This window comes from Rattus rattus, chromosome 8 (assembly GCF_011064425.1).
Source record: "Rattus rattus isolate New Zealand chromosome 8, Rrattus_CSIRO_v1, whole genome shotgun sequence".
Taxonomy (NCBI): Eukaryota; Metazoa; Chordata; class Mammalia; order Rodentia; family Muridae; genus Rattus; species Rattus rattus.
Genome location: NC_046161.1, coordinates 25,789,551 through 25,933,729, shown reverse-complemented (window position 1 = coordinate 25,933,729; position 144,179 = coordinate 25,789,551).

Sequence of the window (144,179 nt, the reverse complement as noted above, 5' to 3'; positions counted from 1 at the left end):
TAGGCAGTCATTAGACAGAGTTCCTAAGCTATTTGGGATAACAAACTTGAAAAGCATTGTGATATCCATTGATTTCCTAACCAATAACAGATAATAATGAAGATTTTGGGTAGTGATGAAGATATCTAAAGAGTTACCTTGAATCTCTGAGAAAGACAGAGGCTCAGAGAATACGTCACTCAGTAGACTATTGCCATAAAATTCTAACTGAGCTTGTCTGAAAAGTGTCTTATTTGTTTCTGATTGAATTCCATACTTAGAGGAAGTCATTGTCTGCATGTGGAAAAATCACATTGAGTTTTTTTAAATGGTGTTAAAAACCTGATATGTTTGGAAATAGTTATCTACTTAGAAAAAAATATCAATAATTCCTCTAAACAAAGCTGTCCATTTCCGTGTATTATATACTATGAATCAATTTATGTTCAATCCATTTAAACAATTTGTTCATAAAATGCTATACATAGACTATCCATTTTGGTGGGTCTTTGTCTCTGGTAGACTGTTAGCATAACAGGACTGGAAAAATGTTTATTTTACATAGATCTATAGTTCATTTTCCTGTCTTCTACCTGCTCTAAATTAAATTTAAAATGCCTATATTTCAAATCAAGTGGACTTTAATTTAATGACCTTTAAGATCAAGTTGGTTGGTAACACTGAATTCATTAGCACATACCTAAAATTTAAATGGTGTCAAAGATTGGGCTAGAAAGCTACTTGAGATGATTTGGACAAAATATCTGTATACAAAAAAGATTTACCCTATCTGTTTGGAGGCTGGATATTTTGTTGATGAATGGATAAGCCCCTGGTTTCCTTTTCAGAGGCCTATTGCCTGCCCTTAGAGCTTAGGTGTTGTCAGGACTCTGTTTCCAAGACTAGATATCTGAACTAGTGTTCTGTTCTCTCAGTCCTCTCCAAGGATGGCTTTGAAGGTGTTCCTTGATCCCAGTTGAGGGTAGTAATCCCAATAATGCATTTATTATCTTTCTTTGTCTCCAGCAACTACTAATGGACTCAAAATCAATCTGTCGGGTTTCTTGATGACATTGGAGAAATTTTCACTAGTTTTTCAAGTGTCCATAGGAAACCAGACACAGTGATCAGTTTATTGTGAATTCTCTTGCTCCCTCTGTGCGTGTTTTCTGTGATTAAATGATGCCATCCTGGGGCTTGTTCTTGATAGGGCAGTTTATGAAGCAGTGTTAGGAAGTAAAGTGTTAGGTCCCCATATAATCCTTAGCTTTTATTCTCCAAGCAGAGTCAAACCTAACTCAAGGAAGGTAACATGGTGATAAAACCAGCATCTGGAGAGAATTCTGGCTCCAGTCTGACATAGTATTTATCTTGAGAAAAGATTTTCCAGAAGTGAAAGTGTAGTGACTGGAAGATCCTATAGGCTGGCTGTTTACAAAGACTCAAATAACTAAGAATTTTATTCAGCTCTCTTGATGATTTCAAACTGGGATCCTTCAAAAGATCTTGATTGATCTAATTCTAGCACACATGGATTGTGGAACTGTAATGTCTTTTCACTGACTTCTGGGAAAAGAAGCCAGAGAAGAGCAAGAAAATGCTAGAAACAGAGGCAGATGAAGTTGGGTAGGGTAGGAAAAGAAAGGATGAATTTCCAAGGAAACTGGGCATGGGACTGGATGACTGAGTGCTCAGGTGAGCAGAGCAGAGTGAGCATGCTCGTCTATAACCTTCATCTTCTCTTTCAGGCACCAATAGAAGAATGGGGAGGTGAGGGGTTCATCCCAAGTTATACAACCTGGCATTGGCATCTATTTTTATACACTGTTATCTTTTAAACATGCTCAGAGATACAGTTAAAGCTCACATAGTAGAGTTCTTGTCTCGTGTACATGATGTTCTGGGTTCAATGCCCAGAAACAAACTATACACACACATATATATATATGTGTGTGTGTACGATGCTCAGACATCAGTTCCTATTAAGGTACAACTGGAAAGAATAGTCATAACATGCCATATGGGGAAGCAGGGCTGATGAAGTCAGCATACAATTAGATAAAAGGATAGGAGTTACACTCTCAAGGCGAAAAGTGGAAAACTGACAGAATCTGTTCCATGCAGAAGAAAAGTAACAGACATGTAACTACATCTAACTTTGTAGACTATTGTGGACTGAAGCAACAACCGAAGGAGGAAGAAAAAAAAAAACACAGGGAGACCCATGACATGCTAAAACAGAAAATTAAATGAAGACAAACAGCTACCAGGAATAGAAAAAGAGTGTTTGATTTTATCTAAGCTCAATAGGACTTAATTATGACCAGTAGGGATGCCAATAGAGTAATCCTGTAAGAAAATTAATTTTTATTGGGTTGCATTAAAAATGTGTAATTCCTTTGTCCTTGTAAATCCTGTTCTATTTTGGCTAACATTAACTTAGTGTCTTCAGCTTCCTGATAATTACTGTTTGTATGACACATATTTTAAAACATATCTGGGTCTTTGTACTTAGAGAAGACTTCTCGTAGACAAATATAATTGGTTCCTACTTCTGTGTTCAATCTGAATACTTCTTCCTTTCAATTGCTGTATTTAGGCCATTTACATTTAATGTAATTATTGTATGTTGGTTTGAGATCACCATCTTGCTATTTGTTTTCTGTTTGCCTCATGTGCTTTTAAATCTTATTTCATTATTATCTGTTCTTGTTTGCCTTTTTGTTGCTGTAATAAAATACTGACCAAAAGCAATTTGGGGCAGAAAAAGTTTATTTCATCTTATAAGTTACAGTCCATCTTCAAGGGAAGTCAAGGCAGGAATTTGAGGAAAGCAGAAACCATGGAAAAGTGTTACTTTTCTTATATTCTCCAGGCCAACTTGACTAGTGATGATACCACCCACAGTACACTGGAACCTCCTACATTAATTATCAATTACGAAAATGCACCTTAGGTTTCTTCACAGACCCATCTAATCTAAGTAATTCTTCAATTGAGGTTTCCTCTTCCCAAGGGACTCTGGATTGCATCATGTTGACAGTTGAAGTTATGGCATGTGCTGATTAGATTAGTTAAAGAATTTCCATGTTGACATTTCTGCCCATTATTGATTTCTTAGTTAAGCAATGCATTTTACTTTCTTTAAGTGGTCATTTTAAGGCTTATAATATGTACTTATCATAAACTGCCTTGGAATAGTAGTTTAGTATCTTATTTGTGACAAAATATCCCTAAATAGAATGCTTCTAATTTCTCTTAAATATTTGTGCTACTATGATCAAATGTTTTAATTATATATATATGATATATATGTGATATATATCATAAGTTCTCATTATATATTATTATTCTTTGCTTTGATAATTTAAGTTTATTTTATTTGTGTGTGCATGTACATGAGTCTCTTCTCTCCCACTCCCCCGTGTGTGTGTGTGTGTGTGTGTGTGTGTGTGTGTGTGTGTGTGTGTGTGTGGTGTTTGTGTGTGTATTCATGCCACAGAACATGTATGGAAGTCAGAGGACAAGTTACAATAGTTGATTCTCCTTTCACATATGGGTTTAAGGAATTGAATTTAGGTGTTCAAGATTGACAGCAGGCAACTTTACCTGATTAACCTCTCCATCTCACATTTATATTTTAAAGACAACTTTAAAAAGTAAATATTGATCTTTTAAAGTGCTCTGAATTTTTCTATATATATCCATGTTTCTGTCTGTTACTATTTTTTCTTTTGTTCCTGGTGCTAAAGTAATTTCTTTGAATATTTGTTGAGGAGTGATTTACTAGTTGTAAATTGTTTCTGCTTTGTTGTTTTGGAGGAAAGGGGGACATTTGTTTTGGCTTTAAGTGCTATTTTTGCCGAATATGGGATTTCTCCTTCAATGCCTCAAATATGCTTCTTGATATCAGCCTTGCAGTTTTATGTCTTGTTTTTAACTCTATCTATATATAATGTGACAGTTTTTCTTTTTGCTCCCAGTGATTTCTAGTGTTTTGTTTCTATCACTACTTTTGGGTCATTGATAATGATGTATCTTAGTGAGGTTTTCTTTATGTTTATTGTGATAGACTTCAGTGAGCTTATGGCCTCATTTCATTTGTTAATTTTTGGTTTCTGTCAAATTCTGGAAAATTAGGGCCACTCAATTTTAAAAATAGCCTGATATTTCATCTCTCCTCCACTCCTGCTCCCGCCTTCACACGTTAGAACACTTGCTGGTGCCTCCAAATCATATTACTTTCACTCGGTGCGCTTTATTTTGGATTGATCCTATTATTATGTCTTGATATTTACTTATCTTCTGTAGTGTCTAACTTGTTATTAGTTTTACTCCTTGAAACCCTCACTGTGTGTGTGTGTGTGTGTGTATATATATATATATATATATATATATGTATATATGTTCCTCATTTTTAGGACTGAAGATAGTATACTTTGGACTTCTCAGGTTAAACACGTCTCTGTTGCATAGTTTAGTACTCAATAAATGCTCGCTGAGATTTTTAAAGCCCCTTTCTAGGTCTCTAACTTCTGGAAATTCATTCTACAGCATCCAACTGTCTTGTGAATCTTTACTTCCATTTTTGTCTCTTTAATTCATAAATGCTGCCATGTTCTGTTAGAGTACCCATCTCACTACACAGTTTAGAAATGTTCACCAGTAATGTTCTCTTGTCTTGGTATTCTTCACATTCTCCTTTCTGTTGCACAGTGTCTTAAAAGAGTTGATTCAAATACTTTTCTGAGTCACTTAGTTGTTCGTTGTCAGTTAATCCCCATTTTGTTATCCATCATGGCGGGAAGATGCAGTCTTCCCAACTCTTCAAAGGGATCCTGTCCAAGTGACTCCATGTCACATCTTCACTCACACACTTTTGTTAGGTTAGCATGGAGTTCTAGGATAAAACACTTAATTATTCAGCCTCTAACCAACAGTTCACAGTAAATAAAGACATGCTAGTGAGTTTGGCAATCTCTGAACTATTTGGTAAAATGATTCTGCTCTTAGTCCAATGATACTTGACAAGGACTCACATAATAATAATCTTTACAACCTGAATTTATGCCCATTTAGTTCTATATTGTACTTATTTATTTTCACATTCACTCTATTTCTGAATCATAACAGGCATTTTGGAGGATAACTTCTGTAGAACAAAGGAGGCATCTTCTTGTGTAAGAGTTTTATGGGTGTGTGTAGACATTGCACCAAAGCTGGCTATGTGGCTACAGGACCTTGCCAATGAATAAAAGTACTGAGAGGCTATTCAAGTAGTTGGTGAAAGATCAAGTGTCTGCTCAGCATTAGGCTTTGATTCCTCACAGATGGATGGAGAATAGATAGAATTAGACATTGTTTGGATAGAAAGTTGATGATAAGAGGAATGGTGGGTCATCTGTGCCCTTCAGAAGGCAGCAGACAGGGCTGTGTTAGCAGGACATCTCAATAAGCCTTTACACATTGGTACACAGTCATATTTTAGTGTACTGAGGATTTTTGAAGTTTTGCATGCAGGTACTGTATTGACAACTGATACTGTCATTGTTTAATGTAGATGCCAAACAGAGTTCTTGTGCACAGAAGCCAGATATCAAGCTGCACAACCTAGAAGACATGGCTTCCGCATTGTCCTTGGGGTGACCCATATAATTAATTAGTAGTTTATAATACATAGACAAAAATAATAACTGTGTCTCTTCACAGTACTTTGAACTATATAGACATCAAGAGATCCTTGTTGTGGCAAGCAGGTCTATCTGGTAGTTGAATATGGCTCTATTTGAATAGCAGAATGTAATTTTAAGATATCACTCGGGGCTGGCATGCTCATATGCATATACACAGATTGTTTTTTCTTTTCCAATCAGATTAGGGCTCTCCGTACCTCAAAGGAAGCTACTATTGCAGAGCAAATTGACATCTGCGAGCTGAGACCAGCTGAAAAGTTATTTTGAATTAGTTTAGGTAAGGTCAAGATACAGGGAGACAGTCCTGATTGCAAGCATGGATTGGAGGCACATCATTAGGATAGATTGCTTTCACCACTCCTGCAGACAGGAGCACATCAAGAATGTGCAGAGCTGAAGTTCATCTTTTCAACTTCAAGAGTGCCTTTATCTAGCTCTGCTTTCGCAGAGACCTTGTTTTAAATTTATACTCTTTTTTTTCCCTCATTCTGAAAAAAAATATGTGCTCCTGTTTTGAGTTCATCTCAGTTCAAATTCTAAAAGAAAAGACACTTGTTCTGCTCTTGGTTTTGTTGTTGGAATGTAGACTATCTCAGCGTGTGATGCCATCGGGCTTTTAGTTGTGGGAGAACTGGCATTGAAATTGCTTTTCATTAATCCAAGAATATTTGAATGAGCCCATGATTCTGCTGGGTCATGAGGACACAGAGATGAACAAGACATACTAGGTCCTTATTTACATGGAGTTCACAGTCTGGTGACAGATATTAATTCAGAACCACACAAATGTATTCCTAAGGTCTTGGGGGGTACAGTCATCCTAAGGTGTTCAGAATGAATGTTAAGGGACCAATTTGGAAATTTGTGGCTAAGAAATGGAAGATAAGACCTTAGGAGGTGTCTTAGTTAACTTTCCTATTGTTAGGAAAAGACACGTTTGATGATTTGAATGAGAATGATCCAGGTGCCAAGGAGGGAGATTCAAGCAGGTCCCTTGGGGCTTGATAGCTAGTCAGCCTAACCCATTTGTTAAATTCCAACCCGATGAAAGACCCTATCTCAAAATCCAGGTGAATAGTACCTGAGAACTCACACACACACACACACACACACACACACACACACACACACACACACACACACACACACACATATACCCAAATTCACACAAGCACAAGCACATACCCTGAATTTCTAGTTCTGACTTTGAAACTTTATTTTTTATATAATTTCTTTGAATCCATAATTAAAACAAAAGCAAGAAGAGAATAAAGAACAGGTAAAAAAAACAATATCTGGTCCATTACTGTGCATTGGTAGAGGGTACTAGTTTTGAACTGACTCAATTATACAAGAACAGCTTTGACAGAAAGCCCTTAAGTTCATGGTTAGTGGTTATACTTGGATTCATTAGTATGTTTCCCTTTTTAGTCCTCTGTTATCTGTCTCTAATGCCATGGAAGGATGTAAAACACAAAGCTCTGTGGGAAAAAAAAACCCAAAAAACAGTAGACATCACTTTTGTTCATTTCTCTTCTGTGTGATCCTGGCGTGCCTGCAGGCGTCTGGTAATGAAGTTGGGGAATAGCTGATCTGGAATCGCCTCAGCTGCGGCAAGCTGGTGTGCTGATATATATGGACCCTGTCCCCATCAGACTAGCATCCTCTTATTCTTGTATAGACATAAGGTTTTCAGCACAAAAAGGGACACAAAGCCATTTGGGGCATGGTCATGATGGAATTGGTATACTGTCATTCTCACTGCAAAACTAGACCCAATTCCAGGGGTAGAGAATTGTCTTCTACAAAGTGGGCTTAAGTAGAGAAAGGAAAATAGCTCGGTGGGTTTGCCATCAACTGATTGGTCTCCGACCGTGTGCTCAAGTTTTTATGTAGGGTGAACTCAGATTTCAGACACTAGTAAATGACATTATGCCTTCAGGGCTATGGATGAAATACTGCTTCTCTCCTTCAAGGGACTAAAACAGACACCATTAACTGATTATTATACTCTCCTGATGAACTTGGATGGGACTTGAGAATCTTTCAGAATTGGATTTACTAATTGAAATCGATCACTCAATGTTGTTATTAAAGACAGTGGACAAGAAGCTCAAGAGCCACACAGTCCCTCTACAGGGCAGTGGACACATAGCATATGGCTAATGAGAGATGATCCTGCTATCTAGATCACTGATCTTGACTCTCTGTGTGTCACTATGGCCCCAAAACATGCCCTCGAACATCTGTATAACCCACTGAAATGCAGAGAAGACCCGGGCATTTGTTAAGCAAAGACCCATGCCTCCAGACACCAAAGACTGCATATGGGGTCCTCCAAACTCTGGGGGAAAGTACAGAATATTTCTTAGAGTGAAGATTAATGGGGATAATCAATGTGTTTATAATGATAGAAATCTGCAGTAAAGACAAAGAGGAAACCGGAATGCACTGGGTAGTACACTCGATCTGAATTCAGCACGTCGATCAAGTCATCTTTTAGACGCTCTCCCGTCATCCTGAAGACCAGAAGGCAAGGCACAAGCAACTAGAAGCTCTGGGAGAGGATGAAGACATCTCTAGTGTAGCCATAATGTCCTCACCTGCTGGGCGTAAGAACGGCTCTGCAGGATCAGAGGGCATGGCAGGCCAGCAGCAGAGAGCCGGGGAGAAGGGCTGCAGAGCTCCTGCCAAGGGGAAAAGCCTCACTCCCAGCCTTTTGCTGAGGTTTGCCTCTGTACAGGGACAAAAGCTTTCAAGGAATAATTATAGAACCCTGGGGACTTCAGAGAGCTAAAGCCACTCTGTGTTCTCCCTCTGGGGTGTCTCTGGCCCACATACCATGGTGGAATTTTCTCCACTCCAGTATGATTATAGCCCCATTCTACAGAGAGCTGGGAAATGTGAACTCAATTGTCGAGGCTCCCGTGGGGAGTCCTTTAGAGGACCAGTATATGTGAACTGTGACATGTGCCAGGCAAGGAGGTAAGGGCTTCATAAAGGGAATAGCTGGAAGGTGAGCACAGGCCTCAAAGGTAGGGGTGAAGAATTTGGTGACAAGGAAGCCTAGAGCAGCTGTCACTAGATCTCGGGCCTGCCATGGGTCTGAACTTTTGTTTGATGACTCTTGCCAGGGTCCCCCATGTATTTTGCTTAGCCACATAGACCTTGGCAGCTCCAATTGCAGGACTGGGTGTCTAAGGAAGAAGCCTGCTGGTCAGGAGGTGAGGCTTTGGACTCAGATGCCTGAAAACTTCTGTTAAGGGCAAGATGGGGAGGTTCACAGGCTGCCCGCAATTCCCAAAGGAAAACAGCAGCTCATCACAGCAGGCAGATAAAGGGGACCAGACCAGGTAGAGGATCTGAAGGTCCATTTGTATTGCCAGCTGAAGGCCTCATGGGAATCTCCCTAGGGCCACAGGCCTGCACACGTAGCCGGGACTCAAACAGGCCATGCCTCAGGACAATAATGAAGTTAAGAACATCAGCATTATAGACCCCAAGAAGAGGTTTATTGCAATCTACTCTCCAAGTGCCCCCTTTTCAGGTCCAACACAGAGCACCTAAACAGGAGAAACCTGAGGTCAAAGTCAGTTTGAGGATATCGTATGACAATTCTTTATTTTTCCCTTAGATGACAGAAGATTGAATTAACCCTTAACTCCACGCAGGCCTCAATCTCTGTCCATTCCCATAGCTCAATCAAAATGTTAGACACTGGAAGCAGAAGGCTGGGGACGGGAAGATAGAATTCTGGCTGATTTACATTTGATGGAGATTCTTACCAGTCTGTAGAGTGCTCTCCGTCTGCTAGCTCATCCTCCTCCCTGTGTTTATTTGGATTCAAGAATTCCAGAGCAGGGTATGATGGACTCAAAATGTTGCCTCTTTCATGTGCTAGCATTCTGAATCCGTTAGGTGTCATTCTCTCTTATTGGATGGGTCCAGAAGAACGTGAAATTGGCTGGAATTGCAAGATAGATTTGAGTCAGATACGTCAGAGGACTTCCTGACCTGAAGGGCACCGATGTGAGAGAATGAAGTTATTTCTGTCATATTCGCTTTTTGTCTCTATGCCTTTCCCTTGCTCTTTGGAGCATTTTTACCCTTTCTTCTCTATTTTGCTCATTGATTTTTAGCTAGTACTGAAAGAAGCTTCATTATCATGAACTTGCTCATGACGAGGAGGAAGGGAAATGGAGACTCTGTCCTCCTGTGGCTCCCAGGGAGCAGGGATGACAACCTTATGTTAAATTTATGTGTTCTCATTTTTGTGGAGTATGACTATATTTCTGTACATTTTATTTCACCCTTTAAACATTTATGCTCCCGTGTTATGATTAATTAAGTGTAGTAAAATGAAGTGTTTGCAAGTTTTTTTTTTCTTTTTAAGGGAGAGGAGGGAAAAAAATTCTCATTTCTCTGGAGCCTTTGTATTTCATATTCTTTTTATACTTGCCAGGCTCTATTTCTCCATGCTCTTGTCTTCTGTTTTCCACCTCTTTTTAGTCCTCTTATTTTGTTCCTGTAGGTCAGTCTTTTACTCCCAGATCCATTAAATCATTTGCTGAGGTAAAATGTCCTTTCAGCAACCTCAGAACCAGCTCCACCCTTTCCCTTCTTCAATGCTTTTTTCTCCTCCCCCTTCCTGTCCCTCCCATCTCTCCCTTCCCATCCTCTCTTTTTCCTTCCTTTTCATCCCCTTCTCATCCTTCCTTCCCATTCACTCTTCCCCTTGCTACCACCTCCTCCCTCCTTCTCCTTCCTTTTCCTCCCTTCCTCCTTCCTTCCCAACCCTCTTTCTCCCTTCCCATCCCCTCCAAATCCTCCCTCCCATCCTCTCCTCATCCCTTCCCATCCCTCCTTGTCCCTTCCCATCTCCCCTTCCAGTCCCCTCCTCCTTTCTTCTCCTCTCCTCCTCCCTCTTTCTCCTTGCCATTGTTTTCTTCTTCTCTTCCTTCTCTTCTTCATTTTCTTGATTTGTACCACCTCCTTTCATTTCTCCATTATATCAGATCTTTCCAAAAACATATTCTGAAATGAAAACAAAAATGACCAACAGATCTTATCTATTATGTTCTGAGCCAAGGGAATCTGGAGGACCCTAGGGGCTTTCACCAGCCTTGCACCCACCCACCTTGGGGCAAGGCTAGGCCTAGTTCCATTCTCCACCCACAGTTCTAGGGAGGAGAAGGAACTTTCTTGAAAAACCGCAGAATGTACTGACTGATAGTCACCTGATCTTCTGGTCCCAGATAGAGTTTGAATGCATGTCATAATCTGCCCATGGTTGCTAACCAATAGATTCAAGGGTCAATATGCTTAGCCAAAAAGTTTGAACTGTAACCTTGCTGATATCACCTGTACCCCTGAAAAGTATAAAGACTGCTTGTTATAGCTATTTGGGGTCACTTGCCAAAAGGGACTGATGGAAGGTCGACCCTGATATGCTGGAAAATAAACCTCTTGCATTTGCATTGAACTACGGTATCATGTCTCAGTTTTAGGGTGGGGGAGTTGGTGGCTCCCAGTAGTTAAGACTCATTTTGAGTCTTATAAATCCTGTGGAAGTAACAGGATTTCCTTTGGACTGGAGTACCTAACAAGAAGTGTTTTGGGGTCATCTCTAATCTATAGGCAGGTGTGTTACACTCTCTCTCTCTCTCTCTCTCTCTCTCTCTCTCTCTCTCTCTCTCTGTCTCTCTCTCTGTGTGTGTGTGTCTGTGTGTATGTGTGTCTGTGTGCATGTCTGTGTGTGCCAGTGCAGTAAGTATATTTGTGGGGTGTGTGTGTGTGTGTGCGTGTGTATGTATGTATGTATGCATGTGCAGGTAAAAATGATTATGAGCATGTGGGTGGTGGCCAGAAGACACCATGGATTCAAGGACTATTTTTTTTCCTTTTGGTGCCATCTATTCTGGTGTCTGTTTGCCTGTTTGAAGACAGTGTCTCTTAGCCTGGAGCTTTCCATCTAGGTTAGGCTGGTTGCCCTGTATTCACCTGCTACTGCTCTGCCTCCCCGTGCTGGCATGACAAGCATGCTGCTGCGTGCACATTGCTTTTCACATGGATTTTAATAATCATGCTCAGGTTCTAGATCCAGACCAGTTTTTTTTGAAGCAATTAGGAGTTCTAGCAAAATTGACTCCAACTGATTAATTCCTCAAACCCTCCCCTCCTCCAACCTCCATCTGTTGGAAGAAAGACTGGGCAAGGCCTCTTTTAGAGATGCCTTGATACATGGTTTAGTTGATCTAGTGAAGGATTTAGGAAAGGACTTCAAGGTCCTACTGAACAAGGTGTTCAAGGATTCTCCAACTTGAAAGAACATAAGGCTTGCCTGTGGACTCCCGGCAATCTCTGTGGTGGTTATTTTTCATTCAGGTTGACACAAGTTAGGGTCATCTGGGAAAAGAAAACCTCAGTGGAGAAAGTACCCCATCAGACTGACATGTAAGCAAGTCGGTGGGGGCGCTTTCTTAATAATTAATATGGGAGGGACCAGCCACTCTGGGTGTTGCCAGGCCTGGGCAGGCAGTCCTGGGTATGATAAAAACAACAACAACAACAGCAGCAGCAGCAACATCAACAACAACAACAACAACAACAACAACCAATCTGAGTGAGCCATGGTGAGAAAACCAGCTAACATCATTTCTCCATTGTCTGCTTCAGTTCCTGCTTGCCTCTTTCTGCTTCAACTCATGCCTCGACTTCCCTCTATGATAGATTGACTGAATGTGCAAGCCAAATAACACCCTCCCTTTCCCCCCCAAGTTGCTTTATGTCAGGTGCTTATCATATCAATAGAGTGCAAAGTAGGACAACCTCTAAAGATCCCAGTTCTGGGGAACAATGTTCCCATGCAATGTTGAAGAAGTAGGTGGTCCTTGGCCTTCACATTCCTAGACATATTGTTTTAATGATTGGACATTTCCTTTGTTCTTGAGATAGGTAGGAAGAAGATTATGGGCCCTCATCTATATCTGGCAACTACTTGAGTACTCATTGTACGCATATGCTGGTGTGAGTACAGAGAGGCCAGAAACAGAAACCCAGTCCCAGCTCAGCAGTTCTCCATCTGACTTTGTTCCTTTCAGTTTCCAAAACTGTGATAATTTATCCATGCCATAGTATGAATGGGCACTCTACTCTCCCAACTACTTTTTTAGGTCTCCTATAATGGGTACTGAACCACAGAATAAACACAAAACTAAATGAAGACGACAAAGAGGTGACTGTGTGGGAATAGGGATAGTAGTGGGCACAGGAATAGCTGAATGAAGGTCGAGACTCTGGACGAATGTTCAACCCAGAAATGTCCTGCAGTTGCCTGGGAAGGTTGTTCAGCACATCTCATAGCATGGCCTTTCTTCTAACGTTCTTTGAAAATAGGAATGGCATCAGGCCTCCCTCTTGCCTTTGATCAGAAATGGTGTTTGTATGCTTGCCATACTGCTTCTGAGCACAGCTGGGATCTCAGAGCCCAGCCCTGAAGTTGCAAGTGAACCCCTAGGTCCCTGCACAGCTCCCACTGGGAGCCTTCCCTTCTGTTGCTTTTACAGCTTCCCGGCAGCCATTCTGATCGCACGGGATCTGCTTCAAGTCTTCCTCTCTTAATTATCGTCTCCTCTGCGGAGATTAGGGAAATGTCCTTGCTGAGGGTCTCCAGGAGGATATTTTTCCTTCCCTTTGTTTCACCTGCAAACTATGTGTAGTCAGCCTGGAGCAAGGCTGGTGAGAAGCTTTGAAGCCCTGCACATTCCTGAGAGCCGAGGCTGTGATAACACCAACTCTGCTGGGCTCGCATTTCCTGCTTTGTGCAGCTACCAGGCAATGGCATAGAGCCTGGGAGGTGTGTGTGTGTGTGTGTGTGTGTGTGTGTGTGTGTGTGTGTGTGTGTGTGTGTGTATACACACATGTAGGGAGCTTTGAAATAAACATTTCATTTTTAAAAAGTGATTTCTGTACAGGTCTTTTTCAGATCACCTTTTAAAAATAATTGGAGAGCAACGTATTCCAGATCCTTCATGTTAGAGGCCATTTTAGAATTTTATGTATTTAGATTGGCATTCGGTATAAGTCAGCTTGACTCTCTCTGTGTGTGAGTGTATAAGTGTGTGTGTGGGGTTCGTGTGGTCACAACTCATCCCTGAACCAGTGGGTAGTATAGATTGAACCCCAGAATAGTCAAAGAAACTTAGTGCATATGGTTTTTAATGTTAAAGGATGGTGGACCTGAAAAATCCTGTCCATGTATTTCAGGTTAGAAAAATGCTGGTCCTGATGGATAAAAATAATAGCTCTCTACTTGAGTGTAACTAAGAGCAAGACCCAGAAAAAGTAGATCCCGGAAAGATGGGTGATGCAGGTACCTACACATGGCCCGCTGAGTTAATTTATTGTGTGTTGAACTGCAAATTCCATGGAAATTGGAAGTTGTTTTGTGTGACATTGTAGTGATTCCACCGGGACCAAACAGGAGTCATAGTGGGTACAAGTAAGATTGGCAGATGGTAGGAATTAGTAACAGATCCACTCATTCATTAGTGTCCACGCATTTGAAAACACACACACACACACACACACACACACACACACACACACACACACACACACAGTGCCTATTAGGCACATTTCCTAGTACAAGGGTAGAGGAAGGAATTTTTCTGTACTAGGCTTTTGATTGATTCACCGATTGTCACAGTGATATAGTGATATGTTAATTTTCCTCTCAATATCCCAATGATGAAATAAAACCTTGGAGATGTTAGATGAGTGACCAAAGCTCATACAAATGACTGTATCATTGCATGGGTTCCATATCTCCCTGACAATGAAGCCTGTACTTACTGCTGCCTGCCCTCTATGCCAGGGTTAGCCTCATGCTTTTACCAGATGTTGTTCAAGCTTCTCAGAGCTGAACACAAAGCACAGCCAAGGTGAGGTGTGCATCATCTATTGTCCAGTCTGACTGGTAGGTCCAACTTAGATTCCACCCGCCCCCCATTGTAAAGCCAGGAAGTGGTTCTATCTGCTCATCGCCATCAGTGATTCTGGCATCCAGAGTTCTAGTCTCTTACCCCTGTGTGCATCCAATGTGACTCTTACTTTCAACTTTGTTGTGGGTGTGTCCTCACTGTCCCCTACCACCTCCATCAATCATGCCCACTTCTGACTATGGCCAGCTTGTACCTCCTGTGCAGTCCATAATCTGCCTGGCATATACAAGGATTGGGGCTCTACATGGCCTCCCCAACTCCAAGTATGTGTTCAAAAGGTAACAGCTGTCACCACTTATCACCTGACAAAAAGTCTTTGGGAAAAAAAAATAAATTAAACCCAGACTTGAGGGGGAAAAAAAAACCAGCACCCCTTTCCTCCAAGTTAATTAATTTGAGCGCTATTTTCAGGGAAAAGCGTTTCTTAAATCCCTATCGCTGAAAGCAATTTTCTTGCCACAATCACTCAGTGTTCCTGACGGAAAAGAGCATAATCACTGCTTGACAGAAGGTGACTGGCAGAAGGAAGGCTAAGGGGAAACATTTCCAGCCACTGGAGGGGCTGAGGATCTTTCAAGGAGAGCTCCACCGGCCCCAGGGAAGTTTGCTCTGGGGTGCACAGTTTCCTGCAGACAAAATGTCACTGGGTTATTCATGACTCTCTCTCTCTGTGTCTCTCTTTCTCTCTCTCTCTCTCTCTCTCTCTCTCTCTCTCTCTCTCTCTCTCTCTCTGTTTGTGTGTGGGGTACCTATGTGTATACTTCGGAATGTTTGATTGTACAAGCGATGTGCTCCTAAAGGAGAACTAAGTCTATTCTTTGCAACCACAGCTAACTTGACTGGGCCTCATACATATGCTGGCACAGAATGACTACTGGGCTGCTGATCTGGGAGAGCGCCACATCTCATTTGCCTGTTTTCTGCCTGTGCATCCTTTAAAGTCCCAAAGCTCCTGGGCTTAGTGGGGTGGTGGAAAATATGGTTATTAGTGGGGAGTTATTATAGAGCCTTTTCTGTACCTAGACACGAAAATCAAGTACAGTATCTATGACGAGGTGATGGTGGGTGGAGCTGGAGAGGTGGCTCCATCATAAAGTGCTTGCTACACAGTATGATAACGTGAGTCTGGGTGCTTGGTATTCACATAAAACACTAGATAGTGCATGCGGATAAACATAGCACTGGGAAGGCAGAGGAAGGAGGATTTCTGGCGCTTGTTGGCTGGCCACCCTAATCTACTTCAAGAGCTCCAGGTTCAGTTGGTTCACAGAGAGACCCTTGTCTCAAAAATATAGAATAGAGAGCAATTGAGGAAGACATGGAACATTGATCTCTGGCTTCTGCATGCATATATATATACACACATATATACATTATATCTACATACATGTGTACACATGAACACATATTCTCCAATTGCGTGTGTGTGTGTGTGTGTGTGTGTATTATAGTTATAGCATGGAAGAACACGCCAGTTCTTTTCTTCTTAAAGACAGCCAGAGAACCATCTAAGCACCAGTGCCCTTAGCCATTAAGAGTGAACCCAGCTCCCATTCATCAAGCAACCAGGCACGAGACATGGCACTTTATGTGCTGCGTACATTATTTCTTGAAATCCTGTCAGCAACTCTAGAAAACTGCTTTTATAAAATCACTTATTTTCAGACAAGGAAACTGAGGCCGAGGTAATAGACTCACTCAATCTCCACCCAGAGCCAGGCATTGAACCCCAGTCTAAGTAAAGGTCAAAACTGCACCGTTAATTCATACACTTTAGCCTGTTACTCCACTATGCCTGATGTAGGAAGAGCTCTGACCCTGGAAGGACTGTAGATAAAGGACTACTTTGCTCTGTGGTTAAAGAATTTTTAGACTTGGGACAGAGCAAGAAATTGTCACTCCCTAGCCAGAGGGACAGAATCCACTCCTCAGGAGGAAGAGCTATTGGGGGAACTTGGATCACCAAGGAGACATCCCTGGACTGACCTGTGCAGCAAGTTGAAAAGCTGCAACCTTGGCACACACCAGTTTCGCCAAGCCCGGCGTTTGCCAGCATCATCTTTGAGCTTTGAGCTTTGAATGATTCTTGAGTAAATTGAGGATAAAACACTTGCCTCTCAGGATTTTTTTTGAGCATTAAATGAGAAAATATGTTTAATGGTTTAACACAGTGCTGAGTTTGAAGAAGGGCCCCAGCACGGATAGCTCTTAGTAATAATTGTTTCCTCTTCCAAGCGGCATGCAGTAAACCTGTGTGACTCCTGTGCACATCAGTGCCTGTGAACATCAGGGCTTTATGCTGAACTCCTGTGCCTTGACCTACTCTGGGCTCTGATCCTCCCTGCCTCATAATACTAGCCGTCCTGCTTGCCTGCTCTGAGACTCGATTTTGATTTTCGAAACGAGAAATACATAGACCGCACCTGCTGCAGTGAGTAAAAGGGCTGAAGAAAACACGAAACTGCGGGGCTTCTGTGACAGATGTGGTTGATCTTGTTGTTACTATTGCATGGCTAACATCTCGCACCCTGTAGGGCAGTCCCAAGTTCCTGAGAAATCCAGGCTGCGCAGTCTCCTCCTTGCCTGGAGATGAGAATTGTAACGCAATTCCTAGTTCATTAGAGGAGGTGGTGTACAGCTAAATGAGTCCCCCAGGACGCGGGGACAGTTCTAAAAGCTGTTTTAAGTCAATCTGCGAAGTACAAAGCAAGGGCAGAGAACAATCCTTTCCTCGGGCCTCTTTTATGCTCGCATTTTAGCTTTGGACTGAGCCTAACCTCCATCTCAGGGGAAGACTCTTTGCATGCTGTACAGAAGCAGAAGCTGAACTAGGGTCCTGATCCTTCACTTGAACAGGATCTGCTAAGAGTATAGGCTGTGTTCTCTCTCCGTGAGCAGAGCTTTAGAAAATCTCAGCCTTTCTCCAGTTTTTTTCTGTCGCCTCCAATTAAAAATATCCCGTAGTTGTTTCTGCTATTATTACTATTATTGTTGCTATTTCTTGTCTGTATGACCGATAAGCGTGTGTTTGGGGACGCACACCATATGGCGCGCACACCATGCATATTTGCATATGGAGCCCAGAGGACTCCTTTATGGAGTCGGTTCTCTCTCTCCACCTTTGGGTTTCAGGTGTCACACTCAGGTGCTCAGGCTTGTGTGACAAGTATCTTTATGCACTGAGCCATTTTGCTGGCCCTCATTCTGTTTTTTTTTTCCTGTCCAACTTTTTATATATTTCTCTTCAACCAATCAATACATCTACAGACATCTGTCCACTTCAGTGCCTCCAGACCTGCTTGGTTGTTAAAAAACAAACAAAACACTTTGGAGTTTTTAAAAATTCTTCCACTTGAGACTCATTTTAACCCAAACACGGAAGAAGGTGTAGGATATGTAAGGAAAGTACTTGGTACAGATTATTATTATTTTTCTTTTAAGTTTTGCAGGTAACTCGAAATCTTAAGTTGAAAATTGCTATCCTAATTATTACTATATATCTCACATAAAAACACTTCCTTTTTAAAATTTTAAATCCCTGAATTTTATTTTACTTTTCTGTTCTTGAAATTATTTTCTGTTTCCTCCCTTTCTGCTTCTCCCAACTCCACAACACCTCCTCCCCATCAGGATCCGACACCTTTCTGTCTCTCGTTAGAATATAAACAGGCTTCTAAGGGATAATCATAAAATAAGATGAACTAAAATAAAGCAAAACCTAACACATTGAAATAGAGAAAAAAAGAGAGAGAAAGAGAAGAGCCCAAGAGAAGGCACAGAAGAAACAGAGCCACTGTTTGCATAGTCAGAAATCCCATAGAAGCATTAAACTAGAATCCATACTATGTATGCAAAGGACCGTATAGTAAAATAGAGAGAAAATAAAAATACATGTAATAAAATTAAAATGAATAATATAAGATAAAATTTAAAAAAAAACTGGCATTAGGAGACAAGGAAATTTCAAACATGCCATTGAGTTTGCTGTTGGCCATCTATAGCTGGTCATGCAGCCTACTCTTGAGAGTGGTTTGTTTCCCTGGTGAAACTCCCCTGGAGGAGACTAAATTCCCATTCACAAGTGATTATCAATTGGAAATAGCTTCAGATTAGGGATGAGGATGTATCCATGGCGATAACTTTGGGTTAGGGATGAGGATCTATCTACTTCTCTTTTCAGGTCTAGGACACCATGTGGTGCAGATGTGTGCTGGCCCCGTGCATGCTGCCTCAGTCTCTATGAGTTCATAGGATCTTATATCAAGTTGATTTATAGGGTTGCGTTTTCTTGGTGTCCTTCTCTGACTCTTAAACTCTTTCAACCTCTTTTTCCATGGGGGTCTCTGAACTCTGAGGGGAGGAATTTGATGGAAGCCTCTAGTTTTGGGTTGAGTGTTCCCAGGTATCACTCCCTGCACAGTATCTAGTGATGGGTCTCTGTGTTTGTTTCCATGTTTTGCAAGATGATGATGACTGAATAAGACACTGATCTATGATTATAGCAGAATGTCATCAGGAGTAATATTTCGTTTTAGGAAAGTAGTATTTGGTTTTACCCTGGAGCCCTGGGCTATCTAGTTAGTCTCCTAAGCATTGCCAAATACAGGTTCCATTTTCTGAAGCGGGCTTTAAGTCAAATCAGATCTTGGTTGGTTACCCCTGCAAGCTTTCTATCACTAATGTGTTAGCATATCTTGCAGTCAGGGCACCAGTGTGGATGGTGCTTATGTTTCTCCTTTGGCAGCATGCAGAGTCTCGTCCTGTACAAAAGATACTGGCATCTAGGTGTGAAGGCTTTATGTAAGAGACAGCCTGACTTCTCCACATTCAGTGAGATGTGTGAGTATTGGCTTCATCAATGGGGCCTTGCCATAAGTTTGTGGAGAGCAATCTATAGTCTTGGCAAAAGCCCGCATTGCTCAAGAGTTCTTGCCAGACCCCTTTGTCCCACATCTTAGTTAGATGTAAGCCAGTCATGTACTGGTAGTTTCATTTGGTAAACATAGATGGCCAATCGGGACTCTGTCACACCTATTATCTAAAACTTTTATTTAAACTGTATGTGTTTATACAAGCACATATTTTAGGAAGTTTCAACTGTATTTCGTCTCCTTACTACCTCTCAGAGGGCCATTAATTTTAGCTCTTTCTCCTCATATTCTCTCCCTTGTCCCCATCCTCTCTCCCATTCTCCTCTTGATTCTCCTCTTTCGGCCCTCTCTCTATTCCTCCATAAATAATTATTCCAGTGTCCTTTCCTAGTGAGATCCATCTGCTGTTCCCCCTCCAGTTCCTCACCTATACCTAACCCTGTGATTCTGTGGATTGTAGCTCCATTATCATTGATTTAACAGCTAATACCCACATGTAAGTGAATACGCACCACGTATGTCTTTCTGTAACCTCACTCATGATGTTAAATATTTAACTTCAAATTTCATGATTTCACTTGTTTTGATGGCTGAGGAATATTCCATTGTGTATATTCGTTTTCTTTGTTCATTCATCTGTTGAGGGGCACCCAGATTGTTCCCAATTCCTGGCCATTATGAATAGAGCAACAGTGAACATAGTTGAGCAAGTGACTCTGTGGGAGACTGAAGTGACCTTTGGGTATATACCCAAGAAAGGGAATGGGTGAATTTTGAGGTAGATAGAATCCTGTGGAACTGCAACACTGATTTCCACTGTGGCTGTAAGGCATTTCCATTCTAAACAGCAATGGACAAGTGTTTCCCTTACTCTACATCCTTGCCAGCATGAGCATCCGTTTGTTCTTTGTCTTGGACCTTGGCCATTCTGCCAGGTGTAAAATGATATTTCAAAGTAGTTTTGATTTGCATTTTCCTGATGACTAAGATGTTGAACATTTCTTTAAGTGTTTCTATGTCACTTGAGTTTCCTGTCTTGAGAAAAAATTTGTTAGATTTGCACTCTGTTTTTTAATTGGGTTATATGGGCTTTTTATATATCTAGGCTTTTGAGTTCTTTCTATACTTTGGACATTAACCCTTTCCTGGACATGGAATTAGTGAAAACTTTTTCCCATTCTGTAGGCTGCTGGGTTGTCCAAATGATGGTGTTCTTTGCTGTAGAGGAAGAAATTTTTGAGTTCTGTGAGGTCACACTTAGTATCTTAGTGCCTGTGTTATTGGTGTTCTGTTCTGAAAGCCTTTTTCTGGGCCATGGAGCTCAAGTTTGTTCCTCACCTTTTCTTCTTTCAGGTTCAGTTTATCTAGTTTTATGGTGAGGTCTTTGGGTCTATTTAGAGATGAATTTTGTGCAGGATGATAGGTATGGATTTATTTGGATTTTTCTATATTCAGCAGTTTAGTTTGACAAGCACCATTTGACGGAGTTGCTTTCTTTTTCCACTGATATTTCTGGCTTCTTTATAAAAACAAATCAGGTCCATAAATGCAGGAACTTTTTTCTGGGTCTTAAATTCTTTTCTACTGATCAATGTATCTATTTTTATACCAATATCATGCTGTTTTTATTACTACAGCTTGGTATTCAACTTGAAATTGGGGATAGTGGTACTTCCAGCAGTTCCTTTATTATTCAGGATTACTTTTTAGCTATTTTGGGGTTTTTTGGGTGTGTGTTTCTATATGAAGCTGAAAATTGTCCTTTTATGATTTGTAAAGAAGGGTGTTGGAATTTTGATGGGTATTTTATTGAATCTGATGATTGCTTTTGATAGGATGGCCGTGAATGTGTGTGTGTGTGTGTGTGTGTGTGTGCGTGCGTGCGTGCGTGTGTGTGTGTGTGTGTGTGTGTGTGTGTGTGTGTGTGTTTGCTATATTAATCCCACTGATCCATGAGCATGGGGATTTTTATTTTCAACGTCTGATATCTCTTCAATTTCTTTCTTCACTGCCTTAAAGTTTTTATCATACCAGTCTTTCACTAGCGTGGTTAAAGTTATCCCAAGATATTTTATGTTTTTTCAGGATTTTGTAAAAAGTGTTCTTTTCTTGATTTCTTTCTCAGACTATTTGTCCTTTGTATATAGAAGGCCTACTGATTTTCCTGGGTTAATTGTGTACCTTGATGCTTTGCTGAAAATGTTTATCAGCTGTGGAAATTTCCCAGAGAAATTTTTAGGGTCACGTTCATATTCTAGTATATCATCTGTAAATAAAAAACTTTGACTTCTTTCTTTCTAATTTGTAACCCCTTGCTCCCCATTCTTTGTCTTATTGCTTTAGCTAAAACTTCAAATATTGAGTAGATACAGAGAGAGTGGAATCTCCTACCTTGATCCTGATTTTAGTGGAATTCTTTGCGTTCCTCTTCTAAAAGTTGATGTTGGAGATAGGCTTGTTGTTAACAGCCCTTCTTATGTTGAGGCATATCCCATATTTCACTAATCTCTCTAGGACTTTCATCATGAAGGGGATTTTGTCATGGGTTTTTCTTCCCCTAATGAGATGATCATAGCTGCTTGTTTGTTTTTCTTTTGATGTTTATAAGGTGATTACATTTATCAATTTATATCTGAATCATCCCTGCATCTCTAGGATGAAGCCTACTTGATCATGGAGGATGACCTTTTTGATGTTTCCTGGATTTGGTTTGCAAGTATTTGTATCTATGTTCATAAGAGAGATTGGTACTTAATTCTTTTCCCTTTTTTAGTCTGTATATGGTTTGGGTGTCAGGGTTACTGTGGAATGCATTCAATGTTCTTCTCTTTTTATTTTGTGGAATAATTTGAAGCATATTAGCAAAATTTGAGGAGTATTGATGTTAGCTCTTCTTTGGAAGTCTGGTAAAATTCTGCTATAAAACCATTTGGCTCTGGCTCTTTGTTTGGGAGATTGTAATTGTGATTTTTATTTTACTGGGTTTTATAGGTCTGTTTAAATCGTTTATCTGGGTTTGAACTGACTTTGGAGAATGCTATAAAGAGAGAAAATTACCCACTTCTTTTAGATTTTTTTTCCAATTTGGTGGAGTATATAGAGTATGTCCTTATGATCCCTTAGATTTCCTTGATGTCTATTATGTACCCCTTTCATTTCTAATTTTGTTAATTTGGATATTCTCTCCCTCTGCCTTTTGGTTAATTTGGATATGGGTTTCTTAACCTTATTGATTATCTCAAGAAACCAACTCATTGTTTCATTGAGCCTTGTGTTTTCTTTTCCTATTTTATTGATTTCAGGCCTGAGCTTATTTCTTGCTGTCCACTCCTTTGGGGTATGATTTCTTCTTTTATGTTCCAGAGCTTTCAGGTGTGCCTTAAGTTACTAGTATGAGATCTCTCCAATGTTTTAGGTATTGACACTTAGTACTGCGAACTTGTCCATTAGAGCTGCCTTTGTTGTGTTCCTTAAATTTGGGCATGCTGTATAGGCATATTCATTAGTTTTATAAAATTTTTAATTTCGTCCTCAATTTCTGTTCTGTCCTACTTTTTATTCAGTACCGAATTGGTCAGTTTCCCTGAGTTTGTAAGCTTTCAGTTGCTTCTGTGGTTGTTGCTACCTAGTTCTAATCTGTGGTGGTCTAATAGGATGAGGAGTGTTGTTTCCAATTGCTTGTATTTGTTGAGACTTGCTTTGTATTCAAGTATGTGATGAATTTTGGAGGAAGTCCCATGAGGTGCTGAAAAGAATATATATATTCTTTTGTGCTTTGGTGAAATGTTTTGTAAAATTCTGTTAGGTCCATTTGGTTTATAATGTCAGTTAGCTCCAGTATTTCTCTGTTTATTTTCTGTCTGGATGACCTGTCTATTGGTAATATTTGGGTATTGAAGTTTCCCATCATCAGTGTGGTGTGTGAGGGTCAATGTGTGATTTAAGCTGTGGTACTGATTCTTTGATTAACTTGGGTGTCTATGTGTTTGGTGCATAGATGCTAAGAACTGCAATGTCTTCTTAGTGGATTTTTCTTTCAGTGATTAGTTTGGTTTAAACTCTATATTGTTAGATATTAAAATGGCCACACCAGCTTGTTTCTTAAACCAGAATATCTTTCCTATACCTTTACTCCTCAGAAAATCTTTTTCTATTTATATACTCTGAGGTGATGTGTTTCTTGGGTGCCCCAGTGTCAGACTTATCCATCCTGTTAATCTGTGTCTTTGTATTGGGGAAGTGAGGCCACTGATGTTAAGAAATATCAATGAGCAGTGTTGTTGATTCCTGCTACATTGTGGTGCTGTGGTGGTGGTGGTCGTAGTTGTGTGTGTGTGTGTGTGTGTGTGTTCTCCTTTTTGATTTGCTGGTCTGAGAATATTTATTCCTTGTGTTTTCTTGGGTGTGGTTAACTTCTTTAGGTTGGAGTTTTCCTTCTAGTACTTTCTGTAGGACTGGATTTGTAAATAGATTTTTCTTAAATTTGGTTATATTGTCGAATGCCTTATTTTTTCTATCTATTGTGATTGAAAATTTTGTTTGATATAGTAATCTGGGCTGGCATTGCTGACCTCTTAGGGTGTTTAGAACATCTCTCCAGCCCCTTCTGGATTTTAGAGTCTCTGTTGAGAAGTCATGTGTTATTCTAATACTTCTGACTTTGTATGTTAGTTGATCCATTGTACCTTTTAATATTCTTTTTTGTTCTGTGCTTTTAATGTTTTGATTATTATATACCTGGGTGAAATTTTTCTGGTCCATTCAATTTTGTGTTCTGTATGTTTTTTTGTACACTCTTTATGTCAGGAAATTTATTTTCTCCATAATTTTGTTGAAAATATTTTTCTGAGCCTTTTACCTGTTTTTTTTCTTTCCTTACTATCTATTATTTTTAGATGTGATCTTTTTTATAGTGTTCTAGATTTCCAGGTTACTTTTTTTTAGGTTTAACAGGTATCCCTTTCTTCCATCATGTCTTCAATGCCTGTGATTCTGTATTCTACTTCTTATATTCTGTTGGTGAGGCTCGCCTCTGAGATTCCTGTTTGAGTTACTAAATGTTTCATTTTTGGTTTTCTTCAGGTTGGATTTTTTTATTGATTCTATTTCTATGTTCAGACCCTGAACTGTTTAATTCATTCCCTTCCACTCTTTGTGTTTTCACAGATTTCTCTAATGGATTTATTCATTTACTTTTAGGCCCTTTATCATATTCCTAGAGGCTACTTTAATTTCTTTGTATTGTGCATTAACTATGTTGCAATATTCATGGATTACTGTAGTACGGTTGGTGGGCTCCAGTGTAGACTCGTCCTTGCTATTATGGCTTGTTTTAACACTAACATCAAGGTATCTGGGTTTGGGAAGATTGTAATTCTAGGTGCTGATATCTGGCATTGTCTTTGTTGGGTAGATGTTTTGTTTGTTGGTTTCTGTTGCTTTCTCTGATTTTTAGGAGAGTGTGGTGGAATCCTGCTACCCTGATAGGCATGGCCATTGGGGATTCTAGATGAAATGTGTTTATAAGTATTAGGTGCTGACATTTAGAAATGGAAATGGGCTGGGTGTGGGGAACTGAGGGGTCCATAGGAGGGAGGAAGGAAGGATGTTCCACCAGGATCTTCTTAGTCCCCTGGGAGTTTGGGTAGAGAATGAGGAGAGGCAATAACAGGTAGTCTGCTACAGAGCTGGGGATGGGGCTGAGGGAGTGGATATGGAGGTAGGGAAGATCTGAAGTGAGCCTACCTGATCTGCTGGCCTACTTGTTACTCTGGCAGACTTGGCTGGTGTGTTCCCAGAGGATGCCTGCTGTAGCTAGGGGCTGTGATGACAGGATGGATGAGGAGGAAGGTTGGAGGAAAAGATCTATATAATTAGCTGCAAATGGGGGGCAGAGAGGAGAGGGGAGCTGCAGGTGCTCTGCTACAGAGCTGGGAATGAGACTGCAGGGACTGGATTTGGAAGAGAGGAGGGAGAAGTAAAGATCTGCAGGGAGCCTGCCTGTTTTCCTGGCCCATGTAGCAGGTGTGTTCTCTGGGAATCCCTGCTGGTGCTGGAGGCCAAGATAATAAGATGAGTGTGGATGGCGGTGGTGGTGAAGTTGGAGGAGAAGGTCTATGTGATCTGTTGAGGATGAGGTTCAGAGAGGAAGGGAAGACCCCAGAAAGTGGTCTCCTAGAGCTGGGGATAAAGCCTGAAAGATTGGACTTGGAGGAATAGAGAGGTGAAGATCTGCAATTAGCCTATTTGCTTCCCTGGTGGACTGTGAAATTCAACAAAACAACTTCGTGTACACAAGTAAGAGTGCCACTTAACATGTATAAGATTACTATTTTGCATGTTAACCATGTTGCCATGTGAACCGTGTAACAAATGTGTGCTATAAAACATGTAACTGCTATAGTCAACACACATGACATGTAGCATTGATATATGTGTGGATTAAGAAATGCATACAAACACACTCCATGTAGAAGTCATATATTGGCAAGAGAACCAACCCTGTGAAGTTAAGGAAGTCTCAGAGGAGACTGCTGCATGTCAGACGTCAGCAGCACTCCCCATATGTTCTTGGGCCTTGGCTCTTAGATCCACAGGGTATCAGGCCTGGTGCTCTGAGTGCATGGGAAATGTGGCCCTGCTTCTCAGCTGCTGCTTTTCAAGCTCTTTCCTTCCCAGCTCTCCCCAGCAACCCATGTTAACCTGTATCTGCCCCAGAGTGTCTTCTGAGCCTAGCTAATGTCAGAGATGACTCCCTGCCACAGATCAGTGTGACAGGACGGAGACCTCAAATTCATGTCACCTGCGAACTGATCTGACCTGCCCCTAGGTGAGAGATGAAGTAGCATCTTATAGGGACAAAGGTGACCCTGTCTTCCTGTTGGCTACAACTTCAGGGCAGCTCTGTTGCAAGGCTCCTCAGCCAGCCCACCAGGTTACTAGTGAAGAGTCAGCCCCTCACAGCATCGCATCAGACAGAGCCTGTGTCAAATTCATTGCATGGCAATCATAGCTTGTCCCTGATCCCACAAGTTAAACCCATTACTCCATGCTAGAAGATGTTTAACACTTTAGTGGGACATTTTTCTCTATTACTTTTTACATAACGGCAGGAGGAAGAATCATTAGCAAGTGAAGAGGAGAGTCAGCAGACTCCCCATGATTGGAGCAACTTGGGTCATTTTTCCCCCTGTAATTGTGAAAGTTATATGTAAGTTTGAAAAAACAGAAGGAAGTAAATACACCTGTGACTTGGTTTGCACCTACATTCTCCAGCCGTCTCTCAGTGCTGGCTTTTTCCCCTGGGAATTGCTATGGTTTGAACATGTCGTCTCAAAGTTCCAGGATTAAAAGCTAGATCCCTAACTTTCAGTGTTAATGGTATTTGGAAACAGGTCCTCTGGGATGAGGTGAGATTAGGAGAGGTGAGTTCCCATGGTGGCATCAATGGCTTTATGACAAGAGGAAGAGGGTGTTGAGCCAGCACACTCAAGTAGTTGTACATGATGTCCTCTCACGTCATGATGCAGGGGGGGAGGTCCTGACCAGATGCTGACATCATCTGTCTCTTATTCCCACCTCAAAAACTGTGAGTCAAAGACACTTTTTTTTAATCATTTATTGTATATTGAATATTTTATTATGGAAAATGTACTGCCAGACTTGGTTTGGCTTGCACTCACAATGAGCCTCCCATGGCATGTTCTATACATGTTGTTAGCATCACACTAGATAGCCACCTTGACACCAATCTCAGCTACTTCAGTGCTGTAGGGCTTTGGGCAAATCATCCAGTCTCTCTGGACTTCCCTCTCTTTGCCTGAGGTAAAGCAGCACCTACTGGAGATGATGGGGGTGGGGTGTATTAAAATTGGAAGAGGTAACAGGTATACAGCATTGATGCCTGAGCCCGGCACCACTTGGTAAATCTCAACAAATGTTTGGAAATAGGTGTCTTTCCCTCCTCCCTTAATCACAGGGTTCTCCTTCCTTTAGTCCTTTACTCGCAACAGCTCCTCATGCAAAATCGGCTCTCCCCAAGGCACCTGGGCCAGGGAGAAGGCTGTCCTTGATTATCATTAAAATCCTCCACAGCTCCAGTCCGACATGTGGCTGGTGAATTCAAATAAACATAGACATATACACCTCCCCTCCCCTGCGTGCATGCATGACGACAAAGAAAATGAATGAAGGTTAATTCCTTTTCGGCCCTTTCTCATGATGATTCATCCATAACAATTTCTACTGGTTGTATTTTCTTCTGTGACAGCAACAATTTACTGCGTTCTGGCTAAGCCCATTTTCTCAGCATGATCTAGTTGTGTGGTGGTTTGGGAAGTAATTTACTGATAGTTTGCTTCAAAATTGCTTACAAAGACAAAGGGGTTCTGTTGACACCAAGGTGCATTCCTTATGGGCTGGAAAAATAGGATAAAACAATTTAAAGTAAAAACATGGTATTATCATCACTATGAACTCGGGTTGTAAATCACACACCCTGAGTTGAGGCTGGCCTCTCCTCCTCTTCATTCTGTGTCTTACTGGGGTGGGGGAGCAGCCACAGATTGTTTGTTTGCATCGACGAATTCATAATCTGTCCTGTTGGAAGCATATTTCCGTTTTGAATCATAAGCCTCCAGCATCATGATGCCCCATCCTTAAGATGTTGTTTTTCCTAGCTTCAAACTATGCAAGACAAGCAGCAGCTGCAAGACCCACAATACTGAGGGTCAGGGAACCCCTGCTTCCCTGGATGCTGTCCCCAGTCCCAACCTCTTTGTTTTATTTTGTTCTGTTTTTCCTGTCCTTGGACCGTCGTTAGCCTATGGGTATTGAGTCCAGCCCCAAACCTTCATTCTTCTCTTCTCGAGTGTGAGCTAGAGAACTACTATGTGATGCCTTTCACTCCCTGGCTTTGACCTAAGGCACAGAGCCTGCCCTGCTCCTCTCTTCTGTCTCCAGGGAGGGAAGAACCTCAGCCTCACTCCATAATGCGCTGAAAACCGAGCTCTCCAAATTAGACCGGATTTGGCTTTCGTCTTGGTCTGACTCCGCACACATTTGTTATTAGTTTTGCCCAAGGTTTTAGACTCACTTTAAAATTGATAATGATTTCAGGGTTTTATAATGGGTAAGGTTTATGATCTTTGGTTTAATCCCATAAGCTTAAATCCTAAACCAACGCAAATTATGCTCACGAAGGCCTGCGCAGTTGCGCAGATCTTTGATTTCTGGAGCAGTTGACATGAGGAGGGAGGAAGAGAAAGCAGCCTCTCTGAGCTCCTCTCACTGACCGAGAGACGCTGGTGAACCTCTTCTAGAGAAGAGGTTTCCAGGATCTGTCAGATTTTGTTGTTGACAATGAGTTTGTTTGAGTCACACTTAAAACATTAAGTTTCATCAGGGGTGGTGTGGGAAACAGAAAAGAGCTCTGACTGAGCCAAATGTCAAGATACCTGTAAGAACTTTCTGGAAATTTTACAATTTACTCTTAAATGATGTTCTGATTCACAAGCATCTCTTAAAGACTTACTATGTGTTCCACAGAAGCTACACACATCTCAAGAGATTATCATTTCCTGTCCCTGTGATCAAAATACTTGACAAAGGCAGCATAGAAAAGGGAAGATTCCTCTTGGCTCCTGATCTCTGTGGGTTTCCATGGATGTCCCTTTGGCCCCATGGATTTGGGCAGGGCATTGAGCACAGGAGAAAAACTGTTTGTATCACAATTGGCAGAAAGCAGAGGATGAAACTGGGAAGTAGGATCATATCCTACTAAGGCATCTTCTCATCACTAACTCCCTAGCTGCAACCTCCAAAAGTAGAATCATTGTCTGCATACAAGGAACCCAAACATAAGCCTATGACAAAGCTGTCAGACTCAGGTCATAACACATCACTGCATCTGTGGCTTTTTAGTTAAGTGTGATGAAGTCAATGGTGTCAGTAGTTAGACTCACGATTGTGTGATTGTGCTCTTTCTTGAGCTTTGCTGGCTTGTTGCAGCCGAGAGGCAGTTGGGTTTCCCAAGAGAGACTGGCTTAATGTGAATAACTTCACCCGTTCATGCTGCCCCTGACATCTTGATCTCCGGTGTCTGTTCCTACAAACATATTATGAGAAGAAACATGTTCCCTTCCACACAAAAGCTCCCAGAAATGACTGCCACTCGCCTTTTAAAAGAGACCAAGTTTTGAACAAGTAGTCCAAACCGTAACTGTCTCCTTTCTGTTTGTCCCGAGTTGCACAGAAGCCCAGGCATATGCTAATTTGCACTGTTAGCTGCAGCAATTGGTTTCCAAGGACAGAAAGGTACCCCATCTGCTTTTCAAGTCCCAGAGCTATGCAATCAGGTAGAAATTCCAGTGGATCTCTACATGCAATATTTAAGATTTGAATTGTGTTGCTTTTAACTTGCCCACTGCCTGCAATCATGGCCAGCACGGATGCCCTTGAGTGGCCTGGAGAGACAGCACGGAGAAGACACCAACCGTGACCGTAGTTGTCACTGAGCCCCTTCTGGGCCACTTGGCCAAATTAAAGGACTCATCATCCTTGTCTTCTATCCTGGAGGCTGCTGAGCTCAGCTAAGAGGCCCTGGGATCCTGTAGAGGAGGCTGACAGCTTTCTTGATCTGCTGGGAAGCCCAGGAGAGACACATGTCTAGTTAATAATAGAACCAGCTACTTGACAAGGCTCTTTTAATTTATTAGAGAGTTGCTTCAGATCCCAGGTTGGAACTAAGAGAGGAAAGAAATGTGTGAGGAGTTTGGGGGATTCAGGTTTTTGTTTTCTTTTGTTTTTTGCTTAGATTCCAGCTCCCTGAAACAGCTCCCACCTACACGTTTGATCCTTTTGAGACTCTGCTGATGGGTGTCCAATAAGGGAAAAATATCCAGCTTGTCCTTCCCCCTCCACTCATTGACTTCTTCCCCCCACCCCCCAGTACTGAGTTTTGCAGAAATCACCCTTACACAGCTGGGAGGAGTCTTGAGAGCAGCCCCAAATGGTATCATTGGTGTTGAGCCTGCACCGCCATTAATTTGGAATAAAGTGTGTGCAAATGGAGTTTCAAGGACAGCCTAAGAAATTTGTCAGCTTGAAGGCGTGTGTGTGTGTGTGTGTGTGTGTGTGTGTGTGTGTGTGTGTGTGTGTAGTTTGTGTGTATGACTGAGGCATCTCTAGCAGCTAAATTTTGGAAGCTGGTTTACTTTGCTTTATGAAATAACGACAATTCCCCAGATTGATTAAGCAATTTCTTCATTTAGAGCATCCCAAACCGGGTGACATTTGAAAGATTTCCTCAATACTGTCAAGGGCAAATGCTCACTTTCCTATTTTTCTCTCTTCTTTACTTAAAACAACAGGCTGCTTTCTCCTCCTCAGCTCCCTCTCAGTGGCTAGAGGAGCAGAGGTGAGTAGACATTACCACAGATGTTTTATGATGCTCAAGGCCTGGCAACCGTTCTCCCCAGGCTGGCTAATAGCTGCTCCCCTGTGTGCTCTTGTTCTGTCTCCCATACCTTTCTCCTCCCATTTCCTTTCCAAGTGGAGATCTTTGCCCTTTTCAAGAAACATCATAATATTTAGCCCTTATGCCATGCTTTGCATTTTCAAAGCCCCAAATGAGCAACAATGATCTTATTCACATAAATAATGATCATATGCAGGGGAGCCATTGTCCCATTACACAGAAGAGAAAACAGAGGTCTCAGTGAATGCCTCACGACCCAGAGCCAGGTAACTCTTTTCTATCCACACCAGAGCCTCTCACCCGAGGGAAGACTTCCCTGGCACCCAATTCCCAGGAGTACTGTCAAATGGTGAAAGAATGATCAGGTGTCCCTCTCCTTATTAAAACCAAACCCATGTCCGGGGTCAACCTTTTCTTTCATACTCGATTGAGATGTAGAGAAATACAAGCCTGCTCAACAGGGTAAGGTGTGGATCACACTCTCAGGGCTGTCTGTGGCTTAATAAACCTGGCCTTCCTCTGATCAGCTCCATCAGTGGAGACTCTACACACCTCAGGACTCATGACTGATTCCTAGGCCATTCCCCCGTTGTTCCTTCCTTGGACTGTCAAAGGCATGACTGTTTATCACCATCATTTGAGACTACCTATCTTGTGGATCGGTCTCCTAGGCTATATTTTCTTAGCTTATTTATGGCCATGTCACATGGGGCAGAGCCAACAGCCTTCCTGTGGGTGAGCCATAATGTTTATTGCTTCACCATTGCCACAAGGTTTACCATCAGCTTTGGATGATGGGAGCGAACGGGATGTGTGAGATATGACTGGCCCCCTTTAAAGCCACATTAGTTTTTACTCAATACCCTGAAGCCTTTCTCCTAATTGAATTTCTCTTGACTTCAGAGTCCTTCTCACAGGCAAATTATGTGTTGTTATTAATCTCTAGCTTGTCGAGTCATGATCTTTCTTCCCTATCAGGAACCAGGTATACCAGCTGTCCACTTGGAGTCTTTGAAAGCTTAGGCCAGTTCTTCATGGGGTCTCAGAAATGACCCTTTCTCCTGCTAGAATCCCATCAGTTTCTAATGATGATGTCAACAAAATCACATCTCGGGTATCAGAGGCAATATTTATCTGATTTTTTTTAAAAAAAACTCACTGCACTGTTGAGCGTGCTGCATCGCAGATTACCAGGTGCTTCGAAACTGTGAATGTTCCTAGACCTCTAGGATACCAGGCCCTTTGGGGACTATGGCCGAATATATTATCTTGTACAACCTTCTAGGAATTTTCAATTTAAGGGAGCAAACAAATCTCACATCCGTGGAACCTTTAGGAAATAGTAAATGACAATATGATTAAGTGTTGATAGAGTAAGATTATAATCACAAGTCAGAGCTGACGGTAAAACTTGCTGGTAATGCTCCAGCAAGTAAGATGATCAAGAATGGGGATCTTACAAGGCCCTCCTGCCAGACTGTCCTGAGGGAAGCTGGAGGCACTGGGAAGTAGGGCTCCCTGGAGACAGACAGATGTGGATTCAAACCTGAGCTTTCTGCTATCCAATGTCCTTGTGACTTGGATAAGCTTCTTAGCCCCTGTAAGCTTTGGCTTAGTTATTAGTCATGTATGAAAGATAGTATGTCCAATAATGCATCTCTCCGAGGATTCAAGTTGCAAGACTTGAGAGTTTTGTCTTTTGGTTGGTCCCCATCATTGGCTGGAAGATCAATAAAAACTTGCTATAATGATCAACTTCATCAAATTGTCATTAGGGTGGTGCAGGCAGTATAGCATATCAAGAGTCTAATCCTGCTCGGCATAGGAAGTGTTCCATGTTAAAATCATGGACCTTGACCAGTGCGCGCCTCTTCTTGTAACTTCACTTGAACCTTCTAGACATGAAAGCCTTGGAGAGATGCATTATTGAACATACTATCTTTCATACACTATATCACACATTGTATCTAGCCTATAGAGAATTGTATGCATATTCCACCTTATTCCACACACATTTTTTTTCTTTTTCTTTTCTTTTTTCTTTCTGCATGTGTAGTACAAGGGATCAAACCGTAACACATGCTAGGCAGGTGCTCTACATCTGAATGAGTCTAGCCCCTAGACTCTAGGGGATAGTCATCTGGGAACTTCTGGATAACTGACTTTCAGGATTCTGAGAAGAAATGGCCTTAAACCTTCTGGAGAATTTAAATGACTCCTTGGCAGAGGTATGACATTTTTCTGTATATATGAGTTATTTACAATTCTGAAGAAGGCTAATCTAAATTGCAGATGTGTGAAGAGATAACAAATTTGGGATCCAACCTTGACATTTGGAGAAATCAATTCTTTATTTCTTCTGTTTCCTCTTCAAATAACCTGTGACTAAACACTCCCACCTAGCATGAGGTATCTAAAGTACTGAGTGCATGTGCATAAGGCTGGGAGCAGAGACTAGTGGGGTGCAAGATGCCCCAGCCTTCACCAAGTTGATTACTGTTAGGTTTAATCTTTTTCTCTTTTCCTCCCCTCTCTTCCTCTTCCTCAATTTGCTTCTGCCTTCCTTTCTCCTGCTCTTTGTCTTCCTGTTTCTTGTCAAGGAGAAAATGGACAAGATGGCTTTAAGGGGCTCTGGTTGTAAATACTATCTTCCATTCTAGGAAGAAAAAAATGAACAGCTGACAGCTGAGGAAACACTGAATTTATCTGGTCTTTCTTAGTTCTTCTTTCCCATACCTGTTATTTTGCATGTCACCTTTGATTCTTGATTTGCTTTTCTTCAAGTGTTTTATGTGTGCTGTGTTTGTGCTCTTCAAAATTTTTAGACTATGAGACACATGAAATACACGTCACACCCTCAGCTCCAGAGACAACCACAACCAGACAACCAGAGACTTACATAACAAACAAAAGCATTAATGTTAAATAATGTTTAATCTCACTGTGGAGGATGCAGTCTGACATACTATATTCTATTCTGTCTTTTCTATTTCACCCTATCCATTCAATTTCATTAAAAAAAAAACCCACTGGGTCATAGCCCACCAGATTTATTTCATAACTAATTAATGAAACATAATTGGTGGTTTGAGAAACTTTCTAAAAAATAATTATTAACTCCTGAATTAGTCCCGTCTCTCAGTGATCTTTTATCCCTACCTCATTCTTGCGTATTCTTGATTGGATTTTTCCCTTGAAATCTAAATGAGGAGATTGCTAAAATGTACTAAAATGTGAATATGTTTGAAATGATTCTGTGAAAACAATTACATTAAATTGCTTTAAAAGTAAAAAAAAAAATCGGACATTTTATCCAATGCTTTAAAAGTTTTATTATTTAATTCTGTTACAATCTATAACCAAATTCCTGGTAGGCCCATGGCTTCTTTGCTTTCCATTAAACATGTGCTGCTAGTAGTCAAATTCGAATGAATCTGCACAATTGCAGCACAGGAGCAATGCTTAGGACCAGACTAAGACGACTGGTCGGATATCAGACTGGTTAAGTGTGAGATCTTCCCATTAAGTCACAAAGCAATTAGAGCTTGAAAATTAGAATATGCAGTCCAGGAGTTTCATCACAATCGGACCTGAATTTAGCATCAACCGTATGCCAGTGTGACAACAGCCTCCTCTGTTTCCTGCTTCAGAGACAATCGCTGATGGAGACTTGCAGTAGACTTGGGGAGAGACTGGGAAAGATGGAATTGTGCCATTTTTTCCCTATAGATAATAAACTGTTACCACCAACAACAAAACACCCACATATATCAAAACAGTGGACCAGGAGGTCCCGACACTGTACTCCTATGGATCCTGGCAGTGTGTTCATCTTGCATTCTGGTAGGAACACTCCTGGGTAAGATTCAAATTAAGTTTGGCCCAATATTTTTTTCTTTCTTTGATAAAGAAACTTTCATTTACTCTTTGGTAATTTCATACATGAATACAATGCTTTAAAATTATATCTGCCCCTACACTTCTTTCCAATTCCTACTGCCCTCCTCTTTATAGATCCCCCTCCCAACATCTTCTCCCTCTCTTTTGGTAGCATATTGAGTCTCATTAGTGTTCCCCACATCCATGGGGATCTGTGGATACCCACTAAAGCATGGGCAACCTACCATGGGCCACACAGTTGTAAAAGAGATTCCCTTTGACCAGCAGCCAACTACTTCAACAGAGGATTACAGTATCTTAGGGCCCTTCTCTCTTTATATTGGAAGGCATTAGTTTGGTCTTGTGAAGGTCTTGGGCAGGCAACCACAGTTGCTATGAGCTCATGACTGCATTGACCCTGTCATATTCAGAACACATGGTTTAACACAATAATATTACTATATATTACTATATAATATATTATACAATATTATAAAGATGATATACTACTACTACTAATAATAATAATAATGATAACAATAATCTTATGTTTCTTATCATCTTTCTACCCACTCTTTTATGATGTTTCTTGAGCCTGAGTGGCAGAGATGGGGCAGTAGAGATGTCTCATGTAAGGCTTAGCATTGCATGGTCATCTGTTCTATGGACTTTGACCAGTGTGAGTCTCTGTGTTAACTCTCCACTGTCTGATGAAAGATGAGACCAACTCTTTCCCTCAACCGTGACGCACATCTGGTCAGAAGAAGAAATGCTCCCTTCAATAAACTGAGAGTGCCCCTGTACAGGACAGCCATGAATTTAACCTTTTCCTGGGCCTCAAGATCTCTCCTGCTTCCCCTCAACTGACTACCATCGAACTAAATTCACCAGCTCTTCTGGAGAGAAAGTATGTAGCCCCTCGTCTCACCCTTTAACAAGGGCTGGGTTTGTAATCATGGCAGCAAAAACTCATCCAATCCCCCTTGACCCTATGTATATGTCGTAAAGGAGAATATGTTTAAGAGTTGTTCAGAGTTTTCATTAATTCCTTAGTAATCTCCAATGTCTGGCCATTAATTTTAAAAGTTTTACCTACTGCATCCTGCTGTATCTGCTAAAATTTCAGATCTTATTTTTTCCCAATTCATGAAAAAAATCCTTAAAGAAAAATTAACATAATTTATTATTATCAACATCATCATCTCCGGCCAAATCAATTTCAAATTAAATTAAAATTACATTGGCACAACTAAATTATGTCTTGTTTCACAATAACAAAACTCATATAAGACATCTTTCAGAATAATACTTTCATATTTAGGATTCCCTGCTAAAATAACAGCAAACAAAATTTGTAGTCTACTCTTTTCTGTCTTTACAGATGAAATCCTCAAGTGGATATTCCAAAAGAGATATTTTTCTCAGCTTTTTCTCAGTTAAAACAACAGGACTTAGAGGGCCCAGGAAGTTCAAGGCAAAACTCTCACCTCCAAATCATATTTCTGACCCACTCTTAAAATGCCAAACCCTGGGGGAGAAAGAGGAAATGAAGAAGTTTCAAGCATATATATATGCTTGAAACATACAAATATATATATATATATATATATACATATATATATATAAACATATACATACACACACACACACACACACACACACACACACACACACACACACACACACACACACATATATATATATATATATATATATATATATATATATCTGGCAGTTATTTGCCATGTTTTGAGATCAAAGGATCTGCAAGCAGATTTGATATCTTCAGGCAATTTTTTTATTTGCTTTACGTATTGCTGGCCATCTTTTCAGTATAGGCTCCCCCCATGACAAAAGGTGGTGACAGAGCTTTCTCAATCCTCATTTAGAAGAGCGCTAAACCCATTTCTTTATAAAAGTTTAGCCTTCACAACCTAGCTACCAACCAAAGGCCTACATCCCAATACCACCCAATTAGAGAGGTTTGGATTTCAAGATAGGAATTTTGAGGGAGGCCCATATACTTAGACTTTTTATGCCATGTACATGGAGTAATTGAGGCAGGAGAATAAGGAGCCTGAACTTGGCTCTGTTCGGGCTTGAGAGGATGGGAATGAAGAGGCTTGAAGAGGTGGTCAAAGGGCCAGAGTCTGCCTGTGTAGACACAGCTGATGTGTGTGCCTCCCATCTCTAGTGCACCTCACATATGTTTGAGACTAACCCTGTGAGACCAACCTTTAGGCTCCTAGTCTTCTCTTCCCACTTGCCCCTCCTTCCCAAGCCTGAGGTCCACTAAGAGGAAAAAAAAAATCATTACTTGGAGCTCATCCAGAGTTCCCAGTGCCAATATTATCCCCACATCTTTCGTGTCATCTAGAATATATTTATTATTAAACACCACTTTCTGAGTTTTGCTTGAGGACCAGGGTTTAGGTAGGCATTATATTAAAAGCCTTTATGGACTGAAAATTGTAAGCTGAGGAAGAAATTGCTCTTTAAAAGAATAAATGACTTCACTCACTCCTGCACAGCAGGACAGTCCAGGCTTTATCACAGAAAATAGCTCTTCTGTTTAAAAAAGCTAATTAGTAGGCCCCTGGGTTAGGCTCCTACGATAGTTTGCAGTAAAGGATTAAGACAAAAGATAATGAAATCTCTTTGTCCAGTAAGGTACAAACATCCCCCAGGTTGTACTACTGTAGTGCCGTCTAGGCTGGAGTTCAAATCTGTCTTTTTTGAATCTTTGCCAGTTTCTTAGAAAAAAGTCTGTGGTTCCTTGACACTCAGGACTCAGTGGGTTTCCAGATTCCCCTCATCCTCTTACCTAAGCCATTCCGTCTACATCCCTTGTTGCCCCACCTTCTTCATCTCTATACAGCATTCCACCCTTTCTATAGGATTTCCTACCAGTGAATGGGGCTTCCAGGACACAGTGTGACATCCTGTCTGTGTGCCCACATAGCTCTTGTCTTCTCTCCAAGGCCCTAGAGGAAGGGGAAGCAGCTTGAGAATAAAGCGAACCTATTTCAGCCCATGTGGATAAGGAGAAAAAAGAAGCCCGTGCCTGAGACTACCCAAAATGACTTGCAAAGGAAATTAGTCTCTCCAGCCTGGAAATTTGTGTAGTCAGGAAAGAGGAGGTGTTTTGGTTTTAGAGGATGAGACCCCATAGTTTCTAGACAGTATCTCAAGCCAGGAGAGTGCTTGTGCTGGCAGAGAGGTGATAGCTTGTCTGCAGTATGTGATCCTGTTTCTCTTGTATAATGAAATTTTCCTCTCTTGTCTTAATAATCTTTATAGAGCTGTATTAAATCCCACAGCATACATAAATAATTCTTGAAGAAGAGAAAGTTGGGATGAAGAAGGGCAGAGTGTGGAAGTAGAGCAGAGGAAGCAAAATGAGGGGTTCAGGCATTCGGGGGCTCTGTTGCACTTCTTAGAGAAAGATTGGGCCACCTTGGAGGGATGGGTATTGAGGTAACGGGGAGTAATGGCGATGCTGATCCACAAGAGATAGGGTATCTCTCTCCAGCAACACAGATGCCTTTTAGGTTCTGACAGCAGCACACATCAGCCTCTTACGTGAGAAGGGGAGTGTGTTCATTATCTTCAGCTCACCCCATTCACCCCAAGGCTATCCCCTGTCTGATTTTCTTCAGTAAGCAGCAAAGATAGCAATCCTCTAATGACCTGGACAGAAACTGTCCCCGCAGCCACTTCTCCATGATGATGGCCCTCTCTCCTTCCCTCCCTCCTTTCTTCCTCCCTCCTTCCTCTTCTTGTGACTGATTCATTGACTCTGTTGACTCCTCCAAGACAACCTTTTACTCTTAGATCCAGGATTTCACCGAGTTCCGTTTTCCTCTTCCTGGTTAACCTTTCCTCAGCTGCTCCAAAAAATGTTGCTCTCCCCTTTTCTCCTGCTCTCTTCTTCCTCCCTTTCCCCTTGCCTGACCCTGCTTCTTCTCCCCTCTCCTCATTGTGTGAAGGGAACAATAAAAACTGACTTTAATTATAGGGGCTACATGCAAGTAATGCTAGTCGACTGCCTGCCCTGTGCACAAGGTAAGTGGTGAGTTTTGAAGTGAAATGAAACACAGTGAAGAGCTTGAGCCATCAGCCTCAACAGCCCTTGAAGTAACTCAGCCTTTTCTGAGAGCACCGCATCGTCTCCATTTACCTCCACATCCTTGGCCAATTAATCTTTCCCTCAAGAATGAATGCTCTTGTAATAAAAGAAGACATTTCATCTCATTGTCCTTCTGTTTGGTTTAATTATGGATATCTGGCTGTTATTGTTTTCCAGAGTTGCAACTCTATAATACTGGAACTGCATTTGGCTGAGATGAGCTTTTGTGGGGTAAGCTCCATCTCTATTTATAACATCGTATCTATGGGCAAGTTTATTCCAGGTCCCCAGTAATGCGCTTACAAATGAACTTTTTGATTATAACTTGGAACAAAACGTGTACACTGGGGAGAGCTTGATCATTATTGTGGTTCATGATGACTGCATTAGTTCATGCTTCAGATAGCTCCTGTGTTTCCCTCAAATGTTCTTTCCTACGTGTTTTAGGAAATGCCCCCCGTGGATGGCTGAAATGTAGAACCACTCACAGAGCTTCATGCTTTATGTGAGGGCTCCTCTCCATGTATCTGGCCAGAGAATCCTGCTCCTAAATGAAGAATGAGTTCCATGCAAATATTTACTGTGAAGGATATAAAATCCACGTTAAGAGACTCAGAAGGCGATTTCCTTCCTGGCTGGCATTTGAAGGATGTGTTTTATGCTAGCAAATATCCAAATTCTCTGCCTTCTTGGGGGTCTCAAATATGAAAATATGTCGAAGCATTTAAGTATAACAAGAGCGACACATGCACATTCCTAGCATTTAACAATCCCTTGTGACTTAATCGGTTGCACTGAAGATGGCCAGTGCAGGATATTTTTCTAACATAACAGGAGTTTGCTTCGTGGACTGGAGACTTTAATCTTCCAAGCATTTACCACCAGTGATGATCATCTGGGGAAGGAAAAGTTGCCAGGGCAATGCTGTCCTAGCCCCTCGCTTCTAGAACGAGTCCCCTGTGGAGAGCCATTTCCACTTAGGAAGAAATGTGATCACCTCATGCTTACTGTGGTGTTTGGGGTGATTTGAATTGCAATGTGGTGTATCCAATCCACAGGGTAAAGAAAACTGAGCCAGTATCATTAAAGCTTGAAGAGTTGAAATAAGTGGTGTGGGCTGGGCTTCCATGGTGACAGGAGATCCATCTGCTTGTAGCAGAATACGAGAAGCCCTGTGAAAAATTGGCTGGGCGGGACAGTTCTTTGTGTGGACAGGAGGAGCGTGTGGAGGTATGTGATATTTTCCCCCTGCCCATTACTGCCTTTTCTCTTGTAGATATGTTGGTAGGCCATTCCATATCAGGAGACAATGGGGAGAGGAGGCTATATCTTATGAAATGTAGAGATATTTTCAAAGTCTTCTAAATTCTTTCTCAACTCTCCCCTAAGATAAGGAGCCCATTTGCCCAGGGCTATTGTCAGGGGCTTCTGTCCATACAGCATTAGCAACTCCTGATATATAGGCACATTTGAGACTGCTTGGCAGCACCACCCTTAATAACACTCTTCTTTACAAAGTGCTTGCTGTTAAATATTTATGAGGCCTTGTAAGATGGGTTCCCGTGCCTGCCAGTGCATCTATAAACACTGAGTTCGGGTGCGGGGTGCATCGTCCAAGACTTCTGCGCAGAAGGTAGGTGGGTCTTTGTACTCAGCTGTTCGGTGAAGCTGCTGAAATGGCACATCTCTGAGCAGATGAAACCATCACCTCCGTGGAGGGACGCCTCAGGGATATTGGCTGCAGAAACAGAGTGGGGAGAGCTGGGGGTGGAGGGATCTATGCTTTGTTCCCAAGCAAGAGCCAAGGCAGGCTCCCACCATCGTAATCTTTTAAATATTAATAAGATCCAAAAATATGGTCACAAAAATGAACAAAACTAAAATAAAAGGAAGAGCAATAGATGGGGGAGGATATGTTTGTAGGGAAGATTAAAAAAATTAGACATTCATCTCCTTTTGAGAAACCCTTCAGCTTAGGTCATCAGCAAACAGAGCAGATGTATTGAACCCAGTCAAATCCAGAGAGAAGCATTAGTGCTGGAAGGCACTTACACATGTCTTTGAGGTCTTCTTACCTGAAACTTCCAAGATGTGGGATGGGGTCTGGGATTGGGCACTTCCTACAGTTTCCCGTTGTCATGAGTGCTATAGCTACTGGTCCATACTGCCCCACCTGGACAATCAAGGGCTGTGTAGGTCAGTAGAACATTCTGTGATGGCAAGTGCTTTCCATATCTGTGACATCCCATCCTCTAAGCCATTGGATGTGGCTGGCATGACTGAGGAATCAATGTTTTAATTTTATTCTACTTAATGAATTTACATGTGAATAACTATACATGACTAGCTGCCTATTGGGAAGCCTCCGCCAGTTGGCTTCCCAACCACTTCTTATCGGTGAAAGAGGATGCCTGGAAAGTATTCTAAGCCTGAGACCTGGCGTGAGCCCAGCCTGCTCATCTGGCAGCATCCTCACTCTTGCCACACTCTCCTCAGAGCTTTATGTGCCAATTCCAAACTGGGCTGCTAACCTGCTTTGGATCTGTCTTTTCCCTATCCACTGAAGTCTATGAAATGTTACTTCTTGGGATTTTGGTGGCCAGTACCAGGGTTAGCTTCCCCTAGGCATTGCCACAGGTCGTGTGTTCTTAGTGCACAATAAGATCACATCACCTGTCTTCAGACCCTACCCCACACAACAAGAGTTTTCCCATTAGGGCCTCCAGAACGAAAGACATTACTTCTCCTTAAATGTTGTTGCTGATGTCCCCTCAGGCTTCTGGAAGCACAGAGAAGGATGCAAGCTCCAAGCTCACACAAACAAAACCTCAAAGCTGCCTTATTTCTTTCTTCTGGCATGTGAGCTCCCAGACACTTGTGACACTTGAGTGTCTTAGCTCAGCAGAGTTGAACCTGTACCCACATGTCAACTATGTGACGACTTGGGGCAGTACTTATAAAATGTGTTCAATAAAGATGTATGCTGATGTTAAAGAAGACAACTATGAAAGGTTTGAAGGTTTCCCCTTCCAAAGCATGCTAACATTTGACTATCATTGCGGCAATTTCCAGAGTTGAGAACATTGAAAGGTGACTCATCTAGCACGTTTCTACCTTCCTGAATGGACTAATGCCACTGTCACAGGATCAAAGAGTGAATTTGGTCCACTTCTTAGACTCTCCTTTTCTGTTTGCTTTCTACCATATGATGCTACATCAAGAAAGTTTCTGTCCAATGCCAACCCCTTGATCATGGACTCCCAGACCCTTGAACTGTCAGAAAGCAAATTTCTCTTCATTAAAAATCCCCCAGTCTCAGGGGCTCTGATATAGCAGCAGTCCTAAAGCGGACTGAGACAAGGATGGGGACAGTATGGTTTGTGTTTCCTTTCTTCAGCTGGTTTCCTCCATCTCCACCTCCAACCCCTTCTCTAGTATTCTGTTTTCCCAAAGAATCTGTAGTGGCTAGCCCCAAACATTCAGAAATATAAATCTATGGATGTGATCTCTGAGATAAGTTTCTGCTTTATTAGTACAGCGTCTGAGAGAAAACATAAGGGTAAAAGGAGAATCTTGTCAATATGCACACATTTGCCAACCATCACACAAATGAGAAGAAAGCCACCACGGAAACTGTGAAGGAGTCTATTGGAGCAATTTAATTCTGTACTGGTGGCAATGAAATTTTGAGCAATAATTCCAGATAGCATTCTGGCAAGAGGTATTCATTTGATGGGCAAATGTTGAATGTCTAGCGAATTTCAGACACCGTGTCAGGCTCTGGGGTTTCAGAAACCAGTAAGGGCAAGCTATTGTCCACAAAAGCTTGTCATCACAAAAATCCATCTAATTCTTCATTCAGTGAAACCCTTCATCCAAACATGAAAAAAAAATAATCTCTTATATCGATGCCCTCTATTCCAATGTATAGTGACAATTTACCCAATTTCCAAACAATTAAGAAAGGTTTAAAGTTAGAATATGCTGTCAACAAAGTAAAATTAACAATGACTAAAGCAGACTGTGAGAGAACTATGTAGACACATGAACAAAGCATGTTACATGTCCATGAGCAGTTACATCTGAACAATTGAATCAGAACGTGGTAAATGCTTTAAATGGGGAGTTACATTGTGGAGAAAGGGTTGCATTGTGACACACACCAGAGCAGCATATGCACACTGTATTCCATAAATACACCACCACAGGCTTCTTACTTCCTACATCAGCAGACTGCAACAGAATGGCAAATTCCTGACATTTTCTAAGCCAGGAAGGTCATCCAAAGAATTGTAAGTGGGAGAGATATAGAGGTCTCCTCAGTGGGTACCTCATGACCCATGTCTGTTTAAGTGAGAACTTACCACAGCCATCTCTTTTGCCATAGCAACTGGCACTGTGCCACAAGCTGAAAGGAAGTCCCATTAGCCCAGATTCTAGAATGAAACCGTCCACTTAATTTTTTGACAGTTTTTAAGGGTGTGTATGTGTTGTCTGTTGTATGTTGTGCATTGTATAGTGGTGTGTGTGTGTGTGTGTGTGTGTGTGTGTGTGTGTGTAAACCTGTGTATGTGTGTGTGTGTGTGTGTATGTGTGTGTGTGTGTTACCTGTGTGTGTATGAGTATGCATACCTGCGGATGAAAAGGGCAGAGATAAACGCTGGTGTCCATCTTGATTGCTCCCAATTTTATTTTGTGAGACAAGGTTTTTCATTTACCGTGGAACTTTCCAGCAAACTCTGAGGATCTGTCTACCTCTGCCTTCTTAATCCTGGAGCTGCAGATGTGTGTCATCATGCCTGGCTCTTACACAGGTGCAGGGAATCTTACCCAAGTCCTCATGCTTAGGACAGCATTTTACCCAGTAAGCCTTTTCCCAGCCCAAGATCCAATTCTTGACTAACATTCCTCCTCTCAGACAACCTTAGACAACCTGGCGTGCATGTTAAACAAGAACAAAATATAAAGAAGAAGAAAATATATAGAAAGATAAAAAACTTTGCTAATTTTAGCCTTGAAGTGTTAATAACCAGAACTTTCGTAAACAAAGATATGTGTAGTCTTTATTGATTTAAAAACTGCATAGCCTTCTGTCTTTAAAACTGACCTGCTAAGGCCTTGCCGAACCTTGTAACAGACTACCATCTGGGTAAACAGAGTTCTGTTGGCCGTGGAGAGTTTGAGCAGCACCTGATATATTCCAATTCAGGAATTCTAAAGCATTTTCATCTCAGTGGCTCTTCCTCTACCTCAGAATAGTGAAAATGCTCAATAACCACTAATACTGTTATTGCTGTCAATAAACACCTCAGGAGAGATAAAAACTAAAAATATAGGGGAAGTAACTAATATAAAACTAACAACAATAATCATATGTCAACAATACATAGTTGTGGAAAATAACCATTTTTTTTAAATGAGCAGCAAAGTGCCACCATTTTGTGTTTAACAAATATGCTTAATGCCCTGACTCAATGGAATCCAGGTATCACAGGCGTGATCTTGACTTCGATCTGTTGCAGTGGTTTGTTTTGACGGGAGGATGTAAAACGCTGGTATCACAGATTGGAAGCGGGAGAAGCCAGAGGTCATCCTGGGGGCTTGCAGGTATACTGGAATTTCTTCTACGATACATCCCAAGTAGACAGGGGGCGACCTTACTCAAAAGTTAATTGCAAGGCAAGATGCAAGTCTGCGTTTGAGCATGTCAGCAAACTCCTCCTCTTCTAAATAAAAACGCACTGCTCTCCCCTGCGTTCGCAGAGTCTTTCACCAAGCATGATTCTGTAACATCAGGCATTTGAAAAAAAATGCTGCTTTCTGAGTTAGTCACATCTTCCAAAAGCTGACACACTTCATTACACAATATGAAAAGTACAATCTATTAACGTAATTACTGATCACATCAGAAAAGATCAGAACAGACCATCAATATTGGGAATCTGTCAAGCTCTCAGATTATTTTTTATTCTGATTTTTTTTTTACTCAGAAACACAACTTTATTGTTGGCAATCGACATTCTCAGTTGTTTTCTTTTAAGTGACAGGCTTCCTTGCTCATTTTTGAGAAAACCCTGCCAAACGCCCAAGACTGAATAACCATGGTTTGTTTGGAATTTGTTCTTTCAAGTGAAAAGTGTGTTCCAAGAAAAAAAGGGGCTAGTGAGCTCACGACTCAATCTCACAGGAGCTGTTCTTGGCTATAACCACCATATTTGGCTTTGCTACGCCTTGTTTATGTGTGTAGCGGCCCGTCACATAGAGTATTAAAAGGGTCTGCCTTTAAGGCTTGAGGTTTAAAAAACATACTTTTGTTTTATCAAAGGATAAGTCTTATGTGATCCAGCTTTCCTTGCACTTCCTGTGAGTATATGGTGAGGAAGAACAGTGCTCTGACTGCTGGCACAGTTGGGAGCCACTGCCTTGATTTGCATCAAGGGGGCAACAGTTTTACCCACCATTACATTTTGGATCATCGGCACAAATGTCAGTAGAGTAGAAAAAAATAAAATAGCATTTGGAGTGTAATTATGATCATAATTGTGACCCATGGCCTCCCGAATGCTGTGTAGGACTCCCAGGGAACCTGCAATTATGCTCGACTGTTCTAGTCTGTCTCCTGGTAGGATCTGGCAGGAAAGAAGGTAAAAGCCTTCTTCACCCCTGCTCTCCAGTGCCTCCGTGGCCCTGGGAAATCACTTTAGCTGTTGTTAGTTCTAGTTTCTGTCTCATTCATCTATTTATTCATTCGTGTGTGTGCGTGTGTGTGTGCGTGTGCGTGTGTGTGTGTGTGGTATGTGAATGTGTGGTATGTATGATGTGTGGTGTATGTGGTATTATTTAGACAAAGGCCATAGTTAAATATTAAACATAAATAAGCCATTGGAGTCGCTGAAGCCTTCTAGATGTGCTAGAAACATAACTGGAAAGTGAGTGAACTGCAGTGCTCTGAGGAGGAACAAAGGAAGGAGATGGCACAGTGGCCCTAGGGTGGTCAGAGAAGAAAGACTTCTGAGAAAGTAGCACTGAAGATGAGGCCTAAGGAAGAGACGGTGCAGGTATTGCCTTCCCACTCTACTGCTCTGTGGTGTTGATAGTAATTCACAGTGTTCTCCAGAAACATCTTTGGGTTATAAAAGATATACAGCTAGACATGGTGGTACATGCCTGCAATCCCAGAAAAACTAGAGAGACGGAGGCAGGAAGATGCAGATTTGAGGCCATATAGCAAGTTCAAGGTCAGCCTATATTTTTCTCTGTGTCTCTGTGTCTCTCTGTGTCTCTCTCTCTCTCTCTCTCTCTCTCTCTCTCTCTCTCTGCCTCCCCTCTCTCTCTGGGTGTGTCTCTCTCTCCCCCCCCTTTCTCCTCCTCTCAGTAGCACTGTGTTTAGATGTCCCCTAATGGGTGACATGCTGGTATTTAATACCCAAGAGGAGGTAGTTAAGAGAATAGAAACTTAATTCTGTTTTAGTTAGAAATGAGTATCTTAGAGTCGATTAGGAATAGATGATGTTCTTGAGGAGAATCCCCAAAAATGAGTCTTGGCAGCTTTAAGAGAGGGGGAATTAGAGTGTGAGGGGAAATGGGAAAGAGGAAGAGACAGAGCGAGAGAAAGAGTGAAGAAGAGAGGGGGAGATAGGTAAAGAAAGAAAGAGAGAGAGAGAGAGAGTGAGGAGAGAGAGAGGGAGAGCCCTGTTCTTGTCTTTGCATACATGATGCCCTGTACTGCCTCAGAAGCCTTCTCTCCATAAGCTAGACCATCCTTAGGACTTCAATTTTCCAGACTTGTGACTAAAACTCAGCCTTTCTCTTTTTATAATGTTCCAAGGCTTAAGGTCTTCTCTTATAGTATTGTAAAATAGATTCACATTGATAAATGAAATTCTTGAGAAGTTGATAAAACTAATATTAACTAACCTTTTAAAAACATCTTTTGTATCATCTCATTTAATCTTCTCAATTATTTAATGAAGCATTCTTCTGTTTGTGGAAAACAATATTAGAACCCCAGTCAAACAGCTAAGCAATATCAGACTCAAGATTCAAACCTCGGCCGTCTGACTTATGAGCTTCCCCTTAAATAGTTCAGGAAGTACTTTATGTTTACAAAGTTCTTAGAAATTTTTTCCTAGGGATTTCTTATCATTATTACCGATAAAACAATATTTTCAAAAGTATACATGGCTAAGTAATAATAATTGAGTTGGTTGAAAAATGCATTGAACAAGTTATAAGGTATGTGATCTATCGATAGTCCAGAAAGATATGTGAGAGTGAGAAGTGTAATTGAAGGAAGAAGGTAGAGGGAAGTGTGGGAGTAAACTGCTTGATTGGACCTTGATTTGAACCTGAAGTGAAAGGTCAACTACTGGGAATGTAGGAAGCTGGCTCTTTCCAGCTGCCCATGCTCAGCTGTTTGCAGAGGGTAGATGCTGATTTGTGGGAATGTAAGTACCTGGTGGTGGGTGGGTACTGGGATGCCTCCTACAGACCAGGCTGTTTTAGAGGTCTAGGAGAGCTTCTGCCCACCCCTTCCTAACATGCTTTCCTTCTTTCTTCAGATACACACCAATCCTGACCTAAGGAGAGCCAAAAGCAAAGGCTGTCTCATTTCCCGAAAGGCACATCTCAGAGAGGATGCTTAAGTTCCCGTCTATTTTCTAGCTGATCAGCAGGCAAGGTTGGATTGTTTTAGGAATGGTTTGTGGCTTGTTCCTCACCATGCCCTAAGAAGAAGGCAGTGGGAGCACGTAGGTGTGCTTGGGCTAGAATTTCATACATTTGGAGAATTATCTTCTTCTACATGTCCTTTCGGTTTATTTTATGTCTCAGGATAGATTTGCAATCTTTTGGGTGTGTTTTTTTTTCCCCTTAAATTAGGAAACAGGGTCCAAGAGGCGTCAAAGTAGAGCATGATCTATACACGCAGAAGGAACATATGATTTTTCAGAGTCTCAGAAAAGCCACCAGGCTGAGAATGATGGGTAAATTAACACAGCAGCATCTGGGACTTCTTGAGCTCATTTGAAAAACCACCTTCCGTTTCCGGCCAGCATAGCCAATGAAGAGTCCAATATCTGATTTGTCAGAGATTCATGCCTCTGTTTTAGAGAATATTGGTACAGTCAAAGCCAGATTCCGACTATTTTAATCCTGCTGTGCTTGGACAGCACCTCAGCAGTCCACAAAGGATGCCAGCCCTTTCAGGCAGCATTCTGGGAACTGGGTAAGCACGCAGCACTCTGGACATGCGGTGTGCATGCACAATGAGCAGAGCAGACTCTGTTGTTGCCATACGGAACTATCTGCTACAGATGTCATGTACAGCACAGGCTGTACACAAATCCAGTAGAATCTGCACTGTTAAAATAGACACACACAAAAAAATCCTTCATTGTAAAAAAAAAGTAATTATTATGGGCATTTATGGTGGGTGATGGCAGGAAATACTTAAGTGCTCAAATGTATACCAACGATGTGCTGAAAATATTCAGTGTGTTTCTAATAAGAATTTAGTCTGCAAATTTGAGAGACAGGTAGATATCAAGTTCAAAAACACCTGGCCTTTACTATGAAACTTGTCCTCAAAACAAGGCAAAAGACCTATCTTAAAAAAAAAAAGCCAGTAAATAAAATGTTTCCCTGTTGGTTCTTTCTTCCCTTTACTGGAGATGACTGCCTTGTCATGGACCATGCCGTGAAACCATCAGCCATGTTTCATGCCATGTTTTAAGTGTTGTTTCCCATGGGCTCGGGATGCCTGGGAGGGTAAACAAATATGAAAACAACAAGCCCAAATATTGCAAAACACATCATCCAATGTGCAACCGAGTCAGCATCCTTGAACGGGAAGAATCTGATTTGTGAATGATGGGGTCTCAAAAAATACAGATGGGGCTAAAGGTATACTACAACAGCAGTTGCATAAGAGATTCATGATGGAGGAAATGGAACATTATACACAATCGGAAGAAGTAACAGGTCCCCTTTGCAATCGTTTCCAGGGAGACATATAAATCAAGGTGAAGTGAACTGTGTGTATTTTAGCAGTGAGGATCCCCTTCTGCTTCCTGCTATACCAGGGGTAACAGTAACTGGGTGGAGGCTAGAAAGGCAACGTCCATATGAAGACCACAGAAAACTTATAATTTCTTCCTCAATGGAAGATTCAGTGAGAACAGTGTGTATTATGTTGCCTGTAACACCACTAACAAGGATTTGGTGACATCGATCCTTTCGGCTGTCCAGCTGTGGGGTGATCCAGGGTGTTCAGTATCCCAACACCTGATGCCCGATGGCAGCTTTTCATGACCTGGCAGCTCAATGTGTGGCTGAAAAAAACTGCAGAGCTTCAGTCTTGGTAGAGTCCCTCATGGATAAAAGGACATGAGTGGACCGAGCTTGGGACGAAGGAGATGCAGGATGCTTATTCCTGGCTTCCGAAAACCATTCTGGAATGATGGGTACCACCAGACAAGTCTATGAAAAGCTACAGACACCGATACATGCAAATTCCATCTCAAAGGTCACGGTGAAGACAGAAGAATGAACTTGACCAACAGTGTTGCATGACACAGCACAGTAGCCTTTGCCCCCTCTTCATCCTGGTCATAAGTAAGGTTGTAAGGTTCCATCTGAGGGTAGGCTAGATGGGGACTCTAAACTGGAGTGTTCACAGCAGTAGCAAAAGCAGTATGTGCTTTGTAGTAGGACATTGGCAGGTGAACAGTAGGTAACATTTCTAAACAGTTAATATAGGTAAGATGATACATAATTGCACGCACGCACACACACACACACACACACACACACACACACACACACACCCCCCATCCATCATATGATTTCTGTTTGTGGAGAGTAAACAAGTAACATCGGCGAGCAGGCTAAATAGAAGTGTCTCGTGGGGGTGTGGGAATTTGCAGTGAGTGCAAATGTGCTTCGGATCATCTCTGCCAAGTTGAGGCCTAGCATGTGATTGCCATTCATGTGCCTAGATCAATATAAATATGGATATCCTCATCTGAATTAGGCAGGGGAAGTGAGACAATTTGACAGCCCCCTGCTGAGACACAGCAGCTTCCATCCTGCCCAACAGCCCGAAGAACTGTGTGAGGCCTCGGTGGGCCATGAGAAAGAAAACAGCGGCCTGGAAAAAGCAGCTGCTTTAGAGACGTTCACTTGACAGAGTGAAGCCTGTCTCTCATATGGCTGTCATCTACTGGAGTTTTAAAGAGGAGCTTGCTTTAGGACATTGCATAACTTGCTGGTTCACAGCCACTCTGGTGGAATGGAACGGGGTGGGGTGGGGGGGACAGCATGGTGAAAGTGGGCTGTGATATGTGGGCCACGGGCCCGTGGCTCTCCTACATGATGGATTCTGGGTCTTCTGCATTGCCATGCTTGAACACACAGCTAGGAGTGGAGATGCCTGTCAATCAAATGGGAAAAATTAACTGTGCCAACGTTGGGAACATAGCAGAAAAGAAAGAAGGAGACTCTCTGGGAGCTGGATCCTTAGCACTCTGGGAAACAGGAGCAGGGCATTCCATTTCTGCCCCATTGGTTTGATTGACATCACCTCTCCTCCATATCCCTAGCCAAGTGAAGGCCGATGCTCGAACTTTTTGGACAGGATGTGATTGTACTTTCACAAGAACACATGCGCGGAGAGAGTCACAATTTGGAATCATATAATGGTGTGGGTTTAATCAATGTTCTGTGCACATAGGGTTGCTTCTTTGATAAGTAATGCTCTTCAAGTAGGGCACACCATGGGCTGACCCTCAGGTCAAGTTGGGAGCCAGATGAGAATATTCGATAGAGACACACATTATTCTATGCTGTGAGGGTAGTTGTGAGAATGCGCATGCATCAGTTTGATGATGAGTTTTATTCTGGAAGTTTCCAGGGAACTGGCTATCTAAAGAACCTTGACAGCAGAGCAAATGATTCTATTGTGATGGCATGAATCTCCTCCATGCTTAGCCCCTATTTTATCTATTCTTTTCAGTCTGTAGTTTTGTACACTAAAGTTTGTTCTTCTTACCTTACTTAGTACTGAGGCATCACAGCTATGAAGCAGAAAGCAAGGCGAGACATACATGTTCTTTTACATAATCAAATTGTACTAAACTAAAAAGAAGAGCCCTCTGAGGAAGTGAAGCATTTGTTTGAAGGGTGTAGAAGGCACATGCCTTTGTAGTAGTCACCTGCGTCATGCAGAGGTGGCCACATTGTTAGACATGGCAAACTGCAAGTGCTGCATATAAACTACTGGTAAAAAGTGTCATGTGCTGAGTGTTGAGAATGTCCCAATCAAGTCGCCATATACAGGGAGTCGTATCAAACCTACTTGCACCCATTCTGTTTCCAAAACTGTCAAAGGTGATTTCCCTAGATAATCCTTTTCCACACTAACTCAGGCTTACTTGTGGAATTCGTGCTGGCCAATAAGACAACAGCATATGTAACATTAGCAGAAGCCGAGAGATTTCCTAGTTAGGCTAGTCGTCTTATGCTGCTGTGATCACTGTGACCGCCCCTGTGGAAAGGGTCAGATTACCTTGGTATGTAGAGACAAGTGAAAAAGTCACTCCTATTGCCCCAGCAGATGTCACAAATGCCCACTAAGGAAAGCCATTGTAGAGCATTCAGTAGGCCAGCTGGTCACTAAGACCAGCCAACACATCTCAGGAGAATTGCCAAAAGCTGTCTCTATGTGCACGCCGTAATATCAAGGTGATTTTTAACTCTGCTAAAAATAACTGATACATAAGGCAAGAATAGTGAAAGCACTGTTGTAGCCACTTAAACAGCAAAATCTCTAACCTACGGTGATGGTCTTAAGATGTCCCCACAGTCTTGGATTTTGAATACTTGTTCCCAGCTAGTGGCTGTCTGGGGAGGTTTATGGGGAGTGGCTTTACTGGTGGAAGTATGTCACTGGGGGTGAGTTTTGAGAGCTTAAGATTTCTCTATTTTGAGTTGTCGATTTTTTCTATTTTCCGCTTGCAGTTAAAAATGAGAGCCCTCAATTAGTCTTCTCTCCAGACCTGATGATGCTGCTGTGCCTTTTCCCGCTGCGACAGTGATGAACTCATTCTTCTAAAGCCAGGAACTTTTTTCCTATAAGCTACCTTGATCATGGTGCTTTATCACAGCATTAGAGAAGTAACAAATATACCTACCAATTAGATAATTATATACAGAGAAGTGTGGGAACATAAACGTCCAAGTGAGTAAGCTTTCCACAGGAACGTGGTTGAATTGTACAGGGGCTTGCTGCTCAGTAAAGCTGGTTTTCTGTACAGTCACAATTAAAATATTAGTAACACACTTGTAGCGCTGTCTCGGTGAGATTAGCAAGATTTCCTGGCTATGGATAGCTACAGGCAAAGTCTTAGCACCAATCACATTCTGCACAGACTTCTCCTTGGCAGCATGTTCCTATGGGCTGGTCAATCATCTTATAGGACAATTACATTTTCAGCTACCAGTGGTCTGCAGGCTTCCTCTGTCTTTACTGTTTCAAGCCTCTCGGTGTTATCTTTCAGCTGATTCTATAGATTCACACTTACACATTTTACATTTCTTGGGACAGAAAGCGTGACCTCTTAACTTTAGTCTTAAGGAAAGCTGTTGTTGCACCTAATACTTGCATAACATTTGATCCATGTTGACCTCAGTTTCTCTGAGATTTGCTAACAACAGTTTGCTCACATCCTCCTTTCGGTGCTACAATCTCCCTTCTAAACACAGCCTGCCCACTGAACTTATGATTTGAGTGGACAAGAATAGGCTTCAGTGACTGAAGGATGCCCACTTCCCAGGCAGTATGCTTACTGCTTGGATGGTGCTGGCAACATAAGCCATGCCACACCACCTGACTACGTGTCCTTCCACCTGACTCCATCACAAATGCATGGGCTATACGTGCATGGCTGTCTTTGTTCTCCCTCAGATTCAAGGCTTTATCTTATTGCTTTTAATTCTCTGGTCAACTAATTTTTTATTTTGCATAGCCCAGTGGGTTGGCAGTGTTTCATGCCCTCTCAGTTTCAAATGAGAAGCTCGATAATAGTCCCACTAACCCTATTGTGATGGTCAATTTTGCGTGGCGGCTTAAATGGAGCACAAGGGTGCCCAGTTGTTTGATCACACATTAGTTGGGAATTGTCTGAGAAGACGTCCTTAATGAGACTGGCATTTGACTCTGTCAACACAGTAAGTCAGACTGCCTCCCTAAGGTGGGTGGGACTCAGCTAATCATTTAGAAGCCCAAATACAACAAATTTGTCAAGAGAAAATTCCTATCCTAAACACCCTGATCTGGGGAGTTGGGCTAGTCTTTGTTTCAGTTTCTGTTTTCCTGGGTTTGGTAAGTAGGCAAAAAATTGTGTTTTTGAAAAGACACAATTTTTTTCTAAGTTTACAGTCCACTGGTGGCAGGTCTTGGGACTTCTTAGTCTCTAATCACATCGACTAATTCTCTCCCTCCCTCCCCCTCTCCCTCTTTCCCTTCCTCCCTCTTTCTTCTCTCCCTTTCTCCTTTCTCCCTTTCTTCTTTCTCCCTTTCTCTCTCTCTCTCTCTCTCTCTCTCTCTCTCTCTCTCTCTCTCTCTCTTCCTATTGGTTCTATTTCTGATGACTATACATTCTTTGGAAGATATTCGTCCTGGAAGAAAGCAACACACCTCTTTCTCATTTTTCTTTTACTCTGACAAATGTCCCATTTCCTTACAGTTATAGCACAAAGTAAAGTGGCCATGCCTCTTATGCACCATCTAAGCCATACATTCCAATTATTAGCGCTCTAGAAGAAAAAAAACTGTCAGCCAACATCCTGAAAAATATCAGATGCTTTTGACCAGCGATAAGTGAATTTTACTTGAGAAAACATTAGCTTGGAAATGGATACTCCTCGCTTGAGACATTTGATGGAACTGTGAATAGAGGCAATACTTTCAGAGAAAAAATTGGAAAATATTAAAGAGGAGAGGAGTGCAGGGTGCATTAAGATTAGATGTATTCAGGGTGGGGAGCGGGAATGAGTTAGCTCTTCACTGAGCTGTGTGTTAGGGGGAATGACTTTAATTCAGAGTGATTGTTGGGGGAAGACTTGATGGTACCACTGAGTTGGGTCTTAGGTGGTTTAAAAATAGAGCAGCCATTCAATCTGAAGATAAGGGGTATGCTTGTGGTAGGCAGGATAGACTATGTGTCTCAGGTGGCAAGAGAGATGAGAGAGCTAACGTCAGGCTATTTGGGACTAAGGCTTCAAAGAACAGACAAGAAACCCCAAGGAATGAGGCCAAAGTAATTTGATTCACTGGAAGCTGTGTCCCAGTGATTTCCTTATTTGTATATCAACCTACTCCAGCATTCTCTGTAATACCACCACAGAAAAGTATGTCGCGATTTACTGGCCGTGTGTGACAGAAAGGCCAGTCTGTGGGGAAACTGTTCAACTCAGGGGGGAAGAGCCATGTTAACAGCAAGAAGTGGACAGACTGCTGGGAAGGCTAGATAGTGTCTCTGTGAATCCCCAAATACAACTTGGAATGACTCCATGCTGCATCTTCCCAAGGCCCCATGGCATGCCCCCAGGGCAGAAGAGGGAGGAATCAGGAGAGAAATGGCTCTTTCAGGACTTAGAGAAAGTCATTAGGGGAACAAAGCTATTTGGAATCCCCTGTGCTAAACTCTGATAGCTCCCTGCTCCTGTCTGCCAATGGCTGCCTGTTGTCTGAGCTCACGGTGAGAACATCGGGAAACCACACCATGAGCGATGCCCCCACAGAGATGCCTGCAGCCAGGAGCTGAGTTCCAAGCCTTCTGTGCTTGTGTCAGACGGGAAACAAAGAACTTTGCTGAAATGCCTCCTGGAAACTTTTCAGATGTGTGGCTGGAAGGCAGCATCTGAACAGGAAGGCTGAATAGACTTGAGAGCCAAGACAGGCTTCAGCCACCATGACAATGACTTACGGCTTGCCTTCTTCACAGCCATATCCAACACCTCACTTCTGGCTCAGCAAAGGCCGATCCTGGCTAGTGAATCAGCTACTTCCCTCTGTGGGGTTACTAGAGCAGTCTGGTGATAGTAGGTGAGCGGGGTGGGAATATGGGTTTCCCAGGTTTGTTCTGTGACTAGCTAGGGGTTCCTAACTGGTGGCAGTGCTGTAGCTTTAAGCCAGCTTATTTCCCAAGTTGCAGAGCAATGGTGTGTGCATGGTTAAAGTCATTCCTGAGCTCATGGCAACCAGTGTTTGTTTTCTGGAGTGCATTTTCTTGGGATGGACATATCTTGAAAGATGACAATAAGTGTTATATCAAGACTGTGTGTACGCGTGTCATATTTAGGGGGGTGGTAACATTAAATCGAAAGGCTTAAGATAAGAATCTAACAGACTATTTACTGCAAGATAATTTAAAGGCTCTACTACGCTAGTCTAGAGTATAGGGCTTCAAAACTATTTGGTCAAAATCTATATAAAAAGACAAATTTATGTATAACTCAAGAGTTTCATAAAACAATAGTCTACTGACTCTGGTACCTCTTACTCTATTTTATTTGAACACATTCATTAAGGCTCAACAATTTTCTGGACAGTAATTGTTTTTGACTTGTAATTTGAAAACACTGATGTACAAATCTCTACAGGGCGGTGAGGGGAGAGTATTTAGTTGCCATGAAATTCTTCCTGGTATAGAGAATATCCCACAGGACTGGAACCCATGAAACCTGGTTCGGGATATGTAGAGAAAGTACACACCTTTTATTTTACAGTACGACAGCTGAGGACCAGAAAGAGCACATTACTTGCACGAATCATAAATTAGTGTCAGGGCAAGTCTCCAAACACAAGTCATCCAACACTGAGACTGGTTCGCTTTTCCATACTAAAGCCATGTTCTTAAGTATTGCTTTGAAAATCAAGTTATGCGGTCTAATGGGAAACCCATATGCTTTGGAAGATGGTCTCCATGTTGGTCTGTCAAGTAGTACATGCCAGAGAGCCAAATAGGAAGAAGTGACACAGGACTGAGACCCCTTGCCTCTCTGTGGCCATTCACTTCCCACATACACACACAATTACCTGTGATATGAGTCAGACCATGGTTAAATGACATCACCATTAGAGGAAACAGAAAACGGAGAGAGAGAGAAAGAAACGGGGGAGGGAGAGAGGGAGAGAGAGAGAGAGGGAAGGGGAGGGAGAGAGGGAGCGAGGGGGAGGGAGGGAAGGAGGGAGAGAGAGTGACAGAGAGGGAAGGGGAGGGAGGGAGACAGAGGGGGGAGGGGAGAGGGAGAGGGAAGGGAGGGGGAGGAGGGAGGGAGAGAGAGAGAGAGAGAGAGAGAGAGAGAGAGAGAGAGAGAGAATCATATGAGTGTGTCTTGGAGGGCTGTAAAGATTTTGGAAAAGATATCTTCTCGTCATGGTGTCTCTTCACATCAATAGAAATCCAAAGCAAGTCAAGATGTAAGAAACGTGTGTGAGAGGAAGAGAAATTGTGATCAAGACATGGAGGAGATCAGGTACAGAATGTTTAGGGAAGGCCACTGCTAGAGGAACCTCCATAATGAGAGGTAAAACTAGGAAGGTAGAGTAGGTCTGGGATGCAGACTATAACACTAGTATTATTTTTAGGCAATGTGGGATAATAAAAATTATAAATGGATTATTTTCCTGGGCACTATTCCTAGTTAAGTTTTTAAGGTATAGTTCAAGATGGAATGCAGAAAGATAGACCAGAAGAGACTCATGAATTTACTTCAAGAGTTTAAACAAAGGATAAGCCCAACCATTTCAGTAGTGTGGAAGTGAGAAAGTTTGGTGCAGGAGACAGTAAGGCGGAATGGTGGGTCTTTGGAAGGTGATCTCACAGATAAGAATGTATGCGCTGAAGAGTATACGGCAGGAAAGTAAGCAGATAATAAAAATACATACAAGTTTAGAGTGCAGCTCTGAGGGGAAGCGATGCTGAAGTTTAGGCTAAAGATACTGTTACACTTAAGAAAAATGAAAACTAGCATTTACTCGGCTCCTTTCTGAGTTGAAAATTGCCCTCTGTTTAATCTGCTCATACTATGGGTGAGTAACTCTTTCTGTGGTCATGCCTGACTAAGTTCAGGAGATCCTTTTAACTTCTTTGGCATGAAGCCTCTGGCTCTGAGGTCTTTATACAATGGGATTCTTTTTTTCGGTTGACAATAAACATCAGGGCCTTCCCTGAGCACCATGAGACATGTTGGCATTTCACTGTATTTCACCCTATCACAGGCTAATGATTGTAATAACATAAATGTCAGTGACTAGGAAACATGGTATGCAGTAAAGAACGTACACGTCCTGAGACGTAAAGGTCACGAAAGGTTATCAAAAGTACATTTTCAAGAAAGAGGGAGGTGGGACAGTGGAAGGTTTTTAATATCAAGATGTTCACCACTGTATGGATGAGCAATGATGACATGGTATATACACGGTAAAATATTACTCAAGATAATAAAGAATGATATCATATCAAAGATAGCAACATGGATGGTATTGAGTGGAAAGTATTGTGCTAAGTGAAGTAATTTAGATACCAAGGCCAGTATCAAATGCTTTTCTCATATGTTGATGTTATAAAGCCATTCTGAATGAACCATAATGATTTTAAAGGTTAGGAGGAGTGGATGGGATGCGGAGATGGAGGAAGGCTGAGTAATGGGTGCCCAGTTAGATGTAGCATAACCATGGATGACTGTGGTTGATGACAGACAGCCTGTAATTGTTTATCACTGACAAGAAGAAGGGGGCCCAAAGGCTCCAAGCACAGACTAATGATAAGAAGAGAAAACGTTACCATGATTTGATCAGTACAAATTGTATTCATGCAATACCACATTCTACCTTATAAACATGCATGTTATTATGCATTAATTACAATGTTTAAAAACCACTTAAGAAGATAGTACTGTTAACTACTTATTGTGCACTGCACTTTTATTGAATCTTCACATGTATTGGTTTAGTTAAAACAATAAAGAATGGAAATACTGGAGGGTGCCCCACATTACAGCAAGGCAGGCTATTTTTTCCATATTTGTCCTCTCTATATTTAAACTACTAAAATGATTCTTAAATTGAAAAATAAAAAATTACATATTTTAAAGAGAAAACAAAGATAGATACTGTAAGGCTGAAAATAGACAACTATTACACCCGGGGGAAATCACGTGATACAAATAAATCTTTAATGAGTGCTGCCTAACATACAAATTCATGTTCATTTAAAATTGAGAAGTTACTCAAGTCAGGGCAACCTCTAAAATTACTGAAATAATTTAAAGCAGTTGAAGAACAACCTGGCTGGTGGGAGGAAACTAAAATTGTTCTTGTCAAGATTGTGAAAACTTCCATTTAAAATATAGTAACGTACTGTTTTTAGTTTATTCGGTCCTTTAACATTCTGGACCCTGTCAGTCACTGTCTTCTTTTGGAAACTCATTATTTAAGCAAAATTTTAATGTATGTATGTGTGTTTGTCTGTGTGTGTGTGTGTGTGAGGGGAGAGAGAGAGAGAGAGAGAGAGAGAGAGAGAGAGGAGGAGGAATAAAGGGAGGAATGGAGGAAGGGGGATAGAGGGAGGGGAGAGAAGGAGGGTGGAGGGAGGGGGGAGGGAGGGAGGGAGAAAGAGAAAGAAATCAAGAGGATAACCAAGGATTCAGGTTTTTTGAAGACCAAATCCCAGGAAACTGCCACACAGAAATAGAGCAGTACCACCCTTCACAGTTGCCTTGGTGCCTTTACTGTTCACCAACTAGGTCTCTGCTTGACCTTTAACACCATCAAGTGTTTTACCGAATGGGTCAGCTTGGACATATGTGGAATCACGCATCATGTATTAGTCAGAGTTCTGTAGTGGAACAGGACCAAGAGAACGAATACATATCCCAAGAGGGGAGCTTTTAGGTTGGCTCACACAATTAGAGCTGGGCATTTCAACAATGGCCCTCAGGATGTTGGAGGGGCAGAGATCCAAAGTGGCTTCTAGTCCACAAAGTGCGCTGCCTCGGCATACCCAAACTGATTCTGGAGGCTGGTCCAGTCCAGTCTGTGTTGGAAGATGTTAGAAGCTGCAGTCTTGTTCCAGTAAAGGAAGGCAGCTTTGAGGAGACATCTGTTCAGGAAGAACAAGTAGCGAGGGACGCTTGGTTCGTCTAGCCAGCAGCTGGATGGTGCTGCCCACTTTTGGAGAGGGTCTTATCCTCTTAGTTAATTCTTTCTTAGCTCCCTCAGGGACATGCCCAAAACATTCCCAAAGGCCAGTCCTCCTCTGTGATGATAAGTCCCACCAAGATGCCAATGTCAGCCGGCACAAACTCTGCGATCTTTTGTATCCAGATCTTAGCGCTCAGTTGTTTGTCTGAGAGGATCGTCCATGTTCTGTGTGTAGAAGTAGCTCATTATTCTCATCGCATGGTATTCCAATCTATTCATTTTTAAGTGTTAATAGGTACTTGAATTTTTTCCTTTTGGATCTATAGTGAATAGTGCTGCTGTGGACATTCTCACCTCTACATTTTGACACTATCTATAGATATTTTTATTAGACATTTTCTTAGGAGTGGAAATTCTGGGCTACATCCGTTCCAGTAAATATTACAAAGACAACTTTTCTGAGTGATTATAAGGTTCTACATTCCAACAACGTGCGTGGGATGGATCCTGTGACTCCAGTTGTCACTAGCCTGTCACGCTTGTGTCTTCTGTGTAAGGCATGCAGTGACCATTGATTGTCTTTGCGTTCAGAGCTCCTTGCTAGCTGGTGGCATGGAATGCTTTCTATACGCACTAAATACCATATCTTAGAGAAGAGGTGAATCAACTATTTTTCCTCATTTTAAATTTTTATCTTGTCAATTTAAAAGTATTGTTCACATTTTCTGAATATGAGTTCTTGACCATTTCCATATGTCACAAATACTTCTTTCTATTTTGTGCCTTTATTTTTTAATTCCTTATTATAAACACAGGTGATTAATTATAATTATGATCGATTTTATCAATATTTATATGGGTTAATGATTATGTTCTCTTAAAAATATCTGCCTAAATCAAAATAGTATTCATTTTATCTTATGCAAGATTTATATTTTTCTTTCACATTAGGAACTAAAACCAATCTGGAGTTGACTACTATGTGTGGTGTGAGGCACCAAGTGAAATTTACTTTGTTTACCACTGATGCTAAGTTCAACACACACTATTTCATTCCACCATAGTGTCATCCTTTAATAAACCAAATGAATCTAGTCATATAGATTTACCTTTGGGCTCTTTATCCAGCTCTTTTCTATACACTATGCTTCTTGATTAGTAAAGCATTGTACCGTATAGTAAATCCACCACTTAAGTTCATCATTATTGTTCTGGTTTTTACATATCTTTGGTTGCTTTCAGCCCTTTACATTCCGGTAATCCATACATCAATTAGCCAGTTGTCAACACAATGTATCACAGAGACACTGGATTCATTTGCATAGGACCTATGCATTAATTAGAGAAGATGTGCCATTCAGACATTATGAATAATCACTGTGAATAAATACACTATATTCGTGTTTTTTCTTAATTTCTCACAGTAATGATTTTTTTTGTTTCTTAGGCAAATACATTATATAAATTTGGTTAAATTAATTCCCACATGTTTGATTATTTTTGTGTGAACATAGTTCTTCATGTTTGATGTTTCAGAGAGGTGTAAATGATATTTTCTACATTTTATAATCGTGCTATTTGTACTATATAGAATATAATTGGATTCATGTAATTAGTAGTGTATTCAAATTGTGGTACCCACTAATAATGATAATAGTTGCTTTTTATCTCTTACCTTAAACTTCTAAGCTCATCATTCATTATACTTCCTGTGAATGCTATGAATGATCATGGCTTTATTTTTTCCTTCCCAATAAAAGGCCTCCCCCTCTTAACTTTCTATATAGCTTATGGTTAAGGTAGTGGCAATGAATGTCCCTGTCATGTTCTTATTTTAAAAGAAAAATTTCAAATTCCATTAAATGAAATGTATTGCCAGTTCATACAATTTTGTCACAATTAAAATCTCCCTTACATGCATGCTTTGTTTTATTTTCTATCATAAATAATTGTTGAATGTTATAAAATGCATGAGGTCTGGACACTGAAGCAATGCCTCAGAGTTTAAGAGTGCTTGTGGCTCATCCAGAGGATCTCAGCTTGGTTCCCAGCAGCCATGATAACTGGCTCATCACCACCAATAACTCCAGCTCCCACCCAGAATTACAACTCCCTCTCTGGCCTCCAGGGGCACTGCACACATGTGGTATGCAGTCTCATGGACACACACACACACACACACACACACACACACACACACACACATCTTTAAAATGCATAAATGCATGAGAATGACATGGTAAAATATCATTCATTTAGTTTACAAAGTTTGTGAGTCATCACGTGGGTTCTGGAAACAGACCACAGCCTCTGCAAACTGCATGCAGTTTTGAACCCTAATCCTTCTCTCCAGCCCCATCTCTCCTCCTTGTGAATGGGTTTAAGATGTATTTCATCAAGCACTGCAAAACTGGTCATAAGGAATTTAGCTATGTAATGACAAATTTTTGTATTTTCGTTTTATTTAAAGAGTTATATATGGCTTGATGGACCTTTGTGTTTTGGCTAATACTATTCTTTTGCACTTGTTTGGAAAATCATATTTACCTTACCACAAAGATAAGTGGTTGATCTTTAGAAAGAAAGAAAGAATGTTGCAATATCCTGTGTAACTTGGGGATCTTAATTCAGCTGAGAAGTGCTATTGGTCTCAGGAAATTGCTTTGATCCAGTCTGCTTATTGAGCATATAAGGAGTGTTTGGTTGTTGTTTTGTTTTTCTAGTTAAAGGATTTATGTTGGGTATACTTGGGAGGTAAAGAATCATGTGTTTCCCAACTTTCCATTTCTTTACTTGAACAACTTTTTCTTTTACTAACTTTTTTCATATAGTATATTTTTATTAATTTCCCCTCCAAAAATGCATTTTATTGAATTTTTTATTTACATTTCAAATGTTATCCCCTTTCCCAGTTTCCCATCATTAAACCCCCTATCCCCTCCCCCTCCCCCTTCTTCTATGAGGGTGTGTCCCCACTCATCCACCTACCCCTTCCCACCTTCCTGCCCTGACATTCCCCTACACTGGGGGATCAAGCTTCCAGAGGACCAAGGGCTTCTCCTCCCATTGGTACCCAACAAGGCGATCCTCTGCTTCATATACAGCTGGAACCATGGGCCTGCACATTTGTACACTTTGGATGGTGGTTTAGTACCTGGGAGCTCTGGTTGGTTGGTATTGTTGTTCTTATGGGGTTACAAACCCCTTCAGCTCCTTCAATCTAAATGCTCCAATGGGGACCCTGTTCTCAGTTCAATGGTTGGCTGCTAGCATTCGCCTCTATATTTGTCATTCTCTGACAGAGCCTCTCAGGAGACAGATGTATCAGGCTTCTACAGCATGTACCTCTTGGCATCCCCAACAGTGGCTGGTGGTTTGGTGGCTGTATGTATATGGGCTGGATCCCAGGGTTGGGCAGGCTCTGAATGGCCATTCCCTCAGTTTCTGCTCCAAACTTTGTCTCCATATATCTTCCTATGAATATTTTTGTTCCCTCTCCTCAGGACTGAAGCATCCACACTTTGGTCATTCTTCTTCTTGAGCTTCATGTGGTCTGTGGATTGTATCTTGAGTAATTTGAGCTGTTGAGCTAATATCCACTTGTCAGTGAATGCATACCATGTGTAGTTTTTGTTGTGATTGGATGATATTTTCTAGTTCCTTTCATTTGCCTATGAATTTCATAAAGTCATTGTTTTTGATAGCTGAGTAGTATTCCATTGTGTAGATGTACCACATTTCTGTATCCATTCCTCTGTTGAAGGACATCTGGGTCCTTTCTAGCTTCTGGCTATTATAAATAAGGCTGCTATGAACATAGTGGAGCATGTGTCTTTGTTATATGTTGGGGCATCTTTTGGGTATATGCTCAAGGGAGGTATAGCTGGGTCTTCAGGTAGTACTGTGTCCAATTTTCTGAGGAAATTCCAGACTGATTTTCAGAGTGACTGTACTAGCTTGCAATCTCACTAACAATGGAGGAGGGCTCCTCTTTCTCCATATCATACCCAGCATCTATTGTCATCTATCTGAGTTTTTATCTTAGCCATACTGACTGTTGTGAGGTAGAATGTCAGGGTTGTTTTGATTTGTATTTCCCTGATGACTAAGAATGTTGAACATTTCTTTATGTGGTTCTTAGCCATTCCATATTCCTCAGTTGAGAATTCTTTGTTTAGATCTGTACCCCTTTTAAATAGGGTTATTTGATTCTATGGAGTCTTGAGTTCTTTGAATATATTGGAGATTAGCCCTCTATCAGATGTAGGATTGGTAAAGGTCTTTTCCCAATCTGTTTGTTGCTATTTTGTCCTAATGACAGTGTCCTTTGCCTTACAGAAGCCTTTTGATTTTATGAAGTTCCATTTGTCGATTCTTGATCTTAGGGCATAAGTCATTGCTGTTCTGTTCAGGAAATTTTCCCCAGAGCCCATGTGTTCGAGGCTCTTCCCCACTTTTTCTTCTATTAGTTTGATTGTATCTGGTTTTATGTGGAGGTCCTTGATCCACTTGGACTTGAGCTTTGTACAGGGTGGTAAGAATGGATCAATTTATGTTGTTCTACATGCTGACCACCAGTGAAACCAGCACTATTTGTTGAAAATGCTAACTTTTTCCACTGGATATTTTTTAGCTCCTTTGTCAAAGACCAGGTGATCATAGGTCTATGGGTTCATTTCTGGGTCTTCAGTTCTGTTCCATTGATCTATCTGCCTGTCTCTGTACCAACACCATACAGTTTTTTCTTATCATTATTGCTCTGTAATACAGCTTGAGGTCAATGATAATGATTGCTCTTGAAGTTCTTTTATTGTTGAGGATAGTTTTCTCTATCCTGGGAATTTTGTTTTTCCAAATGAATTTCTAACTCTATGAAGAACTGAGTTGGAGTTCTGATTAGGATTGCATTGAATCTGTAGACTGTTTTTGGCAAGATGGCCATTTTTACAATGTTAATTGTGCCAATCCATGAGCATGGGAGATCTTTCCATCTTCTGAGATCTTCTTCAATTTCTTTCTTCAGAGACTTGACATTCTTGTCATACAGATCTTTCATTTGCTTGGTTAGAGTCACAACAAGGTATTTTATATTGTCTGTGACTATTGTGAAAGGTGTCCTTTCCCTCATTTCTTTCTCAGTCCATTTATCCTTTGAATAGAGGAAGGTTACTGATCTGTTTGAGTTAATTTGTTGAGTTAATTCAGCTGCTTTGCTGAAGTTGTCAGGTTTAGGAGTTCTCTGGTGGAACTTTTGGGGACACTTAAGTATACTACCATATCATCAGCAAATAGGTATATTATGACTTTCCAATTTATAACTCTTTGACCTCCTTTTGTTGCCTGATTGCTCTGGATAGGACTTCAAGTACTATATTAAATAGGTCTGGAGAGAGTGGGCAGCCTTGTCTAGTCCCTGATTTTAGTGGGATTGCTTCAAGTTTCTTTCCATTTAGTTTGATGTTAGCAACTGGTTTGCTATATATTGCTTTTACTATGTTTAGGTATGGGCCTTGAATTCCTGATCTTTCCAAGACATTTAACTTGAAGGGATATTGAATTTTGTCAAATGCTTTCTCAGCATCTAATGAGATGAACATGTTATTTTTTACTTTGAGATTGTTTATATAGTAGAAAACATTGATGGATTTCCACATATTGAACCACCCCTGCATCGCTTGGACGAAGCTTCCTAGATCATGATGGCTGATTGTTTTGAGGTGTTCTTGGATTCAGTTTGCGGGAATTTTATTGAGTATTTTGAAATTGATATTCATGGGGGAAATTGGTCTGAAGTGCTCTTTCTTTGTTGAGTCTTTGTGTGGTTTTTGCTATAAGTGTAATTGTGGCTTCATAGAAGGAATTGGGTAGTGTTCCTTCTGTTTCTATCTTGTGGAATAATTTGGACAGTATTGGTATTATGTCTTATATGAAGGTTTGATAGAATTCTGCAATAAACCCATCTGTTCCTAGGTTTTTTTTTTTTTTGAGTTTTTTTTTTTTGAGACTTTTAATGACTGCTTTTACTTTTTAGGAGTTATAGGACTTTTAGATGGTTTATCTGACTTTGGTACCTGTTAGTTGTCTAGTAAACTTTCCATTTCCTCCAGATTTTCCAGTTTTGTTGAGTATAGGCTTTTGTAGTAGGATCTGATGATTTTTTAAATTTCCTCAGTTTCTGTTGCCGTTTCTGATTTTGTTAATTTGGATACTCTCTCTGTGCCCTCTGGTTAGTCTGGATAAGTAAGGGTTTATCTGTGTTGTTGATTTTCTCAAAGAACTAGCTCCTGGTTTTTGTTGATTCTTTTTATAGTTCTTTTTGCTTCTACTTGGTTGGTTTTATCCCTGAATTTGATTATTTCCTGCCACGTGCTCCTCTTGGGTAAATTTGCTTCTTTTTGTTCTAGAGCTTTCAGGTGTGCTGTCAAGCTGCTAGTGTATGCTCTCTCCAGTTCCTTATTAGAGGCACTCAGAGCTATGAGTTTCCCTCTTAGCACTGCTTTCCTTGTGTCCCATAAGTTTCAGTATATTGTACCTTCATTTTCATTAAATTTTAAAAAGTCTTTAAATTCTTTCTTGACCAAATTTTATCATTGAGTAGAGCATTGTTCTGCTTCCGTGTGTATGTGGGCTTTCTGGGTTTTTGTTTGTTTGTTTTGGGGTGTTTTTTTGTTATTGAAGATGAGCCTTAATTCATGGTGATCTGATAGGATGCATGGGATTATTTTAGTTTTCTTATGTCTGCTGGGGTCTGTTTTGTGGCAGATTATATGGTCAGTTTTGGAGAAGGTACCATGAGGTGCTAAGAAGAAGATATATTCTTTTGTTTTAGGATGAAATGTTCTATAGATATCTGTTAAATCCATTTGTGTTCATAATTTCTGATAGTTTCTCTGTGTCTTTGTTTAGTTTCTGTTTCCACAATCTGTCCATTAATGAGAGTGAGGTGTTGAAGTCTCCCACTATTATTGTGAGGTGCAATGTGTGCTTTGAGCTTTAGTAAGGTTTCTTTTATGTATATAGGTGCTCTTGCACTTGGAGTATAGATATTCAGGATTGAGAATTCACCTTGTTGGATGTTTCCTTTGACGAATATGAAGTGTTCGTCCTTATCGTTTTTTTTTTTTATAACTTTGAAAGTCTATTTCATTTGATATTAGAATGGCTATTCCAGCATTTTTCTTGGGACCATTTGCTTGGAAAATTGTTTTCCCGCCTTTTACTCTGAGGTAGAATCTGTCTTTGTCACTGAGATGTGTTTTCTGTTTGCAGCAAATGCTGGGTCCTCTTAATGTATACAGTCTGTTAATCTATGTCCTTTTATTGGGGAATTGAATCCATTGATGGTGACAGATATTAGGGACCAATGATTGTTGTTTTCTGTCATTTTTGTTGTTAGAGGTGGAATTGTGTGTGGCTATCTTCTTTTGAGTTAGTTTAAATGACATTGCTTTCTTGCTTTTTCCAGGGTGTAGTTTCCCTCCTTGTGTTAGAATTTTCCATCTATATCCTTTGTAGGGTTGGATTTGTGGAAAGATATTGTGTAAATTTGGTTTTGTCATGGAATATCTTGTTTGCTACATCTATGTTAATTGAGAGATTTGCTGGCTCTAGCAGCCTCGGTTGGCATTTGTGTTCTCATAGGGTCTGTATGACATTTGCCCAGAATCTTCTGGATTTCAAAGTCTCTGGTGAGAAATCTCGTGTAATTCTGATAGGTCTGCCTTTATATGTTACTTGACATTTTCTCTTACTGCTTTTAATATTCTTTCTTTCTTTGGTGCAGTTAGTGTTTTGACTATTATGTGACTGGAGGAATTTCTTTTCTGGTCCAATCTCTTTGGCTTCTGTTGGCTTCTTATACATTTATGGACATCTCTTTCTTTAGGTTGGGAAAGTTTTTTTTCTATAATTTTGTTGAAGATATTTTCTGGCCCTTTAAGTTGGGAATCTTTGCTCTCTTCTATACCTATTATCCTTAGGTTTGATCTTCCCATTGTGTCCTGGATTTCCTGGATGATTTGGGTTAGGATCTTTTAGTGTTTTGCATTTTCCTTTACTGTTGTATCAGTATTTTCTGTGGTATGTTCTGCCTCTGAGATTCTCTCTTCTATCTCTTGTATTCTGTTGGTAATGCTTATATCTATGTCTCCTGAGTTCTTTCCTAAGTTTTCTATTTCTAGGAATGTCTCTCTTTGTGATTTCTTTATAATTTCTATTTCCATTTTTAGATCCAGGAAGGTTTTGTGGAATTCCTTCACATGTTTGGTTGTTCACCTGTTTTCCTGTAATTCTTTAAGGGATTTTTGTGTTTCCTCTTTAAGGGCTTCTACCTGTTTACCTGCATTGTCCTGTATTTCTTTAAGGGAGCTATTTATGTCCTTCTAACATCCTCATGAATTGTGATTTTAAATTAAAATCTTGCTTTTCAGGTGTGTTCGGGGTATCCAGGGCTTGCTGTGGTGAGGGAACTGCATTCTGATGGTGCCAAGCGGCCTTGGTTGCTTAGGTTCTTGCCCTTGCCTCTTGCCATCTGCTTATCTCCTGTGTTAGCTGGTCTTGCTGTCTGTGACAGTGGCTTAGCACACAGTAAGCAAGCCTGTGTGTCAGCAATACTGGAGACCAGCTTTCTCCCAACAGGATCTGTGCTCTCAGGATTTTCTGCACTTCTGAGAATCTAGCTCTCTACCCATGGGGTCTGGGTACAGAGAGCTGTATCCCAGGGTCAGCACCAGGTGTAGGCAGAAACTGGAAGGATCCTTTCCCAGAGTGCTCCTCAGTTCATGTGTCCAGAGGGCTCCAGGCGGGTTCCTTACAGGCCAGGAATATGAGCAGGAGTGGTGATCTCACCTGTGCTGTCAGGATTGTCCTCACTTCTGAGAATCCAGCTCTCTACCCATGGTATCTGGGTACATTTGTTTTTATTTTATGTGCATTGGTATTTTGCCTGCATGTATGTGTATTGCATGTGTGTGTGTGCAGTGTTCTCAGAGGCCAGAAGAGGGTGTTGAATTCTCTGGAACAGAAAAGACTGCAAAGTCTTTTGTAAGCCACCTCATGGATTCTGGGAATTGAACCTCTCCCTTGCAAAAGCAACCAGTGCTCTTAAGTACTGTGTCTTCCTATCATAGTGAACATATTAACTATTCTTTTAAATACATTTCTAAAATCCTCAGGCAGATCTACTTTGTTTTGAATTTTTCAGCACATTTTTACCCTTTTGGTTTTGTCTATTAATGTATTTGGTAATTTAACAGAATACCTGACATCTAACATAAAGACATTGAAGAGTTGTGGATGATGTCATTCTTTTCTGTAATAATTCATCATACTCTCTGATAGCTGTAAGAATTGAAATAGTTCAATCACACAAGGGGACTGACAAGGGCAGATTTCTAAAACCAATAAACTTCTGAGTTCTTACTTCAAGAGTACAGCCTTTAAGATTCAGAGGTCTGGAATAAAAGAGATGCCCTAAAAATCTTCATTCCATGAATGACTATGTGGATGAATGTTAAAGGAGAGGATGAAGTAGCTCAAATGGACACCCCCCCCCCAAAGAAACATTTCAAGCCATATATTAGATTCATGAACTAGAGAATAAAGGATCAGAAATGGCAGAAATTATGTAAACTACAGAATTGTACTACGTATTACCAGTAGCCAAGATGACCACTGGAGCAGTTGATGGGGTGAGAATGAGCAAAGGCTGACCATAGGTTCTTTTCCAATTAAGTAGTGTTGGGTAATCTAACTGCTAACTTATACTACAAGCTTAAAAGTATTGATCTATGAGTGAGAGGTGTGGAGGAAAAGATTTCAAGTTATCTTCCGGCCTAAAGGCAGGGACAACCTTTATAAAGTGCAGTATGCAAGCCAGCTGCTGAGAGTAGCATCTGATGTGTAGCAAGTGAAATTTGGATCAAATAAACAAAACAAGACAGACTTGAAAAATTCTTCCCTTTGAAAGCCAGATATGACTTAGCTTTCCTCTGAAATTCAAAGGGATGTTGAATGAACAGTCACAAGAATTAAGCTTTTGTAAGAAATAATTTTGCTTTCGGTTCTATGTTTTGTGGGAGGAAGCTCTCCATCTGTTGTCTTTCCCATTCATCTTCTTGGATCCTTCATTATCCCAGGGCCACAAAGCACAGTGACAACACATTCCTTTAAAAAATATTTTCTTCAAGTTTATAATATAAATTTATCATTTTTCCTCCCTTTTGTCTCTTCAAAGCCTCTTATGTACTCCCTTGATCTCTTTAAAATTCATATCCTCTTTTTTTTCAATTGTTGTTATATCTATATACGTAAACACAACATGTTCAGTCTATTTAATGTTACTTGTATGTATACATTTTCAGGGCTGATCATTTCATATTGGATAACCGATTGATGTGTTCTTTTCTGGGTGAGACTATTTCTCTTGCTCTCCGAATTCCTTAGCTGCCTATAGTTCTTTGTCTAGGGTTGAGGCTTCAAAGGCTTTCCAGAGTTGACTTGGATATATCTGTTGGTGTCATCCCTGTTAAGATCATGTTTAGGCAGCCATGTTGGTGAGAGTTTAGGGATGTAGCTTGTGATATTTCTAGGTAGTACAATATAGCAAGTTCCCCATTCTTCTGACACTTACAAGTGGGACCCAACCTCACTTCCACAATGATCCCTAACCTTTAGGTCCAGTTTGTTATAGATGTAGCAGTTGGGACTGACCTCCAAAACTCTGAAGTTTGACTGGTTGTGATTTCCTATAGAGACCTCTACCATTTTACAAAAAGAAACTTTCGTGTTGAGAGGTGAAGACACTTACCTCTGGGTGTAAGTACAAATGGTTATAATGAAATTAGGAATTAATAGTGTTTGAGAAAAGTAGGTATAGTGGTTTAAATGAGAATGGCCTTATTCATAGGCTGATATATTTGAGTGCTTGCCTCCCAGTTGGTGGAATTATTTGGGAAGAATTTGCCTTGTGCTTGGGAATCATGATGCAAGCTCTCAGCTACTATTTCAGTGTCATGCCTGCTTCCCTGCCTGCTACCATGTTCCCTGCCATGATGGCCATACACTTACCCTCTGAAATTGTAGAGCCCCAAATAAACTTTTTATGCTATATGTTGCCTTGGTCATGTTGTTCCTTTACAGCTATTAAAGTAACTAAGACCGTAGTAGTTATAGGTTTTCTTCTAAGAACCATGACTTTACTAGTCCTTCATAACTGTGTATATTTCCAATGCCGGGAGTGTGATTTCTTTCTTGTTGATTGGGCCATGTGTACAAGTAGAGAACTGTTGGTTACTGTCAAGGTACCCTTAGGGTTACTGTGCCATACATTGTGGTTGATTGGTTGCCAGAGCTTCCAGGGACTGAGCCACTACCCAAAGACTATACATGGACTGACCCTGGGCTCTAACCTCATAGGTAGCAATGAATAGCCTAGTAAGAGCACCAGTGGAAGGGGAAGCCCTTGGTCCTGCCAAGACAGAACCCCCAGTGAACGGGATTGTTGGGGGGAGGGCGGTAATGGGGGAAGGATGGAGAGGGGAACACCCATGTAGAAGGGGAGGGGGAGGGGCCAGGGGGATGTTGGCCAGGAAACCAGGAAAGGGAATAACAACTGAAATGTAAATAAGAAATACTCAAGTTAATAAAGATGGAGGAAAAAAAAAAAGAATGTTGGTTGCATCCTTCCTTTGGAAGCTTGCATGGAGCCTTCTAGTACCTTGAAAGCTAATCCTCAGGGAGGAAGCTTTCAGGTCAGGACAATATATTTTTTACATAAGAAGTTATCTTCATTGGCTTTTTAGTACTCCCTATGTAGGCTGTGACTCTTTTGAACATCTTGATTAAGCTATATTCCTGATCACTTACATCGTTCTTGGGTCATATCTGCATATTGATAAAACATATAAATCAGAGTCAAAGGCAGCAGTTGTCTGTGAGACTTAGCTATGGGTCTTGGGAATAATTCCATGCAGAATGTTAGTGAACCACATAAATCTGTTGATACTTAGGAATCTGTGATTTCATTTTGTGGATTTGTGTATATGCGTTAAGAAAAATATTCTATACAGTCCCTGTGATAGCTCAGGACTACAGCTCAGGCCTGTCTGGAGGATGACAAAGCTGGGCTCTGTTATGGTTTCTACTGATGAATTTCAACATGAATCATGGCAGCATAGTGCAGGAGACTTGTAGATCCTAGAGTCTGTAATGGATGTTTCTAATTCTCATAAAAATATTGAACAAATATCAAGGAAAGATGTTTTACATCCTGATGCTAATGCAGAGGGTCATTACATTGTTATTAGAGACAATCAAGATGATTTAGAAAAGACCTTTGACAGGAGTACACACCTGCCTGAATAACACACACTGTTTATTACCCTTGCTATTAATTAGACTAAGGAGAAGGACTAATGGAGTGTCTGTCTACTCCAAAGAGTTCTAAGACGAGAAAGCCCAGACTTAGACTGTATTATGGGAACTTCCTCATGGATATCAGGTACTGGACACCCAGATTCAAGAGCCTTCAACCTCTCCCTTCAGCCTGACCTGCCTCTTCTCCCATATTTCTACTTAAACAAGTTCTAGTAACAACTTTTATACTTCTGTGATGTATCCTTAACACAACGTGGATATCGGAGGATTCTTTTTTTTTTTTTTTTTTTTACCACCCTCTATTGTATTGTCTTCCTAGTAAGATGTTCTCTCTCGGTCTCCATCTCGGCCTATCTGTTTACTTTTCTGTCTGTCTCTCTGTCTCTCTTTGTGGGTATGTGTATGTGGGGGGAGTGGGTGTGTTCACATTTGAGTAGGTGAGCAGGTTGCACACTTCTGTGGAGGTCTAAAGAAAGTCTGTTGTTTTTCAGATACCATAGATATTTTCCTTGAAGCAGGCCCCTCATTGGCCTGGAACTTGATAAACAGGTCAAGCTGTACTGCCAAAAAGCCTCAGGGACCCTCCTTCCCTCCTTACCTCTTTCCCCAGCATTGGTATTATAAATGCACCCCACAATGCCAGCCATTTTAAATGTAGTTTCTTGGGTTCAAACTCAGGTTCTCGTGAAAGCCAGATACTTGTCTCACCAGGTTACCTCCCCAGTCCATTTTTCTTCATTTGCTAAAATAATTTTTGCATCCCTCTCTCAATTCCTCCCAGATCCTTTCTGCTTCCACTCCATGCCCTTTCTTCCTCTCTTTTGAAAGCAAAGAAGCAAATAAATATAAAATTTAAAAAAAAAGAAAAACGACAACACACACACAGAGACCATAAAACTACAAGATCAGAAAAGATAATACATATGCAAAAGACCAGTAAGATGCACAAGACCTGGACAGTTTCAAGCTAGACAGTGTCCCTGATGCTCAGAGGGGGAAGCTCCTCTGAGGTCCACAGGGTCCTCCCACCCCTAACCGAGATGCTGTCTGCAATTGACACCGACTGCAAAGGAAAAATTAGTTTTCTCTGATGGAGTCTAACTTGGTCTACTAACCACAGTTAAAGGTAGGTCCCATGCCCAGCAATAAAGAGCCAACACAAAACAAATGCAATGCTATTTTTTGTAGGCTTTCTTGTCTCAAAAAGCCTTTCCTAATTAGCTTGTACTGTAGTTACCTCTCCCACAAGCCCGTTCACAGCTAGGCTTTCTGTCATGCTATCACTGACCTCTTGAGCACTGCTGTAAGAACCTGAGTATGATTTCCTGCCTGAGTTTCTTCAGTCTCATCCACAGTAGAGTTGTTTATTGTTTGACTTTCTTTTCCTTCTCTTAACTATAGTTTATTCATGGGCCTGGCTTCTGGTCTTGCCTGGACGACTGTGAATATCACTACCAGTCACTGTAGCCTACACTCACTAATGCCTTTGAATTGTAGCAAGTGTTATAAGCATTATCTATTCTAACACTAACAAGGGTTCAGTTTACGGTGCTTGGAAGGAAGATACTGAAGCTCGTGGAGGTAATGTGCTGGCTGTCATCAATGGATAGTTGGGGAGGAGAACTCCTGCCTCTTCCCTGGCGTGTCTTCTTGTTGGTGACCATAGGAAAACTTCAAACTTGGATGTCCCAGCAAATTGCTCTTGTCTTTAGTTACAAAACAGACTCTCATTCTGGACTCCGTATTGGGTCTAAAATTCTACATTTCTTAAAAAAAGAAAGAAAGAAAAAGAAAAGAAAAGAAAACTGTGTAGTGGAATGATGCAGCTTTTCCTGGACCTCCATTGGGAGGCTAAAGCCAGATGGAACTCTTTCTCCCTTGAGGAGAGATGATATGGAGCACGGAAGAGGTGCATGGATGGTGCGGTTCCAGTTATCCAAAATCTGACACTGGCCTTCACTTTCTCTTATGGCATTTTCTCTGTCCCCAAAGGGAAACTAATTCAGTATTCTCTCTTCACTTTCATTTAAATGGATAGCCCCTGCGGACAGTACTCCGGGAGGCTTGCTCTCTGCCAGAGCCTCTGGCAGGCTATGGCCCCTCTGTTTTTCCAGCAAACACCCCTGCATGAGGAGCTGCTCTGGGACAAGTGCCAAGCCTTTGATCTGCTTAGAAAGCCACTCTATTGTCTGCTTCAAAAATGCCCCGAGGCTGAGGCTGCCAGTTTCCCCAGTTGAGGCTTTAAACATATGATGGCCATTTATCTATTTTCGGTCCTTTCAAATTCCTGTTCAGTCTTGTGATTTGGGACAGGGGAGAGGGCAGCACCTGAATGGCCGATACTCACCATTCATTATCCAATAGATCTCTATTAAGCCAAAGAATTTTCCCCCCAATTGTTTCTTCCCTTCTAGGGATAAAGACCTCTTTTTTTCACCCATTCTGCCTCTGATCATTTCGCTGCCCTTTTCTGAAACTTCACTTTGTTGGCTCCGCTTTCTTTGAGGCAGAGATGATCAAAGCAGCCCTAAGGATGCTGGCAATTTTTACAATAAATAGTATTTTCTGGGTTATTTTTCATTCCCATTTTAATGCCGCTCGCTCACCCTGCTTGTTCTTCAAACTGTCCCTGTGTGTTTTCTACGGCTTTGTATCAAACAGAAAAGTCACTTCAGACTATACCACCATACCCCAAACTCACCTTAACTTAAAGCTGCATCAGTAGGCTTCATTCTCCATAATGGTTTTCTCATTCTTTATTGTTATTTTTCTACTATTAATACTTCTGTTATTATTATCTTTCTCCTCCTCATCATAACTATTGGACTTTCTTGGTCCATTTTCTTGCTGTGGCCTAATTTGAATAAAATTAAGGAATTAAAGAATTTCTAAGGTTCATCATTTTGTTTCATCTGCATCCTGTCTCACAGGTTTCTGCAAATCCACAACACTCACTTGGCAGTTTTCTATGTCCTACACTTCCAGCAACACTTTACTCTTTGTATTGGGCTGTTCATAAGTAAGGGTCAATTTCGTCAATGGTCAAATTTTCTAACTTTTTTTTTGTGTGTGTGTGTGTGTGTGTGTGTGTGTGTGTGTGTGTGCAAAGTACAGTTTCAGAATCCTGTGCTTACTAACATGGACCTCTCCATTCCTCATAGATAGATTAGATTTATTCCATCCTTACAGATCAAATACCCAAAGGTCAGATTAAGCCACTGCCTTGGCCACGGACATACAACTAGTTAATACAGAAAGAAAGATTCAACCCTAATGTTCTGGTTGTGAAATCTGGGGTGTTACAGCAATCTCTGTCTTACTATGTGACAGACGGTGCATTTGATGTCCCTATGTGCCAACTAAGCTTCCGTGACTACTCTGTGCCCCATTTGGAGAGCACTACATTTCTAGTTCTCAGAGGTTTTGTTTTTTGTTTTTTTTTTTTTTTCTCTTAGCAGAGGTAAGGCAAGCTTCTCCTGCTATAAATCAAAAGGTAATGCCATGTTTGTCCCCTGGGATATTGATGGAGTCACCTCTTCAGGCTTCCATATTACTGTGAAAACCTTGAGGGCAGGGACTATGGCTGATTCCATAAATCTCATGGCTGCCTTGGTCCCTGTGGCAACACAGGTACTCTTCAAAGGTCTCAAGAATCACTCCAAGACCCCTAGGCTATCTCAGACGGAGAAAGTGTAGGTAACTAAATGTGGTCATCTTCATGGGTGACTTGCTACATCCCAGGCCTCTGGCATGTGTTCCAAATTCACCCAATCTCCACAACATTCTTTTTTCTGCATGCTTTGGATACTTCTTTTCTTAAGGTGTCCGGCATATTCCATTTCATAGCTTCCTCTAGCCAAACTTTGCCTGTAGAAGGAGAAAGACAAATTTTAGTGTCTATGCAACTTTTGACAGCACAGAGCTGGGACTCAACCCTTACTATGCGTCTTCCATTTTCAATTTGATACACTGTTCTAGTAAGAATAAACAGGCCTCAATTTGGCCCATCTGAGAAGTCAATCCCACTGGCTTTATGTCTTGTGTCTAGTCTCCTGGCCTAGTGGAATATGTCTGCTTGCTTTATAGTCTGAAGCTCTGGAGGAGGAATGGTGCCAGATCCAAATAACCTAACCCAAGGTTCTGGAATGGCTGGTACCCATGGCTACGTTTACCCTGTTAGATCCTTGGGATGCTACCTTATATTCAGAGAACAGGGTGCTTACTTACAAAGTTGTTATCTAGTGAGGCCCACAGGTACAATGTCAAACAGTAAACCTCAAGCATTATTATAGCTAAATAATCATTTAATAAACATTGGGTTCACTTCCTATTATTCCTTAAATTCCTCTCCCATCCCTGTTTTGTCTCTAGATTGTACTCTGAGGTGAGGGAGTAGAAATCCTTGCTAGTGCCCCGATATCCAGCCTGAGTGAGAGAAGAGGTGCCCCATGGAAACAGTTCAAGCAATCTGACACCCACAATGAGTGGAAGAGACTGTGTCTCTCAGTGGAAAATTCACCCTGCCTCATGAGAGAATGAGTTCTAGAACTCCAAGTGCAAATACATAGACATTTGAAAGCCTGTTTAACACAAAATACTGGAAATAATGATGACACTGTGCAAGTGATGGACAGGCTGTGCACAGGCTCTACGGCTGACCTCAGCTTCCCACTGCACGGCACCAGGGTGTCATGTTATTGGTGCTGTAGAAAGTTGGATCAGCAATGAATCTTGCCATTGTAAGTAGCGTGTGCGTGTGCGTGTGCGTGTGCGTGTGCGTGTGCGTGTGCATGTGAGTGTGCGTGTGTGTGTGTGTGTGTGTTGCGCGCACGCACACGCGCTATACTGGAGACTGAGCTTAAGCATAATGCATGACAGTCAGATGCTCTACCAGCCTACCCCAGGGTGGTAGAATCTTTTTGAGACAGTTTCATATGCAGCCCAGACAGACTTTGAACTCACTTTGTAGCCCATGAAACCTTTGAACTTGTAGTCTTTCGGCTTTAGCCTCTGGAGGAGCTGAGATTACTGGACTGCACGGAGGCATGGTTTACATTTTATGTCTATTGTGCTAGCTACACTGCTAAGCAGTGGGTTCGTGTTTATTTGGCAAAGCTGTCCTGTCAGAGCCCGAGGTCCGCAAATTGGCACTTCTACTGATCTGCTCATGACCATGAGATAGTTGCAACAGAACAGAAGCCGAGCTGTGTTTCCTAGCATCAAACTCCTGCTTGATTCCTAACAAAGTCTCAGCAAAGAGAACTGGGTTCTGGAAAGGGAGTTTCCAGTGTCTGGCAGAAAAGGACATTAGTCTAGAAGTAAAATGAACAAGGAAGTCAGGGGGAGTTGTTCCATTCGCTAACTGAGAAGCATTGTCAAACTTCTTAAGCTTCTGTTTTCTTACCTATAAATTAGAGATAATAGCAGCCTGTTCCTCTCACAGGGATGGAGTGAGGAAACTTATATGTGCTGAATGTTTTGAAGATTATAAAGCACTGTGAAAATGCAAATTATTATATTTAGGGTGTTTTTTTTCCACTTGGGGGATATTGGAAAAGGATAAAGTCAGTTTCTTTCTAGTAGAGCTTGTAAGCTGGCTGGGAACCCAACTGTTCATATGCAAAATTGGAAGGAATCTAAGGTTTAACTAGCAACTTAAGACAACAACAGCAAGTTTACAAGAGGTGATACAAAGAGATGGTAAAGCATATTCATTAAAACAGGGAGAGATCTGTTGCTTTCTCTGCACCTGAGGTGAACCCCTAACCTGCACACAGGCTTTCTAGCTGTGTGATCATGGACACTGATTTTCTGTGAGTCTTACCTTCATTTTTTTTTCTGTAAAACAGAGAATTTCTCCCACGCAATGCATTTGAGGTGTTAAATGACTGGAAATATATACAAAATACTTAATACTGTGTCTGGTATAGTGTCTATCAATAAACATTAATTAACAAAAAGCTGTGATTATGTAATTTACTGGTAATCTCTGCCCCCTTCACTCTGTCTCCATCGCTTGGCCCTAGCCAATGGCTGTCTTTTAACATATTGAACCTGTCCCGAATGATCTTAGCCCACACAGGTTCCTCCAAGCTCTAGATTAACCTTTTCCCAAGATGGTTATTGACAATTTGCCCTTAGTCTTTGCTCCTTGTCTTTTGCCTTGTTTCAGGTTTTCAATAACACTGGGCTCCTAAGCCTGAGGTTGCAAATGAGCTCTGAATCTTGATTCCTGACTGAAAATAGCTCCGGTTGGATTTTCCACCGGACTCAGAGGGAAGTAGGGAATAAGGTAAAGCAGAAAATGATGAAGTAGACTGGAAAATGGAGAATGCTGAGAAAAGGTTCCCTCGATCGTCTGTAGAGCTTTTGCTACACATGCATGACTATTATTCCTACATTTGGGGGAAATAATAAGGTGGCCATTTGCCTTACAGTTATTTTTATAATACTCTGTGTGTGTGTGTATTTTATGTGCATATTCATGTTCATATGTACGTATGCAGCCATGTAGCGGCCAGAGTGTACTTAGGTCTCTGCCTCTCCCAATGTTAGGGTTTTCCATACATACTGCCTTATCTAGCTTTTTTTTCCTGGAGCTGAGGACCGAACCCAGGGCCTTGTGCTTGCTAGGCAAGCACTCTACCAGTGAGCTAAATCCCCAATTCATATCTAGCCTTTAATGCATGCTAGGGATCAGAACTCAGGTACACATGCTTATGGAGGCAACATTTGACTGAATAAACTATCTCCCTAGCTCCAGAATAATTATTTCCATTAAAAACAAACAAGCAAGAAATGTGCTTCCTATTTGAGCACTGTTATTTGGAAGCCATTTGTGATTGTTTTTCTTCCATAGAAATATAAGCAGTTTCACCCTGTAATCTAAAGTTAGAATTGTAGGAGGGCTGGACCATGGAAGAGGAGCTCTAACTGCTCTTGAGTGAAAATAATGGCTGTGGGCTGTCTTGATCCCATCTCTAGTATAAAAAGTTGTTTGCAGGTAATGGCAGTTGCTGTCTTTCTTGGCATCTCTCACCTATACCCTGTAGCTCCTCAGGCTTCTCTGCCCAAGCATTTCTGCCTCTTACGATTCTGAATCCCCACCTGGATGGAGATAACAGTAGAACAATGGTTTCAGGCACATTGGTCAGCAGACCGTAGAGCAGTTGTTCTCATCGTTCCTAAGGCCGTGGGCCTTTAATGCAGTTTCCCATGTTGTGGTGACCTCCCCAACCATAAAAATATTTTCATTGCTACTTCATAACTGTACTTTCACTACTGTTATGAACTGTAATGAAAATAGCTGATATGTGACCTCTGTGAAAAGGTCCCCAAAGGGTCTGCCACCTATATGTTGAGGATCACTGGTGTAGAGACATCACAGGGATAGGTTTTGAATAGACCTACAGGATCTCAGTCTTCTTTTTTCTTTTTTTTTCTTTCTTTTCTTTTTTTCCGGATCTGGGGACCGAACCCAGGGCCTTGCGCTTCCTAGGCAAGCGCTCTACCACTGAGCTAAATCCCCAACCCCAGGATCTCAGTCTTAACCAACTGTAGTCCCTTCTTTCTTTTCCCAGCCATTCCTGCAGAGTATTCAGTCTGGATGTGGGATTTTCTGTTTGTTTGTTTCTCCTTCGGAGCTTATGCTCCTTTCTGATCTGTGATTAGTTTATCTTGGCCTTTTCTCTTGCTCTTTTCTGTCTACTTCCTTCAATATAGGCGGAAATGTACCTCCACTCTTTTGCTCCAAGCTGGGTCCTATTACAGTGGTGGTCTTCTGTGGTCAGAAAGACCCAGACACACAGACAACACAGTGCATGGAGCTGAAGCTTAACCAGACCCTCAGGCAGGACTGAGTGCTGCCCACTTCTGTTCTCCAGAGGCCAGACATAGATTCATGTTAGCATCTTCTCAGTCTCCCCTCTATGACCCTCTTCCTCCATACTTCCCCATAATGAAGATGAGTTTGTTCTCCGACCTATAAGATGCCGCAATTGTCTTCCTACATTGACAACAGCTCGACCCAGTTTTCTAAGATAGGCTGCAGCCCAGGGGTTATACAACGGTAGCAACACACAAGTATCAGAAGACACCTGAGCCCAGAGCTTAACTCTACACATCCCACATGCCCTGGAGAAAACCCCTTCTTTCTCAGCTGTCCCTTTGCAAATGAGCTAAAATTTGTCTTTGCCAAAAGGGTCCACAATGGGGAACTTATGAGAGGTCCATATGTTTGGATACATAAAACAGGAAAGCAAAACTGCTGGGGGTTAGGATGCTTAAGTATCATTTAAAAACATTGTTTCAGACATTAAAATAATCATGGCTGCATTGCGAAAGCGGAACGCAACATTCATAGAAATCTGAAGACGAGACAGGCGACATCCCAAAATTTTCCTGCTTGCTGTGTGTGGCTTCGAGGTTCCCCATGGACAGCCTCTGGGTAGAAGCTCCTTTCCCTTCTAGGCAGGTATTTCAAAGACTCAGACGATAAACAATGAAGCTTAAGTCAGAAAGAAGGGACAGAGAAAGTATATGTGTAGAAAGCAGATCGTTCCATCAGCTGCGGGTGGTCAATAGGGAAATTTCAATAATTCTTCTCTCTTTCACAATACACCTCTGCCCCTATTACCTTCAGCATCCCCAGCCAACCCCTCTTAGCAAATGAAAGCACACTTCAAGGGGAAAAAGACTGGGTGGCTGCAATTTATCGGGAGCTTGAGTGTGAGAGGCGGCTGTGCAGGGGTAATTTTCTTGAACTCTACGTTCCTGTTTCCTTTCTTCAATAATATGTTTTTTAGTCTTTGAAATTTTAAGTTTATACAATATATATTTTGAAATTGGCACTCTATAAGCTAGCCATGTGTGAGAGGGGGGCGGGGTTCTTGGTTAGCTGAGGTCAATTTCTTTATGTCCTACATTCCAAGTGAGTGGTACCTTGAGGTAATACAGTATTATCTTGTTGTTATGGTGGGCAATCCTAATATCCCACGTTGTCTTGGGGGCCCTTTTGGAGTCTCCACAATCAAAATCTCATAGAGGTAGAGAGGTATCTCACATTTGATACTGAAATTTTCATTTATTAACTAATGTCTTTTGGGAATGACATTGTTTACCATGAAGGGTACTTTTGTTCAAGTTCTTAAAACAAAACTGTATACTGTATTCTACTATCTTTTAAGTATGTTTACTTGGTTTGCATGATCAAAGTTTTGCATACAGCTTTTTAAACAATCTTCCTTCTGGTTGAACCCTATTTTCCCCCCTCACCCCCTCTCCTCCACCCTCTTCCTTGTTTGGCTCCTTCTATCCCAGCATCCCCCACCGCTTGTTTATTTATCTAGAAAATGGAGTTGCAAGTGTTTTTCTCAGGGAGATGGAGAATTAAATCTGCTTTAAGTGACTGCCTAAATTTCCTGGCCCTTCCCATATTCAAGACTGTAACTACCCTGGCTCTGCTCATAGCTTCCTCCACCTATGCAACCTAGATTGGACTCTCACGTCTCCACCAAGCACAGAGCAGCTAATGTGGGCTTTGAGACGGGCAGGAGTCCCACACTTCCGTTCATTGAAGGCTTTGTGAGTTTCATTCTATTCTCAGAAGAAAATCTAAACTCTACCCTGACCCTTGAGACAGGGCCTGGTGCTTCCTGCATCTTCTTTTCCCCCCTTCTCTGACAGGCCATGCTGTTTCCTGTGTTCTTAAACATGTCTCTGTCCTAAATATTCATGCCTGTCAGTCTCTGGGCTGGGATGATTGTTCCTTGCTAGGGTAGTCTCAGGACTGATCTGTCTGTATCCTTCAAGCGTCTGATGAAGTGTCACTTCCTGTATAAGTCAGAAAGAAGTGAAGCCTCGGGGATGAGTGAGGAGATCTGAGCTATACTTTCTAGGCCCCTTCCCTCCTCCAAATCGTGATCTCCTGAGATTTAACCTCCCAATGACTGGGAGAAAGCATGAAAACATGAACGTCTCACTTGTCTGCTTTAAGCCCCTAACTCCTCTCTGAGCTCAAGAGCAGTCTCAGTTGACAGGTGGAGCCCCTAGGAAACTACCATGATACATCTGCAGACCGATCTCCTCTGTCACTGCTTGACCACAGTGCATACTGGGACTCCACCCTGGGTGTCTTCACTTGTGTTTCAACAGTTCTGCCTGCCATGTCCCTTGGTTCATTTGAGGCGTCTATCCACAGTGTCACCTGAGGCTCTCTGCCCAAGGTTAGCTCCTCCACATGCTTCATCCTCTCAGCCTGGAACCTACTTCATGAATACAAACCTCTGGACTGATTCTTCCCTGTGTCCCCATCAATCCTGGGCCTACACTGTCACTACATTCCTACTCGATGACATCGCTTATCCTGTTTGAACTTTAGTGTCTCACTAGACTGCTGATCCTGGCATCTCTGCATTCCCTGAGGTACACAGTGCACCCCCAGCAGCTTATTCAATATATGTTGAATGAGTAAGGAAATAAATGAATCTTTGATTGGATAGTAATCTTTTTCTTGTTGTGTCATTTGTTTGTATTCATTTTGGGTATTTGAGACTCTCTTCTGCTCCATTAACATAACATTATCTATGTACTTGTCTCGATAGATTCTGGTTGGCTCATTGTTTCTGCTCTGCATCCCCCCCCCCCCAGTCTTTTATGTGTGTGTGCAACTGGAACACATGCTGTGTAAATGGTGCTGTGAGCTGACATTTACTGAGCACTCTCCCTGTGCCGGAGTGTTCTGGAGACCCCTACTTTCCCTCCCTGCATTGTCTTACACCGTTGTCCTTCAATATCTGCAGGGGATAGTTTCCAGGTTTTGCTCAACTCTCATACAAAATGGCATCATAACTGCATAGCACCTGGTCACGTTTTCTAGGTTGACTCATGATTCCAAACACATTGCAAATAAATGCTATGTGAGTCCTTGTGGACATGTGCTGTTTAGGGAATGGTGACTTTTAAAGGTCCACACATGTTCAGTATAGTCACCACCCTTTCTTCAGATATTTTCCAACGATTGTAGATGGAAGCATGGATGCAGGGTCAGTGGATATGGAGGGCCACGGTAACTCAGCAACAGTCTCGAGGAAACCTCATTATTCACGTTTTGTCTTCACAGATGAAAAGTCACATGTACAGAGTTGGTGATGCAGGACATGGCTCTTGTCTCCAAGCCTTTTCTGCACAACAGTCTGACTGTACCCATCACATGACACATGCCTACAGCTATTAGAACCAGTACATTCCCTCCATGGGACACTCAGACCATGGTCACCTGCATGTTAGTGTTCAGAGCATGAGTCTTAACATCCTTTGTTCTCCACTTCCTTTTCCTACCCTGTGTGACCTCATGACTCGGTTGCCTTTGAGGGCAATGGGCCAACAGCCCCTCTTAGAACATGGACCAGAGGCTACACTTCAGCTTAGCCTCTCTGACTCAGAAAATCTTCAAGAAATCTCAAGAACTTGGTTTCTTGAAAGTTCCTTTCCTGGAGGCTGTTCTGTTAGGATAACGATACTGACCGAGGGACCGTGCATGGAGACCAGTGGTGGAGGACCATCTGCAACTCTCTCTCTGGCCCCACCCATCTTTGCAGCACTGGAGTCTTGAATGTACCTTTCCATCTTCTCTCTTCCAATCGCTATTCTACATGTTCCAAATCCCTTTCCTCGGGAACCCATTCTAATTCCTACACTTTGGTATACACAAAAGTGTTAAATGCTGTCATCAGTTATTTTGTTACCCTTAGGAAGCAGTTGTCTGCGTTCTGGGTACAAGGGAAGTTGACTGGAAGGACTTTGGGTGGAAGGAGAGTAAATTAGCAATATACGCATTTTTCTATATCACACTGCATTGGGGGAACTTTTGACACCTGGATACAGGTCTTGTCTTGGAAAGCATCAGCGAAAGTAACTGACAACTCTCCCTTTTGCCCAAAATTCTGTCAGAAACCCAGCCCTATCCATGCCTTTTTCTTACTGCACACAAGTCAGAGAACCACATTAGAGCACAGACTGAGATTTGCATACAAGTGTTAGGTAAAGAGTAGACTTCCTAAGCAGGGAACCACACAGTCCATAATTGCTGTAGGTATCTAAGGTGTCAGGTTTCTGCTACCCAGTGAGGCTGCAAACCAGCTTTTTCATCATAAAAGAATGAGCTGCCAATGATTTTCATAGCTTGATTAACGCTCTCCGGACTGATCTCCATTGGGTGCAGGCGTGAAGCCTGAGGAAGATGGATGCTTCCTATTACTTGATGTAATGACTGTGAGGCAGGCTAATGAAACCTTTACAGCCTGAGTTTACAGGAAAAAAACCAACAAACACAGATCAATACCTGAGCTACAGTTCCAATGCATTGATAAATGGGTGACAGGCTCTGGGCCTGGCCTCAGGACAGGAAAAGGAAGCAGAGGAGGAGGGAGTGGGCGGGGCATGTTGTGAGGGAATTGGGCAGAAGACAACAATGGAGGAGGGTTTAGCCACAGTGGGGACTGAAGAGGCCAAAGGGCACCAAGGAAAAGTCGTGAAACCTGGGTAATTGTTTGTTAAAGGATGCATGAAGCCGAAGCCATGGAGCTGGGAGGGCACAAGAGAGACACACAGACAGGTTCCTTTTGCTATAGTAGTCTGGGCTAGGCTGAGGAGGAGAGCCCACAACCCACCCATCCAGCTGTGCTCATACTATAGCAGTCCACCCTGCCATGACTGTGCCTTTCATTAATGAATCCCTCATGCTCACTGCTGCCAGAGTGCCTTTCCTCGATTTTCTCCCAACAACATGCACATCCTCCGGTTTCCTGGGATCATGTGCCTGCTGAGGACTGTGGCTCCTGGGCTCTGCACAGGCCTCTGTGTGTCTGCCATTCAGAAGCCAGCCTTGGGCAAGGTGACCTCCACTGCTGGCTGGGGCAAGGCAAGGAATTCGCAGCTTCTGATGTATCATCCATTCATCTTCTTAGACAGCGGTTCTGTACGTGGCTGCAGCTTGGGGTGGAACGTGGACTAGAAAAGTATCCTTTCCTTTCCAAGCCCCTTAACTGACTTTCCTGTCGACTACACATGCTGATACACCCTGGTCTCTGAAGATCTCCCTTCACACTTTAACTTAAACCTCACTTACTTTCACATGTCAACTATATGTCTTCCTATATTGTAGGAAACAGTGTGTGTGTGTGTGTGTGTGTGTGTGTGTGTGTGTGTGTGTGTGTGCATCATTGTATCCCCAGCACTAGCATTCTAGTTGCTACCTCACAGGGAATTTAAAAAATTCCATTTTAATGTCTTAATGCTATTGTAGGAACAGGTACGTCTGTCTTTGTAAAATGTTCAAATCCATATATTCATATCTATAAAGTAAAAACTGAAGCATTATATGAATGCAATAGATCTATACTAATGGCATTACATATACTAATGGCATTACAAATACTGTCCCTTGCCATAAACAGAACACAGAAGCAATTACTAGCACATAGAACAGATTGGTAAGCGCCTACTTTCCAGTGCATAGTACAAACTACTACTTGTACAAAATTCTTGATTTGTGAAGATTAGCCCCCTGTCCTGATCAAAAGAGAAGTTATATTTGGAGTCCACTACTCCCTAACCAGTAGCCCAGCCCACTGCTCCATGTGTAAGGAATGTGTTGTATAAGAAGTGCATTGGAAATTGGACAAAAGGCACTATATATAGAATCTGAGAGTGGAGTTTCAGGACCTGCGCCTTAAATATCATGCGCAGCATGTCACCAGCGCCTCCAGGAGCAGAGCCGGAGGCAGCAATCTCTGGGGAGTGCAGTTTCTCAAGTTCTGCTGATTCAGGAGGGACCAGTGAATCAGCAGTAGGTGTCTGAAAGTTTGTTCTGGGTGATAGAGTGGGGCTGTGACTAGGAGAAACAATTGGCTTCTAACTAGGACAAGCAGAAAGATCCAAGGACCCAGCAGTAAGGAGGCCCAGACATTCCTCTTTAAAGCTACAGACTCTGTGATGGCCCTTGTGCTCCCATGAAGTTGGTACTCCAGGCTATTCGCTGGCTGTTGCTCCTCAGGCAGGGAACTCCATAGCTATCCTGAAGTGGTGATAGGGCCTTGTCTAGGGTTACATGATTCTGCTTAAATGTTCTCCCATGGTGCCTCTGTTTCTCTCTCTCTCTCTCTCTCTCTCTCTCTCTCTCTCTCTCTCTCTCTGTGTGTGTGTGTGTGTGTGTGTGTGACATCAGTGTGGAGCACACAAATACACCTACAGCAGAGATGCTCTAACATCCCATTCTGTCCCTTAAGAAGCCACTGGGGCTGGGCAGGAAAGGGACTGAGGGCTCAATCTTAGAAATGGAAGGTAAGAAAGAGTACCCCAGCTCTGTCACACTGGTGATGTCATCCCATCCTCCCCTTAAGAAGCCACTGGGACTGGGCAGGGAAGGGACTAAGGGCTCAGTCTTAGAAATGGAAGGTAAGAAAGAGTACCCCAGCTCCGTCACACTGATGTTGTGGCCTTTTGACGAGTGGGTTGGTGTCTCAACTGTGACTCACCTCTGTGCACTGCATTTTGTCTTCTCCTGGATGTTGAAAGAGTCAGATCCCTCTCACTGGCTCAGGTGAGATCCTGGCCAGAGGAGACCCTGAAGCTGATGGCCCCAGCATGTGGTAGATGAGAGTGTGGCACTGAACGAACATGGTGCTCTCCAGAGAGCTGTCTCTCCAAGTAGAAAAAAAAAAGTTTTGTTTTGTTTCGTTTTTCCAGTGCTGGGTGGGGATAGGACAAGCCAGACAAATATTCTACCAGCAGGCACACCCTCAGCTTCACTGTAAAGGTTTTGAATGCTTAATTTTCAAAGGAATGACAATCCACATAGCCTGTGTTGACTGGAGCATCCTTGTAGTTGTCATATGTCACTGTATTGCCCTGTGGGAGGGATATTAGCTCACTACAGATGGAATGGGTCCTTTGAAACCTGTATTGGAGACTTGGTCCCTAGGGAGATTGAGTTGAGAAACAAGGGTGAAGGAAGATTCTGAATTCTGCCCATCTGAAAGACCAGCAATGTTATCCCCAGAGTGGGCTCCTTATTAAAGGTGTCCTCTCACTCTTTCTCTTCCCCTTGTCTTTCTACTTCACTCCATGGGACTTGCACAGCAAGGTTATCCTGGTTGCCAAGGGCAGCACCTTGCTTTAGACCCCCAGGCTCCAGAACTCTGAACCAAAACATTATCTTTTTCATTAATAAATTATTCAATCTGTGGTTTTTCTCTTATAGTGGTACAAAAACGGACTGAGGCACCCACTTAAGGGAGGAGGGTGGGGAAATGTAGAACTGGAAAGAGGATGGCTAACTTGTTGGATGCGAGGCTGCTGACAAGAGAGCTCTGTTCCCAAGCTAATCATAATCCAAAGTCCTTCTCTTCCCCTGCCATGAGACTGCATCCAGCAAAATGGAGATTAACCAGATACAGTCCTAGATCCAGGCTCTTGTGGCAGTTGCCTGTGTATTGAAGGCATGGAATACATGACTCATGAAGCACATAGCACACGCCAGTGTGTCCCCTGCCACCACCTTGCTAAACAATAATGAGAACCACCTGCTGCAAAACAAAGCAAGGAAAAGAAAAGAAGCCTTCACTGTGGGCTGGAAATAGCAGCTATGACAGTGGCATTCTGATCCACCATACAGGCATAACACAGGACCACTACAGCCTTGGCTCTCTGCAGCTCAGGCTTGGGCAGGGAATCTGAGAGGGATTGCCGCCTAACCTAATTAAGTTAAAACAAACAAACAAACAACTCCAATTAGTAGCCACTGAAGTGGTAGGATATTTCACATGCAGTGTAGAGGATGTCCTTATCTTCTTAGACTGTTCTTTATTCGTACTTAAAATAATCCTGTGAGGTTCGTCTTATTCTCATCCCTCAAATACGGAAACAGACTCAACAACAATTGAGAAAAGAAACAGAAAGACAGCAGAATTACTGAGACCCAACTAGAGGCATAACTCACACAAGTAGAAATCAGGAAGTTCCTGGGTTTCTCCTTTTTTTTTTTTTTAATGTCTACAATTATTTATTGTCAATAAATTTTTATTTAAGGGGTTTGGTTCCTGTGCTGTTCATCCAGGTCATCTGAAAATAATCCTTTCTCAAAGGTCATCCAGTTGTGTTTTTCAGCCCTTTTTGTATCTGTCCTTTGTTGAAAGACACAGTCTTTGACAACTTCTAAGTTCTTAACCAGAAGATGTGAGGATTTCTTCTTACTTTAGGGACCTTTCTCCAATTAGCTTTATAATCCATTTCAAGGTAGGCTTCATTTGTTGATACCCAACATCTCTGAAGAGTCTTCTCATATCCGTTCCTGGAGAACAGTACATATGACTTTATTAAAAACTACGGTTAAAGTTTACTCCAACTTGACAGCTGTAGGCAGGCCCTCTCCTTCCTATCTAACAGCTTCTGTCTCTCCAGGCCTTCCCTACACTAAACATCTGCTCACCATAGAGAAGCAGGCAGATGATCACAGCTGTCTGCAGCCTTGCTTACCTCCCCAGTAAAATGTAATCTGAGCACTTGACAGGGCAGACAACACACAGGTACCTACATACTAGGTACCCACAGGGCAGTTGACAGATGAGAAGATGACTGGCTAAAGGCCCAGAGCGGGGTTGTCAACTCAACACTCTGCAGTGACAGAGATGTCTTTTAGCCATGCTGTTCAGTGTCGTGGTCATAAGCAACATGTACCTTTCCCTATTGTTTTGGACAATGAGTGTCCAGAGACCTCGAGTTCTTTTTCCAACAATGCTACCATCAGCAATTTCATTAACTATGAAGACCTTGGGGGAATTATGTCCTGCTGAACCCAGCCATACTTCTCAGAAAGTGACAAGTTCACCTTCCAATAGGTTTTGGAACTTTCTCTACTCTCATCAGGTTATGGCATAGGAAAGTTAGCAAACTAGGGATTTTAAAACAAGCGTGAGAAAATGGCTTTCAGTGAGCCGAATGTTTCTTATCAATAGGAAGTATTATTTAAATTCCTTATCTGAGGAAGACATAAATGTTGTCCTCCTCTCCTCTTAAGGTCCCAAATGACAAACAGATGTACCTTTCCACAGAAGTTCATCCATGGCATCGAGGACATTTTGTAGTGGGTTGGCCTGATGGTGTCTTGATGTTAATTTTGCTTCTTCAAGAGGGGTCACCATGAAGAGCAGTCCATCATGTACACAGGTGATGTCATTTGAACCTTTCCCCATTTTAACTGGTCAATAAAGGCTAGAGCCTGTGAATAGGCAGTGTGGGGAAAGATGAGACTGGAGGTTAGAAGTGGGGGTGGGTGGAGAGGGAAGAAGTGAATAACAGAGGAAGGAGAGAGAAAACTGAAGAAGAAGAGGGGAAGCCATGATGTACCAGAACCTAGTGGCTGAGAAAAACCACAAGTAGCAAGGGGGGTCTCATAGTTGGGGAATAAGTTAGTAAAGTGTTAGATCTGCCCAGTCGAGACACATCTCTTATAATTATAATAACTAGATTTGTGATTTATATGAACTTATTGGGGTTGGAAATTCCAACAACGGAGTTTATTAAGGTTACTTAGAGAACACCGGTGAGGGCCTATAAACAGAAGCAAGAACAACCATAAAGCACCCACATTCGAAGGTCTGAACCCAGTATGGAGGATGATTTCTCCATGCCTGCATAGTTGGAGCCTCCTTCGCTTACCATATCTTCTAGCCCATCCCCAAGACCATGTGCATTTGGGGCAGAATTGCATACAACTAGTTGGTAGGAATGGCTGAATATGCAGGTGCAACCACTCCGGATACTCTCTGCTCCTTCCTCTGTGAGAGATTGTAAGAGTCAACAGACCCAACTGTGATTTTTTTTTGTGGGGGCTGGGGAGCCATCAGGCACAGTAGAATTCCTGAAGATGGTAGTAGTCTGGCTCAGAGGATAACTCTATACACAAGAAGGCTTGTCTAGTTCTTCCTAGGCCCATTGTGGGTCTGTTTTGTTTGTTTAATGGGATGTGACATGGGCCATAGACAAGTGGTTCTCAACCTAATGTGGCAACCCTTTAATACAATTAGTTCCTCACATTCTAGTGACTCTCCAAATATAAACTATTTCATTACTACTTCACAACTGTAATTTTGCTACTGCTGAGTCATAATGATAGGCAGGGTGTCTATTAGTTGACTCCTGTTAAAAGGTCATTCAACCATAGAATCCCTGAGTTGAGGAATACTGCCACAGAAAGCCACAATTTGTGTGCCAGCAGGAATTAGAGACAGAGATTATTGGTCTATATCAACAGTACTAAGAGTAAAGGGCAAAGAAGGGCAAGGGCAAAGGGCAAAGGGCAAAGGGCAAAGGGCAAAAGGCAAAAGGCAGAGGCATATTTCTAGTAGTACTTAAGTGCTTCTAGGACTCAAGGGTAATTCATAGTTACTCCATAAAATAATATTCCAGCTATATGTGATAGTCGTTGAGATTGATTGATCAGTCTATCTCTTCTTCCAGGCCCCTGGCATGAACCTTAAAGTTGAACACGGAGCAAAACATGGCAGAACAGGTTTTGGAGCTTTGATACTCTAGATAGCTTCTAGAGTTTGAGCAATTACAAAGGGAAAACAGTCTATGTTCTTGCTAGACATCCTGACTCAGAGAGCAAAGCACAGAATATTGGAGGTCCCAGAGTGATGTGACGTCCTACTTTGAAATGAGAGAACCATTCCTTATGTGGATGGCATGACTCAGGATACTACCAGCTTGGGGCATCTTGAGGCCACTTCTCATTCTGTCTCAAAATCTGGCTCTTGGATAATCTGTTTAAGAAACTCTGACACAAGAAGGAAATGTAATTGTGGCTTCACACAACTTCACAGGTCTTGGACTCCAGGTATTAGTGACTTATTTGGAGAAGAACTATCAGAAGAGTGAGTGTGGGAGGCAGACTGACATGTAGCAGGATCTAGAACACCTTCTGTCTTTCCTCCCCTGGTTTTATAAGATAAAAAGGCACATCTCTGACCTTGAAAGTGGGGAGATTCTCCAATTCACAGAAAGAATTCTGGGAAAGAATGCTTGAATCTTGGCCCATGGTTGCTAAATCATTCTAAGTTGCCTGACTTTAGCGTGGAATTCTCAGGATTCTCTATGGAGTGATTCAGAATAGAACAAAATTTTTTGACCCAAGAGTAGTAAGTTTCTGTACTATTGGTACAAAGACAGTCTTACGGGATGGGAAAGCATTTCTTTATTGATTGTCAGAAACTCTTTAGAGTCTTTGCCACTGTCTAAGTTTGAAGACACGATTTCTCAGAACCCTAGCTTCTTAATCAATCAAATGAAGGCATCAGATCATACCCCATGCTTGTTGAACTGTTCTTTCCCAGAGGCCACTGCAACATGCCAGTGGGTGGGAACCCAGAATCTTCACCTCTGCCTTTGCTAGCTCACCTATGCATTTATCCATTTAATTGGTTTACATCTTTACATAAGGTTTGGCTTGAAGAAAATATGTGATAGCTAAAAATAATGTAACATATTCTGGACTGGGAGATCTCTAAGGTGCCCTTTCAGCGTTGTAATTTTAAGGTAGCACCTGCTAATTGGATCTGATCATCAAGCTAGGTCAGAGACTAACAGCTTGTGGGAAGAAGTCCTGGGGTTGCATTTCAACTCATTTTAGCAATTTGCTCACTTCTTTACATTTGACACTTGGGGTTAAATCTCTAGCTGTGTTTGTGTATGAGCGTTTTTGTTTTTAAGCAAATTCTCGGCAGTCCCGGAGATTGCAATGCAGGAGGAGTCTGATAGTCACTCATGTCAGTATCTCCCTGAGATGGCTACAGCATAATGATCTGGACCAGGAAGCTTTGGTGTCTATCAGAGTTCATCTTCTCTAAAGATTTCTGATGCCGTTGGACCAGTAGGGACCACCCCACAAAGAGCTAGAACAGCCTTTCAGTGCTCATGGTAGGAAATGGTCTCTTACTATCATTATGGCTTATCAACACTGTCTGTCAACCATCAAGAGAAGGCCAATGACTTCTTCATGCATTCCCCATCCTGTGTCCAAAACTTCACTCACTTCTTTCTTATCCTTCCCTCTAGTACTCAGGACATGCTCTTTTGAACAGAGCTTAAGATTTCCTTTATCCCCCAAACGTCTTTATTGTTTCTTTTCAGATCAATTGTGTTGAAATATGATTTACATACAGTAAAATGGCCCTATTTTTAGAACTCAAGTGAATTGTTCTATACATTTTGAGAAATGTATTCCTAGGTAAATACCACCCCAATGAAGATTTTTACCACCAACTCTTTCTCATTAAAGAACAATTAGTGAATACTATTTGTATAAAATAGTGTGGTACCATTTTCACACTTGTATCTAATGTATTTTGATTTTATTAATCTTTCATACTCTCTTACACTGTATATACTTCTATTATTCTTAATCTCTATCTTCCCTTCCAGTTTTTGTCTTAGGCTATAGTCTCCCTTACACAGTGTATGACACTTGTCTTTTCGAGTCTAGCTTATTCTGCTTAATCTGATGACCTCTCTGTTTCCATCCATTTCCCTGAAAACACCAGGATTTTGTTTTTTATGGCTCTGTCTACACTACTCTTTCTTTATCCACTCATCTGTTGATAAGCACATTCACCAGTTTCATAGCTAGACTTTTGTGAGTAGTGTTATAATACCTCCTTATTTTTTTTAATTGAAAAATTTCATAGCACATATTTTCCTCTCTACCCAATTCCTCCAAGATTCTCTCCTCCTCACCTCCATACTCACACTGTTGTGATAGAATCGTGGCTTGCATCTGTATAGACCAGACCAGACCAAAGCAACTCCACATGAGAGAGGTTTATTGTGGGGGAAGGGGACAAAGGAGACAAAGGGTGGAAAAGAGAGAGAAGAAGAAGGAGTGAAGATCAGGAAAGGTCTACTGTGATGTAACTGCCATAGGTAAAGGTGGGAAGTAAACCAAATGGACACTGGGAATGTATGATGATTGCCATGGCAACAGATGCATAGGTACCTGTCTCTCATGGGTGACATCATCGATGGGTTTGGAGGCAAACTCTGTTTCCTGATACCAACACATACATCATATGTTCTCTCTCTCTCTCTCTCTCTCTCTCTCTCTCTCTCTCTTTCTCTCTCTCTCTCTCTCCCTTTCCTCTCTCTGAAATAAAGGCAATGGTAAAGCAGAAAAAAAAAACTCCACAGGAAAATTCAGAAAAGTAAGAATCAAAATAAACAAGCCAAAGATTGCTAAGATTAAAAAAAAAAAACTGAATGACACAAAATAAGACACAACAAAAAAGCCTATAAACCACTATTGAGTGCATTTTCTTTATTAGTTCATTTGGTCAATTACTCATGGGCATGAGGCCTGCCCTGAGGTGTAGTTAATAGACTCAGTGGAACTCCACTCAGAGGAAAATGGTTTTTCCTCTGCCAGCATATATCCATTACAAATAGCTTCTTGGTTAGTGGTAGGAGTCTCAGTCTATTTCCCCCTTCTAGTATTAGGACCATGTCCAGCTTAAACTGGATATACTGCTACAGCACCTATGAATTCCTGTGTGAATTGGTTCTTTAGAGTCTGGAAGATACTGCTTCCTTGGAGTCATCCACCATCTCTGGCTCTTACAAGCCTTCTGCCTTGTCTTGTCCATGGATCCCTGAGTCTTAAGGGAACAGCTTTGATGAAGATATCCTGTTTATGGTTAAGTGTTCCAAAGTCTGCACATTGTCCAGGAGGAGGCTTCTCTGATGAGGGCTGAACAAGGCACTAGTCTGTGTATATAGTGGTATGTCATTAGGAGTAGCTTTGTTGCTATGTTCCTTTAGCAAAATAATAGTGCGAGTTTTTCCTGTAGGAAAACCCATGATCTATCTATTCTTGGGTTCTTAGCCACTTTACCACTCTGAAGTATGGGTTCCATTTCATGGAATGAACCTTAAATCTAATCATAAAATGCTTGGTAATCCCTGTAATGTTTGTACCACTTTTAAGCAGGTTCTCTTATAAGTCACAAGAATTGTCATTGGGAGATAGTAATAGTTACCGTTCTCCTCCAATAGCATGTTAAATACTGTCCAATACCATGAATGCTAGTCAATGGCAGGTAGTTGTCTAGTTAGGCAACAACTTGATTTCTCTGTGTCCAATCATATATGTGTTATCTTCAGCAGTAGGAATTCATAGCCACTCTCATTCTTAACCATTGTTACGCCGTTGATACACCACTGCACCGAGTCGTTCAGAGTGAACGGAATTACTCTATCTTGATTGAGTTTGTGTTATATGGCATATATTTGTCAAACTTCATACAGTGAACACCCAAAATATGTCTTATTTATAGTTAAGGGGAGTAAATCTGAGAAAGATTAAATTCAGTGATACACTCTTTCTAAGCAATTGATCTTACAGATTACAATGTGCCAAGAATATTTTTACTTACAACCTAAGTTCAAAATGACCTTTTTGCTGTATCAAAATGGAAACAAATCAGAGAAGGACAATTTAGACAGCAAGTCAATGAAACCCAATCCAAGATTTGGTTCCATATCTAGTGACAATGTTAAGAAAGTTGTTATCAGTTTGTATCTATCAACAATGAGTTATGTCACAGAACTACCTAAATAAGAAGAGCTCACAACGTCTGACTTCATTACAATGATTTTTTTCTATAAATGCAGAATACAGAGAACTTTGCAGACACACACCTGTGAATCATTTGCATCGATTATCGAAGTATAAACTCAGAAAGTCTCAGGAATCTGTAAAATAATTTGAATAATCCTAAAACAAAATTAAGTAATTTGCAAATTTCCATTTCTGTCAGGCAACAAACCTCTCTCTCTCTCTCTCTCTCTCTCTCTCTCTCTCTCTCTCTCTCTCTCTCTCTCTCTCCAGCTTGGTCACAGACAATCGGTAAGCTTCTGAAAATAACCTTAACTTGATCATCAAAGCCTTAACTATAAGACAAATTCCTGGACATGGATTGATTGGTCACACTCACAAACCGCAGCTGAATATTTTATTGGCTTACATTTTCCAGTTGGAATCGGATATCACAGGATTGAGTATCTTGATTGACTTTGTATCTGGGTCAGTCAAAACTGCAGGTCCCAGGGAAGGGCTTGGTTACACTAAGAGATTTTCATTTTGTGCCGCCAGAACCACTTTTGGTTAGTGATTGATTGATAGATCCCAATCCAAATCCAATTGCTCATCCTTTCTACCCGGGAGGATTGTGGATTTATTGATCTCTGTCCAAGCTCATCTGGGGAGAACAATGTTGCTATAATGGCGACAGTGCCACTCGGGGTCTTCCATTGTGTTGCTTTTGTTTCTCCTGCCAACTCCGACCAAAGCTTCATCTACGGAACTTTCAGCAGCTGGCAGGCATAATTCTCTGCCTCTGACAAATGTGATTCACCATTCCACTGCATGTCCTTTGATGGCATATTCATTTGGGCACATTAGAGTCATACAAATGCAGGCTGACCCAGTTAGCTCTACATGCGTTGTGAATCCAGTTAATTGTATATCAACTAATTGCATAATTCATTTATTAATGAACTGAATTAAAATCCAAGTACTGCAGCTCCTCTTCAGAGCACTAGGATTAGTGAGAAAGAAAGCCTTGGAAGAATTTCACGTTTCTGATCCACAATCCACTCCACGTAGCCCCCGCCCCTTTTTCTTTTGGGAAAAGATCATTTCCATAAAACAAGGATGAGATAAAAAAGAACAGCTACATGACTACTAATATTAATAATCCTTATTAGCCAGCTGCATAACATTAGGATACAAGTGTTGAAATATCATCTTGGTGCTTCGAAAAATCATAGCATTGAGAATTTGTTTTCCAAATTTGGAAGGAGTCCATATCTTTCTTATTACCTCCAGATATCACCTGATAGAATAAGTCTTGTCAGTATGTGGTCAGGGTTGCATGGGACCGAAGCGTTCAATAGAGGAAGTACACCATCGTCAGACAAGCTGAGTTCTCCAAAACTGGGATGCTAGAGACACTTGTAATTTCCAGCTGCCCACAGTAGGAAGCGAAGGTCTTGAGGCTGCTGCAGGCATTTATACTATTGGTTTAGATAATAAATCATCATGTTTCTTTCTTCTACTTAATCACAACTGTAGAAACAGGTCTTCCTTACTATGTCTGCTGTGGTTTAAATCTTAAATGTGATTCAAGGCTCGTGTGCTGAAGATTTCATCTCTGATGCAACAGTGTTTAAATGTAGAGCCTCTGGAAAGTAATTGGATCATGGGGTCTTTGACCTCATGAATGAATTAATCCACTGATGGATTCAGAGCTTAATGGGCTATGGTGAAGTGTTGAAAACCATAGGAGGTAGTCCCTAGATTGAAGAGTTAGGTGATGTGCCCTGGGCAAGGACATTTCTCTCTCCTCTCTCTCTCTCTCTCTCTCTCTCTCTCTCTCTCCCTCTCCCTCCCTCTCTCTCTCCTCCCCCTCCCCCTCCCACCTCTCTTTTCTCGCTCTGTTTCATAGCTCATATATGACAAACATCTTCCATTATGTGATGACCAACACTTTAAGCCCAAAATGACAGAGACAAGGAACTATGGACTAAAACCTCTGAAAATGTAAGTCAAAATAGTTCCTCCTTTTACGTTGATTTTCTTGGGCATTTTGTCACAGTCACGGAAGGCTATCTGAAGCTGATCTTCCTAGGGCAGATCTGAAATGAGAATGGAAGCTCAGATAGTGAGTGTCAGAAGTGACCCACAGAAGGACAAGAACAGGAACCTGAGACAACCAAGAAGGGATCCAGACTTATCAAGGCAGACTTATCAAGAGTTCATAAGTGCTGCAACTGGTCTAGGCCTATTTGAAGATTCCAGGAAGATACACCTCACCACAGGACCCAGGAACCATTGGTTATGGATTGAGGGCTTCTCTTACGAACACGGAGCCTCAGACATGCTAGCTAAGTGCCATAACACTGAGCCTTGGACCTGTAATTAGGCAATCTTGGATGGTTTGAGAGAAAGCCGGCACACAGAGCCACAGGTGATTATAAGATAATCTAATGGGCATATATATTAACACTGAAGACTGAGGGCACATTTGAGGGAGTTGATACCCTTGAGTGGTAACTCAAAGGTCTTTGCTGGGTCAGCTGTCTTGTTTATTTCTGATACATGGACCTAAAGAAAGTTGTACAAATGCAATTTAGTTAGTTTCCTTCATGTGTTCACTGAGGTAGAGAAGAAATTGACCTCTGGTTCTGGAGAGAAATTTTCCACCCATCCCTTATTGTGTGTCCTTCCTCATATCTCAATGTCCTAATTTCATGAAAAGGATTAAGTATATGTCTTTTCACATATGCTCATGGTATCTCATGCAAATCACTCTTAGGAAAGGTATTCTCATATAAGGACAGGACTGTGTTCTGTCTATAGTCATGAGACAGCAGTTTAAAAGCTGTTTGAGATGACTCTGCAGATGGACTTACCACCAACCCTGGTAACCTGAGTTAGATGCCTTCTATCACACGACAGAAAGAGAGCATAGGCTCCAATAGTTATCCTCTGACCTCCGCCCATGCCTTGTGAACAGACATGCCCCTCACTCCACAAGGTAAACAGCTAAATGTAACTTCAAAAGACGTTTTAAAACATTCGCCTGCATAGAATGTTTGCCAATATCTGGGTTGGTTATTCCTACAATAATAATGAGGACAATGCCTTGAATTTTGAATATTTTTATAATTTCCAATCTATTTGTATTTTCCAAAAAGGATTCTACCATCCTCCTGGGTGAAAGTCTTTATTAGATATTATCAAGAAGAAAACCAAGTACCTATGAGGATAATCCAGGCCCAGAGCTAGCACAGAATAGCTATGCAGAATGTAAGCTTCCAAATCAGTTGGCCTGAGTCCAAGCCTTGGCTCCTCTGCATATGGGTGGTGTGTCTTAAGCCAGTCTGCTGGGGCCTCCACCAGACTTTCATCAAATGCGCAGTAGAATTTGACAGAGTACCAACTCATCGGATTGTCTTGTAGCTCTTGTGGATAAGGCTTGTAGAGAAAGACAAAGGCCTGTGGGATGTGCTCACCGCCTGCTGTTATCTGTATTAACCGACTCTGTCAAATTTGCCTGAGGTTTGAGGCCACCTCTTCTAACTGCTAATTTGGAGTTCTTTCCTGGATTTCAACACACCAGGTAAACTCCAACAAATGACCCCCAGTCAGGAGTGTTTGGGCTGAACTTTCTCTCAATTCCTCCAAAATGTCTGCTCCGTCTTCGAGCATGACCTGGGAGGGTAGGAGATTCTCCGAGCCTGCAACTAAACTGTAACAACTGCAAAATAAAAATAAAAATGAAAAAAAAATGGAAATAAAAACATTATCAGACTCATATAGCTGGAGAAGGCTGCTGCAGGTCTAAGAGAACAAACAACATGTACCCAGAACAAAACTATCTCAACCAGAATAAATTTGCCTTTTTTATGCTGAGTGGAAGCCGAAATTGAGCTTTCAGGGTCTCCGTGTCACTGGAATCATCTTTATATTCTTAAATGAAAAGAGAGAAAGGATTTGCCTTATTACGGGAGAAAGAGCCAAATGTGTTTGCTTTCAAGTGTAGAATGAAATGAACTGCACATTCTCAATGCAGAGTTTCGTTTTGATTACTGTCTGAAGCAGGAAGCAGCCTCCCATCCCCACCCAAGCTCCCCTCCACTTTTTTTTTATTTGTTATTGAAGCAAATGAGGCCGATTGTTGGAAACTTCTGTGCAGCCCTGAATGCCTCAATTGTGGCTCTCCCCGAGATTAATGCATTTAATTTCCCTCTTTGGTGTATTTGAGACACTATTCAGCAGCCAGTCAGGAACTCCTAGCCCTGGAAGCCTCTCTGTGGTGAGACTCTACTGTGTCTACATAACCTGCTTTAGGTAACTTAAAGAAGCTCAAGAAACATGAGAGAAGGCCCTGTGATTCCAGCCTCCCTCCCCATCTTCCAGTGTGAGTGAGGGGGGATAAGAAAGGGCAGAAATGTCGCCAGAGAACAGCATAAAGGGCTTAAATCTCCATCTTTCAGGCACTGATACTATCTTCTGCCATAAGATCAGAAACAATGTCATTTCCACTTAATGTTCGCAGACTCCAGAATACATTCAGGGAGCAAAATACTTATCCTTAGAGATCAAGCATTTTAAGACTTTTTGATTTTAAATTTTGGTTTCAGCCTCAAGGAGAACAAACAGGGGCAGTACCTCCATGCCCACTGCCTTCAAACATTAACAAGTCTGTAGCCATCACACTAGGCTAAGGGTGGAGTATGGATAACACATGGTCCGTGCCCTAATAGCTCTAGCCTGTCATACTCTAGCAACCATACCAAAAAAACAAAACAAAATGAAGCAAAGCAAAACCCAAAAACCCTCCTGAATTACAGTCCTCATAAATTTCAGAAAATGAGCAAAGGAGAAACAGAGTCTGCCTTGAAACATTTAACTTGAGCGTTTTGGAGCTGAGGAAGCTAAGAGGAAGATACATTTGAGTGTATGAGAAGAAAGCAAACCAGGCCTCAAGACTCCCCTAGCCCGACCCGGACTGAAAGTCACACGTGTCTGGTCATTGAGGTTGGCCTATTGTGTCATATTTAGAGATGTAAAGCCACCACTGTTAAGTCCAAGAGACAGAGACTCTACCCCCTTCATACTTTAATCAGTCATCACCATCTTGCCTGGTCTCAAGGGTACAGTGGGATGTAGATGCTCTTCGGTGTATGTTTAGCATTTCCTGGTTATCATTGATGCTGTGGATGGTTCCACACACTCTCCATGGTAATAGAGGTATTATTGTTGCTCCGCAACACACCCTTAACTAAGAGTATTTTCAGAAAAGAATCAATCATAAAGATTTATCCTGAAAACTTGAAAAAATGGAGCTTTGGCCCAAGGCTTCCTCAGACAGCTTTATAAAGGGTCAAAAGAAAACCAAACCAGCTACAAGGCCTCTTCTCATATGCAGATTTTGCTTTGTGGCTCAGGAACTATTGGGAAGAAAGTAAGTCAGTAGGTCAAGGTCATCTAGAAGACAGTAGGCTCTCCCTGCAGGAGATGGGCAAGTCTAGCTCACTGCAAAGGCTCAAATCCATCTGTTTCACCCACACTATATCCCAGGCAGGATTCCTTTCAGGACCAGGAACAAACACAGCCTTATAAACTCAAATCATGGCATCTAACCCAGTAACCTAGGTGTATAATCTCAGGCAATCAGGAGGCTGGGGCAGGAGGATCATAAATTCAAGGTCAAGCTGGGTTTTAGAGTGAATTCAGGCCTAGGCTGGGCAATTTCCAGAGATTCTGTCTCAAAATGCAAAAGAAATTATGAGCTAAGGCTGTAAGTCCATAGAAAAACACCTCTCTAGCATGTTCACAGCCACAGGATCAATCTTCACTAATGGAACAAAAAATGAAGAAGAAACTCAAATTCTGGGTAACTTGGGGTGACCAGATAACTGACTGAGTGAGAGAACTTGCTATAAAGCCTGATGTCTTCCTTTCACTCCCTGGGACCCCTATAGTGGAAAGAGAGACTCCTGAAATTTGTCCCCTGATCTCCACAGGTGCACCATGAAGCATACGTGACTGAATGTGCAAGTGTGAGCATTCATGTGCATGCATGCGTGCACACATACTCAGGTATAAATAAATATAAATAAATAAATAAATAAATAAATAAATAAATGCAATCTTTTTATAATCCCAGATAATCCATGTATAGTCTAGAACCACTAGTAGAAAAGCAATTAGAATGTATGTTTCAAAACCAACCTAAATAGCACTTCCATGTGGTTTTGTATTTTTGTTTAACCGTAAACAGAGACTTACATCTGTGGGCATGAAACGAATCCTTGTGTGGCAACCCAGAACTCACTGTTCAATACAATGTTTGTATATTTAAGAAAGAACAAAGTTATAGTCAAGGCAGCCAGGAAGGTATTGATAACCATTAAAGTTGGCTCAAAGAATAAAGAATCAATAATTTACAACAGAAGATCAAGTACAAAGTGAGCCCCATGGCACTAGATGACAGTGGCAGTTCCGGGGACACACTTATTCCCATTTTCAGTATGGCACTACCATCATCATGTTACCGTTTACCAACATTCTAGAAAAATGAATGAGGTAATCTAAGCATGCAATGGAGTCTGAAATAGGTTATTATTGGTTTGTGGGGGGGCTGGACACATTGGCCTCCCTCAAAATCTTTAAATGGCCTGATGGTATCCTGATGGTATGAACTGGAGGAAACCGTGTATTACCCATGACTCCATGGGCTTTGTTATCAAGCAGCTCTTGTCAGGGCTTCTGTCCCTCCCTACCACCCTGTCTCCTGACTGAGGAGACAATGAGCTCTACAAGGAGAAACTGTCTTGCGGAGTGATGTGTGAGCCTCAGAAGGCTTCATCATTCACTCGGAGACGTTGGCACAGAGTCAAGTTAGTTCTTATGTGACATTAAAAAGCTCACTTCTGTGAGGAAAACAAACAGATAAAGAACACCCGCTAATGACTTCAGAAGGCCAGAGAGCAGCTGAAGTATTGTTTTTTTAAATGCAATAGATTTTAAATGGCATTTCCAATAATGAATAAGTCACCCAATTACTGCACTCGTCTCATCGAGAACACCTGTCCCAGTGAGTTGCAATCCCCAGAGTGACTTTTATTTTTAACAATATTTATTATCATGAGTGTTATCACATTAGATGAAATCAGCTGGAGATGGCTGCTACACCGATGGCATCCAGACACTGTGGATAGAATGGTTTTGCCTCCTGCTTTGGGTACTGCAGCTGCTCTGAGTCGAGCCTCCGCCATTATTGCAGTTCCCAGCAGACAAGCAGGATGATTTCAGAACTGCCCTGTAGTATGCGATCATCCTAGGGGTCCCCCATGGCTGTCATCCTCAAAGGCTCCTAGAGAATTCCACAAAGCGCCTGCTGAAGACATGTCTAGAAACAGTTTCACTTAGCACTGGAAGGCCAGTGCTCTGGGGAACAAGACATTGTCACTGCCACATGGCTTTCCCTGTTTGCCCCAAGGAACTGCTAGAGAGACTTTAAGAAGGCAAAGGGAGAATGACTCAGAAATCCCATGCTACATCTGTTTTACTCTTCAGATGTGACCCAGAAATCAGGCAAAGGATATTTATACAGTTTCTCCAATGTCCCTAGCGTTCAGCTTGTCACTTGTCCTTACGAAGGATGTAGTTGAGAAAGCAAGCTTGCTCCAAGCTGCCTCAGCACACTCTGCAAGACAGCATTCTTTCTTTTATTGAGTCAGTGCTCAATGCAGCCCTACTATGTGCTTCGTGGTCAATGTGAGACAAAAAGCCTTCAGTTAAAGAGGTTCTGGTTCTAGTAGCTGGGGGGGGGGGGCTTGTTACAAATAGATTTTATAGTAAAGTCTTTGGTAAATACCGAACTCTTAAAACTAGACATACCTTTTAACAGGAACCAACAAGAAGCACCTTCCACAAGGTCAGAGAGAGACCGAGTGGTCAAACTAGATTTGGAAGCTGGGAAACTGGTTTCCTAGATGCACGAACTTGAGCGCTTGTGCTGGAGAGCTTCCTAAGAAGATGAGTGACAAGGATAAAATTGCTACCATCATTTGCAAGTTTTCACTGTAGACTAGACAATGTGCCAAGTGTTTAAAATGTATCACATAATTTAATGCTTAGAACTGCCCAGCCAGGAAGCCTCGACGCCTAGGTGTATGAAACAGTCTTAGTTAAAACGCTGAACTTGAGACAAGCAAACCAGGACAGAACCTAAGGTTACAGTGCTTAGAAAGAGAGATGTGTTCACTATCAGCATTGGTTCTTCTTGTTCTTGTTCACCTCTCTTCTCTTCTCTTCTCTTCTCTTCTCTTCTCTTCTCTTCTCTTCTCTTCTCTTCTCTCTCTCTCTCTCTCTCTCTCTCTCTTTCTCTGTGTCTCAGTCTCTTTCTCTCTCCCCTCTTTTTTATCTCTACTTTCCATGCTGGATCCAGTGATATCTACAATCTAAACCAATTCTTTCCTTATGAAGGAGTTAAAGAAATCTAGCAGATCAGGTCTAGATCTCAAGGTGTTCCCTACCAGGGCCACGGGTTTTTTCCTCATTATCAGGAATCTCATAGTAAAGATACGTGTTGACTTGTTTTGTATTGAATGCACACCCCAAAACTAAACACCAAAAGCATCTTAGAAGGTATTAAAGTGACGGTCTCTTTCATAAGTACCACACACTGGACCCAGAGATATGGAGGAGAAAATTAACAGCTAGTCTGATGTGTTGCTAGAAAAGTAGCCCTTAAGTTGCCCCTCTTTTGGGTTAGAAACTGGGAAGGTGGGAGGGAGGAAGGGAAGGAGAGAGGGAGGGAGAAAGGGAGAGAGGGAGAGAGAGAACTTATTTAAAGTAACAATTCCTACTCATGAGTGAGCTGGTCAAGATAGGGTAGCAACAGCCCCTTAGACATATAGGAGCATCTCCATGCGATAAACTCTCCAGAAATCCTCAGGAGGAGATTATTTTTACTGGTATTGAGGGGAAACAGGTAGCAGGAGCTGGGTAGGCAGTGAGGAAATAATCCATTGATGGCTAGTAAGAGGTAGAAGAATGTTAGGCCAGAACCATTGTAGCCCACTGAGGGAGGCCAGTATTAATGCAATGATGTTGATTTTGCCTGGGTCAGGGTAAACTGTCTAAAGTTGATCTTTGCAGAGGCATGTTGGTCAATGTCTTGGGACTCATCCCGTAATGCTGAAACCATAGCTGGTACCAAGGGACACTGGAGAACATTCTCGGCAGAGCTTAGGCGTGTGTGTAAACTGTTAAAGAGATTCCTCAGACGAGCAGAACAGGGCCAGACTTTTCTCATTACAGAGGAGTGAGAAGGATTCATCCCACCCCGTCATTCCATCAAGATCAGTCTCAGCCCGTGCTCTCTTCATAAGTCAAGACCCTCTTAGTCTGGAAATGGAAGGAAGACGTGCTGCCTAGATGACCCGCAGTCAGCGGAGCCTATGACCAAGCCTTCGGTGCAGGCACAGATCAGCCTGGAAAAGTGGAACTCCCATGAAGCACCGGGAAAGCATTCTGTTCTCTGAAGTCTGAGGTCTTGCACATTTGAACTCCTTCTTAGGCCTAACACTGTTTACTTTCTCTAAGTCCTTCTGTCAGTCTCTGTCAGCTTTCCCCTCCCTTTTGTTCTGAACTCTGGCTGTCTTCACTGACAACTGCTCTGTGCTTTACTCAGCTTCCTCTCCTGTATTCTTGTGTCACCTCCAATGCGGGTTTCCTGGCTTTGATTGCTTCTGATGGGGAGCCAGTTCTCTCCTGCTCTAAACTCTTGTGTCCAGTTCTTTTAGCCAAGTGGACTGGAGTGCTAGGAATTCCCAACCTTTTCCTGGGACATAATCATCATGGCCTCTGGACAGGAAGCAAACTCCCAAGTTCTCCTGGTGGCATTGACCCCTCCATCCTAGCCAGATACATGTATAAGCTTCCAGATTTGTATCTCTGCTTTGTTTGGAAAGGGTGCTTCCCTTATTAAATCCCCAGCTCACACATTATGAGAGTGTATGTGCGTGCGTGAGTGCATGCATGCGCTTGAGCATGTGTGTGTATATTTGCATGCTCGTATATGAATGTGCATACTTGCGTGTGAGCTCACACCTCTGCATGTTCATGTGCTGCATATGTCTGTGTATATTTGTGCATGTGCTAGATGGGATGAAGGACTCAAAGTTTAAAATAAAGCACCTTGGCATTGGAAAGATGGCAGAAGTTAGATAGATGGCCTTCCTTACCTTGCTGTTTCTTTTGCCTTTTGTCAGGGAGCAGGTTTTGTGTCCCTCATGGCAAAGTGTCTTCCTTTTCTTAGAGGAAAGGAATATCTTTATTTTAGAAGACAGCATGGAACAAATGGGTCTGGTTCAGTTCCCGCCCAGTTCATTGACATTAGAACACCACCCCTCTGTGTTTAACGACACTTCCCCATTCTCCTCTAATCCCCAGTAACATAAACATACACAGGTTTCTCTGTCTCTTTGGGTCTCAGTTCTTGAAGACTCTCATGTACATAAAACTTACACTGAATGCATTTGCATGCTCCTCTCCTACCAATCTGTCTTTTGTTTTAGGATCCCATATGGAAAAAATATATTTCCTTTCCTGATGGTATATATAAATTTTTTTTCTCTCTCTCTCTCTCTCTCTCTCTCTCTCTCTCTCTCTCTCTCTCTCTCTCTATGCGTGTGTCTTTTTGTGTGTATATATGTGTGTGTGCGTGTGTGTGTGTGTGTGTGTGTGTGTGTGTGAATTTGGTTACATCTTGATAAACTCATCATAAATAAAAAATACTTTAAGCAGGAAATGTGTTTACTATGTTTAACCTGCCAAGCATAATAGTTCAGCCTGGCCTACCTTAAATGTGCTCAGAACTTTTGCATTAGCCTACAGTTACCATAAAATGTTGACGGTCTCATCCTGCTTACTGAATGCTGTACTGAAAGTGAAACATGGGCTGATTGGGAAGGCAAGCTTTCATGATGCTTATCGTGTCGGACTCTTCTTAAGTTGTGTCATCCAAAGTTGAGGGCTGTATTCCTTTTCAGACATACATATATTCTTTTTCAGATATGAGGTAGATGAGCAGAAAGGTTGGACAAGATCAAGCTTAAGAATATCAATCTTAATCTTAGCTATTCTTTCAGGTGTTCAACTTTATTTGGGGTAAAGCATATAATGTTGCCATACTTGAAATCTGGAATATAAAAATGCAATATACAATTTGGAAGATCTTGGAAAGAATGTATGGGATGAGGTAAGAGTATAGTCTAAATGTTATTTTTAATTTTAACAACAAAATCAAGTAAGAATCAAGGCAATTCGCACAGAATACAACAAACACTAAATTAAAGATGAAAGCAAAATACTGAAGAGAAATGTAGTCAATGCACATGGGAGACATCACCCAGATCCAGAGACCTAAGGAAAGTCCTCAAGCAGGCCACCTCCTCAGTTCCTTTGGTGTGCTGCAAAGGACATCTGCCATGGCATAGCCAGCCGTGCCTCGCACTGGTTCCCACGTCACTGCAAGAATTGAAATTAGAGCCAACTTGGATCACCCACCAGTTACAGTGAGTCAAGCAGATGGAAGTGAACCAGAGTGGTCACCCAGTGGATCACGGTGATGGAGCCATGCACCCACAGGGTCAGAAAGACGATTCTGGGTTCTTATATAATACTACTGTTTCTTCACTTATCGTCATGATAACCCATCAGGCAGGAGGCTGATACTGTTTAATTATGAAATATCCCAACAGGCTCATGCTTTGAAGGTTTGGTCCTCAGTGGGAAGTGTTATTGTGAGGAGCAGCAAACCCGTGTTGATGGAGCCTCACTAGAGAAAGTAGGACAGCTGGAGATACACCTAGTCCTGAGAGAAAACACCTCATCCTGGCTCTTCTCTGTCTTTTGACTTCCTGGCCACCAAGGTGAACAGTCGCTTCCTCCACATGGCCTTGCTGCTACAATGTTCTCCCTTGCCCCAGGCTCAAAGTACTGGCATGATGAGTCAATCTAGTCATGGGCCGAATGTCTGGAAATGTAAGCCAAAATAATGTTCCTCTCCCCTTCTTTCCTTCCTTCCTGTGTGTGTGTGTGTGTGTGTGTGTGTGTGTGTGTGTGTGTGTGTGTGTCAGAGAGAGAGAGAGAGAGAGAGAGAGAGAGAGAGAGAGAGAAAGAGAGAGAGAGAATCTGTCTAATATGTAGGCCAAGGCAAAAAAAGAGGTCAGAAATATCCTCTACTTCCGTGGCACAGCCTAGCTGACTGAGTTGGGAAAGAAGCCAGCCTACTTGCTTGACTTTTAGAATCTTCCATTGAAAAGAAATACAGGATTCAGTTCTCAGGGACTCTTAGGCCATCCTCCCTGGGAACTAGCGCCACTCAAAAAATGTTTAATTAAGATGCTCCCACCTTACTAAAAACAGGAAAGAAAAATCGATAAGCACTAAATAGTTACAATCCTGGATCAAAGTGGTTTTAAATAAGGTTATCTTCGGCTTTAGCCCCGCTCTGGCATTCTCTATCCCAAAACAAAAGATGTGAGTGAGGTTCTTCAAGAAGGGGGCAATGATGCACCCTAAATGTGTCATCCAGACACTCTCATGGAGTGTCACTACAGGAGTGGCCTCATCTGTTGCACGTGGAGGTTAACAGTTGGATTTGAAATTTAGAGACATTATAAAATCTACTTCTCAATCTTTGCTGTTATTCATGGTGTTGGGCTATATTTGCTAAGCTTAGAAATTTGGGATGAGGAGGGAGTATGGGACCAATTAGCATAATTGATTCTGACAATCCAAGCCTTAGGGTCTGTGCACGTGCTCCCTCTGCCTGGAATGATCTTCCCCCATATGGGCTGGCAAGCTTCCTCTGCTTCTCAGTTCTTGACTCATCCCTTTCTCAGAAAGGCTTTCCTGTTCCAAACCTCAGTGTTTCCCTCATGTTGTACCATCTTAGCCCTCTCCTCGGTTCCCTTTGTGTGTCTCCTCCACACCGATCGCTTTCTAAAATGATAGAGATATTATTGAGTTGGCCAGTGTGTTGTTGGTGCCTCTCTCCAGGACACAAGACACCTTGGGACTGCAACACCTTCCCTGGAATAGTGCCTGGTGTTTAAAAGGAGCTTAGTAAATATTTAATGGAGAGTGTCCTTTACAGGAAACCCAGAGGCTCAGGTTCCTGCTCCATCACTCAGCTGTTCTTAGACTGAGGCAAAGCTTCCTTTCTCTGAATCTTCTTTTCTTCTGGAATATGGGAGGGAGGGGGAGAGTAACAGACCAACTTCACAGAGCTGTGAGGAAAATCAAATGTGGTACATGTATTTAGATGAGCATTTGACACATGCTCTGTGCTTTATGTTTGTGAAGACAGCTGTTATTAACAGTGATACCCAACAATCACTAAGTCCCTACTATGTGATCGGAATCATTTCATGCACATGCACGATGGTCACATGTTTACTACTCGGCATGTGTTAACTAACTATATAATAAATATTAGTGAGCATTTTCTTTTAATCACAAAACCACATAGTATAATATATACTATTTGTTCTGGTTAAGCCTGGCAAAGTTACTTAACTCTCTCAAGTGCAGCCTGCTGATAAGGCTTAAATTCACAGAATCATTCCAAGCCCCACAGGACAATGTGTCCAAATGGAAATACCAATTTCAGTCCTATTCCAAAGGTGCAGGTGGTGTGGGCTTATGGGCCAATCTTTTCCTGCCTTGTTTTTCGTTTCAGTATCTATAAGAGAAAACTCTGGGGCTCTTTGGAAGTCCACCTCCCACTCAATGTTCAAATGCAATCCAAACCTAGTCTCTCTTTTATAAGGATGAGTAACATGCAATTTATCATATAGGTTCTGTTGATTGAAATTGTTTAAATTGGTTCCAAACCGACACTGTAAATACAGAGCACAGGCCTTGTGCAACGACCTGGTTTAGGAACTGAGGCTGTGGCCTCCCCCTGAGGGCTTTCAGTATATTTGCTGGCCTATAAAACTAACTCCTGCCTCTGCTTTCTGCACTGACTGCTGCAGACAGAGGCATGCTGAGTCTTTTCACACAGCCTGGGCTGACTGATGGGTTGGGGAAGAACAAACAGTTCGGCATAGCCCTGGTGGACAGTGGGAGGGAAGGGGGGCGATGGTTTACACTTTCTTGGCATTTCTAGGTCTATATAAAGTACAGGACTGAGAGCAGAAGCAGGAGGCAGACAAGAGGTAAGTATGACACTCAGTTTTGACAGGAAACACTACTTCCAGGGATGTTCCCTAACAGTGACCACTACAAGGTTTGGGTTGGGGTTCCCTCAGATCTCCTCTGGACCCCAACAAGGGCAAATTAGAACTCCCTAAGGGCACTGCACTAGCTGAGAGGGTTCTCAGGGTCTGCAGCCACCAATCTAAAGCAGACATCAGGAGGACATTGCAGAAAGAATTGAAGAACAGCAGTTTTTTCTAGGGATGCAGGCCAACCATCAAAATAGGTACTGGCTCCCCTATCAGACGCAGCAATGCAGACCTTGGTGGCTTCCATCAGACTCAGTAAGGCAGGTCCTGGTCCCTATCAGAGTCAGCTATGCAGGACCTTCCTTATTTCCATCATACTCAGCAAGGCAGGCCCTGGCTCTCCGTCAGATGTCAGATTGACCCAGAGAAGCAAGAGCAGTGGAATGGGTTGACTGGACAGGTCACCCTAGAGATGACAGAAAAGAGACAATACAGAAATTCTGATACTGTAGTGCTGGACATACTGGAAAAGAGACATGTGACTGGTTGGGATTATAGAAGGGGGGGAGGGGAGAACAGTAAACTGAAACAGTACATACAGGAAAAAAACTGGAGAGTGAAGAGCGTGGTGGCCTGAGAAGAAAGGGGGATAGGAAGGAACACAAAGGAAAGAAGCGGCCCCATTAACTGGTGGAGATGGACAGCTTCGTGAAGAAGGCTCCTCACAGTGGGGGTAGGCAGCAGCCTCCGCTCTTTGCATTGCTCATTGCTGCCCCCATGTGTCAGGAGCAAGCTGGCAGCTCTGACACCAGTGCCCAGGCAAGGACAGACAGCATGTCTGCAGGAATCCAATTTCCTGCTGCAACTGGCAGTCTGCATCTCATTCCTTCCTTCCTTCCTTCCTTCCTTCCTTCCTTCCTTCCTTCCTTCCTTCCCCCTCCCCCCCTGCCTCCTTCCTCCCTCAGTTCCTTCCTTCTTTCCCTCCTTCCCTTAACTTTTTTCTTAAACACCTGACTTCAGTGCTGTTCTTCCGAGATATGCAGCCCACTACTCTCTGGAGGTGATCTACATGAACAAGAGCTATTAACATAGATGATGAGTCTAGCCGGCCTTTTTTAGCAGTTAATCCAGATCTTTAAAACCTGTCCCACTTGATAACAACTTTTCCATTTTCCTGGAGAAACAGCAGGCACAGCCAAGGGTCAAAGTTGGAAGCAAGCAGTACTCCAGGAGAAGAATGCTTAAGGATACGAGCGAGTTTTGTAACCCGATGAAGCACTGTGTAGAACTGGAAGAGGTGCCCAGCAGGATGAGAGAGAGCCCATTGGACACTCCAAAAAGGAAGCATGTGGATCCAAGTCAAGTGCTGGAGTAATGTATGCCCTGTCTCCTTGTTGGCTTCCTTAGCGGATGTAGTCATAGGTCTCCTCTTTCACACTAGCTTCCTAGATACATGGGGTGGAATCTTGGAACTTCAAATAACTCTTTTGTTGTTGTTGTTTGTAAGAGATCACTTAGTTATTCTGTCAAATTTCTTGGTGTTAGGACAATTCATCCACAAAGAGCAGAATGTATGGATTTTCTGTCCTTCTTGCTAAAAATATTCCTCCAAAACAGCATATGATCAAAGGAACAAAATATTATAGTGCAGTATACCCTGGTGCTGAGGGGACACAGTTATTCCTCAGTTGTCCCTGCTTGTTTTGAGAAAGGAGTAAGAGAGGGATAGGCTCGAGGGGGTGAGTGGGTCTCAAGGATCACGATGGTGACAAAGAGAGAATTATGAAAAGGGAAAAGCAGGAGGAGGAGAAGAGCTGGTTAGGTGAGTATTCTCACTACCATCTTTATTGAATTTAAATGCTAAAATTAGACTCCTGGTCGATAGTTTTATAATTGAAGTTTTGTTTTGTTTTGTTTCAATAGCAAGTAGAGACATTGAACAAAGCAAGGAATAATATATTTGGTCTTACTCATTAGGTTAGGATCATTTTCTGTTTGGGGCCAAAAAATTCTGCTTTGAGAGAGGAGATGTCAGAGTGGGAGGTTTTATGTATTCTCCAAGCAAAGTAGAACGAGAATCCCAGAATTAGAAAATATAGAATAATCAGATTCAGTTTAACGCCTTCCCTTGCATGTGGGGGATTACCCATAAACCACTTAAGCTGACGTCTCAAGGGCCACAGTTGGTCCCATTTCTATTAAAATGTTGCCTAACTGAAAAGCATAGTACTTTTCTTTTTTTTATTTTTTTTTTTTTTTTTTTTTGGGGGGGGGGAGAAAAAGCTGATGGTCCTAGTGTAGCTCTAAATGACACCAGTTCTTTTAATCACTCAATGATGCACTATGTTTGCCATCTAATTTCATCCAAAACACCCTAAACTGAAAATAAAGTGCTGTTTAATAGGCATGCAAAGATGTCATTTCATTTTGCTGAATGTTCTAGTAGCAACTACTAATTATTTAAATGTATTTTTTTCCTGTAATTATTTGAAACAGACTATTCAGAGCTCCTCCATTAACTTCAAAAATATTTCGGTATCCTACAGAAATTCAACAGTATAAATTTAAACAGCTCTTTCTTCAATGGTCTGGGAATACAGCTGGAAGAAGTGGAAGGGGAAACTGTATCTTTTGCAAATAGAAACAACGAGAGAGAGAGAGAGAGAGAGAGAGAGAGAGAGAGAGAGAGAGAGAGAGAGAGAGAGAGAGATCTCACCATCAGCCCTGTCCTACTGCTGGACCCTTTTGCATTTGATTTTTCCCAGACCTGTGTGCAGGTTACAGAACTAATCCCCCCCGATGTTACTTGTACCTGCTGCCAAATGGCAAGAGGCTGGGATGCCAATACAGACAAGGCAGACATGGGCAACAGGCCTGACTAAGGAAGGCAGTAGAGACAGATCCTATCACCTTCTATGGTTGACTTCAAGTTAGCCGTATCCCAAGTTTCTAATGATTTCATTTAGAATGACAAGAAGGGTCTCACATACCCAGTAACCTACTCAGCTCTCTAAAAGAATTCATAAGATGATAATCTCCCCGACTAATGTTCCTGAGCTCCGAGAACCTAATGTTTCTTTGTTGTGACTGCTTAATAGTGCCTTTAACTTTTGATCTGCATCTATGTTAAGACTTTGATGTCCCACTAGCTGATCATATTTCTCTTATTCGTTACCATTTCTCTACAGGTTACTATCCTTTTTAACTGGATTTATTCCTTTATTCAGTGTAATCATTACTCAAAACAAAAATGTTGAAGTCCTAATTCTTCCTTCTCCTTCATAACCAATCAATGACAAGATATTTTGTTTTTATTGCTGTTCAGTTTTGGTTCACAGATCTCTTCTCGTGCTTATAAAACATTTGTCTTCTACTCGCATTCCTGTCTGGCATGTGCTTGGTCCTCTCACATCTGTCATCTATACAGAACAATATGTAAGTTCTGAACTCGTATCTTTTTCAACTCCACACATCATGTAATTAGCTCAGAGGTAAGTCATAACTGTAGGATCATGTAGATCAAACTGGCACAACTCCAGGGAATTATCTTAACTGCTATGTGATGCAGGAGACACCAGTCCATGGTGGGCAGCACCATTCTCTAGGCAAATGGTCCTGAGCTAGATGGGAGGTAGTGAACAGTTTTCCTCCAAGATTTCTGCCTCAAGTCCTACTCTGACTTCCTTTAATGATAGAGTGTGGCCCACAAACAGAAAGAAATACCTCCCTTTCTTAATTTGTTCTTGGTCAGAGTGTTTTATCTCAACAACAGAAAGAAAAAAACTAAAGAACCTTGATAGGTCCGTTTCCATGTAAAACCTTCTTGGTTCCCCTCATTCTTTATCATAGTAGGCTGGGAAGTCTTCATTGAAAACTCTTGCTTCTTTGCCTTTTGATAGTTCATGGAGGAAGGTCAGACTAGCATAACCTCAGGGTTCTATAATGTACTATTGGGAATCTGTGAGTTATGGAACAAAATGGTCTAAACATGGCAATGAAGGTTCTCATGCCTTGACCTATGCCTACTATCTTATTTTTTGAAGCACTAATAAGATATTGTATATTATTTTTCTATATTTGTTTTACATGTGAGAAAACCAAATCATAATTAAATGTGTTTAGGAGCTATAATAGTAAGTATATGGGCATGTCAAGAGCCACAGATCAACAAGACAATGTCAAATGCCTCCTGGGATAAGTATCGCTGAGCCAAGTGTAGATAGCACACTATTTGGAAAGAGAGAAATCAGAATCCTGTCCCTCAGAGAATCCAAATAGAAACACTTAAGTACCTTTAAATGCACTCAAATAAAACGAGCAATTAATTCAGCTCTAGGAATGATGGTCTCCCAATCTATAAAATATTGACCTTACATAGTTGTAAGGACTGAGACGATGCATATGGAGGATTCTATACTGTTGAACTCTGAGAACGGCAAAGGTGATATAAACAAGTCACCTGTCCTGGTTGGGGGACCTAAGAGTGCCACTGAGTATTTGCCTTATTTAAAGAGACAATAACAGGTTGTGCATATCCTGTTGCCAGAGACACAAAAAGATGTCTAGTGCCACCAACACTTTTGATTTTTCTTATTTTGCGGTCAGTGATACAGCTCTTTTGGAGTGCTGGATTTTAGCCATAGCAATGTATAAAAGTAGATGTGGTTGCTTATGGCTGTAAATAAATCCCTGGAGAAGTGAGGGGAGGAAGATCAGAATTTCAAGGCTGCTTTTGGCTACAGAGATAGTTGGAGGGCAGCCTAGGCTACCTGGGACCTTGTCTTTGAAAACACTCTTTAGAATGCTGTTTTGTTTTGTTTTTCTTACTATGTAGATCTCACAGAACCTGGGAATCTTGGAATACAGTTTGTCTTCCAGGTTGAAACCTGTACCTCATAAAAGGCTACAGACCTGAAGCCTGGAATTTCCCAGAATAAATCACCTAAGGGTAAAAGCATTCAATATAAGGTCAGACATCTTCTCCAGTCGGTACACTTTTAGTGTACCCAGAAGGCTACTAAGGATAGTCTGTAGAAAGGACTCAAGCATGATGGGTGAGAACCATCAAGCAGGCAAAAAATTAGAGGACTTGGAATCAATCTGCACTTTGGAGTCAAAAGACTCAATCAAGGGAGAAAACAATAAAGAGGAGTTTAAAAATCAATGAGTTCCGAGTGGTTTGTTTGGGACCCGAGCTTTCAAGGGGAGGCACATAAAATGCTGCTGATATCTTCCCAAGGCACTTTAATCTGTGCCACTCCTGGGAAAAAAAACCCCAGCAGCAAACAACATATAACACTATCACTCGGCCTGAGCTTTGTGAAGGGCTCACAAATTAGACCCTGTCACTTAGAACCTCTTGTGACTTCCTATGCTATGTTCAAGGAGATAAAAGCTGAACTCAAATATTTCAGCAGATAACCAGAGACTGTAATTTTTTCAAACAGAATAAAATAGAAATCGGAACACTAAAAAAGAAATCACTACAAAAGTTCCTTCCCCTGAATCTCTTTACCCAACATTCTCCACACCAACTGTTACAATCCTACATCTTCCTCCTTGTTCAGGCTGAAGCAGGTGCTGAGATATCTGTCCCCTCTCCCTTCTCTCCTCTCTTGTCTCCCTTCTTCCCATTCCCTTCTCTGTTCTCCCTTCTCCCCTCTCCTCTTTCCCCTCTCCCCTGTCCTCTGTTTCCTCTCCTCTCTCTTCGAAGACTTCTCTTCACTAAGACAACAGGCAGTTCTTTTGGTTCTGCCTTCAAAATAAATTCACAGTCCAACTCTCCCACCATCTGCACTTCCCTTAGCCTCCCTCAGGCCAACATTTTTCACTTGGATTACCGCAGCAAGCTTTACTAATTCTGCCTTTGCCCTGCTTTCTGTCTCAGTAAGAGCCGGTTTCAGGATTCTGCAGCACTAAGTAGCCACAATCTCTCAGTGTCTCAACCAGGATTACTAGCTCACTACTACATTCCACACAGGTTAGCAGAGTCACTATGGTTTCCACCAGAGCCAGACTGACAGAGCTGTCCCATTGTCACATGGTAGGGATGATTGCCCAAAGAGTGTATTGGGTGGATCGAATCCCGTCCCTACAAGTTTCATTGTTGAAGGCAGTCACATGACTATAAAAAGACATCGAAAATTGCTTTTGCTCTGAAGCATGGCTTCTTAGTCAGGCCCATGAGATAACAGAAAGCAGAACAAAAGCCTGGTGTCTCTGCCCTCCTTAAGTATTTGACCCCTGTGCGCTGAGCTTACTACTCCATGTGGATATGCCAATCACTCAAGAAGGGAGGGAACGGATGCTACCTAACCCATCTCCTTCTCTTCAAGGCCAAAGGCACCAAAGGTAAGAGCGATTGAGGCATCTTACTGCCAGCTTTTGCAGTTTCCTGTTTCAGATGTTCTCAAAGCACTGAAAGACCTCCCATCCTTCTCCTAAAACATAGTCACCTTGGATTCCTGAAAAAAAAACAGTACCTTTGGGGACCAGCAATCCACTCCCATGCAGAGAAAGGCAATTCTCCACAATGACGAGGCTACATCCTGCAGCAGGACCAACCTTTCCATGAATCTCAGACAATGAGAACTTCCTCATATTAACTCATGAGCCAGAATTTATATTATAGTCAACCAGACCACATCTTGAGGTAGACTGTCTACTTATCATACCTTTTCCCTCCTGCTCCATGGCATCCTGAACCTCAGCCTCATTCTCCTCTCCCAGCCCAGAAAGGAATTCAGACTCACTGCATCCTTTGATCTTTTTCTCTTTCTGATGTGGATATTGATTAAATATCTGTTCTTTGATTTTCACCATTACTTGTCTCTAATTGGTTTATGGAGAAGACATGGCTGAGCCTCTTCCATTGGGGTGACAAGAGCCAGGGCTTTTAAACTAAAATCTCTATGGTCTGGCCTTGCCTAACCTCAAGAAGATAGCCCATGCACGTCCCAGGAGAGCTAGAAATGATGTGTAAGCAGCATAACTGATTGCCAGACTTCTCTAGCATCTATTCATAAATGAATAGATGAGGTCACCAGATGGTGCCACTCTTCCTTAGGGTTAAAGGCAGAGATCCCAGAATTGCTACAATGTATGTGATGAGCCTTCACCTCCCTGGCTGTATGTCTAACTTCTCATTACTGTTCTCTCCAGTCCAACACAGTCGTCAGCCTTCTGATGCCCAACAGTGCAGACACATTCTGCCTTCAGGTCTTGTGCACTGGCTGTCCTCACTCTCCTTAGAACTCTTTGCCAGATACATGCATGGCCCTTTCCTTCACCTCCTAGAATTTTTGTTTAAATGTCACTGTATTAAAATTTGCATACACATATTCCCACCTCTGGCAAGAGGACCTACAGCTTTCCGGCTGCATTCTATTAAGAAGTTCCTTTAATATCTCAGAATGGCAGGATCTTCCCTTGTAAGATTAGTATGATAGCACTCACCTTGCCAGCTTGCTGAAAAGATTAAACAGGAAAATAAATAGGTGGTTTGACATTTCTAGCTGTCATTCCATATGAGGCTGATTCCTCTTGTTTATTCCTATGCATAAAATTGCACAATGCCCATTTCATGGTTCTCTGGAAAAATTCCATAATAAAGGCAGGGTCCTCAAAAGAATTTTTTTAGTATATTTCCCCAAAGTATCAGCTCTCTGTTGAAGCTAAGTAAAACAAACCAAACAGAAATAAAACACTAAACATCTACAGTCACACAAATTTGGGAGGTTTCCCTGAGTTATGATCACTTGCGAGGGATTGAGAATGCATAGTAAGACATTAAAAGCCTTGAGAATTCTGATAATAAAGAAACCCTCTCAACTGCATTTAACCCGGCATTCCCCAAACTTAACTGACCAAAGAATCATGTTTTTTTTTTAATTTTCCTTCATGCTAATGCTTATTACTATCCCGTAGAACCTAATGTTCTGAGAAACACAAGTTAGGAAATGCTGATCTAGCCTAAACCTCACATTTAATTGGGGACTAAATCATTGACCAGAGAGGTTAAGTACCCAGCCTACTGCTAAGCAGAGGCACAGTGGGATTGGAACCTGACAGGCTTCAGCCATGCCAGGCTCCCCATGGCTAACCACCTTCTTGATGAACAGAGTCACAACACACTCAAAGAGAAAAGGACTCTCTCCCATTCCCCAACATCGCCAGACTCTCACTCTGTGTGCTGGCATGGGACTCTGATTTCTCAGGTCCTTTTGTCCTCTTAGTTTGCTCTTGCAGAGAGAATTGTTTCTCTCTTATCTCCAAGATCTCTGTCCAGGTTGAATTCAAGGTGCAGGAAAAAAAAATTGAGAAAGATTGTCTAGACAGACCTGTTAGGTATTATTTATGAGTGCCTTGGTGTCTTACTAGACTCTACGTCTAAATGAGGGGGAAAATTGCTCTATAAATAACAGCAATAATCACCCTTGGCTTTGCCATGCAGGGGAGCTCACAGACCGAAGGCTGCAGACAAACGAGCTGCCGATCCCTAGGCCCCCTTTCTGCCCTTGCTGCTCCCTGTACCCTGGCTGACCTGCCACATGCTCATGCATTCTTCATCATTTTTCTCACATTCCGTACAATGTGATGTGACAGGTGGATCTATTCTTGGGATAAAAGTCTTCACATGAGATAGATGGGCTGGGTGAGGGGTTGCACATGTGTGTGGGAAACGCAGCTCCTGACCTAGTAATCATATGCTGTCCTTTTCCCAGTGTACCTTCAGTTATAAAACAATACATGGGGAGACAGCTCATGGGAAATATCGAAACATATGTCATTATTTATAGCTATGGAGTTTATGCATTTCAGTGATATACTTTGATCAAAGATGTTATGATAGCATGTGCAAAATAGTGTCTCTTTGACTTGGACTTCATGTGGTTGTACAGGTTGGTCTCATGTCATAGTACAAATTACAGTCATCTCAAAGGAGAACCTCAACTGAGAAGATGCCTCCATAAGATTTGACTATAAGGTGTTTTCTTATTTAGTGATAGATGGAGGGGGGCTCAGCCCATTGTAGGTAATGTCATCCCTTAGCTATTGATCTTGGGTTCTATGAGAAAGCAGACTGAGCAAGCCAGGGTAAACAAACCAGTAACTAGCAATCTTCCATGGCCTCTGCAATAGTTCCTGGCTCTCTTTGACTTCCTGTCCTGGCTTTCTTTGGTGATGAACAGTGATACAGAAGTATAAGCCAAATAAATCCTTTTCTCCCACGTTGCTTTTTTGGTCATGGTGTTTCATTAAACCAACAGTAAACTTAACTAAAACAGTGGGTGTGGCTATCGTTAATTGTGTGAGATGGAAAGTGATCATATAAGATGCTTTCTTTGCAGTTGAGTAATTTAAGGGCAGATCATTTAGGAGACACTTGAGGAACCTGGACTTAAGCCTTACCACTGACTCTTAATCTGGACTGTGTGATAGTGATGTCAAATGCAGAAGGCAACATGTCAGAACACTCCTCATTTTTCAGCTTTTATATTCTTTCCATCTCTTCTTTCTCAATGTTGCCTGAGCCCTAGTGGAGAAGAGGTTGATAATGATGTCCAATTTAGGGATGAGAACTGAGTCAGGGGTTAGCTACATATGTGGAACCAACTTGTGGTATAAATCATAGAATGATACTCACTTCCTGATGCACCCTCAGTTGAATAACCCGGGGTCGGGGAGGGCTATCCTTGAGTAATGTGACTCATAAGTGAGGAGAAGCTCTCCTATACTGCTGTTCTTGAATGGTTCCCTAACTGTTGAATTGGTGATGACTTGAAGAAAGCCAATGTCAAAGGCAATAGAGCCATAAATGTTCAAACTTTCCATTCAATCTGCCTCCTCATGAAGACTGACTTTAGTAATAGCAGCATAGAATATAACCACACTGCCAGTATATTACACGCACGTGTGTGTAAAATGTCTTCAAGTTTTAGCCAGCCATTATTATATAGTGATAAATGTATAATTTTCTACCAAATAAAAATAGCTTTCATATGTGACTTTTCTTAATTATGAAAAAAATACATTTATTGCAAGCAACTCAGAAATCAGGAAAATGCATAAAAAAGAATGGGACTGGTGAGCAGACATCAAGGCAGAGATGCTGAGAATAAGAAGCAGAGTGCCTAGCTATGAACGAGACATTGTTATCTAGTTATCTACCGCTCCTGTCACCCAGGCTCAAACATCAAAGGATTAAGGCAGCAAGACTTAGGCGCTGGGGGATGGGGTCCTGTGAAATGCTATCTTCTGTGATTGACACGGCCATTACACTCATGAACTCAAAGCAGCCCTAGTTATCAGCACAAGGGCTGCACAGAGCCTGAGCAAGGTCAAGGCTTCCAAAAGTTTAGCATAGATAGATTAGGTGTTCTACAAGCCTCACCCCTTACTGAGAAATTATTGGCTATTCATAGCTACTGGGGGAAGGACAGTTATTTGGTTTTGAGAATGCAGCCACCGGGAGGTTTCCCATGTTTCAGTGGATGGTTCCAAATCCATGCTAATGTTCGACATTAGGGCAACCTTAGTCAGACATAGTGCGTTATCAAATGAATGTTTTGAACAGATATGAAGTTGTGGGGGTGGTATGTTAGGGGATATTTATAGAGATAAAGTGTATATGGAAATAATGGTATATATATATGATCATGTGTGTGTGATACTGTCAATAATTTTAATGAAAAAAATGCAAACATTACCTATCTTTCCCGAGTGACAACCATATTGACATCTAGCCAGCCATGCTACTTATTCTCATTGTTCATGAGCTGATGCAAGAGAAAGTTGGTAACTCTAGCTCTAGGTTACAACTTTGGCTCAATGCTATCCATAAACAGAAACATATCTAATCATTTCTGGGAGGTGGCCTTGCTACAAAGAAGCCAATCATGTCTGTGGCTCTGAGGTGTCTCTTCTTAACTTTAGGAGCTCACAGTCCTCTTTGAGATTTGATGAAAGCTGTGGATACTTTTCAGAGTAAAGAGCACATACCTCTCTATACACATAGAATATTTTATATACAACCTGAAGAAACCCGTGGAGCCTCTGAAATACATCTATAACTCTTTGGAAGCATTCACATTAAAAGAATCTTATTGTAGAAGAGGGAAAAAGCATTCTTAATGCGCACCACAACCTGCCTTTATATATCTGTTTGTCTGATTGTTTAAGGCTTCTCTCCACAACTAGATTGCGAGTTTCACAAAAGCACAGACAGTGTATTGTATTCAAAGATGCATGCCCCGTGCCTCGTGGCAATATATGTCTCAACTATTAATGAAATCAATTAACAGCTGAATGAATGGATGCGTGAAACTGTGCTTATGAGTTATTCTGTCACCAGGAGCAAATTCTACAGGATAGCAATAGGTGCAATGGCTGGAAGAGCTAGGGAGGGGGATGCTGGAAACTGTATTTAGAGCATGGGTATAGAGAAGAAAGTAGACTAGTGAGCATGGGAGGGAAGGATACACTTGTTATCGAGGGGAAGCAAAGGCTGGCTCATTAGTTACTGTTCTGCTGTTGTGATGAAACACCATGATCAAAACAACCTATGGAGTAAAGAGCTTATTTGGACATATGGGTCCAGAGGGATATGAGTCCATGATGACAGAGAAGTGTGGCAGCCACTGGCCAGCATGGTACCTGGAACAGAAAGCTGGGAGCTTTCTCACATCTTGCAATTAAGCATGAAGCAGAAAGGAAAAGGATAGAACTGACATCTTTAATGAATCTCTAAGCTTTCAAATCCTGCCCCCAATAACATACTTCCTCCAGAACGGCAGATCTACTTAAACCTCCTCCAGCATGGCCAGCATTTGGGGGCCAATTATATAGATTCTCAATACTATGGGGTGACAGTTCCCATTCAAACTACCACAACAGCTACATTGAAGAGACAAGACAGAAGTGTGGCTCAATTCTGTGAAATCTCTGGACACGGTTCTATCTTACCACCTTCTTAGTAGAAGTTGTCTTAACTGGACCAATGATGGGAACTCATAAGCTTGCATTGTCTACCATTTTGCTTCCTTTCTCAGGATTTTCTGAAGTCCCATTTTTACTTGAACTCAAGACCAGCATACTCAGAAAGGAACATGTCTCTCTCTCTGCATCTCAGAGCCTGGAAGATCATATCATATTGCCCATGACTCTGAATTCTCCTTTGGTTCTGTTGCTCATTGCCAGGCCTGCCTCTGGAATGGTCTCCAGGCTGCGTTCTGCCAGACTCCTTGAGAGACTGCTGTTTCCAGCTTGAAAGCTTGAATCTGTAATGCAGCCAGGCTTCAGAGTAGAGGAAGGCCTCGTTCTCCTGAGGTATGAAGTGATGCACAGAGCTAGGGCATCATCTCTTGGCCTTTGCTGCCTGTCATTACCTTGTTCAGAGTACTCAGCACTAATCGCACAATAAACACAAATGTACTTGGTGAGCTGAGCAGTTCAAAGCAATAAACTGGATGGGAAAATTAGATCATAGGCATGCTGCTGAAATTGAGGTGAGGGGTGCAGGTGGAGTGGATGGGAAGGCACAGAGATTAGCGCAGTGGTCCTGAGCCTGCTGCTGGAAGCAAGTGATACTCTTCAAGTCAGAGCCACAGGCATGCATGTCCTCTCTCCTTGGTGTCACTGGTCTTTGGCTTCCTATTCTGAATGAGAGTGGTAGAATGGACCCAGTAGGTAATTAATAAAGTGTGCTGATTTCCACGGGGGAAATTAGTTGATTCAATTAGTCAGCCAAGTATCGAATTTTTCTCTTCTAGATATTGTACCAGGTACTAGAAAGGAAATGATAATCTGTTTGTCATGTAGGTTCTAGTCCAGAGAATAAAATTCACCTGATTCGATGGCAAATCTTGATTGTCAACTTGACATACCTGGAAAGAAGAGCCTCAATGGAGGAATTACCTCCCGTAGGTTGGCCTGTGGGCCTCTTTGTGGGCATATTCTTGAATGCTAAGTGATCAGAGGGCCCAACCCACAGTGAGCAGGTGGGTCTGTGTTGCATAAGGAAGGTGACCGAATGTGAGTCTGGACTTGAGGCAGTAAGTGCTGCTGCTTTATTTCTTGCCCCGAGGTTTCTGCTCTGGTTTCTCTAGACTAATGGACTGTAACCTGTAAAATGAAATAAGCCCTCTTCCTTCCCTACATTGGTTTGGTCAGTGTTTTGTGACAACAACAAGCAAACTAGAACAAATAAACAAACAATCCAAAAAGTACAGTGCCCCCAAAGCTAAAATACACTGTTGTTCTAGGAGAATGAAAGTGAAGGTGAATAATTCAGACTATGACCAAGAGAAGTAAACATATAGAGAGAATATATATAGAAGTATATAGAATATACATATTCACTTCTCTTATAAATGTATTATAAATACATTTTTCTTACATATTCTTTTATATATATTTCTCTTATATATTTTCTTATATATATTCATTTCTCAGATAAATTCACTTCTCTCGTTTATTGAGCATCTATAATATTCCACATCATGTGTAAAACAGTCCTTCTTTGGTTCTAAAAGAGCTTGTCTCTTTGTCAAAGAGACAAAAATAACAAAGCATTCAAGTCTAAGACCCCGTGGTAGAGTGCAGTGCTGTGGAAGGCTGAGGTAGACTGCACAGTCTTCAGCTTCCTTTGTAGGATCACACATGCCCATGATGCCTTGCCTTCCTGTGTGCTTCTCTGCCTTACTGATGTGAGTCATCAACACTTGATCTAGCCACTTGAATGTGAGAGTTCTTACCACTTGTCCTACAGGAACTTCATGTTTGATGGCATTTCAGTTCAGTCTCTTATGCTTATAAGCCATTTACCAATAAAAATGTTATTCCTGATGAGGGCTTCTGGTTAAGCTTGGGTACTATACGAGAGAATATAAGAAGAGACCTGAATCTGACCCACATCTGAAGTAGAGATTGATATATACCACTTACATACAAACAGACAATGTGAACAACATGCTATTTTTAATTGTTTTGCTATAATGTCTGAATTGCCTTCCAGTTGCTGGACAGAGAACCATTACCAAGACAACTGATAAAAGAAAGCATTTTAATTTGGAATTCACAGTTGCAGAAGGTTAGAGTACATGGGTGTCATGAGAGAGAGCATGGCAGTAGGCATGCATGGTTCGGGAGCAGTAGCTGAGAGCTTATATCTTGATCCACAAGCACGAGGCAGAGAGAGCTAACTGCGATTGACACACACTTGAAATTTCAAAACAGTGACATACTTCCTCCAATAAGGCGACATCCTCCAAATCTTTTCCCCCCAAATTCCACCAATTGGGCATGAAGTATGTAAAACCTGTGAGCCCATCCAGTCCATCCTCATTCAAACCACCATAGATACGTAGGTGACTTTTTATTTAGTTACCATAAAAAACTCAGAGATAAATAAAAGTATCACACACCAAAATTAAAAAGTTTCAAGCTCTATACAACTTAATAAACTTATATAAGTTGGACTTGACATTATTGAATTCTTAAATGATTTGCTTAATTTTGCTTGTGTTGTCTTATTAAGTTTTTGCTTATACCTATGTATGTGTACCATGAATGTATGCTTTGTGTCCACAGAGGCCAGAAGAGAACATTGGATTCTTTGGAACTGGAGTTAAAGATGGTTGTGAGCCACCATGTGTGTGTTGAGGCCTAAACCTAGGTCTTTACAAGAACAGATTCACTTTTAACCTCAGAATCATCTCTCTAGCCCTAAGTCACTGACACTGAGTTTTTTTGTTAAGTATAATAAAGTTGGTATTGTTGTGATAGAATCATGGTTCCTATCTGGACAGAATATACCAGGCCAATACAGTCCCAAGTAGAAGTGGTTTATTGAGGATGATGGAGACAAGAGTTGGGAAGAGAGAGAAAAGAGAGAAAAAGAGGAGGAAGGGGGCAGAAAGGGTCTGCCTTTTATTTAAACCGTGACTTAACTGCTCCCAGGTTAAAGTGGGAGCTGAACCAAATGTATGCCTAGAATGTATGGCCATTGCTATAGCAACAGATGTGCAGGTCCCTGTTGCCTGCAGGTGACCAGGTCACTGCTGGAGGCGAAAGCGGTTCCTGATACCAACAGGTATAATGGAAATAAGTGAGGAATAAGGTCAGAGAATCTCTGAAATGTTAAAAAATAAAGTTTTAAGAAATGGCACAAAGTATTTGGAAAATGGTATGAATAGAGTCCCGAGTAGAGAGAAGTTGGAAGAAGTTGAGGTAATAAAGCCCTGGAATGCTTTCGCTCAACTAAGGACACATATGAGTATAGGATTTGTGAGTGACAATGGGAGAGTAGGTGAGTTTGAGTAGATTCTTCTAAGGCATCTAAATGATGATATCTCTAGGATTCAGACACATTAGTTAAAAGCTCAGAAAATAGATTTGCCTACAGGTAAGAGCTTTGGGAGGTTTTCTTGTTGTTGTTTTTGTTTTTGTTTTGTTTTTTTGTTTTTTTTTTTTTTTTTTTGGATAGAACTTGTAATTACAACCTTGAGAACAGATTTGTATGGAAGTTTACAGAAAGAGCAGAAAACAGTTTTGAACATGGGGTTCCAGAGCTGGAGAAATAACCAGGATGGCCCTGGTTCTCTTCCAGAGGACCTAGGATTAAGTTTAAGGACACGCGAGGCACTCACAAGCATCCAACTCCAGCCACAGGGTATCTGAAACCATATCGCAACCTCTGCAGACACCAGGCACACATGAGGTACACAGATGCACATGCAGACACAGGAGGACCCAAACACATTAAAATAAGCAACATTTTAAAACTGAAGAAAGTTTGAGGTTTTTTGTTTTGTTTTGTTTTTTTAATGAAAAGGGAAGTTTGGAGACAGAAACATACACACTGAGAGATGATCATGAGAAGCCTGAAATAATTATACTACATTAAAACAAAAAAAACAAACAAATGAGCAAACAAACAACAAAAAAACAATACAGAGAGCAAGGAGAGACCAGTCCCGATAGGAATATAGCCTTACATACACATTGATTGCGTCCAGAACAGTGTGATAGTAACTCTGCTGTGTAAGTCTGGGGGACTTAGTCACAGAAAGTTGTAGAGTTAACACACAGGGTGAGAATGGAATTTTGTTTTGTGGCTTTATTTTTAATGATCCACTTAAATGGCAATAGAAAAGGTGTAAATAATGAAAATGAAAGGTGTAATAAAGAATTGGAGAGAGGACAAAGACGAGACACAATGGAGAACAGTTGCTTTTCTTCTGAGCAAGGAGGAAATACAGCCCAAAGCTTTGGGGAATGAAAGGATAGGGAGACTAAAAATCTCAACGGGACAAGGTGGACTTAGCCCTGGATGAGTGACTCAAAGGCATTCTTAGACAAAGGAGAAGCTTGGAGGAAGCAAAGGAGGAGCTTCTGGAGTTTGCATGTTGATGCTTTGTTGGAACATCTAGCAATATGTTTCCTGTCCCTGGAGCATCTCCATTCCATTCCAGATACCAATTTGCCCTTCAGAATCATCCAGATCAGAATAGTGTGTCTACAGTGGTTAGCTTGTTTAGTTACTTTTGATCTCCTCTCACTAGAACATAAGCTTCACAAGGGCAGGGGATTTTGTCTGCTGAGTTTGCTGCTCACTGAGGTGGCTATGAATAATTATTCAGTGGATGTATGTATGTATGGATGGATGGATGGATGGATGGATGGATGGGTGGTTGGATAGGTGGATGAATGGATTGATGGGTATGTGGGGGGTGGATAGGTGAATGGGTGGATGGGTGGATGGGTGATGGGTGGGTGGATAGGTGGATGGGTGGGTGGGTGGACAGATAGATGGGTAGATTGATGGATGGGGGGGTGGGTGGGTAGATAGGTGGATGGGTGGATGGCTGAACAGATAGATGGGTAGATGGATGGATGGGTGGGTAGGTGGATGGATAGATGGATAGATGGGTAGGTGGGTGGGTGGGTGGGTGGGTGGATAGATGGGTAGGTGGATGATGAATAGGTGAGGATTTGTATTTTTTTCTCCAATGAAACAGGAAGGGAAATTGCCCAATAAAAGTGGAAACAAATATTTCATCAGTAATAGACACATTGTCATAGAATGTTAAAAGTTGGGAAGTTGTTGACCATCAAACTTTTTATGAGTTTATTATCTTGTTTTTTGGTTGAGAGCAGCTCCTGTAGTGACAGAGAGACAGTGTTGGAGGTATCTAGGGGTAAGGTTTCTTTTCAGGTAAAGATTCTGAAAATAAATGGAGCAAGAATATTTTGGGAACTTGGCAGAAATATGGTTGAAGAGTTAGACCATGGAATTCTGCCTGGCTAGAGAAATGAATATTTTAAAAAAGAATTTGTATAGTGAGAAAGAGGAGGAAGCAACCCTTAAAATAATAAAACTGAGAATTCTAGACCCAGGGCATATCTCATCCTAATGAGAAGAAGCAGGCTAGGCCTGTTTTCCATGAGAAGAGCTGAACGAGGCGACTAGACAGGAGATGTGGGTTATTCCCAGATGGGCACAGGTCTTATGGGATTGTTCAGGAAGGATGTCTGCATTTGAAATCTAGACTGAGTTTGAATTTGGACTTTTAATCTTACTAGTGTGCGGGTGAATTATTCTCTCTGGGTTTCCAATTTCTCATTTTGAAAATGGGGATAATAATAACATCTTTCTCATGGAACATTTATGAGGATTGAAGGAGGTAAGATATGCAAATGGAACTACTATATTTAAGAAAATAAATTAGATGGCATACCGCACTGCATGTTGCCTGTACAGAGTAAATGTTCAATAAATATTGGTATTCTGTTTTGTTATTTGTCTGTTCCCTTTCCCTTCGGGCTATAGGTTCACACCTAGAATGTAGGTGTGAGACAGTACAGAGAAATAAGAGATATTAGACTTTGGGGGAATTTCTTCAATACTACAGAAATTTCAATATTCCCTTCCAATTGACTGTTAGCCCTGCTAAGAATAACTGCAGGATGTAATGGTGTGCCTTTGCAAATTTTAACTAGTTGAGTAATAAGTCTTGATTTATGTAGCCAGAAGTAGTGGTTATTGGAAAAACACATAGGTGTTAGGGGACATGCTGGGAAGAGGTCATGTGTAGAGATGCTTCTCATGGCTAGGGATTGGGAGAATAGACAGGCCTATTTGACCCCATCATTCAATTCTCTGTGTCTGAAGAAATAAGTATTAAGAAGGATGTTATGATTTATGTTTGGAAAAGCGGCCACAGTTCGAATCCAGACTCGCCTGTGTGTTGGGTGTATGGCCTGGAGTAATTACACCATCTCTCAGTTTCATTTATCTGATAGGTGAAATCGTGTGTGTGCCTTCCAGTGCTAGTCTGAGAACAAATGCGACCATGCATCCTGAGGGTCTCCTACGGAGGTCTACTCTCCGCTAACTAAGTGCCTATTAGTGGCTGCGGTAGTCCTTGATTATTTTCTTACTGGTTTCTGTCTTCGTTACTTTTCTGTTGCTGTGGCCTAGGCAAAATATGATGGCTATCCCTGGTTGTCAATTCGATGACATCTGGAATTAACAATGTGAACGAAAAGGTTGCTGGGCACAGCTGTGAGGGATTTTTTTTTCTTGATTAGATCACTTGAGGTGGGAATCTACATCCTATATCTGGGCCACACTTTCTTATAGCCGCCTGGGAAAAAGACACAGAAAAAGGAAGCTTTTGCTTTTTTGCCTGCTTGTCCACATTCTCACTGTCAAGTTCAAATATCCCGATGCTGAGTCATTCCTTCACTGGTTTTAGTGCCTACCTCTTTGGGATTCCAACATAGAGTGAAGACCAACGGAGACATCCAGCTTCTTGGTCTGAACAATTATTGGATTCTTCAACTTTTCATCAGGAGACCGCCATTTTTGTACTCTCTGGACCATAGCCACTCGAATAAACCCCATATACAAATGTGCATGCACACACACACACACACACACACACACACACTATAAATCCGGATCCTTTGAGACCAATGACTGTGAAAGCAACTTACAAAAGAAAGCGTCTCATTTGGGGCTTATGGTTTGAGAGGGTTAGACACCGTGATGGTAGAAAAAAAAGCATGGTGTTGGTGTCAGGAAAAGCTGAGAGCTCACATCTAGATTCATAAGTATTAGGCAGAGAGGAAGGGAGGGGAGGGGAGGGCAGGGGAGGAGGAGGAGGGGGGGAGAGACAGAGGGAGGGGAGAGAGAGAGAGAGAGGAGAGAGAGAGAGAGAGAGAGAGAGAGAGAGAGAGAGAGAGAGAACTAATTGGGAATGTCAGGAGGGCAGTGACAGTGGAACAAGGTCACCATCCATTGCATGCAGCTTCTGGCCCTGAATCCAAGACAGCAGCAGCTCTCGTTCTCCTACCATGGGTGTTTCTATTGCTAGAAGGGGAGAAAGGACAGGAAAAGAAAAGAAAGGCAAACAGGATTGCTCTGATGGATGGAGACTGTGTGGGAAAGCAGGAAAGCCACACACATTGTAGGCACCTGGATGACAGAAAATGTGGCACAGCTGGCTAGCTTCTCCCCACCAAAGCCGAGGTAGAGGTAACCTGGTGCATGTAATTGAATTAAAGGGGGCCCAAGAGCTCAACCTCCTGGAAGAAGACCATCAGGGAAGTTGTAGTTGAAAAAGTGGGAGGTCTCCAGTCCAACATCATTCCACTTTATCCAGAATTGCCTTGTTTTTATTGGTAGGAGAGCACTGTGAGCGATAGTTATTTTCAGGTTTCATTTAAAAACTTATTTCTTTAGGATGCTTCCGTTATTGCCAAGGAAACTCGCTTCCTTATCCCACCACAGCAGCAGCAACATACCCAAACACACAGAGTCACACACAAACACACATAAACACACACAGAAACAAGTACACACACACACACATACACATAAACACACATAAACAATGCATATACACACATGTACAATGCACATACACACATGTAAACACTCACACATATAAACACACATAAACAATGCATACATATACACATGTATAATGCACGTATACACACACACACACACACACACTTCCTGCACTCCCTCAGTACTATTACCCACTAATCACACACCGATGCTGTGTTAGCTATTTAGTATCCAAGGATAAATAGGACATGAACCCAGATTTCCAACTGTGCATAGTTAATTTAAGAAGGTAGACTAGTAAATGGACGATTGCAATAAAGACCAGTAAGTGCTGTCATGGAAAGAAGCCCAGGATCTGCAGAAACATAGGGGGAACAGAGCCAGCACCTCCTGTAGGGCAACTTTCTTGGACACAGTGGCCTGGAGTCCCTGTGTGAAGGACAGATACAAATTACTTGGGCCGAGTATGAGTTGAGAAGACATTATGTGGGTGGCAGGGAGCCACCTGGGAGGAAGGAATGGATGCTTATTTCAAGCAAAGGAGGTGTCTGGCTAGGAGAGGACTCGGGGCAAGGACAGGCTTCATAGCTGGTATTTAAGAAATAAATACATCGGCTGAATGAAAAGCCTTCAAACATCTCCTTTACCATCAGTGCCCAGAATAGGGCGAACTGGTCATTGTGAGACATATGTGGATCCTAATAGATGCTGAGACACTAGCTCACTTTGGAGAGTCCACCTTTAAGCAATGCTCAGGATTTCAGAGAGAGTGGATGATTTTAACGGGACCCAAAGATTGATCCAGAAGAGCTCCTGGCTCTACAGCCCAGTCATACCCAGCCAGGAAGCAGGTTAGTAAACACCAGAAAGGCTGAGCCCTCAAAATGTAAACGGAACTCTTGAAAGCACCCTGTTATGCCCAGTAGTGTCCCGTGCTGTGTTTTTTTCCTCTGGGCTAGCAGCTCCAGGGCCTAGGGGAAGTAATGAAGTCATAGAATACCTGTGCGTGTTCTGTGGATAATGGAGTTGTTAATAAAATGGCACATTGCCATGATTGAGTTCAATCAAAATCTTATCTGATTGTTACATTTATCAGAACTTAAATTGAGCTAGCCGCTCCCCCTGGAATTGGATCCTGGCCCAGTCCATCATGGCTGACTCACTGGTGCCTCTGCCCTGACTGTGTTATTAGCACCATCAGCAGGCACTCGTGAGCAAACCATTTGTGGTTCAGTTTTTGGCTTGTGTCACAGCGAAGCTCTTCAGAAGGGGTCTGTCTCTTTTTTCCCTCAGGTCAGTCTCTCCAGCAAAGTGCCATGCCTCAGGCTCTGAACTAGATGAGGGAGAAGAGGAAGGCTTCTCTTCCATGTCAATCAGCCCACAGGCAATACCTTTGTTAGGAGGAAGTTACCTGGCCTGCAATGAAACTTATCCTTGGCTGGCTTCCCTTAGTGAGCTGAGGACTGGGAGGGACCCCTATGGTTAAATATTAATAGCCACAGTAGCAGGGGATCTCACAAGCTCTCCATCGTAAGCAGGACTTGCTTGGAGACTAGGCTGAATTACATGCTGTGGAAGCAGAATGTCTTTGCTGAAAAGGTTTTTCAGCTTGTCAATGAACAATGGAGAGTTTCTAAGACTCTCTAGAGTTTGGTCTCTACAAGAACTAAAAAAGTCTCTGTCTCTAACCAGTGCTCTTTATGGAGCAGCCCCTGGTCCTCTGCTAGCCAACTCGTTTTGGCAGTGATGAATGCACTCCAATTACCCATGGGCGCTTCAACAGAGTTGAGAGCATGCGTGCTCATGGAATGATGAAGAACTCCTCGGAGTGAAGAAGTGAAGACTGGAGGCATTTCCTTGTATGTACTTATGAAGAATTTATGAGAAGTCTTGATGGAGCCATTTCATTTAACTGGATCCCTCATCAGTGGAACATGCATAATTGAAGGGTTAAAGAAAACACCTCCACGATGGGCAATGACAGGAATGTATCCTGTCAGGTGTAGTCACACAAGTGGACATCTAGGGTGTGTTGTCTGGCAGCATCTCCTATATTTACAGTATATATATATATGTATATATATATACTTATATATATTATTCTTTACTGCAAATTTAATTTAATTTACTGCAATTCTTTAATTCAAATTAGCTACATCCTGTGATAGTGCTACTTGTCTACGTAAACAGGTGCCTGGCAGTCACTATGGAACTGATGATGTATAGTAGATGTTCATGCTGTAACAGCTGGTTGATCTAAAACACAGATCATTACTCTCCAACACAAGTCTTTCCACATGATAGTTCACAACATCAGCTTAGTAGGCCTTGCCCAACATTTCTTTGCAGAAAGAATAAGGTGAAGCCCATCCCTGCAGCTTGTCAGACACTGAACTTCCTCATGTATTCTTTCTTTCTAATCTTACTAAAATAAGATGGAATACAGTCATTTCTTTCCATGTTCCAGCTGAGGAATCCAGCTCGGAAATACCAAAGCACTCCTGCTAGGTTTCCATAGATTTGAAGCACAAGACTACATAGGAAATAATAAGAATCTACTTGACTCTAGGGAGGCTTGTGACTTTATTCCGATGTGTCTGCTAGGGGTGGTGAGAATTCCAGAGAAAGCACAGAGGAAGAGACCGATGTGAAGTGTTCCATTCAGGCATGCTGACTTACAATGAGGCCAGGGTACTTGAGGGAACAACCTACAAACACACCAAGCTCTGATCAATTTTAAAACAGTCCTCTCTCCAGAGATGTTTTAGCAGAGGGAGCACAACTTCCAAATGCCCCTCTCTTTCAGAGGGCTCTGATTTCTAAGGAGGGGCTTGAAGAAAGCATTTTCCGTAGACTCCCTGTCTATGGGAAGCCCTGGCCATATTTTGGAATGTGTACTTGTAAATCGCTGTGTTTGCCCTAGCTCGCAGGGCTTCACTGATTAGAGCAGTGATGACTTGGCTGAATTGCACAGGATTGGAAACACAAGGTGTTTTCTCCCAGCAGCCAGGAAGATAGTCAGAGAATTCCTCGGGCATGAGAAGGGTCTTACTCAGCAACTCTAAATAAGGCCCAAGGTGCCATCCATCCAGCATCTAGGTTTAGATAAGATTCACCCAACTTGTTTTATGTACAGAGCTAGCCTGGGCATTTCTCCAGCGGCCCACTCATCTCTGGAGCTCCCTCTTTGCTCTCAGTCATGTGTGTCATATTAGGTTCACTTGCCAGGCTGAGATCTCTCTCTCTCTCTCTCTCTCTCTCTCTCTCTCTCTCTCTCTCTCTCTCTCTCTCTCTCCTCTCTCCTCCCTCCCTCCTCCATCCCCTACCTCCCTCTCCCCTACCTCCTCTCTCCTCCCTACCTCCCTCTCTCCTCTCTCTCTCCTCTCTCTCCTCTCTCTCTCTTTCCGCCTCCCCCCCCTCTCCCCCTCTCCTTTCTCTCTCCCCCTCCCTCCCTCCCCCTCTCTCTGTCTCTCTTTTCTTCCCTTCCCCTCCCCTCCCTCCTCCCTCCTCCCTCCCTCTCTCTCTCTCTCTCTCTCTCTCTCTCTCTCTCTCTCTCTCTCTCTCTCTCTCTCTCTCTCTACCTGTGCCTGTCTACATTTGCTCATGTCTGTCAGAAAGTATGCGGTGGGTCTCCTCTGCCTGGCTCTCCCTCTGTGTCCTGTCCCTTGTTCTTCTGTTGCCTTTCCTTGCCTAGTTTTGTAAGAACTCAGCAAAATCTCCCTTTGTCTATTTCCTCTCTTTCTCTCCTATTCATATCATTCCCAATTCAGGGCTCAAAGAGTGCCCATAAGCATCTGTTACACACAGAACACATGCCAGCATCCCCCAACACCTGCTGCCTCTTCAACTAATCTCCTTTCTGAAGCTTGCCTGGAGCAGACATCAGAGAGACACCATCCTCACCTTACAGATACATCTCTTTCATAAAACTACTTCTCAACAGGAATTCAGTGCAGCAGATCCACAAGACCATTAAGCATGGCAGTTTCTTTGACTGGGCTCTGTGGCCTTAGAGCACTTATTTCCAGGGGAGGGTCCCTTGTTATTCTATGAAGTCATCCTGAGGCACCTTGCCCACTGGAGAGTTTGGCCAACAAAGGCAATGGTGGGAGGGACACCCTTCTCTCACATTCAGTATGTTGATTATATGCTGAGAATACAGCATGCTGTCCTCAGTGGCTTACATTTAAGATAGAAGGGACAGTTGCAGACAAACTGATAAAGAATTTTTAACCTAGGACAGAACCCAAAGGGGAAAGAATACATATGATTTCTAGCTGTCCTGCTCGCCTGCCATTGTTCCTAGGTTTGCCTTTTCTTCTCAAGCCCAACAGGTCCAAGTCTTTCTGGAGCAATCAGACAGCTCCTCAGATTTCTGCCTTCCCTGCTGGCACCAGACATCCCTGCTTTTTACCTGCCCTGCCTTCCCCAGAAGTCAGTGGCCACCAGGATGAATCTCCTCCTTTGTATACTCCTCACAGTTCTGGGATGGACATCCTGATGAGTCAGGGGTTGGGAGCAGGTATTGTGCACATTAAACAACACAAAAGACTCACTTGTTTTTAATAACGTAAAGGTTTTTTTAAAATAAAGTTTTTTTGTAAGCTTCTCAGTTTTATACAAATGTCTCAGACCACGTTGTCAGAAGAATAAATAAATACACAAAGCAAAATATGAAGGCCCCAGTTCACCACTACTCATCCATCAATTCACCCTCAATGAATATGTACGCGCATGCCTATAGCATTGGGGAGATTGCATTTCCTGTCCTTTGAAACTTGTTCAAATAATAATATGACTTGTAAGTCCTGTGTTAGCAAACATGCCTTTCACCATGGCACACATAGCCACACCTTCTTCTTTTCAATAACTGTGTAATGTTGGGTAGAATGGAAGAACACAGATATACTTCAGGTTATCCCTTCTTGGTGACAGCTCAATATGAGCCCTCATTCTCGTGAGTATAGACAAGGCTGTAACAAATGTACTTGAAGATAGTTCCTGGTACCCCTGCATGTTTTGTCAGAGTAGAGGGCCTAAAAATAGAATTGCTGACTGCAAGGAAATATGCATTTCACACGTTGGTTCTTCTTTCTGTCTTTTAACCATGTTTACCATTATCGGTACTTTACAGACATTACCAGTCCATAACAATAAAAATTTCCATTTTATTGAATATTCAACACTTCTGCAAGCTTGCCAATCTTCTGATGTGCTTATATATTTGTTGGTTTGGTTTTTCTTTCTATGATGAATGCCATTTGGGTTTTGCCCATTTTTATATTAAGGTATTTATTGGCATGGAGATGCATGGCCCATTCTTTGTCAGAAATGACTTTCATTGTCAAGAACTCCCAAGTCAAAGATGTCTATCTCCTATCTGACTAGATTCTGTGGCTAAGAAGTCTCCTGATGTGGCTATTTCAGTCCTATTCAGGAGAAAACTCTGAACCCTGGAACTTACTATGGAATCAATGTAGACATGGTCGACCAGCTGTACAGCTTTTCTACTTGTGTGCACCCCCACCCTCCTCTCCCCGTGCCTCAAGTGTTGACACTCTAATTAGTATCCTGGGTCCTGCACTTCATCTCAGAGTTGGAATCTCAGAAAATCAGCCCACAGGAAACTGTTGTCTCTATCTTCCTGATCGTAGGAGGCTATGTGTCATGATTATTAAATCAGACACTAAAAGTTCCTCATTATTCTCTGATCTTCCCTCTAGGTGGTTGAAAGTGAGTTTCAGACTCAACAGTCGTCACCTATTTCCTTGGGCTGGGGCCCTGTGTATGGTGTGGCTAGTTTTTCCCTCACCTTCTCTTCACACTAGCACTTCCTGATATCTCTTGTGTGATCCTCACGTTGAAAGCAAATCTTGTCTTGGTTTATTCAAGGAGAGTGTACTTGTTGCCTTGGCATCCTTACTTGGGTGTTCTAGGATACCTGGGTTGCTTGACAGCTGTAAGGCCCAGTCTGTGAAAGGACACTAAGTCAGGTGAAGACAGCCACGAGCATTTTCATTTATCCACTCTCCCACATACTGGCTGTAGGGGGACAATGAGAATTTGGGGTCTTGCTCCTTCCCAGATCTGCTTAAGAAAGAATAATAGTAGGTTCTTTGTTTCCCAGTCTCACATACACTACATCCTTACACAACACACACACACACACACACACACACATGCACGCACACACAAACACACACAAATGCACACACACGCACACACACACCACTATACACAATCAAACACACATACCCCTTATACACACAAACACACATATACACACACACACACACATACCTCTACACACACCTTAGATATACCACACCCATACACATCACATACCACACACACATACTATACGTATGTACATACATATACAGTCCCCCTTTCCCAACCTTTTCTCTCTACCTCCCTCTCTCCCCTGTAAAACCAAGCTCAACCTTTGGTAAGAAAGCTGTACTCATGCAGAAACCACCCCACCCATCATCATCCCACCCCTCACCCCAGCTTCTCAGCTTTTAGTTCCCTCTCCTCTGCTTTTCCCCAAGTCAATAGAATCTTGACTGGGAATCAAGACAATCAAATCTTAAGATTGAGACTGCTACAAACACAATTTCCCAATGGTTTTTTTTTTTTCTCTCTCTTTCTGTGCTACATCCTAGGCTTTTGAAATTCAAAACCTGAGAACTGAATCCTTTGTTCTCTGCGTTATGCTGTGTCATCTATCCTCTGAGGCAATGAACATAGAATACCCTTGCCGCTGCCAAAGAGGTGGTGGGGACAAGGGGTGGGTACAAAAAAAGACTGAGGGGAAAATCAGCCGCTACATCAAAATATTACTCACAGCACCAGCGGATGTTTCTTTCACTTGTCTTTTAACTTTGTTTATGGAGTCTTTTGTCATGCAGACATTTATAATTTTTGTACAGCAAACCTGTCAATCTTTTTCTTTATAAATTCTAGGTTTTGTATCTTACTCAGGAAAGCCTCCTAATATATAAATTAGAGATATAGTCTCTGATATTGTCATCACTTTAAAACTTTACACTTTCCCACGAATTGTTCAATCTATTTTGAATTAATTTCTTATATAATATCAAGAAAAGCACCCTACTTCCCTCCTGCACTCTTTTCTCCCTCCCTCCCTCCCTCTCTTTCCCTCTCTCTCTCTCCCTCCCTCCCTCTTTCCCTCTCTCCCTCCCTTTCTCCCTTTCTTCCTCTGTCCTTCCCTACCTCTCTCCCTACCTCTCCCTCCTTTCATTCCCACATTTGGATAGAGTTACCACTTTTTTCTGGCAAAATTTACTTACTAGTCAATTAGCTTTACCCACTGGCTTAAAATTCCATTTTCATTATAAAATTAATTCCTATAGACACTTAAAGCCCATTGCACAGTACTTCTGACTAGGGGAAGAGAATGTGCTTAGGTGTCCACACACATATGTACTGGCTTTCTAGAGATTTCCCTTCCTGTATATTTTTTTAAGACAAATGATTCTACATTCTATGGATAACATGTTCTCAGATAACGTGATCTCCAAGTTCAGACATGCTATTTCCTTTTCAATCTACCAAAGTGAAATAAACCCAAATCTGGATTTTTTTAAAATGCCTATTCTGGGCTCCCAGGAGATTTTAAAGAATAATTTGGTCACACGAGATATTATATATCATGGGAATCCTTGTGTTTTTTCAATATAGTGACAGGTGCATTGTGAAGTGTATTCAATGGTTATTCTGTTCCGCTTCTGTCTATAGAGTCAATATTGTCAAGTTCATATTTCTTTTAAAAATCTTCTGTTTAATCTAGATCTTTAGGAGTACTTGTTTAAACTTAAAGCTAGCATTCTGTCAACATTTAAAATTGAGTGTATGTTTTCTTACATCAAATATTGTATGATAGTTCCTTTATCATGTTAGCTTGGTTTTATTTAGTTCATTTGTCAACTCAAATAAGATTTACTATTATTGGTCAAGTTTGCTGGTTTGGGTGCTATTCCTTTTAGATTCCCCTCCCCCCCCCTTATGGTTGTTTATTGCTAACTCTTTCATGTTCCCCCTATAGTCAGTGTAGGCTGTTTGCTGTGCATCCGGCTAATGAGAAAGATCAAGCTTTCTCTGTGAAAACATTCGCTGGTAAGCATTCCAGGTAAATGGGATTGATGGAGGTGCTTCATCCTTTCATATTCTTTCTTCAGGAAATATGAATGTAATACCTAGTCAGGTGGCCAGTGGAGTATCTTGAGAGATAAGTAATGACGGAATGTTACTGGTCCTGATTTTGCTCAACCACCAACTGATGCCACTATCTGCCTATCCTGTATTGTCTTCTCAGGGCTAAACAACCACTGGTTCTTTTGTTTAAGAAAATATATTTTGTTATTATTTGTCAAATGTTTGTAGTACTTGTCTATGCCTACTGAATTTATTTCTAATACTTCCTGTTGTCTAATAATACCATTGTAATTGTAACAGTCTTTGGCTACATTCCATTGGATTAACTGGATAATATTCTCACTCTTTTACATATATTATACATTTCATTTGAATTCATTTGAGTTGGAAGTTTTTTCTTCTATCCAGGTGGTGGTAATTTCTCTTATCATTTGTTATTCATTCATTCTCTCTCTCTCTCTCTCTCTCTCTCTCTCTCTCTCTCTCTCTCTCTCTCTCTCTCTCTCTTAGATAGGACTCTATGCTAGGCTGACCTTGACCTCATTTTCTATATAGCTGATGATGACCTGGAACTTCTGACATTCCTGAGTGTTGAGATTACAGAAGTGTATCATTGTTTCTACTTTATGAGAGACTGAGCATTGTCCTTTGCAACACTTGAGTTCCTGCCCCAGCCTTTTGCATTAATTTAACAGAGAATTACACATTAATTGGGAATGAGTCCACATTTTATTATTGTTAAGGACTATTGAGACCTTTTAATCTGAAGATGGTTAATTGTAACAATTTCCTTGTTTTGAAAAGTTGAATATTTGTTTTTCAACCCATATTTCTATCAATCTCTATATCAAAATACTGTATCTAGTTTATAATTTTCACAGTGTTTTTGTTAATAAACCTTTATGTATTTTTCTTGGTTGTGTTATTATATTTTTATTGGATTTTTTCATTTACATTTCAAATGTTATCCCCATTCCCAGTTTCTGGTCCATAAACCCCCTATCCCATTCCCCCTGCCCCTTCTTCTATGAGGGTGTCTCCCCACATATCCACCCATCCCTTCCCAACTCCCTGCCTTGACATTCCTCTACAATGAGGGGTTGATCCTTGGTAGAACCAAGGGCTCCTTTCCCCATTGGTTCTCAACAAGGCCATGCTCTGCTACATATGCAGCTGGAGCCCTGGGTCTGTCCATTTGTACTCTTTGGATAGTGGTTTAGTCCCTGGGAGCTCTGATTGGTTGGTATTGTTTTTCTTATGTGGTTGCAAACTTCTCTAGCTCCTTCAATTCTTTCTCTAACTCCTCCAATGGGGACCCCATTGTCAGTTCAATGGTTGGCTGCCAGCCTCTGCCTCTCAGGAGACAGCTATATCAGGCTCCTGTCAGCATACACTTCTTGGCATCACTGTCTGGGTTTGGTGGTTGTATGTATATAGGTGGGCTCATTCTAATTATTGAAGAAAATCAACTTTCAACCAAAAGTTATCAAAAAGATAAGGAAGGACACTTTATATTCATCAAAGGAAAAATCTACCAATATGAACTCTCGATTTGGAACATGTATGCTCCAAATGCAAGGGCACGTACATTCATAAAAGAAACCTTACTAAAGCTCAAAGCACACATTGCACCTCACAATAATAGTGGGAGACTTTAACACCCCACTCTCATTAATGGACAGAAACTAAACAGAGACACAGAGAAACTAACAGAAGTCATGAACCAAATGGATTTAACAGGTATCTATAGAACATTTCATCCTAAAACAAAAGAATATACCTTCTTCTCAGCACTTCATGGTACCTTCTCCAAAATTGACCATAGAATTGGCCACAAAACAGGCCTCAATGGTTACAAGAAGATTGAAATAATCCCATGTATCCTATCTGATCACCATGGAGTAAGGCTGGTCTTCGATAACAAAAACAACAGGAAGCCCACATACACATGGAAGCTGAATAATGCTCTACTCAATGATAACTTGGTCAAGGAAGAAATAAAGAAAGAAAGTAAAGACTTCTTAGAATTTAATAAAAATGAAAGTACAACATACCAACACTTATGGGACACAATGAAAGCAGTGCTAAGAGGAAAACTCATAGCTCTGAGTGCCTCCAATAAGCAACTGGAGAGAGCATACACTAGCAGCTTGACAGCACACCTGAAAGCTCTAGAACAAAAAGAAGCAAATTACCCAAGAAGAGCACATAATAAGGAAATAATCAAACTCCGGGCTGAAACCCAACCAAGTAGGATAAAAAAGGACTATATAAAGAATCAACAAAACCAGGAGCTGGTTCTTTGAGAAAATCAACAAGATAGATAAATCCTTAGCTAGACTAACCAGAGAGCGCAGAGAGAGTATCCAAATTAACAAAATCAGAAATGAAAAGGGAGACATAACAACAGAAACTGAGGAAATTCAAAAATCATCAGAGCCTACTACAAAAACCTATACTCAACAAAACTGGAAAATCTGGATGAAATGATCAATTTTCTAGACAGCTAACAGGTACGAAAGTTAAATCAGGATCAGAAAAACCATCTAAACAGTCCCAGTCCCATAACTCCTAACAAAATAAAAGCAGTTATTAAAAGTCTCCCAACCAAACAAATCTTAGAACCAGATAGGTTTACTATAGAATTCTATCAGACCTTCATAGAAGACCCAATAGCAATACTGTCCAAACTATTCCACAAAATAGAAACAGAAGAAAATTATCAAATTTCTTCTATGAATCCACAATTACACTTCTTCTAAACCACACAAAGACCCAACAAAGAAAGAGAACACCAGACCAATTTCCCTTATGAATATCCATACAAAAATATTCAATAAAATTTGTGCAAACTGAATCCAAGCACACATCAAAACTATCCCTCCATCATGATCAAGTAGGCTTTATCCCAGGTATGCAGGGATGGTTCAATATATGGAAATCCATCAATATAATCCATTATATAAACAAACTCAAGGAAAAAAAACATGATCATCTCATTAGATGATGAGAAAGCCTTTGACAAAATTCAACACTGCTTCATGTTCAAAGTCTTGGAAAGATCAGGAATGCAAGTCCCATAACTAAACATAGTAAAAGCAGTATACAGCAAACAAGTAGCCAACATCAAATTAAATGGAAAGAAATTTGAAGCAATCCCACTAAAATCAGGGACTAGACAAGGCTGCCCACTCTCTCCAGACCTATTCAATATAGTGCTTGAAATCCTAGCCAGAGCAATCAGGCAACAAAAGGAGGTCAAAGGGATACAAATTGGAAAGGAAGAAGTTAAAATATCCCTATTTGCTGATGATATGGTAGTATACTTAAGTGACCCCAAAAGTTCCACCAGAGAATTCCTAAACCTGACGACTTCAGGTAAGCAGCTGGATATAAAATTAACTCAGACAAATCAATAGCCTTCCTCTACTCAAAGGATACATGGACTGAGAAAGAAATTAGGGAAAGGGCACTCTTCACAATAGTCACAAATAATATAAAATACCTCATTGTGACTCTAACCAAGCAAATGAAAGCCCTGTATGACAAGAATGTCAAGTCTCTGAAGAAAGAAATCTCAGAAGATTGAAAGATCTCCTGTGCTCATGGATTGGAAGGATTAATATTGTAAAAATGGCCATCTTGCCAAAAATAGTCTATAGATTCAATGCAATCCTCATCAGAATCCCAACTCAATTCTTCATAGAGCTAGAAATTCATTTGGAATAACAAAAATACCAGGATAGAGAAAACTATCCTCAACAATAAAAGAACTACAGGGGCAATAGTAATCCTTGACCTCAAGCTGTATTACAGAATAATAGTGATTTAAAAATGTATGGTATTAGTGCAGAGACAGGCAAATAGATCAATGGAACAGAATTGAAGACCCAGAAATGAACCCATACACCTATGGTCACTTGGTCTTTGACAAAGGAACTAAAAACATCCAGTGGGAAAAAGTTAGCATTTTCAACAAATAATACTGGTTCCACTGGAGGTCAGCATGTAGAACAACACAAATCAATCCATTCTTATTACCCTGTACAAAGCTCAAGTTCAAGTGGATCAAGGACTTCCACATAGAACCAGATACAATCAAACTAATAGAAGAAAAGATCAAGAATCGACAAATGGGACTTCATAAAATTGCAAAGCTTCTGTAAGGCAAAGGACACTGTCATTAGGACAAAATGGCAACCATCAAATTGGGAAAAGATTTTTACCAATCCTACAACTGTTAGGGCTAATATCCAAAATGTACAAAGAACTCAAGAAGTTAGACTCCAGAGAATCAAATATCCTATTAAAAATGGGGTACAGAGCTAAACAAAGAATTCTCAACTGAGGAACATCGAATGGCTAATAAGCACCTAGAGAAATGTTCAACATCCTTAGTCATCAGGGATGCAAATCAAAATAACCCCAAGATTCCACCTTACACCAGTCAGAATGCCTAAGATAACAGATACTGGTGTGGATGTGGAAAAAAGGAACACTCTTCCATTGTTGGTGAGATTGCAACCTGGTACAGCCACTCTGGAAATCAGTCTGGAGGTTCCTCAGGAAATTGGACATTGCACTACCTGAGGACCCAGCTATACCACTCTTGGGCATATACCCAAAAGATGTTCCAACATACAACAAAGACACATGCTCCTCTATGTTCATAGTGGCCTTATTTATAATAGCCAGAATCTGAAAAGAACCCAGATGCCCTTCAACAGAGGAATGAACACATTTACACAATGCAGTACTACTCAGCTATCAAAACCCATGAGTTCATGATATTCATAGGCAAATGGATAGAACTAGAAAATATCATCCTAAGTGAGGCAACCCAATCACAAAAAACAAAACAAACAAACAAAAAAAAAACCACACATGAAATGTATTCACTGATAAGTGGATATTAACCCAAAACCTCGGATTACCCGAGATACAATCCACAGACCACATGAAACTCAAGAAGGACAACCAAGGTGCAGATGCTTTAATCTTTAGAAGGGGGAACAAAAATATTCATAGGAGAAAATATGGAGACAAAGTTATTTTATGTTTAAAGTTACATCATTGTTGTTTTACTCTTAACCACTTCCTTTTTACTCCGAAGTGTTTCCTCTCCATCAGGACACAACATCCTTGCTTGAGTTTTACTTCTGGATTCACCTTCCACTATTGTGCCCCCATCAAAATGCCTGGTCTCCCCAATAGCAGAGACACCTGATCTGCTTAAAAGCAAATTTATTTGCTTGTACAATTCCATCCATCAATATTATTTATGTTTAACTCTGCCTGGTACTGGTGACTTTCTTTTCGATTTTATCGTGTAAAGCTTAGCACGTAGAAGATGCTTCCCTAACTTCTTGGCAGATGCCATCATAACTATGTTCAGTAAAACTGCACTGTTGCTTTTCACTGTCTGGAGGAAGCCATCGATACAGTGGTATGGCACTTTGATTTGCGGTACCCAGATATCTGCCTCCTCCCCACCATTGCTCAAGTTTGGAATTTTCAGTCTTTTGGCTAAAACTCTTGTTTCATTCTCCACACACACACACCTTGACCAGAAAAAAGGAAGGAAGGAAGAAAGGAAGGGAGGGAAGGAGGGAGGGAGTGGGGGAGGGAGGGAGGGAGGGAGGGAGGGAGAGAGCAGGTTGGTGGAGTTGGAAGGGAGTGAGATTTGTCTTAACCCCAGGGATTTTTACACAGCCATCATGATTATAAATGTTAGTCAGTGTCCCACTTGAAGCATGAGTAACGTGAGGAGAAAGAATTACTAATAGTTGTATCAATAGCATTCAATGTATCTGTCTCGGTATAGGAACTGGGTAAGTGCTGGAGAACTAATCCAAGAAGAGGAGAGGCAAGGTCTTAGGGATGCTTCAGTGGTAAGTCCACATTGACACAGAACTTAGCCCAAAACATAAACCAGTGAACTCAGCTAGAGCTCAGAAAATACATGGGGATTTGCATCCCTGTATTAAGAGACATCCATAAGTCTTTTACATAACAGAGAGACTTAAGATAGTTCTCTTTTTAAAGGAAACAAAAGCATCAGTTCTTTTGTAGATGATAAGTACTCTTCTAAGGAAAGGCATCACTTGGGATTAGAGATGGCAGCATGAGTCCCCTCATTGCTGGCTCATGTCAGGACTCCTTCACTTTTCTACTTCTTCTTGCCCCATTTGCATGATGGAGTGCATGTGACTAAGACATACTGCAATAATAAACATGTATGGGAAAGTGTTGGTTGTGTTTTTTTAATACTTCCACAAGTAATTCTGAATCAAGTTGCTATGTGAAATGCACATTTGGAAGAGACTGGAGAGGCTCTCTCTCTCTCTCTCTCTCTCTCTCTCTCTCTCTCTCTGTGTGTGTGTGTGTGTGTCTCTCTGTGTGTCTGTGTGTGTGTGTGTGTGTGTGTGTGATCTTTGAGAAGCACACCTCTTTGCCCCATGTAAGTGCTTTTCTTGTGCAGTGACATTTCTACAAACATTTCATTACTAATAACAGCAAGCACAGACATACTCCTTAAAGACACTTGCCCCATGGCATCCTTTGGAACTGACTGCATGACAGAACTTCTGGATTGCTGTGGACCGCCTGAACTCTGCCTGAGTGTGCATGGTCCATTAGCAGCATTCTGAAGCTGTGCACTGGGGACCGTGGAAGAGCTTCTTGTTCCTCCAACAGACCTTCTGAACAGATAGGCCGTGAGGACAACACACCTCGTGCAATCCATCACTGAGTAGTCCATTTTAACGTATTCTGGAACTTGTCCATACATACCAGTTCCAGAAAGCTTCTGTGGACTAGCCTCAATAAGGGTCTAGTGAAGGCTGCTTCATCGGCTGGGAAATCAACAGCCAGCTCTCAAACACAAAGCAGAACAGTGAACAAGAAAAGAAATCCAACTTAGAACCAGTAAAAGTCGAAGTCGTAATAAAAATATCAGTGTTTCACTTTCTTTCAAAAAAGTGAAAAGAACTCTCCCCCAATTATCATATTTCTCTACAGGATGGGAAAAAAAAAACAGTGTTCCCTTAGTATGTGACCTAATGTACACCCAGAGTCTGCTGAGAGCCGACAGCTTTATCCAGGCACGGTGTGTAATCCTGTGGGGCTGTTTCTCCTCCCCTCATCTGCTAATGGGGCATCGAAGGCTCAGACAGCTTAAGCATCCTGTAAATAAAGTCTGTGTATAAGTGGGGACCTAGAGCAGGGAGGCCAGCTCTGCTTCACCTTCACGGCAACACTAGCTACTTTGCCTCTGGGCTTCTAATCTATCCTGATAAGGGTTTTCTCTCCTGAAGATGTTATTTTTATTAATGTTTTTTATCATTACCACTGCATTATGGGTGTGTGATTTTGTTCTCACCCTATGGTAGGTAGCGAGGGCCAAACTGCTGTGGGATTAAAGCCAGGGTGTTAGGTCACCCGAGTCCACACCCACTGCTGCCTCATCCTTCGAGACTGAAGACTGCCATCTTCACTGAAAGTAAAGAAATCTGTGTACTATTTTTAGCCCTGTCACTTTTTAAAGATAACTCCAGATCCAACATTCTATCATTTTCCGGGCCTAAGTCTCCCTGCCTAAAACAAAAGTGACAAGAGCAAGTGTTGCTGAACAAATATTTTTTTGAGAAGATTATGAAATAAAGCATGC